This window comes from Biomphalaria glabrata, chromosome 8 (genome assembly GCF_947242115.1).
Source record: "Biomphalaria glabrata chromosome 8, xgBioGlab47.1, whole genome shotgun sequence".
NCBI classification, from domain to species: Eukaryota; Metazoa; Mollusca; class Gastropoda; family Planorbidae; genus Biomphalaria; species Biomphalaria glabrata.
Window position 1 is genome coordinate 38,816,941 of NC_074718.1, and position 121,896 is coordinate 38,938,836.

Genomic DNA, 121,896 nt, shown 5'->3' on the forward strand with positions numbered 1-121,896 from the left:
ATGGTGGTTCGATGATGAACACTTTGTCATCCAGGGGGCTGAGGGCTTTGCACTGGGGTTTTATGCCTCCTCATGTGGCTGGTGAGACCTATGTGAGCCCGGAATGTTCGGCCTCACACTGGGCAGGTTATTCCAGCTGGAGCTAGTGTCGTGGGCCTTGCTTTTCTTTTCTGGCGTTTTTCTTCTGCCAGCGTTGTTCTTTTTTCCTCAGCAACCTGTCCGCCAGTTTTCACAGCGCGACGCCATGATGCTCTGTCATGTGCCTCTGTCTCCCAGGTGCCTGGGTCTATGCTGAACGCCTTCAGAGAAGCTTTGAGGGTGTCCCTGAAGCGCTTTCTTTGACCACCTTGCGAGCGCTTTCCTTCGCTTAGTTGGCCATACAAGAGTCGTTTAGGGATGCGGTGGTCTTCCATTCTGTAGACGTGACCTGCCCATCGCAGCTGGGACTGCATTAGGATTGTGTGGATGCTTTGCAGACACGCTCTTCGAAGGACTTCTGTATCTGGTATTTTGTCTTGTCATTTGACATTTAGTATTTTTCTCAGACTTACAGAAATCTAACATCTTATTGTTGTTGTTGTTTTGTGATAAACTTAAAAAAACTTATCTCGTTCAGACTACTAGCTTATGCTCCTGTATTTGCGACGATGAATTTATAATTGATGAGCTGCGGCAGGTATATTACAATGAACAGCGGTAATGATCATGATCTATATTCCATTTCTCGAGAACTTTGACTACTCAACAGTGTTATATGGTCTGGACTCTGATATGTTAACTTGTTGGTTATTGTAAAATAAAGCATAATCCGAAATAAAAAAGCTCGAAATACAAAAGCCATTGACAGTGGAATTTTTTTAACGTTCTGTACACTTTCATAATAATCATCACGATTGTATTTAATTTTGGAGACATGCGCATTGTATCCACAATCATCTGACATACACGGATTCAGAGTTGCCTATAAATTTATCCAACAAATGAATCAACAAAATATTTTTCTTGAGTTTAAAGAAAGTTAATAATCCTAAGTACAAGTCACTTAAACAATGACTTGTAAAAAAAAAACAGAGTAAAGCAGTGTTTCTCACATAAGCCCACAATAGAAGTTAGAACCCAGAGGAGCGATGTAGGCCTCGACAGTGAGGCCCTTGAGTTTTTAAAGAATGTTATAAAAAAAGAGAAGAAACTTAGTCATAATTTTGTAGGTTTTATTTTTCATTTATATTAATTTAACACTGTATATAGAATCCAAAGTTAGGCCATGAAAGTTCACTAAAACGTATTGTGTTGCCTACATAACTTTTAAGTGTTGTAAAAAGTTATACCTGGAGATAGAATTGTAGTTGCGGCAGGTTTCCGCTCAAGTCGGCAACGGGTCTGAACCTTATTTTTGCCGCCCCTCTATCCTTGTTGTTGGTCCGTTGTTGACTTGTAGCTCCAAACAACTAGTACTAAATGAACCGATGAAGGCGTTTTATATTTTTTTTATACATCAACTTTTAATAACTTCCACTAAATTCTTTGTGAACAAAAACTCACTAGAACTGTTTTAGTATTCACGATTTAACTTCAGATGAGATATAGATCTAATAGTTATGAAATAAAGATATAGATCTAATAGTTATGAAATAAAGATATAGATCTAATAGTTATGAAATAAAGATATAGATCTAATAGTTATGAAATAAAGATATAGATCTAATAGTTATGAAATAAAGATATAGATCTAATAGTTATGAAATAAAGATATAGATCTAATAGTAATGAAATAAAGATATAGATCTAATAGTTATGAAATAAAGATATAGATCTAATAGTATTGAAATAAAGATATAGATCTAATAGTAATGAAATAAAGATATAGATCTAATAGTAATGAAATAAAGATATAGATCTAATAGTTATGAAATAAAGATATAGATCTAATAGTAATGAAATAAAGATATAGATCTAATAGTTATGAAATAAAGATATAGATCTAATAGTAATGAAATAAAGATATAGATCTAATAGTTATGAAATAAAGATATAGATCTAATAGTTATGAAATAAAGATATAGATCTAATAGTTATGAAATAAAGATATAGATCTAATAGTTATGAAATAAAGATATAGATCTAATAGTTATGAAATAAAGATATAGATCTAATAGTTATGAAATAAGAATATAGATCTAATAGTTATGAAATAAAGATATAGATCTAATAGTTATGAAATAAAGATATAGATCTAATAGTTATGAAATAAAGATATAGATCTAATGGTAATGAAATAAACTGATATTTAAACACAATCTAGATCACAACAAAAATAAAGTCTTTACTCTCTCATGTCTTAAGGTCGTCTCACATTTGCACTAGGTACGTTAATTTCATCATTGTCACTGCATAACCACCAATCAGTGGCTTAACCTCTTCTAACCGACGTTTAGGAAACACACACACTCCATAACACACTCTATAACACACTCCATAACTCCCCTTTTTGTAAGGACGTTGCGCTCTCCCCCCTCAATATGAGAGGAACTAACGCCCCCCCCCCAAACTAATGAAAATGTTTTTTAAAATTACCAGTAATAGATCTACTTACAGGCCGGGCCATTGGACTCAAAACAAAAATTACAAACAACCCGCGAAAATTTAATGCCAGAAATGAGTAGGCGCTTTGGAAAAAACCCGTGGGAATCCCTCGGCAGCTGCTATATGTTGTTTGTTCTAGTTTTCAAAATAATTTCTTATGTACGAATATCGTTTATATTTTCAAAGAATAATGGAATAATTATAATTTATTTAAAATATTTATTAAAAAAAAAATGTAATAATTTAAAAGAAAAGTCACCTTGGAATAATGATTTGGCCGCCCCCTAAAGTCGGCCGCCTGCGTGCAATGCACACCTTGCACAATAGGTAGCGGCGGCCCTTAGTGTAGCCAATTGTGTTGAATGGGCCTCATTCACCAATCGTAAACAAATTCTATCTCTTCTATACAAATGACGATCTAATTTGTATACACAGTGACTATCACGTGACATTTTTTTTCCGTTGTTTTATCAATATTATCACGTGACTAAATGTTGTTTATTTACGATTGGTGAATGAGGTCTATTGACTGTTGATGTAATTGTAATTAAAACGCCACATTGTTTATTGAAACTCTTGTTGTCAAGTTCTTGTGTTAGATGTGATCTGATGTCTACAGAAGGCCTGATAGAGAAGATCGTAACAATATTTTAGCATTAACATTCATTAATAATAAGTAAACCAAATTTTTTTTTTAAATTAAAGAGCTTAAATTAAGTGAAGAACTGCACACTTTCTGACATATCTCTCCATAATCTAAGATTTATTTCCTTTTTTCTGTGAAGGTTTCATGGCATACTCGTTAAACGTGGACCACGGAAATAGATGACCCAAATTTAGTGATTTTTACATTAAAAATAAATGTTTCGTTAAATGCATAGGCCTCTCAAGAGGTCAAGTCACCCGGGCCCCCTAACCATGTAAAACTCCTAGCTAAGCCCCTGGTTGGAAATTGAAATCGCCCACCGGCCGAATAAGGTTTTACATAGCTGTTTGATCTAATTGATAATTGAATTAGACATTATTACATGTACCTAATTTTGCTATTACCTAATCTCATAACATCGAACCAAACCCGGAACTGAACTTTAGACCGAACCGAACCCGAACTATATTCGTTTTCGAATCGAACCGAACCCGAACTATATTCGTTTTCGAATCGAACCGAACCCGAACTTAAATCTGACCGATTCCCATCTCTTAACTCGACACAGTCGGTCGAATTTACATTAGCGGGCCCAGCTAAGGGAAGTGATCTAAAAAAAATGATTGATAAATTATTCTTGGACTGTTACTCATGAAATTTAATTTTCACTTTTGACTTATTTTAAACGTTTACTTTGTAGTTGCATTTAATTGTTTTCTGTCACAATACAATTTGTTTTATCCACTAGGTATTAAATTGTTATATAAATGTCTTTATTTCATTTAATGTTTACCAGAATATCATTATGTAATAATTATTTATATTGCTTACAAATTCATCTTTTATGTATTGGACCTTCCGCTGTAATTTCTTTAAAGAGTATTTAATCATCATCCAAAATCACATCACTATTGCAGGTACTACGTAGACTTACATTACTAACTTAAAGGTCTATCGATAGATGTTTCTTCCAAAGGAAAGATAATTACGTCCTACTTGAAAATGCCTCAATCTAGTCATGCATGACTATCATCGACTTTAAATCTGCTAAGGCGTTGGTCTCACTGGCCGATTCAGGCAACTACTTCTATGCTTTAAAAAGATAATATAATTTTTATTAATGCAATCAAATGGAAATTCAGTTTGACTACAATTGACAACCTCAGCGTAACTACTGTAACAATAACAATATATATGCAAATACGAACAACATTCACATACAAACATACTCACAACTTTGCAACCCTTATGAATTAGACTACTATTAACTTCTCTATGACGACAAGTGACCATGTTACACTAACCGAAAGTAGGATAAAGGAGTTTTTAAATCCTTCTGTTTTGGAAAGGAGACGACCACTTCGTTCAGATCTTAAGTAACAGTGGTTTAATGGGTACAGGTTGTCTTTAAGAATCGTGTGTGTTTTGAACAGGCATCTTTCATGAAAAAGCTCTTCAAGAGATGGTAGCGGTGTTCGAGTGATATGCAATGCTTTTTTAATTAGTCTTTTTAGTCCAAGTCTTTGTTCCAGTGAAGTATTCCCATATCAGCAGGTGATGGCAAAGTTAATTAGAATGCTGATGGTTGCTGTATAGAAAAGTTTAATTACTGTTTTGTCAATGTTAAATTTCCTTAGCTTTCTAAGATAGAAAAGTCGTTGGTGGATTTTGGTGTAAAGTTTTGACAGTATCTAGTCTATTTCAGTTTGTTGTTGATGGTTGTACCTAGGTATTTATATTCTTGCACTTGATCTACAGTTTGGTTGTTTATCTGAATTTCTGCAAGATGGCCTTTATGTTTCCTAAAATCTATTATCATTTCTTTAGTTTTCGGAAAGTTATCTATACACCATTGGTAAAAAGTGTTAATTGTTAAATGGTACAGATTTTAGTCACCTGCAATAAGCGATTGCTGTGTCGTCAGCAAATTTTATGCTAAGAGTGTTAGCTGATTGGCTCTGAATGTCATTTGTGTATATGGTAGAGTTTGATGATGTCCACTTTTGTCATCCAGGTGGCTGAGGGCTTTGCACTGGGGTTTTGTGCCTCCTCGTGTGGCTGGTGAGACCTATGTGAGCCCGGAATGTTCAGCCGCACACTGGGCAGGTTATTCCAGCTGGTGCTAGTGTCATTGGCCTTGCATTTCTTCTCTGGCGCTTTTCTTCTGCCAGCGCCGTTCTTTTTTCCTCAGCGATTTGTGCGCCAGATTTCACAGCACGACGCCATGATGCTATGTCACGTGCCTCAGTCTCCCAGGTGGCTGGGTTTATGCTGAACACTTTCAGAGAAGCTTTAAGGGTGTCCCTAAAGCGTATTCTTTGTCCGCCTTGTGAGCGCTTTCCTTCCCTTAATTGACCATACAGGAGTCGTTTAGGGATGCTACAGTCTTCCATTCTGCAGACGCATGGGGTTTTAAAACAAAAATCTTCCTTACCTATACTCTTGGAATTTGGGGATTGTCGTTTGCAATAATTTTTGTTTTGTTTTTGTTTTAAAGAAGATGGGGATTTAACTGCAAAACCCCCTGGTAGGGGGTTTAAAACTCAAAACTCCTTAGCTGCGCTGGGGCAAGTGATGGTTTAGTATTAAAATCTCATCTAAAATAAACAAAATCAAAGCAAAAATAGGTCACTAAATTCCGTCCCTCCCCTTCCCCCCAAACCCGCATTGGGGGATTTCATTTCGGGGGGGGGGGATGAACCACAACAGACGTGTCCTGCCCATCGCAGTTGGGATGCTTTGCAGACCCGATTTTTGGAAGGACCTCAGTATCTGGTATTTTTTTCTTGCCATTTGACATTCAGTAATTTTCTGAGACAGGTCATGTTTAATACAGCTGACAGGACGCACTAAATATTAATGAATATTAAGAAACGTTTGTAAGAAATGTATCTATATGTTAGTGTCTTTCTGGGTATTTTTACAAGTTCTGTCTTTGCATATGTAAAAGATGGTTCAATTTTTAATTATATATATATATATATATATATATATATATATATATATATATATATATATATATATACATATATACATATATATTGTTTAGCAGAAACAGATATCTAGATCACTTCAGGGCCTGATTCACGACAGTATAAGACTCCCAGGGCCTGGCCACTAAATTTTAACAAAATATGTATATTAAATATAAGTAAATATGAGGGGGAAAAAAGTACAATGATATTAAATTTAGAAGAACTCTCATTCTTTACAAATATGACAGGATTTTAGAATTATGGATTGTACATTTATGAGGGTAGGGTCTCCTTCAAAATCCCGCCAATAGGGCACCACTTATTAAAATTCTTCACTGCAAAAATCTCAAATATAGAAATGATGTATCCCATCCCAATATTTACACATTAAAAAAACCTAAAAAGTCTATTTGCTTTTGAAAATGTCATGCAATCACTCAAACTTAGACTGAAATACATTTTGACGTATCGTGTTTATTGAAGTTTTACAGTCATTGACACGCTCCAGTGGTGACACAACGATTGGTTGATTTTCCTCTTCATCCATTTTACTTCTGAAGCTGAGTAATAGTTGTCTTATTTACTTTACCGTGGGATTTTTTTTTTTTTTTTTTTACATTTGAGGACCGCGTGGTTACTGACCTAATTCTATGATAGTCTTTGCATCAGATTGACTACATTAGTCTAGTTCAATACACTGGCACATATACATTTTTTTGTTTGTAATTTGTGTTTTGTACAACTGATTGCAAAGTATACAGGCATTAATAAAAAATAAAAACTGGGTTGATTGTTTAATAAACCTAGAGCGAACATCTCTGAGGCTTTTAACTTTAGGAGATATAAACTTATAGGCCTTTATGGTGTGTTCCATTAGATCTAGATCTAAGGTCTAGTTGTGAGACTGATGTTGGTTCTTCGACTTCTGGATTATTGAGCTGCATCTTTTATTCCTCCCAAGTTATTGTAACCAGTTACCATAGCTTGTGCGGTTAATACCAACTGCCAACTAGTGCCAACCAGTGTGTAAGTATTCCCAGCTACTATTCTTTTGGTTGGTAATACCGGCTACCTTCCTGTGCTGTTTTTCTCAGTCGAATTTCTCTAAATAGTTTATACCAGATCCTAATGTAACAGTTGCTTGTGATAGTGAAGTTTTTAGCACGAATAGTTCAATTAAATAAATGCCAGTAGATAATGTTTTATGGTTAAGAGTGTACAGTTTCAGCTAAGCTGAATAATTATGTATTGTTGGCCGGTCTGGAGTTATGGAGTGTGGCCATAAAGCGAACGCCGGTACGGGCAGTATAGAGGGACTTCTTATGGTCCGACAGTTACGCTGGGCAAGGCACGTATCCCGTATGGGGGACGAACGTATGCCAAAGGCAGTCTTTTTTGGTGAGCTAAAAGGTGGTCGACGTAACAGAGGCGCTCCACGGAAACGCTTCAAAGACTGACTTAGGCGCCAACTTTCCTTAGCTGACAGAAGAAAGCATCAGAACGAAACAGCTGGGGGTCACTCACAAAGGCCGCGGGATACACATTTGAGACCAAAAGAAAATCCGCTGCCGAGGATAGACACAGACGTCGAAAAGAAAATCTAAATCGACCACCTGCGGACAATGGTTATGCCTGCCCTGTTTGTCCATTCTTCTGTGCGGGGGGGGGGGGCAGAGTGGGGGGTTGTAAAAGGGGTCGCCGAGCTTAAAAGGTTGAGAACCGCTGCGTTAGAGGGAAGCAAAAACAATCATTTGATTTCAAGATAAAATGAAGCCTGAGTTATGGAGGTGAGCCTCTTTTGATACAGTCCAGGATAGGGCAGTTTATTACACATCTAATGTCTTCTCTCGCCTAATCTTTAACCCCCTTTTTTTGGGTTTTACTTTCATTAAGTAACGAAACACTTCGCGTCTAGTTCAGGTTTATTTCTCAGTGAAATATAATATAGCTTTTCATATTAAAAAAAAACAACAGACACATTAAGATTGATGCAAAGATATTTCTGTATGTACATGTGTTCATAGATTACAGACGGAAATGTACACAGTGTATAGTGCTGCTTTTGTTTCGGCCTGGCTGGTCAGTCAGACAGTGTCATCCCAGACTTACAACAGCACTGTGGCCATCTTTGAGGACATAGTAAGGAATGGCGTCTACAACACGGACGTACGACCACTCAAAGACCAGTCCAAGATCATAAATGTCACTGCCAACTTTCAACTGGTGTCCATCGTGGGTATCGATGACGTGGCCCAGAGTTTTACAATTAACGGCTTTGTTTTGTTTACCTGGAAAGACGAGGTAAAATAGCAATCAATTCGTATGTATGTTAGTTGAGTAATAATAATAATAATAATTTTATTTACAACGCGCTGTTAACTAACAAAATGTAGGCTCAAGGCGCTGTGAAAAAATTACAAACATTGATAAAATGACAAACTAATCTAAAAAACGTTTTAAACAGGTAGGTCTTGATGTTCATTTTGAATGTATTGTAGCATGTTGTCTGTCTGAGATCAATGGGAAGTGAGTTCCAAACCTTTGGTCCTTGCACAGAAAAAGCCCGCAGACCGTAGCTTTTGAGGTAGAAACGTGGCACCACTAGAAGCGTTGATTCCATTGAGCGCAGGGCTCTCTGATGGACATATATGGAGTAATCAATTAGCTGAGGTACAAGGCCATCTCATTGATATATAGATCTATACACTGATGACAAAGTGTGGCCACCTTGTAGTCGATTCTCGCTTTCACGGGAAGCCAATGGAGCATGCGCAAGAGCGTAGTAGCAGAATTTCGTCTTGTTTTTCTTAGGATTATTCGTGCGGCGTTGTTCTGAATTCGTTGCAGCTTGGCGATTTTGTCATTGGGTATACCTGCTAGCACGGCGTTGCAGTAGTCAAGGCGGAAAAGTATGAATGCCAGAGCTAGCGTTTTTTTTTGTTGTTGACTCCGTTGTTAAATACGGTCGGATCTGCGCAGTTTGGGCATTTAACCATAGCATATATTACCTTTAGCATTACATACCGGTTACGCCCGTTGATTTGCTTGTTGGCTAAATATTACCATAAAACGGCCCGCATTTTAACGCCCCCCTTCTAACAAACGTTTTAGGCCATGAGCTCTAGTCTCTGTTAGGTAAAATTGAATTTCTCTCTACTCTCTCTCACTCACTAATCTTCATTCTCTCTTCTCTCATCTCTTCCTTTCTATCTCTTACTCACTCTCTCCTTGTGGACCCCTTTCTTTTTGTTTAGCACCCATCGCACCGTAATGTTACCATTAAGCTGTTAGCATAAAACTAATTAGGACCTGAAAAAGAAAAAAACAAAACACGCTTCACATCTACTGGGCCATTTCCGTTTCAGGGGTTCCCTAAGGTTGTAATTGCCGGATGTGGTAATGGATATACACTGCCTATAAAATGATTCTAAAGTTATGCGTCTCAAATAGCCTCTGACAAGCAGTTCAATTTGTATTTGGTCCTGGGGAACTCTTTTAATTAACAGGAGAAGGGGCAAAGACGGAACTAGTTAAGCTTCGGACAGGAGCAGCTCGTTAGCTTTGGCTAGCAACCAACATAGAAGAAAAACTCTGAATTCCAACCTCTGCTGTCTTGCAGCTATACCCTAACATAGGATTCAACCTACCTATTGATGATCACATACATTGAAGAACCTTCAGTCAGGACTAGGCTTGGTTTCCTAATGGTCCATTATCCAAGGTGTGCCTAATGTGGTCGAGTTTCCTAACATAAAAAAGGTGTGCTGCTAGAGATATGTTCTCAATGAACTAGGTGGGAGTGTTTCTCGTTGTTTTTTTTTTTGTAATGTAATGAAATGTGTTATTCTGTAATAAATTCATCTAGATGTCAGCTTCCATGACTTGATGTAGTTCATTCATCAATTACACATGTTGTTCTTTGTTTTTCTTGTATTTTGTCGTTCAAATCAGAGAGTACACATTCACTAGTTTACTCTAAGATCAAAAACCTCTCCTAGTTTCATTCTTTTAAAATTTAGAATGTCTCCATTCATTCTAACTATTAAACAACATTTTAATTAATTACAGGCTCATTACTCACGGATATCATCTAACTAACGCTATACAATTATGTGAGCCCTCGTTTGGGCGCCGCCTTGTACGGGCCTTATTGCGAATGTACCTAGGATTGGCTATTGTATGTATCCTTAAGTCACACCAGGTATCTTACCTTATAGACCATACCAACTACGGTAACTTACGTCGGCTACCTTCGAATAAACCAGGTACACTGCTCACACCAGGTAGGATGAGCTTTGTATTTTGTCAATTATCCTTTGCTTTTTAAGATAGAATCTACATACCTTGGAATATTTATCCCGCTTCTGCTTATAGTATGTATATTGTATTTGGTTGATTAGAATTTTGCTTGTAATTATATTCAACACAAATTATTTTATTATTGGTCGAAATTGTTTGTATATTTTTCTTTGTGTTTTTTTATTTTATAATAGTCTTGTAACTTTTGATACAAGTGACTGTAATTGTATTGATAGGCGCTTCCACTGTGTCTAATGCAAATAACAAAAATGAGGTAACACTTAATGGAATTCGATAACGCCAGCATAAGGCCGAACAATCAATATAAACTAGTTGACGCTGATACTGAATGTCGAAAAAGTTTAATAGCAATGAAGGGAACCATCGAATGTCAGCTAACTCTCTACGTTCATAAAAGGCTTCTAATCTCTAATGCGTCCTGGAAGTAGTCTGTTGACGTAGGTTGATATTTCGTTCTGTCTAAAACTTAGTCAAGTGTTTTCTAGTCACGTCATTGTCTTTCAGTCAAAACTTCCCCTTTTCCGAAACAAATAATTAATTCCTAGTCATGCTATAACAGTATGTAAGTAATATTTAGTAATAAAAACTGTGTCACCCACTATTGTTGTCACTGGGTGTAGGTTACCAAGTTAAATAGTAGACAAAAAAATGCCCTTACGGAATAGTTTTCTTACCTGTTTCACTCGAGTCCTTTCGTTATAGAAGCCCTGAACACTGACCTGCATGTCACAACCTGTGGTCAGTTTAGACCAATAGCTCATTATCACGTCGTGCAGACTAAGTCAGTGATCAGGCCTTCTATAAAGACCAGTCTTGGTTCACTTTATTTCTACGTTGTGCACAGATTGAAGGAGCTGAGTTTTGTAAAAATCTCTTCTTATTTAAACTCTCGTTCTTATTCTCGTCATCTAGCTTGTGCTCGTGTCGACGTCACGCGTCGTGCTATTTTATCCACAGCACATCAAGTCCATCTTTCTAAACACAGCATTTTGTTCATAGGTCACGTGTTACATCGGTCAGACTCAATACACACACTTACACCATAACAATCTTTCTTGTTGATTGTATTGATAATAATAAAAAAAAAGATGTCCAGGTGAATATGTTAGTAATGTAAAAATTGCTGAGTAAGTGAACGTTTTTAATTGCTCAGAAACAAAATAAAACGAACTCTAAATACAACATATCAAAATACAATTGAAACTTTGGTAGATAAAGGCACATTCCTTGTTCTATATGCTAGAACAAATGTGCACTAAGGCCTCTCTTCCCTAATGCCATTAGAGCAGGGAATGGGTTGCCTGAGTCAGCCAGAAAAACCAATGACTTGGAAGAATTAAAGTCATTGGTTAACATGCATGACTAGATTGACCTATGAAAACGCGTAGGACATAATCTTCTTTTTTGAAGTAAAGTCTGTATTTTAAAGATAAAATACGATAAAATTCTCTAAAATACAAGATGCGATACTTTTCTTCTATTTAACCATTTCATTTTCAAATTACACGATATTCATTTAGAGATTTCCATCTATGATGGGAAAAGCTTTAGATGGTGTGATTTCTGGTGTATAGCTTAGCATTGCTAAGCTTTTTTTTTTTAAAAAAATATATGACATTTTTTGGTGCCATTTTCACTTTGTAAAATCGGATTGTCTAAGTTGTTTTTTCTTTTGTAGCTCGTTTCTAGTTGTCAAGATTCAAGTTTATGACATGGTTTAGTTTTGAGTGAACATTCCCAGTAAATTATGAACACATTTGTAATCAATTTCAGATTCTGACATGGGATCCAAGCAAGTATGGCAACCAGGAGCTCATCCATCCGACCCCAGAAAAAATTTGGCGACCAAGAGTTTTCCTGCTGAACACACTCGGAGCGAGAGATTTGTTTCAAGACGATGTGGCGTGAGATTTTTATTTGTGTACAATACCTCTATTCATCTCAACATTTCATGGGGGAACCTGGGTGGAACTTGGGTGGAACTTGGACACGGATAGCAAAAGCTTTTAACGTTTTTTCTAGAAATTTACCAGTTGTTGTGTATCGCTGAGATAGCTTCTTGGCCACATGGCCGTTATAATTTTTCAAAAAAAAAAATATATTTCAATGTGGCTAAAGAACTAGGTTTTGAATGGACTAGCGCTCCACACCCTTTTTCTAAGAACATCACATAGAAATATAAGCTGCGTGTAGCGCCCCCCCTCCCTGGTGGATGGTGCCCTTTGCCCCCCCCCCCCCCACTATGCCTCTGCCTTGAATGTCTACAAATCATTAAAGAGACTGTTGTTCTTTTGCAAAACTAATCTTTTTTTATGACAGATGTGTATGTTTAGTAAATAAATAAACAAACCTTTGTTATCAACAAAACATAATCATTTACTTCCTGGCAACTAAAATGTGTCGCACAACAAGTGTATATTGAGATGAAAGATGAGGGCAGAACTGAATAGTGATCTGAAGTGTTCAAGAAATTGGAAATAATTTTGCTCTATAGATGTCCATCTTTGTTTACAGGCCAATATTTGTTCGATCTGATGGAAACGTCAACTGGATACCTGGAAATTTACTCGCTACTTCCTGTGAGTTGCATTTAAAAGACTTTCCTTTTGATGAGCAGACGTGTACAATAAATGTAGGTCAAAAAATGTCCAAGTGTGATACCCTTTCTTTGTATTTTGTAATGTTTTATTCTGATTTATATGCAATCATTAAATTCTTTTACATTGCTTTTACATTGCTTTCATTGATTGATTCAATTTTTTAAATTAAAATAACTCTAATGTTCACCTTTAGCCTTTGCCTTCTGGACCTGTGGGTTGATCCGTTGAACATCTTTCTCTCTGCGTCTTACTTCTAGAGTCTCTCTTAATGAGAGTCCCGTCTATTCTTTGCTTTCTCTATTTGCCTCTTCGTTTCCTTGATACTTTCTCTTTTATGCAATGAATTACTTGAAATAATATTGATCGACATTGAAAGACTTGAACCCTGGACCATCCGTCCAATAATATCAAACACAACTCAGCAGTTGTCATATGATAAGCATAGTCAAAGCGTGAATGGAACATTTCAAAAATTTAATCCCTAATAATGAGTCGATCTAATTAAACTATAAAGAGTTCTGATGGTTTAAAGGTTTTGTGAAGTTTAATTATCCCATAGTATGTTGAACCGTTAGGGGCACCACACATGATCTGTCAACCCTTTTTTTCCACCATTCCTCTCTGTCTTTTGTCTTGGATAGAATCTCATCTAATGACAGGTCAGTCGATCTTTGTATGCTGTCTTCCCATCGCTTTCTCTGTCTGCCTCTTCTTCTTTTGTCTGGCTATTTTCTATGAAGCAAAGTCTTTGTAGCTCTAAGGACCTTTTGATACGGCAATAGAGTTTCAGTTTGTGGGTTTTTTTTAAGTGATAAGCAAGTCATTATTGTGCCAAATTGCAGTTGTAATCCTGTTTCTAATCTTCTCTTTGTATGTGATACCTTGAATCCTTCTTTAGTACCTCAGTTCAATTGCTAAGATATTCCTCCAGTTCTGCAGTTAGCGTCGAAAATTCTCAAGCATACAATAATGTGACAAAGAACATGGAGCGTATCAGTCTGAATTTAGTGTTGAGGGCTACGCCTTTGTCTTTCCATATCGTTTAGAGTTTAATAATGAACATACAACCGTATATTACCAATAAAAAGAAACCTCTTTTACCTACCAAATTATTATTTTTTTAAATTCCAGCTTGTGGCCATGATGTATAGCACCAAGGAACTTCTGTTTGTTGTGAAGTCTCCCAAAGTAAAATTAGATTTCTTTATTAAGCACAGTGAATGGAATCTGGCGGACACTAGTATCAATGTCACCAAACTTGTCAATGCTGGGTGGGAAGGATCCAGGATTCAAGTTAGTGATCTTTTTCCTTATTTCATTCATTAATAGACTGAAACATTAGTCATTGAATAGTCATACATAGTGGAAAGGCTGTTTGATGCGTTGGATCGCTTTTTCTATAAATCAAGTAAGAAACTAACCTTGGTTAGGCCAATAATAGAATATGCATCCTCTGTTTTGGACCCCTCAACCACTGTCGGATCCAGGGGGTGGGCGGTTGGGGTGATCCCCCCCCCCCACTCGGCCGACCTCTCCATGTAGGAAGGGGGGGGGGACGGCGGACGAATTTTAGTAAAGAAATCACACAATTTGTATACGAATTTATGTTATGCTAATAATATTTACTAATTATTTATATTTCAACCAATTTTTAGATTATTTCGCCCCCCCCGTCTCTTGTATGTTGGCCGATTTGGTGGAATGGGGAGGTGGCAATGGCATCAATCTCCCCCCCCCCCCCAAACCATAAGCTTTCGAGGGGGGGGCGGTCAAATTTATTTGTAGAAATCACAGCTTGTTAACAGAATCAATTAAATATCTATATGATTAAAAGTTGTTATTAATATTGTTTGTTTGTTTGTTTCTTTTACATGTTTCGGATGTTCCTTCAGAGTTGAAGATAGTTTACTTCCTAGTCCAAACCTCCCGCAGGACGACGGGGGATGGGAGCGGGCAGGATTTGAACTCTCGACCATCGATAAATCCGAACGACAGTCCAGCGCGCAAACCTCACGACCAGGCCGTTCGCCTGTTAGCCGATTGGGTGGGGGGTGGGGGGCGAATACATCTACTGCCCTTCCCACTTAAACAATCTGAGTTGGGGAGGGGCGGTCATTCTTTTATGGAGAAATCATAGTTTGTGAACAAAATTAGTTGAATTACTATATCATTTTATATCTTGGCCGATTCGATGAGGTGGGGGGGGGCGATTGCTTATACTGCCCTCTGTCAGGTCTTACAATGTAATCAATAAATTATTAAGTTGTCTAGGTATTAAAAGTAGGGGTGCACAGGATTGTACTATTTGATATTAGGCCGAAGCCGAATATCGCCGAAAAGTAAAAGATGATATTCGGTCGAGGCCGGAGCCGAATACCTACATGTCTTGTAAATAGCTTGTGTTGTTGAACATTTAGCAAAACTGTTAAATAACATACCTATATTCGTGTTAATTTTGTTTTCCTTTTATATACCTTATTGTTTTAAATTGTGTTACTGATTGATGAATTAAAGCTTAGCAGTATTTATAAACAGATAGGCCTAATTAACTAATCTGTGTAGTATGAGTGTGTGTTTATGTACGAGGCCACCAACTGTAAAGGGTGTGTGGGGAAGGGTTAATGTAAAATATGTAAGTATATATTTTACTAGTTACTAATGTAAATCTCTCAAAGGTAAAGTGCAATCTGGCTTGTATAGTGGGTGGATGTAAGCATTCATACATATCAGATCAACAACTGATCATCAGGCTTGTAATTTAAAGCCCAAGGACCGCTTCTGGTTCTGGCTTCAAGGGCTTAATACTGATACATCTTCCTTAATTGTTACTGATTTTATCGTGGTTACTGTAACTGTTACAAAAGGGCACGGTAGTAGGCCTATGGGTGTCTGGTGTGTAAAAAAGTCGAACTGGCCTGACACACAGTGGCTAAGTACGCATCGTACGTAACAATTTACAATAATAACCAGGAGTTACTTGACACTCTCACATTATTAATAATATCGTTATCAAATCAAGACAGTTAACACGTTAGGTAAAGTAAATCAACTGTAATGCTTATTTACAGTTTGGTGTGATTTCTTAGCATGTTTTGTTTTTCCATTCTGGCTTAAAAATGGTCAATGTCTATGAATAAATTAAGTGTCAAGGAAAAAATAAATAAAATAAGCACTAGGGGGTGTTTATCGTGCCTTTTACGCTAATATAAAAAAAAAAAAAAAACGGGCACCCGGGGCAGGGTACTTTATTTGCCCCCCCCCCCCAATTTTCATGAGCACCACATAGAAATCAAGCCTGCATGTGGTGCTCCCCGAGGGTGGCGCCCGGGATATCGCTCCCCCTCACTACCCTCTCTACGCCACTAACTATATCTATATATCTCCAGACACCTATATCAGTTGATTACTGTCTTTATATCTCTACCGTTACACATGTATCTGGTTCCATTTTTTATGATATTTTAAACTATTTTTTAAAAAAAAGTACTTCTGTGTATTATTTGATCAGTTGACATTTCTACTTCAAAGAAGGCCGACATTTCTGTTAATCAACCTTGTTCTACCAGTGGTCTTTCTTTCCTTCCTCAACCTCCTGGTCTTTATTATACCTGCTGACTCAGGGGAGAAAATTAGTTACGGTGAGTTATTGTTATTAGCTTATTATCGTTGTGCCAGGTTTTTAGGCGATGTCAAGCCAAATAAAAATTATTAAGTATTCGTATTTTCTAATTTATCACAAATAGGCATCACGGTGCTTTTGGCTCTGTCAATGTTTTTAAGCATTGTCAGCAATTTGCTGCCGAGATCAGGGGAAGGGATTCCAAAGCTGACCATCTACCTCTTCCTTCTTCTGGTCATCTCCATGCTGACAGTTATTGACAGCATCATGATTGTCTACCTGACTTATAAAAATGAGGTTAGTAGAAATTAAGATCTCATTAACCAGGAGAACGATTTTGAGTAGTCTTATAACTGTAGTCGTGCTATTGTATGTATGTCTTACAGCCAGGGCCGGATTTAAGGGAGGGCAGGCTGGGCTACAGCCCTGGGACCTCCACAAGAAAGGGGCCTACACAAGGGATAAAAATAAATCCGAATTTCGACGGTTCAGAAACATTCAAGTTTTTTTTTGTTTTTTTCTAACATTTTTTTTCTCATTTTTACGGCTGGCGAAAATGTCGTTATGAGGAAATATTCGCTTATAGAACGTTCGGAATAAGTAAATACATCTCCGGATTTATGACAGTGAGTCTACCAAGGGCCTTAGTAAGCTTACTCTCCTCAAAAATATAGACTTTCGTAAACTAAAATACTCATTTTAAATATTTTTGGGAAAATGAAGGTGAGATTAAATTTACAAGAGCTCTATCTTTTTTCTTCTAAAATATAAGTGAATCTTTATTAAAGCTTTTGAAAAATTGAAGGTGCCTCCACAAAAATACCTGCCCCAGGGCCTCCCTATATACCCGGCTCTGCTTACAACTATTAAATTGTTTTGTTCAGCTTAAGACACAAATATACATAGCCAGCTCTATTCAGTCCACCATATGTACCCTCACCCCACCTGTTGAACATGAGTCATGATATCTAGGAGGAGGGAATCAAACAGCTGATTTAGACTCCTACTGGAGCAACTAGAACAACTAATTTCTTTCGTACATAAACGACTTTATTCAGTCTATCATATGTACCCCCGCCCTTTGTTGAACATGATATAATGAGGTAACTTTTTTCTTGATGAGTTGGACCAATATTCTAGCAACTATAATACTTGTTATTGATGCTTGGCGTCTTTTAGGGATTTATCGTTTTCCTCATTTCCAGCATTCCTAAAAACAAAAAGAAACCCCCCCAAAAAAATTATCAAAATATTTTTAAAAGATGAAATATAAAGTCGTATTAGTATTTTTATTGTGAATATTTATATAGATGTATCACTTATAGTTGGACATAGACTATATCACACTAAAGTACTATTGTTTTGACAATCCATTTTTTTTAATGTAATATACGATATTACGAATAGTATGTTACGCTGGCATGGTGCCTTTGTAGATTGAGAATTTATTATTAAGCACTTATTCAGTAGGGGCGCAGTGGCCGAGTCTTTAAGTGCTTGGCTTCCGAACCTTGGGTCCTGGTTTCGAATCTCGGGGAACACTGGAATTTTGAATTTCGGGATTTTTAGGGTGCCCTTGAGTCCACCCAGACTTTAATTGGGGAAAGTATTGACGATTGGTTGTTGTGAGGGCCACATAACACCCTGCTCGTTAACTGTTGGCCAAAGAAATAGAAGACCTTGACATTATCTGCCATATAGATCACGAGGTCTGAAAGGGGAAGTTTACTCGATCCATAGTATTATAGTAAGTACTTGAGTCCGGTTGGAAATGCCAAAGTTTGTAGACTAGGCTATCTATCAAAGACATCCTTCTTTGAAAATTGAACCTATAGTCAATTACAAATATGGCATCAAGTCGCTGTTTAGGCTACCTTCTTTATCACATAGACACATAAATGTTTATATATATATATATGTTAATATAAAATATACAACATAATGTCGAATCGCTTGGTTAATTTGGAAATGATCTTGCTTAATAAACACAATCATTAGGCGAATGTAAATATATGTTCTTATTTGTCCTTTCTCAGCTAGAAACATCTCACCTGAAAGCCAAAGCTAATTTCCAGAGGGCATTTGTGAAAACCAAAAGACTGACTCGGACTTTGTCTGCTCTCCTGAACATTAAACGAGAGGAAGAAAGTCGCACACCTGATGTCAAAGTGACGTCACTCGCAGACGCGCTTAAACTTCCGCCCCAAACGTCGGTTGATGTTAACGTGGATAAGGCTGACGTGGCTGAGAATAAGACGTCTCCAAGGGTTAATAAGTACAGGCTCGTTAGAAAACACATTGATTGCATTTCTTTCATTGTTTTTCTACTTTTATGGCTTTTGGTCACTCTTGGATTTTTGTTCAATATGGCTTTTGGAAGAAAAGACTAACAAAAGTATTCTAAAAGCCATCATACTATACCACGTATCACCATGTCTTTTATACACTTGGAAATTCGGTTTAATTTTACTCTTATACCAAGTGTCAATGTTTCTATTCATGTCAGATCAATTATACTATTCTAATCAATTCTATTGCAATAAAGCTATATATATAATCTTACTTCAGTTTGGCTAGTCCTTCAATGTAGCTAAACAGTCAGTCAGTTATTTCTAGTACACAGACCACAGGCTAAGACATCTTTTTTTGTTTTGATTTCACTATTGGGATTTTCACAATAAATTAAACCAATGTCAAGGACGCTAAATTTAAATCTACTACTGGGACTAAATAGAAAGGAATTGAGCACTAAATTTAAACACCATCTCAATGCTGGCAGCTGATCGAAGTATCACATCTACTTTTTTATCACTAGTTAATTGCCCAATTATAAGCCTTTGGTCTTAGAGTGAAAGACTGTTTCTATATCAACTCACTCTGTATCTCTGTCTGTATCTCTGTCTGGTTAATAGTTTGTAGACGTTATTTCTCCCACACCCAATCTTGAATCCAGCTGAAATTCTGAACGGTTATTTCTTTTACGTGACAAAACAAGAAGTTATATAAAAAAATTATTTAATTAGATGTTGGTAACTTATTATATTGTTTGATATCTTGCACAAGGGAAAGAAATTGTACTTGACTGAAGTGGTGGTATTAGATGAAACAAACAATAGATAACTATACAATCTTCTCTTGTCATAAGCATTTTGCTTGCAGAGTGGTTAGTATGTCGAATTGAGCCATGAGCTCAAATTCATGCCATCCCCCCCCCCTTTTTAAAAGTGATTACAGTAAAAATTCACCCAGAGTTCGATCCCTCCCTCCCCCCCCCCCCCCGCCCAATAGTTTCCCTACTGGTCTAGATGCGTGATAGCAGAACGTACTGAGAAAGCTAGAAGCATGAATAATCGCGCAGATTTATTGCTGCTGGTATAGATCTATTACAAAGCTAATTACATGACTAATTCAAACTAATAGATTTTGCATGTAAACCAATGTACATAAAAAAAACTTTTGTTTTTGAAATTTATTTCCTCTTTTATGAAGCTGACAGTGGTCTTCAGTTTATCATTCTGTTTCTTCTAAAGTTTTCATGATGAAGTTCTATTACAGTTCAGCTAATGAGACACTCATTACATTTTATTCATTTATTCAATTCTTTACTGAATACCAAAAAAACAACAACATTTGAGTCGACTGCGGGAATACTTGTTGAAAGCGCACTCAAAATAGCCATGTTTATTTTGAAGATAATTCAGTTTGAAAAAATTATAACGATCAAACCAGAGTTTTCCCTGTGTGGCCAATTAAAAAAGTCATTGTTTTCCCGAAGATATAAATAGACTGTTAATAAAATTTCTAAGAAATTCTTAAAAGGTGTGCTCTCAGTCTGTGTCCTCCCAATGATGAAGGGTTGGCAAGCTTTATGAAGAATCGCAATAAAAACATGTTTAAATGCAAAAACACTTTAATTTAAGAACACCAAACGATTTAAAAAAGAATAGATTATATACATTTATAAAATGAAGGTAATTATAGCTTTAAAATATAAAAAGAAGAAAAAACCAACAGAACAGTGAAGGAACTAGTTCACAATACCAATACATTTGTGTGTTAAGTTAGTAGCATGCACCAATCACATTACAGGCTGTCAATTGGAATCCAAGTCTGAAAATGTGAACTTTGTTTTTGTGACCTAGTTATTTGTTTGTAGTGTAACACTTACGTGGAAAAAGATGATGTAAAAAGAATACATTGTTGGCTTCATTCAGCCCGTAGAACGACTAGGGTTGATCTCCTAGAACACTTCATCTTGTGAGTGTGTGGAGCGAAAGAGACTTCCGTCAACATATATCTCATTTCGCCAACAAAAACATAGACATCTGTCGGATAAAACATAGACATCTGTCGGATAAAACATAGACATCTGTCGGATAAAACATAGACATCTGCCGGATAAGCGTGGGAAGCGTGGTCGAGAGGCCAAGTGCGCTTGAACTTGGCTTGGCTTGGCTACCTAGAAGGGGACTCGAGGATCGACACCCGACTCGGGCAGCACGGAAAACCAACTCCTAGATACCCCCTGCCCCCCACCGGTCCACAAATGAGATTGGACCAAAAGCGCTCTGAGCATGCTATAAGCATGAAAGTAGCGCTATATAAAAAGCTATAATAATAATAAAACATAGACATCTGTCGGATAAAACATAGACATTTGTCGGATAAAACATAGACATCTATCTATCGGATAAAACATAGACATCTGTGGGATAAAACATAAATAAACATCTGTGGCAAGGAATATTACCATCCGTGGGAGAGGATATAGACATCTGTGCGAAGGACGTAAGCATCTGTGAAATATAACATTGAAGCCAGGGAGAAAGCATATTTATCTATGGGAGGGAACGTGGACATCTGTAGTAGGGAACATAAGCATCTTTGTGAGAGAACAGGTGCATCTGTGGGAAGAAACTGACATCTGTTTGAGGGAACTAAACAAAAAGATAAAGATCTATTGGAAAAAAAAAGTGGTAGCCAAAGTTTCTACCTTGTGGCTCGACAAAACGTTAGGACAACAAAGCTGTGCACATCTAAACAGAAACAATATTCAAAGTAAAACAAAGAGTGATTGCTATATAGATTACTAGAAATATAAGAAATAAAAGTAAGTTGATATGTCTTCCGAGTACTTTGTACTTATTGATGTTTGGTCCCTGGATTACTTTGTGCTCTTTATTAAGCGCAGCTTTCACCTCGGGATATTGGATAGGTGGAGCATTGCCTGTGTTGGGCCCTGAAGTTATTGCCAGGCGTACATAATTTACTTTGCCCCATGGAGCACTGGAAGTTTCTGTGACCCCTTGCTGCTTTTCTTCTTTCTAAAGGAAACAAAAAAGACAAAAAAATTAATTTGTATTTCAAATCACTTAACTTTTTTCTCCCCATTATAATCTCATTAAATTGGCGTATACAAAATGATATAACATTTAAACATTAATTTTCAATAAACTCTGTCCGTCTCTCTTTCTCTCTCTCTCTCTCTCTCTCTCTATCTATCTATCTAGTTCGTTATTTATATTAATCTATGCAGGCTGAAGTTGTTTAAAATTTTATCTTTAAAAAATTGAAATCATTTTCTTCCCCATGAAATAAAGTAACGACGTTCCCCTTTCAGACCTTGCTATCTATAGGGCAGATGATGTAAAGGTAATCTTATTCTGTGGCCTAAGGTTAATGAGGGTGTCATGTGGCCAGCACAATGGCCAACCGCTTTTATTTTCCCCAACAAATGTCAGGTACCCAATAGACCTGAGTAGACTCAGAGGCATCCAAAGATCTCGAATTTAAAACACCTTCTTCACCAGGATTCGAACCAAGGACCCCAGATTCGGAAGCCAAGCGCTTTACAACTCGGCCACCGCGCCTTCACCCCCCCCCCCCCGAAATAAACCAGCTTAATTGGCCAGTGTGAGTGTCATATAGCCAACACAATGACCAACCGTTTTTATTATCTTCTTATTTATATTTTTACAATAACAACTATTACTACCAATTACGTAATTATATCAACGTTTTAACATATATAGGAAGCAGCTCAATAGGCGCCATTGGCTTAATTAAAGATACAGCAATCGTACGATACACTAAATGTGTTAACCCTTTAAGTCCTACACCTATAAAAGCCTGTGACACAAGCCATAACATACTAGTATGTTAAATGTAAATTGCAAAGCCCATGAAGGCGCTAGGACCAAATGGGAGCAATCAGACAAATCGGCCTAAGGCCGGTAGTGAAAGGACTTCCAGCGCATACCCTCCAAAGCAAAGCTGGCTGGACAATGTAAAATAATGGACCGACCTCTGTGTCTCTTTGATATCTTAATAAGAGCAGCTGCCGAAACGGCGGAGGAATTTAGCCAAAGAAACTGTCACAGCATTCTTACGACGAAAGTCAAGTTAGTCGATGGGATGATGACCCCTACAAACTCACAGACAGTCCTTGACATTCACAAGTCTTTTTATGAACGTCTATCAAAACCAGCGCTAGAGGCGGCAGAAGAGTGGGACCTTGGGGGGGGGGGGGCATAAAAAAATGCTCAGCTTTCCTTCTATTTCTTTTTTATAGATACGTTGTGGGTTAACGGAGAGTCCCTGTCATGTTCAGTGCCTTGGGCGGCTTCCCTCTGCATTCATTTTTGTTTCCTACATAACTAAATTCTTGCATAATATTTAAAAAATGTGTCTGTTTGTGGTGGGCGTTGTTGTGGTACAATAAGGAATTAGTTATTTCATAGATAGGGAAAGTTTAGACTTAGAGACAATGACGCAACTAGTAAAAACTAGAATAGGTTTTACTTTGAGGAGGAATAGCGAAATGTTAACAGAATACTTCTAAAGGCTTTAGATAGAGTCAGTTTTTATTGACGTAGCTTGACGACACTCCACAGTTCCCTTCCTTATTATTAAACGTCTTGTTCGACATCCATTATCAGCGTCGACTAACTTTAATTCTTGGCCTTTCGCCTTTGTTATCGGTTTTCGTTATTTCCATGTTACCTCCGATTGACTTATCTGCATAAGTCCCAGCACGGAAGCGCCTAACAGGCGGAGGGTGTTACAAGAAAGATAATAACCAACCAGTTCCTTACCTCTTTCTTATTGTGCAGTAACACTACAATGATGCTACTGATGACTGTGATCAATGAGAGAAAAAGTAGTAGAAACAGATAGATGATGACATTGGGCAGTGTCAGGGATGACCTCGGTATCATGCCACTCACTGTACTCAAGTAGACGGATAGAGCAAGTAGCATAGTTAAACCTGGAGAGGAAATACAGCAATTAGTAAGTCTTGGTTTATAGATACTCAAATCATGTAAGTGCGTTAAAGACTAAATCTAATTTACATACAGCTAATCGGAGAATATTTAGTGCATGTTACCAGGGGCGGGCTCATATTTCTATCGGCTATTGCCAAATTTTGATTCACGGGAGTGAAATGGAGTTTGATGATGACGATGATGACTATGTTACAAATAGTTTAATTTACAGTGACGTTGCCACTATGTGTTTTGGAGAGCAATCTACGTCTCCACGATCATATGACATTCGAGAATTCGGAGGTGATTATAAGATTCAATACACTATTAGGACACATTGAAGCAACTCAGCGCTAAGTATAATCTTATTGAGTTTTATGATTTCAAACTCCATTCAATAATTCAATCATTATGGGGCCCAATGCGAAACGGATTTCGCGGGGCCAAGTTTGGGTAGGGAAGTGGACAATAAGTGAAATTTAAGAGTTTGTATTACAAAATAAATTCGCCTATGAATGTTAGTCATTCTTTACTACGTACAGAATTACTTTACGAGCCTTGCGTGTAGCAAAGTCTTACAGTATATCATAATAATTATGTTTCCTACATAGATCACGCTCAATAGCAAGAATTACCAAATGTTTCAATCTATCTTTGAGAATTGTTGATCTCAAGTGATTCTTCATTTGTTTGAGGCGCAATAAGCTTCTTTCACCAGATTCCACAATTACGGCTAATGCATAATGCCGTTTTTATTTGTCGCGCGTAGGATTGGCATTTTCCATATTGAATGACACCTTAAAATGACAATTTTTGTCTATATATTTCCGTATATTTTAAGGACTTTTTCGTATATTTTGCAATTTCGGGAGATTTCCAGGAGGGCACGGGAAATCTGTTTTAAGTTATAAAATGGTTTAATTTAATAATTTATACACCTTGAATTAGCGCGGGTTCCAAGAAAGTGCGTGTCCTATGAAAGTGCGGGGCCTACTGCCGTCACATAGGTTGCAGTGCCCTAAGGCGCCCCCTCAAAATAGCGGCGTATGCTACGCCGCCGGTCGACTAGTTACATTAATTAGTATAGTGTAAACAAAGTGAAGTTAACGCATTTAATAATTACAATAAAATCTTTGTCATACTAATATGCAGAATCCTCAGTCTCCCATGCTTAACTGCCTTGGGCTCATAGGAAGCCTTTATGGGACCTATCAAAGCTACAAACAATAAAAACAACTATTATTTAATTTAATTTGAAAACTTTTCTCAAGTATCAAACATTCTGGGGCGATGTTCCCAATCCTGCACCATGCGGGGAAGCAACCGCCAAAATTGTGTATCCTCACCGTAACTGATTTTCTCCCCTGACTCCGCCGGGATGACAAACACAAAAATGTTGAGAAAAGAAAGGAGGACAACTGGCAGGAGGATGTTGAAGATAAAACAAGTCGGTCTTCGCTTCATCACGATCGTCACCTAGGTGAAGACAAAAACACAAAATTATATAAGTTTCAAATGATAGCATCAATTTCAAACAAAATATTTTCAATAGAAAAAAAAAAAAGTCTCAGACCCTTTCAATTCCAGATATATATTTTATGTCTTTCTAGTAGGCCCCTCGTTTTAAACCTAAGGAGCCTCAGCCCCGGATGCGTTCCCATAAACGGCACTGACAATATATATTAGCAACGACAATCTCTAATAAGTGTGGAGAAAAGACTAGCATGAAATTACCAACACTACGTATTTGGCGATGAAAACTGTCAATTTTAATAACTAGTGAAATTATTTGATAATTTTCTGGACCAGTGTACGTAAATTACAGTTCCAGAAACAAAAAAAAAAAAAAAAAACAAGCAAATGAGAAATTTTCAATGTGAAAAAAAATTCGTATCTATGTTGAAGAACTCCACATTTACATATCTCAATAATTTAATATTTATTTCCATTTCCTGAATAGTAATAGATAATTAATTACTATTTAATTTACTAAATAGTTACTAAACGGTTACTTTTTTGTTGTATTATTAATTCCAGTTTTGTTACGAACAATTAATAATGCTCAAAGTGTCAACTTAATCCAACAATGGGAAGTGTTCAATATATAGACAGACAGACAGAGAGTGTTAATATAAGCTTTCTTCGTGCTTTAATGTAAAATCATGTAAACTTACATGAAAAAAAAAAAACACATTTTATAGGCTAAGAAAGTGTCTTTGCTAATTACCTCAATTAAAGATCGTGTGGTAGTGCCAACATAAACAAGTTTAGTTTGTACTTCCGTTTTTTTCAAGTCCCATTCACCATGTATCATATAGTCTAATATTTTGGCTCTGGGGAATCGTACTGTAAACTGTAGCTCTTCTGCGTTGTGAGGTATGGAAACCAGCTATCCAATCAGAAAAAAAGACTATTTGGATTTAGATCTACAAGCAATCAAATAGAACATTTGTAGGAGATTAGGCCTATTAACTAATAACATATATAGTCTATGGTATAAGTTAATTTCTAAAATTTTAAAAATTTATATACAATAGGAAACAAAATAAATATTCAGTAACTGTTTTATTGAATATTTTTGCTTAAATGACATAGCTAATTACCCAAAAAGGTTGTCATTGGAAAAGAGATAAAACTAATTCAAGAATTTCTAGAGCACTACTTTTGCTTTCCATATCTTTACGGAAGATATGCATATTAAAAAGAAAGTAGAATGAATTAAGTTGGACAGTTAGAATTGGTTTAACGTAGAACACACACATTCTCTCATTGCACCATTCCTACACCTTTTATCATTTTCCGACAATGATTTAACTGCAGCTATTTCAAGCCTACCCATTTAATAAAAAAAAAATTACTTTATTATTTTTACAAACCTCTATTCAAGTCTGAACTTCATGGACCCTGGAAAGTGGAAAGTGAACGGTGGAACCTGGACACGGATTCTTAAAAACGGCTCTATCAATTTTCCTTGATATTTAATAGTTGATGGATATCGCTGAGAAAGAAATTACTAGCTCTTTGGCCCCACGTGGTAAAAACTCTAGATTGACCTTATAATTTTTCAAGGTCAATAAAGAAATAAATTTAAATTTGGCTTTAAAAAATGGCTTAGTCAGCCGTAGTGTCTCAAACTCAGGAGTCCTTTATTAAATTTTAATTTTATATAAAGATTATAAAAGCTTTGCTTATATTTTTACGTAAATCTAATAAAGATTGTATCTAGATTCTAGATCTAAGTAGATCTGGATTTAGATTAGATTTTAAGAGAACTAAATCAGAAGTCTAGAAATATGAAATTACCAATAAGTAATTATACAAAGTCGTCTGGCGTAATGGGTAACGTCATTGATACAACAAGCTGACGGTGCCAAAGTACGGAGTTAGATACACTTCAATGAAGTCCAGTAGGGGATGGCACCGGAGGCGCCGTGAATCCCGTTGGTTGTTGGAAAGGCTTTTATCTGACAACCAGGCCTGGACGTTGGTATTCTTCATCCCATGTCCTGTCTGAGGGCTCCCAGCGGTAGACGGCCATATCGGTTGAATGAACCAGACCGGGCCGTGCCGCGTACACAGCGCACCGTCCCCGATCCTGGGTCCACTCGCTATAAGTGGTCGAGTACAGTGCTAACTGCGGGGAGCTTGTCTCATATTCCTATACTGTTACCGCCACTGTCCCGTTCGAGGGTCGCCAATTTAGCTAACGGGACACTGATGACGACCCCCTTTGCGGAACGGTGTGACGGACTTTTGGACAAGGTTGCAGGTTACTTGTTCCATCCCCACCCCGATAAGATAAAAAAAAACAAAAGCTCACCCAGGGAGACCTGCTAGAAGGCCTGGTTCGCTACTCGTTCTTTGCCTATCCAGTTCCACCCCTGGACGTTTCCACCGGAGGGCCACGCTGAGGCGACGGGTAGCTGGAATTTCCTCCGGGAGTTAGATACCAGACATAAGCAAAATGTACTTTGTAATTATATACTTTGTAATTATTATTTTATATTTTATTTTTATTTTAAGTTCTATAATGGATGTATTGTCTTAAAAAAAAGAATTTTAAAAATGTTTTTCTTGTTTCAAATCTCATCAAAAGTTTTACGTTTTACATTGGCAGTTTTAACGTCAACGGTTTACATCACACCAGTGTGCAATGAGGATTCAAACTCTTTCTCTTTGGTCCAGTCATTAAAAATGTACCTGTAAATAGCATGTCTGCTGGTCAAAGGGGTAGTACGTCAAATCAAGTTGACAAGTTGTTGGAAACAGACTTACAGGTACCCATCTCACGGTGCCAATGTTAAATATCGTCATAGAGCTGTTGAAGCAAGATAAGTAAAAACTTATACTGACGAGGTTCAATTATCTCAAACTTTTTACGATAAGTCTACTATAAACTATTGAAATTGCTATTTTGAAATATAGCTCAAGAATCTAGGCACTATTGGCCAACATAGTAAATTATGCTATATCCAAATGTTTCTTGATCATTTTTTTACGAGAGAGTTAATTGCCTAGCTCAAGGATCGAACACCTTTAAATTAATTCTAAAGTAGAAAAAATAAAAAAGTAAAGTTCCCCTTTCAGACCTTGTGGTCTATAGGACAAATGATGTAAAGGTCATCTGTTTCTGTGGCCTACGGTTATCAAGGGAGTCATGTGACCAGCACAACGACCTTTACTTTTCCCTAACTAATGTCGGGTAACCATTAGAGATAGTTGGAATCGAAGATCCCGAAATTACAAATCCCAATCTTCACGAGGATGCGAACCCCGGTCACAGGTTCGGAAGCCAAGCGCTTTACCGCTCAGCCTCCTCTAAAATAGAACACTTTTTTTGAATTGTGTGAATTTAAAAGAATTCAGCTTAGATTATCAAGATAACTATTAATCTACTATTTATCTCTCTATATCCTTATCTTTAGATAGATAGATAGATAGATAGATAGATAGATAGATAGATAGATAGATAGATAGATAGATAGATAGATAGATAGATAGATAGATAGATAGATAGATAGATAGATAGATAGATAGATAGATAGATAGACATATTTGTTGCATTGAGACACAAGCAATGGCGTAATTGAATTTCTATTCCGGGACGGGGGATAGGGAAATAGGGGCTGGTTAATAAATGTTTCTTATATTATCTATCCTTCATTAGTAATTAAGAGCAATATAATCGCTTTTACAACGGGTCATGAGTTTCATAAAGGTGGACCTGTCTTTCTAAAACAGCCTTTTACAGAGCTTCTTTCAACTCACTATGTCTGTCTGTCTGGTAAAACGTTGGTACACTTTATTTCCCCCACACCAAATCTCGGATCAAGCTGAAATTTCGCACCATTATTTCTTTTACCTGACAACACAAGAATCAAATAAATAAAATGAACCAGTTAGTTAACTATTGGAACTTAATTAATTTGTTCTGTATCTCGAACAAGGGAAAGAAATAGTACTTGACTGAAGTGGTGATATGAGCTTAATTAGTCCCCTTTATACGTCGTCTGTCTTAGTGAACACAAACATGAAATAGGACGAGACCATACAAACAATAGATAACTATACAGTCTCCCATGTTCATATGCTCTTCACAAGCAGGTTGGTAACCGTTTTGTCTTTAGAAGCCCAAGAAGGCTTTAGTCAAAGTGTTCAAATTCTGGTCCAGACAGGTCATAGGATCATAGCGTATCGACAAAGATAAAAGCATGAAATAGCGGGGGAAATGGTGAAAAAAATTGGTAAAAATATTTCTAATCGCACAGCTTTATTACTTTTAGTCTAGATCTATTACAAATGTAATTACATGACCTATAATTGATACGACTACACTTAATAAAAGCTTTGTTTCAAACAAGTATTTTTTTTGCTTGTTATTATATAACTTTATTTGGTTTGTTTAATTATTTTTTGTTTGTCATTATGTAAATTACTTACCCCAAATGTTCATGAAATAATTCTCTGTCCTCTAGTGTATTTACAATCATAACTCTGGGCCTCCAAATATTTTCTGGTAGTGGCTGGATCTCGTTTTTAATGTTGCTAGTTTTTATAATCCAGGCCAGGATCTAGTTCCATAAAATGAATACAATTATAATAAAACTAATATCGTAGAATATATATATATATATATATATATATATAACAATTTTACCTCTGGCGGTACATATTCTTCTTTTACCATCATTTGCAGACAATAATATGTATCTATTTTTACAATTTGTACAGTTCATGTTGGACAGCTTTAACATTTTCGTATGTGGTAAGTGGTCAGACCAACGTACTTTAAGGATACTTCTAAGACAGCGTAGGTGGAAGGAGTTTAGCTTTTTGATGTGGCGGGAATATAAGGTCCAGGACTCTGATGCATATAAGAGTGACGGGAGAACTACAGCACAGTAGACTTTCAGTTTTGTGGATATGCTGAATCCTCTCGGCTGCCACATTTGTCATTAAAGTATGCCAAAGCAGTACTGGCACTTGCAACACGGAAGCCCACCTCATCATCTAGGTTGGCGTTTGTTGATATGGTGCTTTCCAGATACACAAACTTTTAACGTTAGTTTCTGGCCATCTATAAGAATGTCTAGTTCTGTGACAGATTTATTTGGAGCAGTTTGGTGCAGCACTTCTGTCTTTTTTACATTTATGGTGAGGACGAAAGTTGTGCAGGCGTTGGCGAAGAGTGACAGGCTCTTTTGAAGGTCTTCTTCGTTTGAGGCATTTAGGGTACAGTCATCTGCGAATAGCAGGTCTCTGATATCGTAGTTTACTTTGGTCCTTGCCTTTGAGCATTGGATAAACTTGCATTCGTGCGATATCGTATACCAACTCCAATGCTTTCTGTGCGAAAGGCATCTTTTAGCATTATGCTAAGAAGAGTTGGTGCCAGCACATAGCCCTGCTTCACGCCATTTGAGACAGGAAAAGGCTTGGAGTAGTCTCCGTGACTTGCAATCTTGCTTGCATGTCATCATGGAATCGGGGCACCATCCTTCTTCTTCTTCGTTCTCATTTTTATGTTGGAGCGTTCAGATGACTAGACCAATATATGAGATGAACTGCTCAGTGATTTCCAAATCAGGGAGCTCTCCATATAGTTTTCTTTCTATTGGGGTGTTTTGGAGCCAGTGTCTCGTACGGGTCTCAAGGTAAAAAGAACAGTTTTGAAGGACATTGTCAGCATTCTCAGGTGACACTCCACATGGGCAGATTTCACTGGTTCCAACTTTGAGCTTCCGGTACATATGTTGTCTCATTCTGTTGTGTCCGGTCCTGAGTCGATCATTGAGCTTGTCGGGATAGCTTTTAATAGGCATCATCTTTCTTGTGATTCGGATGAGAGCTTGTCCATTTCTCATTTATTTTATTTACTGTAAGTTTCTTCATTTCCTCTGGATAGAGTGCAATGTTTAATTGGGCGAACCATTGTTATGAATTGATCCGAGCAGCCAAATTTGGACATGATTTGCCAAAGGAATTTACGACTGACGTTGTCAAAAGCTTTAGTCAAATCTATGAATGCAGTATAGAGATTTGAATTGTGCTCTCTACATTTCACTTGTAGTTGGCGGACTGCAAAGATCATGTCAACCGTTCCTCTACCCTGCAAAAAACCGCATTGATAACAATTGCACACCACAGTACACTAGGCCTACATATGTTCGTCTATCTGACCAAGTTTTATAATCGGTTGGACACACAGTCTATTTCCTTTTGGCCAGCAAGGATGTGTAACTATTTTATTGTAAAGATAGATCTACGAACATGCTTGACTAACCAGGCCAGTGTGTTATTTACTTGTCTGACAACTCGACATTAAGCAAACACCATTCCAATATGCGCAATAAAAAAAAACGCAGGGTGGTTATGTAGTACGATCACATACGGTACTTTAGGCCTACATGTGTACGTCTATCTGACCAGGTTATTAAAATCAGTCGGACACAGTCTACTTACTTTTTGGCCAGGGAGGATGTGGATTAAGATTTTTCCCCCTAGAGTTGGTTATCCTAATGCTTTTAGATTAATATAGGCCTAACTGTAGATTTAGACCTAGATCTCAATAATAAGTCTAAAGACTAGAATCTATTATACACTTCGGCTTCATCTAATGTTTTAGATATAAAAAGGGTGTACCTAATGTTCCTACAAATAATAAATTATTGTTTGCTTCTAATGATTTGATTAAAACCAATAAATATCGACCTAACACACTTATCATATTTCCACCATGAACATATAATTAATACCACCATGTGACTTAGAAAAAATTGCGAAAACCTCATTCATAATGTTGCGTAGAAGCTTTTGGCAAATCATGTTAAACAACAATTTATAATGATGCTGCTTTCAAGTGCAGATATAGACTCCCATAATTTCTACTTTACCCACTTAAAATGCAGACTGACAAAATCGTTGTTGACTGCATCATTTTTTGATAGAGTTGTTGATATCACATGACCAGAAATAGGGGCGTAGCTAAGAGTTATCCATTGTTTGGGGGCCGGGGGCTTAACCTCTTTGGGGGCCCCTGAATTTTGCGTAATATTTAATTTTTATGGTAAAAACACTCCTTTTGGGGCCCCTCTCAAGGGGGAGCCCGAGGAGATTTTCAATTCTCCCTCTCTCCTTCCCCACCCTTGCTACGCCACTGACCAAAAAACAGGGATGTGCGTGTCAACAACTATCACATGTTGAAAAGTTTTACTAATTTTAATTGAACGTTTTAGTTTGTAACTAAAATAAAGTAATTAAAACTACGATTTTAACAATTTTTGCTAGTCAAACATTGGCCTTAATTAAATTTTTTTTTTATCTAAAAGGTTCTAACTTTTTAGTTAACTTTTGCCCATCATTTCTGATTTCTACAGGTGCTTAGTTATTCCAGATATATAGTAGCTTCCTCTAAGAGGGAGAATTTGTGAATCGGCATCTCAGTTCATTCTTGAAATATTTGATTTTTGGCAGGAACAACCCATTTTTAACAAAACGTCTATGTCTGTGTGTCTGGTAAAAAGTTTGTACACATTATTTCTCCAACACCCAATCTCGGATTAAGCTTAAATTTAGCACAATTATTTCTTTATCAAGACGAAACAATAATCCATCAAAAAAATAAACAATCAGTTAATTAAATATTGGTAATTAATTATTTTGTTTAGTATCGAACAAGGGAAAGAAATTGTACGTGACTTGTCTCGTGGTATAGGTTGAATTAGCCCGTTTATAGTTTATAGGTCGCCGATTAAAAGCTACAAAGTCCTTAGCACAGTGTTCAGTGTGTTGGCTTAAGGATGCTTGAGACCAAGAGTTCGAATTCAGGTCTTTCATTTTTTTTTTCATAAATGCATTTTAAAAGCGATCACTGTAACATATACCCAGACACTCCCAGCTGGGTGTAAAAAAAATACCATTATTTAAAATTAAATGGAATTCAAACTAGAGAAGTTTGATTTTTAAGAAAAGTGCTTTCCCACTCGGCCTTGTAATTAAAGTCCAGAAATATTTCTTTAAAAATTCACTGGTATTCTAACTCAAAGCGTATTGTTCTTGTAGTTATGTAAAAGTAATAAAAAGGTACCTCATCGGTCCATTTAAATTGAAAAAGGCCATTACACGTGAACTTCTGGCTGGCCTCGTTGACCTCCACTATAGACTTGAGCACAAACGATACGTTGACCATGAGAGGCTGACTTTGATTGAACAAAGGCCTGATCTGTGGGTTGTAGTTCTCTAGCCTCAGCTTTTCGTTGAAAAATGTTAATAAGTCCGAATAATTGTCCGCAGACGTCAAGTTTAACCTTGAGAGAAACATCAAGGTAACGAGTGCCTGATGAAGCAACATCTTATCTGCAATAAAATTAAAAGTAACTGGTTTGTAAGGAAACAAAACACATATATGTTTACAAACCTTATTACACCCACTCACCGTCAGTCATTCTGTCTGGTACAATTTTTGTACTCACTGTTTCTATTACAACTTAATATTTTCGTTTGTGTTTTTTGATGTCCAAAGATTGAAATAACACCCTGTTAGGGTTAGTCGTTCGTCAGACTCTACACCAGACGGTCTGTGGTTCAAATCACTAATCGTACATAATTTTTTCTATTTTTTTAATTTATATATATTTTTTAAAATAATGTTTTTGCCCAATTCAAAATGAATGATTCGATCTACATAAAAGTTGAAACAGATTTTATAAGCACGATCCCAAGAGAAGTAACTCACAATTAAACGTCACATGTACAAGAATACACAGGTCAAATAGCGGAGGTTGTTGAAATGCTGACAGTTTTATTGAAAGGGCCAAAAAATAAATAAGGATTGGGTGAGGGGTACGGACAGAGTATTATCTGAGCCTGTGTTAGGATATAATTAGAAAGTAAACAATATATAGCCTTGGAACAAATCAATGGGCGAAACCTGTAGGTAAGGCTAATATATATGGACATACGGTGGCAGGACCGCACTACAAACAGCGATGTCCTTTCGAACGCCGGACAGTATAGAGGGACTTCTTATGGTCCGACAGCTACTCTGGGCAGGGCACGTATCCCGTATGGGAAACGAACGTATGCTAAAGGCAGTCTTTTTGGTGAGCTAAAAGGTGGTCGACGTAACAAAGGTGCCCCACGGAAACGCTTCAAAGACCAGCCTAAGCGTAAACTTTCCTTGGCTGACACAGAAGAGAGCACCTGGCTGCATGCGGCCTCTGAACGAGACAGCTGGAGGTCACTCACGAAGGCCGCGGGATACACATTTGAGACCAAAAGAAAATCTGCTGCCGAGGACAAACGCAGACGACGAAAAGAAAATCTAAATCTATCACCTGCGAACAATGGTTATGCTTGCTCTGGATGTGGCAAAATATGTAGGTCACAGTTGGGGCTTCGCAGCCAAGGGAAATACTGTTTTCCACACTAATCTTCGGACTCGAAGACAACCTTATTATATATATATATAAGTATGGATTGAACATAAAATACTTACGTAGAGCACTAATTCTATGCTGGGAAAAAAAGAGCGTTAGAGTAGCTAGCACTACATTTATAGAAAGTCTATGTCTTTTAATATGTACAATTCTCTTTACAAACTAAACAACAAAACCTGACAATACATGATGTTAATCATTTAAAAAGGTTTTCAATCGCAGGTCATACAAACATCATTTCAAAGTCTGATAGATGCGATGAGATCTCTAAATAATTGGGGACTGCTGGGATGTTTTTAACATAATGTTTTCAGCAATTTAGAATTTCAGCAAAGTCATTTTTTGCTTTTTTTTGTATTAATATATTTGTTGAAATAGAAATTATTATTTCTTGTATGTTTCTTGTATGTTTCCACATGTATCTAGATATTATAAGTTGATTGAAAACCAACACTACTGTCAAGGCCGGTTATACATTAGTTAGCTGCTCAGGCCTCGTTCTTATATGGAGGCCTCTACAAACTAAAAAAAAAATAAATATGGATGCTGAATATAAAACAAAGCCAAAAAAAAAAAAGAACTAGGGAAATATTTTTAAAAAAAAATTATCTAAGGGAAGAACCTCAAAATCACTGCTCTATATATCAATTCTGCAAGAATAATCTCCCTTTTTCTATATAAAGCAAAATTAATTAAGTACCACTGATTGATTAATTTATTATTGATTCGTATATTGTCATCGACAATGAATAAATATGTAAAATTAATTTTAACTTGGAATAAACAAGGTTACAAATACAGTTTGTTGAAACACAAACTCAAACGCGGTCCCTGAAATGGTCCACCCAGGCAGGTAATAAGGTATGTTTCAATATTTTTAGAAAGAACATCAGAATGAAATTCTATCAAAGACAAATGGCAGAGAAGAATGGAGACAGAAGGTTGACAGATCTTATGTGTTGCTCCAGCGGTCAAGCAGACCAAAGGATAGGTGAAAGTGAATGTGAAGTTAGATGTAAACCTGGCTTAACTAATGTCTTATAATGAATATCTAATTGATCTAACTGTTTTGTAAAGGGTCAATCTCTTTTTCAAATCCTCAAGAAAAATACATTTCCGTAAAAAAACAAACAAAAAATACATTGTCATATTGTCCCTTTAGTTCATTTATTCAAGAGTTCAATAAATTAATGATCAGGAACAGATTTAGATCTAAATGTCTACCATTAGAATATTTTCTTAGTCTTCTATATCTATACATTCACCTAACAAGGATTTTTTTCTCGAGCGGGGGTGGATGGGTGCAGGATATCGAAAGAGGAGGGGGGGGGTAAAAATTGTACTTTCTTTTTTTTTATCTAACATTCATCAGTTATTAAGAGCAAAAAAAAAAAAAATCGCTCCACAAGTTGTATAAAGGGGGTATTTGTCTTTTTTAAATAAGTTTTTTTTTTTGTTTTGTTTTTCTTGTTTTAGTAAGTTTATTTTTCCTTGATGGAGGCGTTTAATAAGCTTTTGACACAATCTCATTAAATATTTGGTGCTGTTTTTTTTTTTTTTTGATACTTCAAAGCATTGTTTCCACATGCACCAATTACAAATGAAGCAGAACATGACTGAGTATACATACCGAACAAACTGATCTATACGAAATCACTTTCCAATTACTTTGTTCTAATTCAATTATGTAATGAAAGCCATGCGACTCGTTCTTTATCAAATGAAGCTGAATCTAAATACATTGAAACAGCTTTGCGAAAACCCATGTCAACAAAGTTTTAAAACAAACAAAAAAAAAAACTAATCATGAATGACTTTAACTATTTAACTGTGATTGTAAATGTGATAGTTAATGTGACACTAAGTGTGACAGCAAGTGGGACGATAAGTATAACAGTAAGTGTAACAGTAATTGTGACAGTAAGTGTGACAGTAAGTGTAGCTTGTAACAACTGTTGGGGAAGCATTGAAGGTCTCATTGATCTGTATACCCATTCAGTGTAAAATAGACAGATTTTTTTTTTCATAGAGAGTGAAACAACAGTGCATTATGTCATCCACCTCTTGAACATAGGAGTTATTTATTCGCAAATGCGCTTGCCATAATTTTAGAAAATATTACTATCTATAACTTGCATTTAAAATCGTTTCTATGCTAGGATGTCCATGGTATTTTAATTTAAAATAGTCATTGGAGTTCCCAGGGTAAAAGGCGCCTGAGATAATAAGATGTATCGACACACCTTCTCACAATTGTGTACTGTAACCTGTCACCTGTAAGAAAAACACAAATGACATTAAATGTACGTAAAGTTAACGAACGTATCAACAAAGATATACGACACCATTTTGGCGCCCCCAACGTTTGCTCAACCCTCTCTTCTCTTCGCTACGCCACTTCTTACAATACGCATATTAAAAATGTTTATGGCATCTCTTCTGCTTCTTATCTTTCAAGTCTAACTTCTCTTTGCGCATATTCAGAAAGTAAAGCTCCATGGAAAAGGGGAGACTACTTTTTTCATCTTGGTCTTTGAAAGGTGGGTAGAAATATCCGCTGACCTTAACATCAACGGCAGACGATGAAATAAAGCAGAGAGAAGGTAAGAAGATTGGGGGCGGGAGGAGAGGCTACTCATATTACATTTCACAGTTCCAACATTTTTCATTAAAGGTATATATCGAAATCCATTACTTTGACAATTCTATACATTGTTACTTCTACAGTGATCTAGACTTCAGACGAGACCAAAGTTCTAGCATTAACTTTCAGTACTAGCCCCAATAACTAATAAGGATTGACCTTGTAACACTAGAATACAAAGAACCGTCATTGTATAGATGTTAACCCCTTTACATGTGTATGGGAAGGCAAGAAACTGGTTTTGAATTGGGGATAGTTCGTAGCTCATGGCTTCTGTTAGTCAAGCTGAAAATATTGAGACCTGCATTTTTACCTGCCTGAGTGGACCACTTTGAGTTTGTGTTTTCACACGAACTATCTTTGTAATCTTGTTATACCTCAATCCTTACAACGGCGTATACTAAGGTGGTCGAGCATTTAGCGTGTAAGAGTGACATTACCATGTGTGAATTAGCGTCTTTATATTTATATGCTAAATAAAATATCCCAGCATTCTATGGTCTGGATACTGAAAAAGCCTTTTCAGGCTTCAAGTCGTTCAATGAAAACTGTTTAAATAATGCTAGTGATCTAAAAATAGCTCTGTGACGAATGGTTCTAGGCAAATATTCATCGTTGTGTAAAAGTCTCTTATAGGTTTGATCTATTTTTTCCCTGTTTTGTGTGCTGTGCTAGTATTATCGTATTATCATTGCTTATTTCCGATTTTTAACCAGCATTGTTTTTTAGGCTCAAACTTCACTTGTGTGAGTGGACATTTTATTTCTAAATTACAGCCTGTTACTTTCCGGACAAATCTCAATCTCAATGTCGTGTTGAACTGGGCAACATTTCTATTTCCTGTACTCATTGCTCTACGATAGAAATTCTTTTCACACATAAAGCAAATAATTATTCAATTTTAATAACTCCGTTTAAAATAAATTCAGATGTAACCTGAAGAACAGTTTAAAAAGAAAGCAGATTTTGGTAAGAAATTCATTCCTATTTTATAATCAAATTTTGTGAATAAAAACGTATATATCTATATATTTATATAATGAGAGAGAGAGGGATATATATATATATATATATATATATATATATATATATATATATATATATATATATATAGATATAGATAGATAGATAGATAGATAGATAGATAGATAGATAGATAGATAGATAGATAGATAGATAGATAGATAGATAGATAGATAGATAGATAGATAGATAGATAGATAGATAGATAGATAGATAGATAGATAGATAGATAGATTGATAGATAGATTGATAGATAGAGATAGATAGATAGATAGATAGATAGATAGATAGATAGATAGATAGATAGATAGATAGATAGATAGATAGATAGATAGATAGATAGATAGATAGATAGATAGATAGATAGATAGATAGATAAACAGTTCCACGAGTCATAACTGTGTTAAGTTGTTATTCAGACCACGAAATACAACACGGGTACCCCAGGCTAACGCAACTAAAGCATTAAAGTACCAGGTGACCGAGCTTCGCTCTGTTGAATGATTTGGGAAATATATTTACCCCGAACTCATTTTGGAAACATCTTTGTAATGACGAAACTGATCGAGCGCTTGGGAAACGACTAGCTATCCAAAGAGTTGCTTTAATGCTCTGTTAGTTCTCAATATCACTGTACATGACGATTTGAATAGAGACTACGTTCCTTTCCTCCAGTGGTACATGTAGGGAGGGAATTAGATCACTCTGGGCAAGCCATAGGCATGTAAGTTGCGCTATAACTTGAGTAGTCACAATTTAAGTACCTGTATTAAAGTGCAATTCATAAATATTAGTCTCTTTTAATGTGTACTTTGGCAATGTCCAAATACATAAATATAGATTTCTCTTATAAAATCTACTAATATGTTTTTCTACCTTTATTTTATTATTCGCTCTTGTAAATATATACGATCATTGTAATTTTGTTTCTGTTAAGGAAGTAACACTATTGAAAAAAAAACATGTAAATTGATTTTTTATGGAAGAAAAAAGATGTTGTATTTAGCGTGATTTACACTTTAATTGCGGAGACCCGTGTTGATCGCTTTTACATTGGCGACAAGGCTAATAGAGCCTACAATAAGATGGGGCGCAAATGTTTAATGTTTAAGGTCTATTGATTCAATATAACTTGTTCATGTTTGCAAAGAAATGTTTTGGTTTACAGTGACGTAAGTGGTGTCAAGTTGTTTTGTTTCTTTGTTGTCATTCAGAATCATTTCATTCATAAAAAGATTCTAGACAAAATTATTTTACAATGAAACATGTTTAAACCAATATAACAGTCAACATACATCTTGAAATTTTGAAGAAAATCGTTAGAGTCGTTTTCTAAGTAAAAATAATATATATCTATAATATAAAGCAGAAAATAAGGCGTATGTATGTATGTATGTATGTATGTGTGTGTGTATGTATGTATGTATGTATGTATGTATGTATGTATGTATGTATGTATGTATGTATGTATGTATGTACTGCACAGAAATCAAAACCATTTGACCAATCTTGAAAAAAATTGGCATAAATGTTTCTTAGATCATGGCGTAGGTAGTCGTCTATGTTTAATTTCCCTACCACTACCAGAGGGCCCCAAAATAGACAAAAGTACCTCATTGTTCATCAATTAAAAAAAATAAACTTTTTAACAAATTGGGTAAACCCGTTTTCACAGTATTTCATATTTGATATGGGTAATCATGAAGATGAGCGTCAAAAATTAATGATTCGCCGAAAATTCAAAATTTTTTTAAAAATACAATTAATAAATATAAATTGTGTTTTTAAAAGATTTTCTTGTAAAACAGAGAACTTTTATAATTATATGACATCAACAAAAAGCATTAGCGACGTCAAGGTTGCTCAGCACGCTGCCATTTTGTTTACAATGATGTCACAGAGGTGTTGCCAACTTAGTATTCTGAGATTTTCTTTTTGTTACACTTGCTTAAACCTGTGCTGCACGCTTGTTTGTAGGCATAAATTATATAATTAACTATATAAACTCTTTCCTTTTTCTAACAATTATATTAATAAAGTTGCAATAACATAAATATATGCTCAACTTGTTTTTGTTTTTTTTTTTGTTGATTTGCTTTTTTTTTTGTCTATATAGCCTAGATCTAAATATAAGATCAATATTATGTTTTGTTCTGTTGTATTTGAGTCACTGGTAAAATAGTAATCCTGTAGTAGTTTCTAATATTTAGGTGATTTTGGCCAATATAGAGCTAGAAAGGATGACATTGTGACTCGCTTCTATTGAACCACGGATAAAAGAATCAGCAAGGCTATAAGTCGTTTAAGAAGAAAGTCAAGCTGTAGTAGCCGTGTAAAAAAGAAAACGTAGAAGGAAATCCAAGTCTAGTAATTAAGTAGGCTAGTAGTCGGTCGACCTGAGAATTGTTACAAGTCTAGTAACTAAGTAGGCTAGTAGTCGGTCGACCTGAGAGTTGTTACAAGTCTAGTAACTAAGTAGGCTAGTAGTCGGTCGACCTGAGAGTTGTTACAAGTCTAGTAACTAAGTAGGCTAGTAGTCTGTCGACCTGAGAGTTGTTACAAGTCTAGTAATTAAGTAGGCTAGTAGTCGGTCGACCTGAGAGTTGTTACAAGTCTAGTAACTAAGTAGGCTAGTAGTCTGTCGACCTGAGAGTTGTTACAAGTCTAGTAATTAAGTAGGCTAGTAGTTGGTCGACCTGAGAGTTGTTACAAGTCTAGTAACTAAGTAGGCTAGTAGTCTGTCGACCTGAGAGTTGTTACAAGTCTAGTAATGAAGTAGGCTAGTAGTTGGTCGACCTGAGAGTTGTTACAAGTCTAGTAATTAAGTAGGCTAGTAGTCTGTCGACTTGAGAGTTGTTACAAGTCTAAGTAACTAAGTAGGCTAGTAGTCGGTCGACCTGAGAGTTGTTACAAGTCTAGTAATGAAGTGGGCTAGTAGTCGGTCGACCTGAGAGTTGTTACAAGTCTAGTAATTAAGTAGGCTAGTAGTCTGTCGACCTGAGAGTTGTTACAAGTCTAGTAACTAAGTAGGCTAGTAGTCTGTCGACCTGAGATTTGTTACAAGTTAGTAACTAAGTAGGCTAGTAGTCGGTCGACCTGCGAGTTGTTAGAAGATTTTAGAAAAGTAGCGATGTAAAGAGAAGTGATTAGGTCACAGTAGAAGTCACGCGAGAAGCAATTATAAAAGTCTGTATGAAGTAATTGACTAGTTTTATGTGTTGAAATTGATGTGCTCATCTTTAATAGTAGTTAAGTATCTGGACAACAAGCTGCTAAGAACATGTAGATTTCATTTCACATCAAGACATATTTCATTGTATATTTCATAGACAAGATATTTCGGGTGTTCATGGGCGCCCGCGGGATTTTTTTGAAGGGGGATGCAAGTTGCCACCTATGGCTCAAAGTCGTAGCTTCAATTTTTTCCCCCGAGCATATTAAAGAAAAGAACTGGTGTCCCCTCCCCCCCACCTACCCCCCCCCCCCACCTATACGATATTAATTTCATTGTAAATACATGGCGCGTTGGACGTAATCATCTTCTTTTTTGAAGTAACGCCTTATATGATATAAGATAAGTAGATAAATACTTGTTTCATGCTCTTGCATCGTTTTAGGATGTAAACAAAACAGGTTGAACTGAGCATTAGTATTGCTTGAAAAGAGAGACGTTAACGAAGAAACTAACGAATCCAGATACGGACTGTAAAGCAGTGTCCTTTAATAATCCCAAAATCCAAACAAATGTTTTTTTGCTTGGTGTGTCTGTCGACTACAAATTATCGGCAGCACTAATTCATTACATAGTTTCTCTGCCAATAGTCTTGCCTTCCTCAAGATGCCATCCCTGAAGTGTTCCTAACCATGGTCAGTTTGGTTTTTGATTATGTAATTAATGTGGACGGGCCTGCCATTGAGAGAGGTTCTAAACAAGGCAAAAAAAAAAAAAAAAAAAAAAAAAAAAGGGAGGAATGGAGAAAGATGGTTGACAAATCTTGCCTGGTGCCCCAACGGTCCAACAGACTAAGGGATAGGTAAAAGTAAAGGTAAAAAAATTAATGTGACTGCTGGTGTGCTTTTGAGCGGCCACTTATGCTAAGATGGACAGACTGCAACGTACAACACGGAAACTGGTTCAAGAACAGATGAATAATTGATTACAATTAAAACACACATCAGAAGCACACGAGAAGCAGGCACTGATTACACATAAAGCAGTTTGTCTGGTTTCACTTAGAGTAGGCCTAACTATATTAAAATGCACCAAACATGTTGTTTTGTTTGTTCGTAAAATGTTTTACATGTTTCGGATGTTCATTCAGAGTTGAAGATAATTACTTCCTAGTCCAAACCTCCCGCAGGACGACGGGAGATGGGAGCGTGCAGGGTTTGAACCCTTGACCAGCGATAAATCTGAACGACAATCTAGCGCGCAAACCGCACGACCAGGCAGCCATCCAATTCAAAGATCTTCTCAAATTGACAGCTGACTAGAATTTTTACTCCAAGACAAAAAGAAAATAACATTTTATCATATTCTAGGCCTTTACTAAATATAATGATAGCTATAATTATGTGCAAATGAAAAAAAATCGTCACGACTACGTGCTATAGAATTAAAAATAACAAGCCCATAATAAAGCGTGAATGGTCGGACATGAACTACAGATTAGCTTATTCCAGTTTATTACAATTATATAGCTTATCCTCATAACTTTATTTCCAGTGAAATCACTATATGCTAAGTTGCTTCGTATCAGAAGTTAATTGATTTGAAGGTGTAAAAAACATGACAACTCTCTCGCGCGCTTAAAGATTGCACGAAACATGAAAGGCTCGAAATTATCTATCGAACAATTTACAGCCCAGACACCAGAACATAACATCTGGCATAGGTTTCTGTCACATACTTGTTTGAGATTCAATGTGACATGAAGTGAGTTAATAGTCATTTGACTATCTCGTGCCTTATTTACGAAGAAATAATTGGTCTGTACTTGACCACGGGGTGAAAACCTCAGTTACCTTTTGGACTCCTGAGAGTAAGGAGATGTATGTATGTATTGTGTAAGAGATACGAGATGTAATATAAATGGGTTCTAAGTGATGTATTTCCATGGCTGGAGTTGCCAAGTTATTATGCACTATTTTATTATGATTATTAAACGTTTTGTCTGTTGAGACGATGCTTGCTTCTAAATATATGTGTAGTTGTCAAATTACTCAGTGAACATAGTGGCACTATGCAACAACAAAATTGATAAGAATAAAGTTATTTAATGTTTGCACAAAGAACATTCTAACAAGGCCAGAAGAGGCCCTAATGCTATACAAATAAACATTCGCGTTATCAGCATATGTCAAAGATATGACAGTTTCGAAACAGCTTATGGACATGATGTAATCAGAAGAAAAAGGGAACATTATTGAACGCCAACCCCCCCTGGCTACGCCTATGCCCAGTAGCGGCCTTAGGGGTTGGCAAGTGGGACAACCTCCCGCAGGCCCCGCGATTGGAGATTCCCTTGACACTGTCAGATTCGAAAACCAGAACAGTTCTCATATATACTCAATATCTTTGGAAATCTTTCCAGGCATCTTTATAATACCAAATACTATTTCTATGTAAGCTCTTAACATGACATAAACTTTAGCAGCACGAGGTTTCTGTACATCCGTTAAGTGTGTGACTTTGTGGTTGGACTTAGCTCTGAGAATGTCCAATGGTAGCACAACGAATAACGTGATGCAAGAAAAAAATAGAAAAGTAAAACTGCTGTAGCGCGCAGTCTTTACAAAAATTCTAGCGATTGTACAGTACCTTTTATAAATATAACACCGCATATCATGGGAGAACAGAGAAACAAACGAACAACGGAAATAGCCGAAGTCGACCCAACCATGCAAGTACATCTTCGAAGAATTAGGAACGCCGAGGCTCATACATCGGGCATAGGATTCAAAACGAGCATATGAACATTATGGCATCAGAAGTAAAAGGGAACATTATTGATAAAATCAAACTTGCAAAATATTTTCCCGTCATTCTTGACTACACACCTGATGCTAGCCACAAAGAGCTGATGTCCCCTATATTGAGTTTTTTGGACGTATCCTAATGTTGACAACTTAACAGGAAAGGTTTGTCATGGCGCTTCTTGCTGCGCTGGTGAACTTTGGTCAGGACATCGCCGATTGTCGTGTCCAGGGATACAAATACAATGGTGTAAACTTGAAGGAAAAGCACCAAGGAGTCCAAGCACACATTATTCTTATCAACAAATGACCTTTTGCGCTCATCTTGCGGCGGCCATAATCTTAACCTTCAGAGTGTTTAGCAGAAATATTATTATGTAGTTTGTTGATTGTTCATGAACAATGTCTTAATCATTAGTTACGTTGATTAAACTTTAAGGCAAAATCTTTCATAAAGTACATTATGTAATGTAGTCAAACGGCCAATAGTACAGTACATACGTAAGGTACTATGTTTTGTAGCAAAAATAAGACCTACAGCATTAGAGGCGGACGAGACATTAGAGTGATGTGGTATGAATACATAGCCTACACTAACGGCTTAGGGCCCCGCGAACTGCTAAGGCCGCCTCTACCCATGCCTCCTTCAGTGAAGTCCAGTAGGGCGTCGGCGCTGTAGGCGCCATTATCCCGTTGATGGTTAGAAAGGCTTTTATCCAACCACCAGGCCTGGACATGGGGCTCTTCACCCCTGTCCTGTCTGAGGCCTCCAGAGTGTCGAACTCCGACAGCCATCAACAAATACAAGGCAGGACTATTACAGTAGGCCTACACACGAAAGTATCTTTTTTCCATAAATTGTGAGAAGTTACCTTCCAGGAGCTTCTTGTAAACCAGAAGACCCCGGAAAATCTGTTATAAGTTATAAAATCGTTTCGTTTTAATAATTTACACCTAGGATTAGAGTGGGTTCTATGACAGTGCGTGGCTCACTGCGGTCGCATAGGTTGCAGTGACCTAAGGCAGGCTCTGAAAAATATCTATGCTACTCACTGTAAGCTTTTTTTTTTTTAAATAAATTAATTAACCCTTTTTAACATCGTTTACTGTAATTTCAAAATACAGCAAGAGAAATAAATAAATAGAAATTGCTATATGACAAGCGTGAGAGACATAAAACGCTTGGGCTTGTGATAGCTACATATAAAGAGGCTCGAGGTTCTCAACATCGGACTCAATCAGAGTTGGGCTTACTGAACAACTAAAAGCATTACTGAAAACATTTCCCCTGGATACCTCCCCCCACCCCCTATTATATATATAGTGATCCTCAAAACAGATTGGACCATAGTGCTCTGAGCATGCTATAAGCATGAAAAATGCTCTTTATGAAAATAAAAACTATTTAAAATAATATGGAATCTGGTCTAGCAATTCATAAAAGCTATTTTTTAAATTTTTTAATCCAGATCTTGTATAAAATACAGAGGTAGGTACTTCACAAAAAAAGTATTTACTCAGAGAATGTAATAATTCATAATTCAGTGACAATGAAAAGTAACATCTATTTAGCATACACAAAAAAAATTGATTGCAATAAATCTTTAAAAAAAAGAACTATTTTATTGTGGTCTAAATTATTTTGTCTAACATTAATACATCTGTACATAATGGGTGTTTCTCATTTCTAGTTGGCAGCACTTAATAATGCCAAAATTATTTTTGATAAACAAATCTGGATTTGTTTTTGGCCAGGAAGAGACAACAAGGAATGTCGCGATAAATAATTTTTGACGCTCACATTCATGATTACCTTGATATGAATATGTCGGCTGAACGGGTAAACCCATTTCCACATTCTACTTTTATTTTCGTGACAAAATTTTTAAAAATGTGAAGGGAACATTCTCGCGTTTAACATAGATCTTAACTAAAACCAGTAGATCAGTAATACCAAAAACTAGGGCCTACAAGCCGCAGGTCATATCCGGCTAGTATATACATAAAAAAATTGCTCGGTTAATAGTATAGGATTTGCACTTTTAGTATTTTAGATAACAATGAAGGAAGGCTGTCTACATACTGTGTGTGTCTTGGTGGCTGTGTTCAGCTCAGTAGCCAGGTCTCTGAATTACAAAAGCAATGTGGCCATCATGAAAGAGGTTGTCGAACATGAAGACTACCGCACGGATGTCCGGCCACTCAAAGACCAGGAAAAGGCCATCCAGGTCTCCGTGGACTTTGAACTGGTCTCAATTGTGGGTATTGATGACGTGGCTCAGAGCTTCATCGTCAACGGTTTCGTCTTCTTTCTTTGGAATGATGAGGTAAAATGTGTTTCTTTTAATTGTTTTGGATGGTCCCTCACAGGGCCGGTCTTACAGATTGCGGGGCCCTGTGCGAAACGGATTGCGCTGGGCCCAGTCTGGGTAGGGATAAGGAAAATAAGTGAAAATTAAGATATTGGATTAGAAAATAAATTCGTTTTTGCATTTTATTCATACTTTACTAAGTGCAAAATCACAGTCAAATTAACTTTACGAGCAATTCTACAGTAGAAAGTAGTTTTCCAACAAAAAGCCGATAAACATTCAGATCTACCTTTTACATATACTAGCGAATTATCGTGCTTTTTGTTTTAAGAGGTCAAGATAGATTTAGATCTATATTTATATGCCAGTGACTATTAAAGTAAATTAAGTATTTTAACTTCTTGTTTTGGTTATAATTCACCTTATTAATACATTTTTATTAAATAAAAGCTGGCAATGCCCTTTAGTTTTTAAGCGCGAGTTGGATTTTCGTTTTCCATATTGAATGACACCCCGAAATGACAATTTTGTCTGTTTTTAAGGAGATTTGCATGAGTTTTCAGAAGATTTTAATAATTTCATGACATTTTGGTATATTTTGCAATTTTGAGAGAATTCTAGGAACCTTTTACTAATAAGTTGAAATGGTTTAATTTAATAATTTACACCTAGAATTCGCGTGGGGCCTATGAAAATGAGGGTCCACTGCGGCCGCATAGGTTGCAGTGGCCTAAGACCGGTCCTGGTCCTTCAGATTATAAGATAATTGCATCCTTTACTCAAACCTGCCGTTGGAGAAAGGCAGCGGGCAGGGTTCGAACCATGGACCATCCAACGACAATCCAGAGCTCATATCATAAACCAGGTAACCATAATTATTAGGCCTAAACCATTTTATAAAAGAGACATACAACGATTACAAAAAAAAAATAATTTAGAAAATATTTCTTACTTTAAGATGTTAACTTGGGACCCAAGCAAATACGATAATCAAGCAATTATCCATCCAATGCCAGAGAAGATTTGGAGACCCCGAGTTCTCTTGCTGAATACTTTAGGTGAGAGGGACATCTTTCAGGAAGACGATTTAGCGTAAGTGTTGTGCCTTTATTTATTAGATATAAGTATAAATAAGTCTCAATATTTTTTAAATCTTTTTTTATGTTGGGTACATTTCTTGATATTTAAAGTCTATAGCTAAATACTCTAGCTTAAATTAGTTTCTGTAACTTGCTTCTTTTGTAAAATGAATAAAATTTTAATTTGGTATACGACTAAACAAAAGTTTCGAGCCGATGGGTTATGTCCCTTTCATAGCAATGCGGTAGAGAAGAAAAGAAAAAAAAGAGATAAGCTATAAAGAAAGTGAAAAACACTATAGAAAGAGAGAGAGAAAAAAAAATAGAGGAGAGAGAGGGAGAGAGAGAAAGTGATAGACGCGAAATACAGGCAGCGAGTGAGAGAAAGTGAGAATGGAAATAAAGAGAGTAAAGCATAGACAGAGAAAGAGACAAAGTGGAGCGACTGACAAATACAGAGTGGAGAAAGAGAAAAAAAAAGGTGAGAGAAAATAGAATGAAATTTAAAGAGAGAAAAAAGGGCAAAAAATATACGAAAATGAGAAAGAGAGAAAGAGAGAGAGAGTAAAAGAGACAGAGAGAGAGACAGAGAGAGTAAAAACAGTGAGAGAGAAAACAGTAAGATAGAAAAATGGAAGAAAAGTAAGAAATATAAAAAACACAGGAACAAAACAGAGAGAACGAGACGAGAGTAAGAACAGCCTAAGCAAAAAAAAGAAGAAGAAGAAGAAAGAAATACGTCCAGAGAAGATCTAAAAATAAGAGAAAATTCTCACAACAGTAGCTAACCATCTTATAAACACGTAGTGACATCTATGTCAACTTAAAAACATTTTGGGCATTATCCACATGCTTGTTTCAAACATTTCAGTACAGGCAGTATACGGTATCATTGTACACGTTTTTCGTTTAGTTTTTCTGCGTCGGACTCAATTTTTCGAACACACTATTTTAGCTTCTTATAGCAAATCAAGTATTTCTTCCTTCTACAGGCCAGTCACTGTGGACGCTAACGGAACTGTCAACTGGGTGCCCGGAAGCTTATTCCCCACTTCCTGTGAGTTACATCTGTCAGATTACCCTTTTGATGAACAGAAGTGTACCATCATTGTAAACCTGATTCTTTCACTATAACATTTAGTTCAAGTATTATAACAACTCTGTGCCTTATATTATTTCGTTTACATATGTTTAAAAAGACACCTACAATTGTGGGAGGAAACACATCTGAGACCCGAAGAAAAACATTTGCCAAAAATAGTCATTCAAAGATATTCATAGACTTTCAAAGCCGTTCAAAGATATTCAGGAACTTTTAAAGTCATTTATAGACATTCATAGACTCTCAGAGACACCGCGAGACATTCAGAGACTTTTAAAGACTTTCAAAGTCTTTGTAGTTCTAGATTATAGCTTTATTACTTTATTCTATATAGCAGTTAAACACATACTTTTCCAGACAGGTTATATAAATTTTCAATAAATATTTTTCTGGCCTCATCCCCGTCTAATCCATTGGAATATTCTCCGGATTCATTTGTTCTCTTGGTAGAATTTTCGAGGCTGGATAACATCGGCTCACGGGCCGCGTATCGCTCACGGACCATAGTTTGATTATCACTGGTTTGTGTTATTGATTTAGTTAATAAAAAAAAAACAACTTATAAACATGTTGAAACTCCAAGATGTTATTTTAACTTTTTAAACAAATCTAGAAGTGTACAACTCTTGCACATAGCTGGCTTTATGTTTAACACATATTTTGATTTGAGGCTCTTCACGAAATATCCGTCTTTTACATGAGAATTTTTTAATTTTCCTCGTTAACTAGGGCTTCTTGAGATGATTCTATTAATTTTTATTTTTAAATCGTCTAAACTTTGGCATTGATATTAGCTTAAATAGTTTGGGGTTTTTTTTTTTTTTGGAAGATATGTTTTTTCGTGTTTTTACAAAGATTCTATCAACTCACTGTCTGGTACAAAGCTTCTATCAACTCTCACTGTCTGGTACAAAGCTTCTATCAACTCTCACTGTCTGGTACAAAGCTTCTATCAACTCACTGTCTGGTACAAAGCTTGTATCAACTCTCACTGTCTGGTACAAAGCTTCTATCAACTCACTGTCTGGTACAAAGCTTCTATCAACTCATACTGTCTGGTACAAAGCTTCTATCAACTCTCACTGTCTGGTACAAAGTTTGAGCACGTTTTCTTCTCCCATTTTCCATTCTCGGATCATGTCGAAACTTCGCACAATTATTCTTAGGCGAAGACAATGCATGAATTAATTAACGAAAGTAACCGATTAGGCAATTAATTACTGGTAATTTTTTTTTTATACCAACAAGGGAAATAATCCTTCAGTATTCACAGATGTGGCTAAATATGTTGGATAATTGAACACTTATTTCTCCCACACCCATTCTCCGATTAAATTGAACCTATCTTTTAACAATTATTTATTGTAATTAACAAAACATGAATCTGTTGAAGAATTAAACAATTAGTTAGATAACATTAATTATTGGTAATTAATTATTTTGCTTGATATAAAAAGGGAAATAACTTCTACAGGTTAGTTTGGAGTTCTTCCCCTTAGATAATTTTATTTTTTTTAATTATTTTTTTTTCCTGAATTTTGTTCAACATTAGATTGATTTAGGACTCCTTATCAAATTTTTCTAGGCATTGTGTAATTTAGAATTACTGTTCTAGACAATTCATGTGTTCTAAAAATTGTATTGTATTAGCTGATTGCAACGATGTATGATGCAAGTGAACTTTCCTTTGTTGCAATCACCGACAAAGTTCTACTGGATTTCTTTATTAAACATGGCGAGTGGGAGTTGATTGACACAGACATTAGTACAACCAGTCTTTCTACTTCAACATGGGAAGGATCATCCATCCAAGTAAGTGTACTTAAAGTATTTCTTCTTCTTGGAGGCGCGGTGGCTGAGCTGTAAAGCGCTGTGCTTTCCAACCGGATCCCGGGTTAGAATCCTGGTGAAGACTTGGATTTTTAATTTTTGGGATCTTTGGGCGCCTCTGAGTTCACCCAGCTCTAATGGGTACTAGTTGTGCTGGCCACATGAAACCCCCGTAAACCGTGCTTTTAAGTAAAAATGTCCCTAACGAAGTAAAAAGTCTAATTTCTCAACTTATTCTAGAATTCTCAGTTCTTTTCAGACTTTTTCAACGGATCAAAGTTTGTCTCTGGATTTTGACTCGCAATAATGCTGGAGAAACCAAATGAAATCTTTTAGGTATAGGAATTGTTGCAAGAGACATATGATCATACATAATAGAATTTTAATATTAGTTTTAAGACTATTTTGTTGTAGCTCTTTCCCAGGCTCACCAAATCTTTCAATTATATCAAATCACTGTTATAGGGGAGAAAACACTATAAATTGTGTCTTTTTAAAAAAATCTATTTATTGGTAGAACAAGATATTAAAATTATTATTTCTATGATTTTACTAGCCAGATATTACCCTCCGCCTGATGGTCTTAGTTAGGGTATTCCTAATCTAGAGGACTGTATTTAGATCTATGTCAAACTTTGTCAATGTTTGTTTAACATCTTTTTCCTCTCGCCACGAAAATGAAAGTAGATTGTAACAATGGGTTTACCTGTTAAGCCGACATATTCCTATCAAGTATAAAATACTCTGAAAAAGGCTTCACCGGATTTGCTTAAAAGTTTCGTTCTTAAATAGAGATAATTTTATTTATTTGTGTGGGGTTTTTGGGGGGATCCGGAATTTAGGGAGGGATATTAAATATACACTTCGCCCTCAGCCATGATCTAAGGAACATGTATGCACAGTTTTATCAGGATTGGTCAAACGGTTTTGATTTCTATGCAATACATACATACATGCTTACATAAACCTTACATTCGACTAAATATATTAGATAATTTTTTTAAAAAATCCACCTCCTCTACTTCCTTCTAACTCTTCCAGATACAGCTTGTTACTTATTATCTCCTTTATTTCAGATATTATTTGGGTGTTTTTAGCTTGTCCAAAAGTGGAAAGGAAGTTACTTGTTTTGTGCCGTCTGTTTGTTCGTCCTTCCGTCTTTCATGATTTGAGCTAAACTAACAGATTACGAAAATCCGATTTCATGCTATTTCGCAATTTGCAAAGTTTGAATACTACTATTGGACCTTATTGTCTGAAATATAATTGACATTTTTGTTTTTTTAAATATACTGTGTAAAACTACTTTTAAAAAATACATTGTACATTGTTGTTGTTTTTTTTAAGTTAGGCTATATCAATTAGGGGAGGTAATTATGTAAATACTTTTATAACATTAATACATACAGAGTTACTATTTCCTATATAAAAAAAAGACAATTAGTAATAACTGTATTTTATGTTATACATAATGAATAATTTACTGAACACATAAAAAAATGCATATTCTAAATACGAAAGTTGCACATAATAATAATAATAATAAATAACAACAACAATAATAATAAAATAATTATAAATAACAAAAATGATAATACAAAAACACAGACATCTAATTATAAAAATAATAATAATAAATAACAACGATAATGATAGCAGTAGGAATAATACAAACAGTAGTAGAAGTATAACGCCAGGAGGTCTCAAACTGTACAGCCATATCTAAACACTATCGCTCTGCTCGTGTTTATTTTGTATCCATAAAGTTGGATTTATACTTCCTGATAGTTTCTTCTTTGAAGCTTCTGATATGTGGACGAAACATATTGAAATCTTCCACTCTACCCGCAATTACTTACCCATTGGCTGGTACATGGATGGACTCTTCCTGGTTTCAATTTATAATGTATTATTCACTCAAATGCTCCTAGTGAGCTCGCGTATGTGCGAATAGAGGTGTGTGTGTGGGGGGGGGGGGAGGGAGGGCAAATCGCAACTGGTTGAGTTTGGGTGGAACACATCCTTAGAGAATGGCATAGAGAATGGCATAGAGAATGGCATAGAGAATGGCATAGAGAATGGCATAGAGAATGGCATAGAGAATGGCATAGAGAATGGCATAGAGAATGGCATAGAGAATGGCATAGAGAATGGCATAGAGAATGGCATAGAGAATGGCATAGAGAATGGCATAGAGAATGGCATAGAGAATGGCATAGAGAATGGCATAGAGAATGGCATAGAGAATGGCATAGAGAATGGCATAGAGAATGGCATAGAGAATGGCATAGAGAATGGCATAGAGAATGGCAAAGAGAATGGCAAAGAGAATGGCAAAGAGAATGGCATAGAGAATGGCAAAGAGAATGGCATAGAGAATGGCATATAGAGAATGGCATAGAGAATGGCATAGAGAATGGCATAGAGAATGGCATAGAGAATAGCACAGATGATGTAAAGGCAATATGTTTCTATGGCTCACGGTTAACGAGGGTGTCATGTGGTCAGCATAAGTACTACTGCCTTTACGTTCCTCAACTAATGTCAGGTACCCATTAGAGCTGAATGGACTCAGAGGCGCTCTAAGGATCCCGGAATAAACAAAATCTTCACAAGGATTCGAACCAGGTTCGGGAGCCGAATCACATGTAATTTTATATTTTATATCGAATGGCGGAAGAGTGCTATCCTCCATACATTATAAAAGTATGAAATTACATCTGATTCGGGTAACAAATGCGATACATATATGACATATGTTAATTCTGATACACTGTCTACATATTTAATACACGATACGTGTTTGGCTAGTCCAGTACAAGATGTATGTGTGACAAATGTGAATGTGTGATACATGTATGATATGTGGGATTCACTTTTCTATTTGATTTAGAATTTACTTATATCATTTATAATATAAGAGTCACATTAATTAACCATAGTATACAAGATTCATTGTGCTATATATAACACGTCATACCTATGCAATTCATATTATTCCAATTTCTAATATATGTCTTATATCATGCCATGTAATCTATCATTTCTATGTGGATAAAAATTATTAAAAACATAGTTCATGTTCTCTTAAAATATAGTATTATTAATTCCTTGCATTTTTTCTGTTCTAAATTTTAAAGTTTACATTTAAACTTCGAAGACGACCAGCATTTCTGCTAATCAACATTGTGTTACCAGTTGTCTTTCTTTCCTTTCTCAATCTCATGGTGTTTATCATACCTGCTGACTCAGGGGAGAAGATTAGTTACGGTGAGTAGAAAATATCTGATTTATGCTATTTTTACGTTTAAAATCTAATTTTTGGTTTAAAAAAAAAATATTTCAATTTTATGTTTTGTCATTTGTCATAGGCATAACTGTGCTGTTAGCGCTTTCTGTGTTTCTAAGCATTGTGGGCAGTCTGCTGCCCAGATCAGGGGCTAGTACTCCAAAACTGACCATCTACCTCTTTATGCTTCTGATTATCTCCATGCTGACCGTCATCGACAGTATTATAATAGTCTATCTGGATTACAAAGATGAGGTCAGTCATTTTCTCCGCTCTGTTGAGCTTATCAGGACAGTTTTCAAATACAATTGTTGATAAATTGCCATCTGTACAGACTGACCAATTTTGTTGAAAAAATAGACATTGCTGAAAACAAAAATGTGTTTCTGGAAACATACGTATTGCTGAAAACAGAGATGTACTGTTAAAAATGTTATGTGCAAAACAAAAATGTAGAGCAGACAAAAATGTGTATCATTTGAAACAAATATATATTGTTGAGAATAATAATGAAATCGTGTGGAGGAAGTATTCTAAATTAAGGATTTACATGAATTACTGATTGTTTAAATATAAGTAAAATCAGCAGTGGCTGAGCTGTACAGCGTTTGGCTTCCCAACCTTGGGTCGCGGGTTCAAATCTTGGTGAAGACTGGGATTTTTAATTTGGGGTCTTCAGGCGCCTCTGAGTCCACCCAGCTCTAATGGGTACCAGACATTAATTGGGAAAAAGTCAAGGCGGTTGCTTGTTGTGCTGGCCACATACCACCCTCGTTAACTGTAGGCCACAGAAAAAGATTAACTTTACTTTTTTATTTATATAACCATTAAAATCAAAAACCTTTTTTTTTTTCGCTTCTAAATTCAAACGTAATATAAGTATAAGAATGAACGCGCCCCACCTCCAAGCCATGTTGACTAATAGGCAGCTTTTCAAAAAACGTGTTATTCTATTTTTTTTATTCTCTCTTTCATTTTCGTGGATACTTTTGTTTGAAAAGTTGGAATTAGTTTTGCATACGATTTGTAAAGAAACCAAATGAATAAAAATGAAATTTTGATGAAAGGAACGGTTTTATTTTGCTAAAGATATTTTCCTAAAGATTTCAATTGATTTCATTATCCCTAAGCTATACAATGTACATGTAATTAACAGTATGTAATGTGTAATATTAAACTGATAGTAGGCCAAAAAAGAAGACTTAGATAATAATTATCCAACAAGTTTTTTTTTTACAAAGCTTATGTCTACTCACTCTGTCTATCTGGGAAAAACTTTGTACACGTTATTTCTCCCACACCCAATCTCGGATCAAGTTGAGATTTTGCACAATTATTTCTTTTTTACCTGACAAGTCAAGAATCAATAAAAAAAATACCCAATTAGTTTATTAATTATTGGTAATAAATTATTTTGTATGGTATCTCGAACAAGGGAAATAAACTGTACTTGACTGAAGTAGTGGTATAAACTGAAGTAGTCCCTTTATAGGTTGTCTTATTAGTCTTAGTGAACACACCATGAACAATAAAATAAGACAATAGAAACAATAGATAACTATGCAATCGTCCATGTTCATAGATGATTTGCTAGTAGAATGGTTACCGTGTTGGCTTGAGAAGTCTGAGAAGACTTGAGCCGTGAGTTTGAATTCTCTCTTTTTATATTTCTATAAAAGCTTTTTTATTGTTAGTCTAAATCTATTAAAAATTTATTATATGACTGATCCAAACTTATCAATACAAGTACGCTTAATATAATATTTGTTTTGTTTTATTTTAAGTATTTCTTATCAAATTTCTCTTCAGCAAGAAACGTCACAACTGAAAGCCAAAGCCAACTTCCAGAGCGCTTTCTCGAAAACTCAAAAACTGACACGAGCAGTTTCAACTTTCCTGAACAAAAAGCCAGCAGACGAGATCACAAATCACCAAGGGGATTTGGCGTCACGTGACAATGTAACGTCATTTGCTGACGCGGTAAGGCTGCGGAGCCAAACTTCCGTTGACGCCAAAGATGAAGCCAAAGATGCGAAAGATAAAAAGCCGCCTCGCAGAGTCAATAAATACAGGCTCATCGGCAAGCACATTGACTGCGTATCGTTCATTGTCTTTCTATTTCTATGGATTCTGGTCACTTTAATTTTCTTGCTCACGATGGCCTACGGTAAAGATCTAAACCTATAGATCTAGCTATTCATATGATTACTAAATATGTATTTTACACTGACAAATTGTTTGTAAATAAAATATTGTAAATAAATTGTAAATTAGACCTAACTAATTGATATGTATTCATTATATTTTTCACATGTAAAAACGTCTTTGAAAAAATGGAATAACAAAATAAAAATTAAAGAAAAGAAAAAAAAAAGTTATGTTTTTAGAATGTTTACTGTAAAGACCTACATTTGAACTAATATTTATACTTTGGAGATTTTTTTTTTATCCGAAAGCTTTTTTCCGTAATACTTTGTTCGCCAGAGAAAACATTTTTAGAGCATTCTTGGTAACTAAACTAGGCCTACTTGACAAACATAAAGAATGCACTAGTGTGACTTGTCATTCATTTTTTTTGTTGAGACTCAGACTACCCAGTAAATCTGTATGTAACAGAGATCATTAGTACTTATGTTCTCTTGAACACTTCTAAGACGGGGATTTCTTCCTATCATGTGACGGATTTATTTCTACCAAATGTTTTAGACTAGATGTCAGGTTGAACTGATTCCAACGTTTTAACTCCTCTTACAATACGTTTTAAAGTATATATTGATTTTGTTGATTACCAGGGTAAAGGGGATTGGGGCAGTTTACAAAGTTACATTACGCATCCAAATATTAATACTTTGTTATACGCTTTATCTGAATCAGTATATGCCTCGAGAAACAAACTTTTTTTTTCGTGAGATTACTAATAATTTTAAGCAATTTTTAAAGTTTGTTTTTTTTTATTACCAAATAATTTACTTGCGTTCATTGCGTCGAATTTTATTTTTCGTTTTAATTATTCTGGAGCTAATTTTAAAACAAAATTTAACTTCATTAACAAAAGAATGGATGTATCGTATGTTACACCATATTACATTGTCACTCCACTGAGAAAAGCGTTCAAATAAGATCGAATGTTTCTACAAATTCTTATGTCAATACTGACACCTGGATTTAAGTTGAAGAACTCGTGTCACCAGTAACACATCCTGTTTCAATATTTGACTGTAAGATTGATTAGTACCCGGATACAGTGTCGGAGTTAGACATGATAAGGCCCTGAGTTATAAAGGGGCCCCATGGAAGGCGATTTTTTTTTTCGTTTGCTCTTTCTCCATAATGATTGAAAATAACGTTGTTACCATTTGTGTGGCCCCCTAAAAGGACTGGACTTAGGTAATTAGAGGTCCTAGGGAAAGTGAATTTTGTGGCTCCCAAATAAAATACAAAAATAAACACTATACAAAAAAAAAAAAAAACGCAATTTCCATTGTTTGTTGAAACAATGCTGACGAGTAACAATGTTTTTGAAAACATTCTTTGCGTTCTAATAGCGCGAGGGAAGAAGGAGCTTTTGTACACATTTGTCCTAGCATATGGAGCGAGGAATGTGCCTTTATCTTATCTGTTAAAGGAGAAGTCTGCTCATGATATTGTGAAGACGAACTGCACTTATGGTAAAATAGTATACAGATACACAGATCATATAAAGGCTACCAATGCGTCTATCAAATAGTGATAATGTACAGACTGAATCATATGGACTTTACTTACAAGCAGTACAATAAAAAAAATTCATGGCTGGACAACATATTTCCAGAAAGTCCTGACCAACGCTAGAACCGGATTTAAATTTCAATATTTTAAAGAAATCATCCGGAAAGTTTGTAAACATTTAACAGAGAATCGATGATAACAATCAGCTCGGAAAAAAAAATTATACAGTATGTCACGAATCGATACTGATCATATTGTGACCTAATTCTACTTCTTTCTAGAAACGGGGGTCAGGTCAAAGAAGTCGCCGTGTTAAATAATAAGTAAACAATCAGAGAAAGAGCTCAGGAAAAAATATTCATACTTAATTTTTCTGGAAGGTTATAGATACGAGAAATATTTGGGAAAGAATTGTCTTCGATTCTAGAAAAGGCGATTTAAAAGGGTATAAATTTGAGGAAAGCGAGTTAGTCGAGGTCCTTGAGTAGTAGCGGTCCACAAGTTGTTTAGAGTCAAGTTAAATATTGAAAGCTCAGTTGTATCAGTACTAAGTTCTATTAATATAAAGTTGTAAAGTATGTGTATAATTAAGTTGCATCAGTACAAAGTTTTATCCGTACCAAGTTGTATCAGAGTAAATGTGTAACAGTATAACTACAGTTTAACTATGAAACAGTATTTTGTGGTTTTATTACTTCTGTGAATTAACAAAAATTTCTTGTCAAGGTGATGCTGAATTAAGAAAAACAGAAATCCTCACACAGAATTCCATCATATAAAAGTACATGTATCCAGAACTCAGAATACTACAGCCAATATTGACAATAGACTGCTGGGTTTTGTTTCGAATAATAATAAACATAAAACATTGTTTCAGGTACAACACAAGCCATCTCACTACCCAGCTTCCACAATCTAAAATTGTGCACGACCTAATCTTAAGCCATGAAAAGACAAATGTCGGCAAGATATGAACACATAAAAAACATTCCTTGTGTCTTTGAAAGTATTCGCGGCTACTCGATTGTAGTACTAAAAAAGAAATCAAAGGAAGCCGACTGACCATTGACTAAGTAGGGTGACTGGACAGTATGTAGGGGGCGTTACAGACCGACAAAGAGATCACCGACACTTGACCCACATTCCACTGGACAATGTTGACGGAAGCGAATTCTTTGATTTCCAGTAACAAGCGTCTCAGGGTCAGTACAGAAATGGGCAAGATCTTCAAAAGGGTCTTTCATGTTCTGTATTCTTAATACTTAACGAAGCCTGACCAACACACGAGGTCAAAAGTCTTATTTTTTGTTTTATCCTTAATGACAAATATAGTTTGTAAAATTGTTTACAATCAAACACGTTTCAATATGCAATTCTCTAATACGTTTACTTTTTAAAAGTTTGTATTATAAGTAATACACATTTTTAAGATACATTTCCTCTGGGATTATAATAATAATTAATATTATGTTAAAAACGAACGTGTATTCATTCTCTCGCGCTGCCAGCCTCGAGTTTCGTTAAAGAGAAACAAAATTCATCGTAGTCCCTTTAACAGTTTCCACTGAGGAATTTTCTGATGATGTGGCAGGTCTGCAGCAGTACCGCCCTCTGACAGGCAAAAGGATGTTCCTGGGAATGTTAAGGGTCTTGAAGGTATTATTACTATTTTCACATTCTCGGTTGACATTGCCTGTTATATGTCACACGAACACCAGCATTTTTCAGCATTACACATTTAGCCTTTACAATCGGTGAGGTCAGTTGTTGTTATTATTATGATTATTATTATTGTGAAAACATTCATTTGTCAGTCCAGCATAAAACTAAGGAATACGTTTTGAAATAAAATAATATCAATTCCATGATCTTAATAAACATCCCGGAGTACCACACAGAGATGAACGTGTCACAAGTGTGTGCCCCCCCTGTTATGGAATGTGTGTGCGGGTGTGAGTTTCTATGGTGACTTACTGATTACTAACTGGACTATTTTACTTTTTAATGACTTTATCTTCTTATCTTATATAATACAGACGTTACTTCAAAAAAGAAGATGATTACGTCCTACGCTTAATGCATTTAGTCATGCATATTAACCAATGACTTAAATTCTGCCAAGTACAAGTACTTAGTGTTTTGCTGTGATTTTTCTTTTCATTTATTCAACGTTCTGTTGTGAAATATTTACTAACAACTATGTGTAGATGAAACTACAAAAAAAAAAAAATTAAAACAAGTTTGTTACAACTAATGATGAACACACTAAACAAAGACAAAATTATAAAAACAAAATAAATCAATAACAGGTGAGAAGGTTTAAAAACAATGAATATTTCTTTATTTTATACTTTTCTTCTCAAAAATCTGACGATTTTCATGTATATAGCAGAATACAAAAATGAATGATAAACAAAAAACCAGTTTCACTTGTTTTATAAGCTTTGTAAAAATGTCCAAACTACAACACAACAGTGATGGTGCTCATAGAATAGATTATAATTAAATTGATAATCAGAAGACATGAATTATCATTAGAAAACAAAAAAATCTTTGTATAACTGTATTTACGTCAGTTTCTCTAGATGTAGCTTGCACTTTCAACAGCTGCGTATGTTTATATAAATGTCCATGAGATCATATATACAGTTTTTTTCGCTTGATTATAAGTTGACATTTAAAAATTGTGCTTCCTTACTTAAGAGAGGTCAGCACTAGGGGTTAAACTAAGTATCCTAAATTAACAGAAGCATTTATAACTTGAGATCAGGAGACATCATCAGTAGAAAGTGGCTCCCAAAACAAATGTAGATATTTCAAAATGTCGTTGCTGGTGATGTGATTGTTTTCATATTTTCTGTGCGTCTACAATGTCAGTGCAGAAAAAGCCTTTCGTTTTTCAAACAGGAGATGATCAGAGGCTTAAATACTGTAGAACTAACTAATTGTAGACATTTTTCGTCTGTATTTCAGCTCCAGCTCCAAATAGAAGTATCTGTTAGATAAAAGAAAGAAATGGTAACTAATAATTCTGATAAAGAGACTACAATGAATTTTGTTTCTCTCTAACAAAGCTCAACACTAGCATTGCCAGATAATATATATTAGTTTATTTCTATATTAATATAAAAAAAAAACTATAAACTTTATTTCCAAAGTTTCTTGCACTTACCATTACAGTGTAATTGTGTCAGGAATTCGTGTTTTGCCAGTCGTCAGCACTCCGATATTCACCAACAAAATGCCAACTGTTTCTTATCTAAATACCTTTAATAAAACAAACAAACATCAGAGTACGATAATACAACAAAAGGAAAAATGCGAATCGAAAGACTTAAAACAGTTTAATGCTATCAATTTAGTTAATTACATATTTTACAATTTAACTAAAGAAATACAACACAACTTCTTCTTTAACCCTTTAGACGCGTGTGATAGTTTAGCCTCTAAAACACTAGGATTGTAATTACATTTTGTGTGCGTTCATTGTAAAAAAGCTCAGCACTTTAAGGGTTAAAGAGACGGAAATTATGTAATTTATTAATACAAAAGAAGCCGTTGCAATTATGCCAGGTCCTAACCCAAGTGTAAATCGAAAACAAAAGGCTAAACATGTTTTTTAAATTTCGTTGAGGCATAATATAGTTTCCTTCTAGTTTAACTACTTTCTGGATTTTTTAAAAGTTATTCATGGGAGAATAAAAATGATGTAATACAACTCTACAAGTTTCTTACACTGGGGTGTGTGTGGTGTTAACTTGTCATTTAACTATATTGATATGTATAATGTAGAGGCTTAACTTATAAGGCTGAATTACATCTTGTAGTACAGTTAAGCTGAAAAGACACTTATCTTGAGGTGTCAAATTTTGTTAAGTGTTCCATGACAGCTGGACAAAATTTCGTTTCTTTCAATGTGGATAACACTTGCTTTATTTGGATTCTTTTTTCAGCCACTGGATGCAGCATCCTTGACAGAGCCCATCTATAAAAAAAAATTACAGAAGTTTAGTGTTACACTGAAACCTAAATGAATACGTCTTTGAAGAATACAATTATTTGAGAATATATAATTATCGAATTGTTGAAGTCATCAGTAACTTAAGTACTTAAAAGAATTTTTAAAATACATTTAGACTCTTAGCCTATATAAGTAAATACAAGAATATCTCCAAATAACACTCCTAAACATTACTGACAATGATCAGTGAATATAGGCCTAATGAGAATATAAAGGATGTGACATAAATCTACTCCTTTAGATAGACGCTTTACAAATGTGCGGCTTGCTGGCTGAGAGGGTGAGCACTTGGCATCCAAACCGAGGGATCTCAAGTTCGAATTCCTGTGAAGACAGGGACTTTAAAGCATCAGGATTTGTAGAACACACCTGATTCAGCCTTACTCTAATGTGTATCTGACATGCTTTGTGGAAATAAGGGTGGTTTTACTTATGTTGGCCACCTTAGTTTACCGTAGGACATCTTAAAGGGGTTCTTCTACATTTAACCCTTTTTCCCCCCAATATACTAAGTTAACTAATAAAAATACAAACACTGCTTATTAAATAACAACTACATCTATGAGTAGTTCATACTAAATAAAAGAAACAGGAACGTACCTGTAAGGTTGCGGAATATCTGGACTCATGTTAGTTTCGTGAAGATAGTCAAATGTCACAGTAGACTTTGGTTCTGTTTTAAATAGAATACACCACACTACGGCACCGAGAGAATAGACATCCAGTTTGAATGGGTCCACGTTACCCAATGTGAGAAGCTCTGGCGCCATGAAGGCCGGAGTGCCTCCGACACTGTCCGAGCTGATGATCTCCGTCCCGTGTGGAACATTAAATGCTAAACCAAAGTCTCCAAGGATTGCATTGCTTCTGTCATCCACTAAAATGTTAGCTGGTTTGATATCTGAATGGACAATTCTCTTGTTGTCCAGGTAACTTAAGGCAAATGCCATTTGTACCAAGTAGACTGCCAGGTGTGTGGGGGTCAGTTCATGAAGAACAGAGGACAAACTGCCCTTCTGGTAGTAAGGCATTCCAATTGCCAAGTACGTTGGACATCTGACTGCCACAATCATTTTCATCAAGTTCGGATGTGCCACAGACTGCATCATTTTCACCTCGCGAACAAACATTTTCTTGCTTTTAATACCACCGTCTTCACTTGCGGTTGAAAATATTTTGACCGCTGTTTTTGTTTGGGGCTGGTCAAGATGACTGGCTAACACAACGTTTCCAGACAGTCCTGACCCAATGACAGGTCCAGATTTCAAATTAAATGTCTTAAAGAAATCATCCTTAATGTCCAGAATCTGAAAACCACGTGACTCTGACATGTTGATAAAAATCAAAAAGAAAATTAAATATACGACTTACTAAATTGTGAAATAACTTTGTTTTGAATCCACAGAAATACTGCAGCTAATCCAGTACATAAATATCTCACGAAAATTTAGAATAATTACTTTAAGAAATAACAAAAAAAATCTCGCATAAAATCCAATTTTGAAGCCACTAACGTCTTCAAGCTTAGATTTGAAGGACTGAGACTAAAACCTTGGACTGTCCAGTTTATATAGTACCAGCCACTTGTCGGCTTGACCTGATACTTAAAAGACATTACTTACCTCTTTGAAAGTCTTTGCGGCGACTCTAAAGAAAGCCGACTAGAATTAACCCTCCAATGGCGACTGGGCAAAAGGGTTAAGGATCACCGATCCGTGACTAACGCTTGAGTAGACAATGGACAGTCGCTTTGAAGTGAAGCGCAGGTTAACAGGCAAGTGGGCGGAGCTGATTCAAACAGATGTTTATTCCCTGCCGACAAAGAGACTCTCTAGTCCGGACGAAGGACGCTGTTGACAAAGACCATCCTTTTTTTTTTAACTTTGATCTTGACCCACAGCGACTGCTGACCTACATTGAAGTGGACAGGTTTATAGAGGAAAAAAAATATTTCTTTTGATTTTCACCGACTCGGAACTGACCAACATCATAGGACACAATGTTTACGCAGCGGATACTTTTGATCTATTTGGGTAAAAATGTTGATGACATGTCCGATAAACATTCCTTTCATTTTTGAAGTGTCCTTAAAGTTTATAACCAATTTCAAATTTAAAAAAAAAGAAGAAAATAACTCTCATTCTTGGGATTTATTTATGTGTTACAATTCTTCGCACCATGTGTGTATGTTTAGTTTCGTTTTACAAGTTCGTAAATTGATTAACTTCATATACTCTAGATTTAAGTTTTTAGAATAGCCCGTCTTTTTCCGTAGTTTCTATCCATCGAGAAGACATAGTCCAAGTCCGCGCTAGATGGAGAGAAACAGTGACCAAGAAAGTTATGGACAGTGAGAAAACATGGGTCTCAGCTGTGGAAGAAAAGCGTGTCATACGAAAAAAATAGCCGGTTCCTCTACCACCAAAGAGAAAGCTACCTTAACCTGCGATATTGGTGGACGGGAGTGTCTCTCCAACATAGGGCTCCACAGTCATATGAAAAAGTGTTCGAGATGAACAATAATCGCTCTACGACTGAAGGAGACCAATAATAATCAGTCTCTAGTAAATATAGCGAGAGGCGCGGTGGCTGAGCGGTAAAGCGCTTGGCTTCTGAACCGAGGGTCCCGGGTTCGGAACCTGGTGAAGACTGGGATTTTTATTTCGGGATCCTTGGGCGCCTCTGAGTCCACCCAGCTCTAATGGGTACCTGAAAAGTAAAGGCGGTTGGTCGTTGTGCTGGCCACATGACACCCTCGTTAACCGTAGGCCGCAGAATCAGATAACCTTTACATCATCTGCCCTATAGACCACAAGGTCTGAAAGGGGAACTTTACTTTTTTTTTAGCATTTGAAACTGAATAAGTGTGCTATCTTTGCATCGATCTTTTGACCATTTTAGAGGCATGCTAATTGACCTTTTACCTCTTAAACATTCATGCACACTCTTGTATAGTTAAATAGTGTTACCGCATCCAGCTAGATAAGTAGTACTGTCTTCGTTGACTAATTCATTTCTCAATGAATCTACATCATTAAAATACTCATATGTCAAGTAAAATGAATACTTATACAAAATTGTGAAAACAGTTCTTAAATATTTTCTAAAAAATATTAGCCAATTTTGCAACGTTTTTCTTTTCTTTTTTTTTACACTACAAAAATAAAATTTTGACTCATATGTTGATGTTATTATCTATGACATAAAATGGTGTAAAATGTTTCATAAAAATGAAAATTACATTCCTGTAATTGAAACACTCTGTTCTAAATATTCTTTTTTTTTTTCTACATTTTATTTGTTCAAAGGATCATTAAACTATCGATCTCCAATTTTCTTTACTCTTCTAAAACAATTTTTTTTCTCTAAATTGTCCTGACTACACAAAAAACATATCTTGTAGAAAGTTTCGAGGCCCCTTGTAACGGAACCATCCGAGATCATTGAAGATCAACGTACAATGGACAGCAAAGTTTACACAAGAAGAGGCAATCAATGAACAAACAAGATCTATTGAATGCTAGAAAACAAGCGCGTAGTAGGATCATCTTGTTATGTGAAACCTTCCCGATTCTTATTGATCAGAACTAGACATTATATTGCAATTAGGTCAAATGAGCTGTTACATATAGCCATGCTATTTATTTTGAGCTAATAAAAACTGTATTACTGTCACACATTTTTTTTTTTTATTCATAAAATGAGGTCAGATAAAAAGTCTTAGATAAAGAGGAAGTAGACAGAGCTCAATGTAGACGTTTCCAGTGCAAGTAGTTCTCATAGAGCTTTGCTTTGTGGGTAGACTTCAGGGGGACTTTACTTCAGCCAGTTTTGCTGATAGTCTGCCGTGAAAATTGCACTGTCATTATTTCCTTTTGTTATAAGACTACTTAGAAGGTAGGATTTTATATTAAAACTTAATGTAGTCTAAAACCTCATGAATGAACTGCCTTTCCTTGGTCATTTAAAAGTCCGTCCATATCCAGTGTTGAACAGTGCTCTAGTGCGCACTATAACAGTATTTGTATCAAACGGTAGAAGACCATATACTGAATGATTGTTTAGTTATAAAAAATAAAATGTGCAGTTCTTCTAACGTCCTCTAAGCCGATACATATAGATAACTAGTGATGCATATATTCTTTTGGTTTGTAATTAAAAAATTAAAATAAAATTAAAATTCCTATATTAAAATTTTGAAAACGTATTTAATATATACATTTCAAAATGTGTCATTATGTGGAATGAACCGCTTGGCTATAGTATTGGGGCTCGAGTTCCAATCTTGATGTAGGAATTTTTAATTTTGATTTTGATTTGATACATATAGATAACTAGTTATGCATATATTCTTTTGGTTTGTAATTTAAAAGATTTTTAAAAATTCAAATTCCTATATTAAAATTTTGAAAACGTTTTTAATATATACATTTCAAAATGTGTCATTATGTGGAATGAGCCGCTTTGCTATAGTATTAGGGGCTCGAGTTCCAATCTTGATGCAGGAATTTTTAATGTTGATTTGTTTCAGACAGTACGGAAACTTTCGCCCATATACTATCTAGCCACACATTCTTACTAAAGAAATTGGACCAGTGTGCATTGTGCATGCTAGTGGAGATTTTCATAAATGGCGGCCTATTTTTAAATAGCAATCTTTTTGGTGTATCCGGTAAAGAAATTACAGGAAGTGTTGATACGTTTATATATAAAATTACATATTCACAAGTTTTGCACATTTTAGCTCTGCAGAATTACGTTTTGTAATGTCCTCTGTTGGTAATTTTAAATTTAGTTGGCATTTCGAAGTTCGAGAGAGTGTCCTTGACATTGTTTTAAACATCGTGTAAAATCTCCAATAGCGCGAAAGTTGCGCCATCAAAAGGGCGATTTTAAAAAATGTGCTGCTCAATTTTGACCAAAAAAAAATTAAATTACTTTGTTTTATTTTAATGTTTGAGCATATCGGGATCGAAATACTGGCCAATAGGTTAAAATAGTGGAAAATAAAAAAAAAATTATTTCATAAATAATCTACAGATGACGATGACAGCGATCTGTTTTTCTGCTCTGAGATTCTGGCTGTGTTTGCTAGGGAGAAATACGTTGGGTCAGTCTTATTCGGACACTGTCAACATCATGGTGGACATCGTTGAGAACAAGGACTACCACACAGAGGTGCGGCCACTCAAAGATCAGCTGCAGGTCATCGACGTCGACGTGGACTTTGAGCTGGTCTCCATTGTGAACATCGATGACGTCGCTCAGAGTTTCAATATCAACGGCTTCTTGCTGTTTACCTGGCAGGACGAGGTATATACAGTTAGTAGAGAAATACAAGCAGTGGAAAGTGTATTTTTACAAAGCTTACAGTAACTCATTCTGTCTGTCTGCCTGTCTGTTTGGTAAAAGGTGTGCACAGGTTGTTTCTCCCACATCCATTTATCAAGCGAAAACTTGGCACAATTATTCATTGACATAGACAATTGGTAATTAATTATTTTTCTTGATATTTAATAAGGGAAATAACCTGCACATTATTTGGTAGATATAGTTCTAAGGGTGAGTTCTTCACCTTTAGATAAGTTTTTTTCTTTTTTAAAGTTTTTTCTTGTTATATTTTGCTTGATTCTTTTAAGATGGAAAAAAAAATATCAACAACATTCTAAATTTTGAAGTTATTTTTAGTAGCTCTTGAATGTGGAAAAGCCTATATTAGTTTTGTGTGGCCTGTCTGTCTGTCCATCTGTCCCACAAAAACTAGAAAAAAAAAATTAAAATCATATATTTCAGGTCTTGCAAAGTTCTCATGCAAAGGCTACTTTTTAGCTTCTGAAAGTGAACAATGTTGTTTCAAAATTAATTATTTAAGCAGGTTTTTCATAAAATGACATCACTTTAAAAAGATGTTTTTTAGTAGATGTAAGTCATCATAAAAAAAAATTCCACCTTATATATATATATATGTGTGTGTGTGTGTGTGTGTGTGTCTGTGTCTGTGTGTGTGTTTGTGTGTGTGTGTGTGTTTCTGTGTGTCTATATGTGTTTGTGTGTGTGTGTGTGAATGTGACTATACATCATTCGATATTGCAGATGCTGACCTGGGATCCGTACCGATATGGTAACCAGACAATCATCCACCCCAAACCGGAACAGATCTGGAGGCCTAGAGTTGTACTCTTGAATACTCTTGGAGACAGGGATCTTTTCAAGGATGATATAGCGTACGGATACTAATTAAAAGTATATTACTGGATATGATACGGATACTAATTAAATGTATATTACTGGATATGATACGGATACTAATAAAATTTATATTACTGGATATGATACGGATACTAATAAAATGTATATTACTGGATATGATACGGATACTAATAAAATGTATATTACTGGATATGATACGGATACTAATAAAATGTATATTACTGGATATGATACGGATACTAATAAAATGTATATTACTGGATATGATACGGATACTAATAAAATGTATATTACTGGATATGATACGGATACTAATAAAATTTATATTACTGGATATGATACGGATACTAATAAAATGTATATTACTGGATATGATACGGATACTAATAAAATGTATATTACTGGATATGATACGGATACTAATAAAATGTATATTACTGGATATGATACGGATACTAATAAAATGTATATTACTGGATATTGTAACGATTCTACTATAGAAGAACGTTAAAAGTTTCTAAAACTTAGCTCTGATAAAGTTTTTCAGCTTCGGAAAACATAATAGGTATCTTTTATGTTACGTGGGACAATTATTTACTTGGTCATATATATAGACAGTTTGTCGTGCCTTTTAATAATTGGGTTCTCAGGTACCTGGTAGATTTTTACTTTGATTGGAGAACATGTTTAGTTATGAAATACTGTAATAATTGTAGCAATGATTGTATACAGCTAGCAATTAATAATTCTCGTGCGAATTAAGAATAGGTAACGGAAGCTGATAAAAGTAAAAGTAATTATAAAGTTAAATGTATTCTGTAATTTTGGGATCATCGGGTATATAGCCAAAATACAACGACTAATAACTAATACACATTTTTATAATGTCCCACTTATATTTGAACCTTGGATTTAGTCCAGTGGCTGTAGACTATGCAGGTTATGTTTACTGGGCACCTGGAGGATTAATTCCAGCATCGTGTGAACTGCACATGAGTGATTATCCTTTCGATCAACAAAAGTGTATTATTACGGCAAGTACATTATTTAATGTAATATAATTTTCCATAAACGCTTAATCTCCAAGCCTACTAGTTCCCATATTTTCTGTGTTTTTTTTTCATTTCAGTTTTTCTTAAATTATGAGACAGTGGTACGGCGATATTAATAATGGTAGCGATAATTTTCATTTTTTACCAATGAGCAGCAGATCAGTGCAATTATTATTATAATTATTATTAAGCATTTACTATAAATTTGTATTGTTTTTTTTAGAAAATTTAATATTTGAATTTTAAATACTTTCTTTCTTCTCATGTATGAGCTCCAATATAGAATGTGATAAGTAGTAGGCATGTTGGGTACTACGTACACGTAGACATGTTATAAAGAACCTAAATCGACCACCGGAAGACAACTTTTATATCTGCTCTACGTATGACTGGGACTCTTCTTCTTCTTCTTCTTCCTCGTTCTCATTGTTATGTTGGAGTGTTCAGATGACGAGACCAATACATGAGATGTACTGCTCAGTGGTTTCCAAATCAGGGAGCTCTCCATATAGTTTTATTTTTATTGGGGTGTTTTGGGGCCAGTGTCTCGTACGGGCCTCATGGTAAAGAGAGCAGTTTTGAAGGACATGGTCAGCATTTTCTGGCGACACTCCACATGGGCAAATTTCACTGGTTCCAATTTTAAGCTTCTGGTACATATGTTGTCTCATTCTGTTGTTTCCGGTTCTGGGTCGAAAGATTAGATGTCGATCTTGTCGGAATAGCTAAGGACTCGAAGACAAGCCTTATTATGATATGGACATGAGAAGACTTAATGGACACGACATGGCCTGACATGTACCTAGGTGCCTAACATCATTTTTCTTTTAGTTTCTATCAATGACATACAACGCAGACGAACTTGTTTTCTCGCCTGCATCTCTTCAAGTGAAACTGGACTTCTTTACCCAACACGGTGAATGGGAACTGACCAATGCTACTCTACATACCATTCAAATAACTGCCGGTAACACCGAAGGCTCCACAATTCAGGCGAGTAAAAGACGTTTATAGCGCACTAGTAATGATATCCTCCTAGGGATGTATAGAACTAGATTTTATGTTTATAGCGCACTAGTAATGATATCCTCCTAGGGATGTATAGAACTAGATTTTATGTTTATAGCGCACTAGTAATGATATCCTCCTAGAGATGTAAAGAACTAGATTTTATGTTTATAGCGCACTAGTAATGATATTCTCCTAGAGATGTAAAGAACTAGATTTTATGTTTATAGCGCACTAGTAATGATATCCTCCTAGAGATGTAAAGAACTAGATTTTATGTTTATAGCGCACTAGTAATGATATCCTCCTAGAGATGTAAAGAACTAGATTTTATGTTTATAGCGCACTAGTAATGATATCCTCCTAGAGATGTAAAGAACTAGATTTTATGTTTATAGCGCACTAGTAATGATATCCTCCTAGAGATGTAAAGAACTAGATTTTATGTTTATAGCGCACTAGTAATGATATCCTCCTAGGGATGTATAGAACTAGATTTTATGTTTATAGCGCACTAGTAATGATATCCTCCTAGGGATGTATAGAACTAGATTTTATGTTTATAGCGCACTAGTAAAAATATCGTTCCAGGGATGTATAGAACTAGATTTTATGTTTATAGCGCACTAGTAAAAATATCGTTCCAGGGATGTATAGAACTAGATTTTATGTTTATAGTGCACTAACTAGTAATAATATCGTCCTAGGGATGTATAAAACTAGATTCTTGTAGTTGTTATTACTTTTACCTTTTCTATTAAGTTAATTATAAAGTAGTTCTAAACTAGATAAAGACCATTGGGCAGTTGGAGAGCATTCACGAAAGACACGGGACACACATTTGAGGCCAAAAGATCCACTGACGAGTGGGATCTTGGTCTACTAAAGTCGGTGACTGACTTCACTTTATCTTGAGTACTGCTAGGGTGCTCCGTGTTTGACACTTTGTTACTTATCATAGCCTTTCTGTAAAATCAAGCTACGGGCGCTTTAAGACAGTAGGATACCAAGTCAATTTGCATTTAACAGTGAACTGTAGTACACAAATACAAATACACAACCTAATAAGATATTCAGAAAGATACAAAGATAAAGCTACATTTCTGATTCCAAAAGCTAAAACTAATTTGTATAAGTGTTCTTTCTTTGTTGAAGACATTGGAGCATAGATCGGAAAGTATGAATCGACCAGGGCAAGCAATGATTTAGCAGGGTTTAGGTCACTAGGAGGTATCCAAGACTATGTTAACACGTGGGCACTGCAATGGCTTAGCAGGGTTTAGGTCTCTAAGAAACAACCAAGACTATGTTAACACGCGGGCACTCACAGGCCGTAGTTATCTTCTGCCTTGGGATTATCGGCCCGGTATCATACGTTTTTCTCATATGATCTCCGCAGCCTTTCTGTCTATGAGTATTAGACAGTGAAGTTTTCAATTTAGATTTATCCTAGCCAGCCAAGGCTAATGAGCCTCTCCAGTCCGAAGAACATAATAAAGTTTATCTATTGACATTCCACATAGCAATGGCATATTAAAAAATATTTATTATATATTTTAGTTGAATTTTCAGCTCCGAAGAAGACCAACATTTCTGCTAATCAACATTGTCATGCCAGTTGTCTTTCTTTCTTTTCTGAATCTCATGGTGTTCGTCATCCCAGCTCACTCAGGGGAGAAAATTAGTTACGGTGAGTTGCTTGACTTCAGCCTGTGTGGTGTTTTATAGAGTGTCTTATTTAAAAGGTGAAATACTTACAAAACTGTGTTACATTTTGTTAATCATATGTTTTATTCTATTTTTTTTTTGCCATATTGCTAATAAGTGAATTTCTGTTTTGTAACAGGCATCACTGTGCTACTGGCCTTGTCTGTGTTTCTTAGTATAGTGAGCAGCATGTTGCCTAAATCAGGGACGAGCACTCCAAAGCTCACTATTTACCTCTTCCTGCTTCTTATTATCTCCCTGTTGACAGTTATTGACAGCATCATCATTGTCTACCTGGCACACAAAGACCAGGTGAATATAAAGATTTGTTTATCGATGATTTAATATTTTTTCTTCAATATTGTCACATCTGATGTGCAGGGCGGCCTTATGCAAACTAGGCTGCCGCCTAGGGCCTCCGATTAGGTGGGGGCCTCGTCGAGGACTCTAAACATATTTTTGAGAAGAAAAGCGATACTTGTGTCCAACGCTATTGCTGGAGTACACTCGGTTTTAAATAAATTGCGTACTTTTATTTTTTTGGGAGGCTGTTTATTTATTATTTTATTTGGGGCCACCAAATTCACTTCGTTAAGGGCCTCCAATTATCTAAGGCAGGCCCTGCATGTGGGGTAGCTTCCCTGCCCAACTGTAAGCTGTGCCGCTATACTATTGATAGATTAAACCATACATAAGTAAATTTACTGTAAATTCTATTTTAAAATTTCAAAGACCAAATATTTGTATGTACATCTAAATCCCAAACATTTGTTCTATTTCAGAAAAAAGTAGCGCATCAGAGAGCAAGAACAAACTTTCTTAGCGGTTACTCTAAAACCAGAAACATAACGCGAACTATTTCGTCTATGATAAGTAACAAAGTGTCAAACATGGAGCTCCCTAGCAGTAATCAAGATAAAGTGAAGACAGTCCCCGACTTTAGTAGACCAAGATCCCGATCGTCAGTGGATCTCAAAGATGGACTCGGTGACATCGGAGTTAAAGAAGCATGGACAGTGGTCAATTATTATAGAATCATTGGCCAATATATTGATCGTGCATCTTTTGTGGTGTTTCTTCTAGTTTGGATGGTGATCACATTTTATTTCTTGCTACAGATGGCATTTTAGTTTCTTTTTTTCAATCAACATAAGTAAAGTATTTTCAACTAGTGTAGATTAATAGCCCAGATTGACGTTGCTGTGGAATGAAAACTTCAGGCAGAATGACTGGACCACATACATAGGCCTACTTGTATCTAGACTGAATATAGCTTTTTTTGATAACCCATATACAAAAATTGAGTATCTCAAACGAATGTGGCTTCATATATAGCATCACGGAACCACATAGTCAAAGGAAATCTTTACAACAAATGTTTAAATATCTGCTATTTCCACATTTAAAAAAAAAAATGTTTTGTGTTTCTGATAAAATGTTTGACCTGTTTTGGATGTTTCTTCAGAGTTAAAGATAATTTTACTTCCTAGTCCTAAACTCCCACAGGACGACGGGAATGGCAGCGGGCAGGGTATAAGTCCGGACCATCTAGATTCTAGACAACTGAACAACAGTCCAGCGTGCATAAATGAACTTCCAGGCAGCCATACATATATAATTTATTTATAATAGACTATTAGAAACTTGAAGCAATGTACATTCATTAAACTTTTTTAATGTTTCAAATACCTATTTTGTAACAACAATTAAAGTTACATATATTAAAGTAAGGCAAAGAAAGAAGTTACCTTCCCTGGAGAAGAGTTCTATAGAGCAGATGACGTAAAGGTCATCTGGTTCTGTGGGTCTACGGTTAACGAAGGTGTCATGTGGCCAGCACAACGACCAACCGCGTTTACATTTCCCCAACCAATGTAACGCAACCATGAGACCAAAGATCCAGAAATAAAAAATCCCAGTCTTCACCAGGATTCGAACCCAGTTTCGGAATCCAAGCGCCTTACCGTTTAGCCACCGCACCTCCCGTATTTTAATGTAGGCCTACTCATGCAAAATTGCAGAGCAACAATGTAACAAGTAGTAAAGTTCCCTTTTAAGACCTTGCGAGTTAAAAGAAATTAGATATGACACTCTTTCTTTCTATTGTAAAACTATAATTCATTTCATGTATAAAGTGATTGATAATATATTCAAATTTATGTGACGATTGAATTCGGACATTTTTCGCGTGATTCTAGGTTAAAGCTTACTTAACCTGTTATTAAACCCAGCACTGCCTGAGACCCCTCAATTCGTTAGTCAAACTGTTTGTCATGAGGAGTCACTGTCTCGTACTGGACATTGTCAAAGCAGAACAGTTTCCTGGCTGTAAGAATTATGGTTTCAAATCTTTGCATAATGTTGCAAGGCAACCCTTACATATGTTTCGTTATTAAATTATATTTCTGGCAAAATCCATATATATATTTATAAGTCTAAGAGAAAGAACTGCGTACTTAAAGCTATATCACCAGCTAATGGAGAAGTTATTTCCGTTCTTCGATATCAAACATAATAATAAAGGTAAAAAGAAAAGCAGAAATAACGGATGACAATAGCCTAATTATTTAGCCATATCAATGAATACTGTTCAATTAAAATTCTCCTGTTGGTAAAAGCAAATATTAATTGTCAGCAATTAATTGACCAATCGGTTAATTTTTTTTTCGACTCATGTGTTGTCTTTGCCAAAGGATAACTTAATCCGATAATGGGTGTTGCAGAAATAACTTGTTCAAACTTTCACCTGACAGACAGACGTACAAACTTTGTAACGAAAGAAATTATATGATTACTATAGTATAAAATCAATTAAAAGGAAGTTGACTCCACATTGTCAAAGCACGCATTTTACTAAGTATGAATGTGTTGAAGATTTAAAAAAAATAAACTACAATAATAATAGTACAAGTAAAGTTCCCCTTTCAGACCTTGTGGAATAATAATAATTCAACATATGTTTTTTAAAGAAAAACATGAAGTACAGGTACTGTCGTTTTATATTATTAGAAACGTATTTGTTTGTTGCATAATATTACTGCGTTTATCAACCTATTAATATACATAAATGGATATCATTAGTTAAAAGAACAGTTGCTCTCTGTAGTGCGTACATAACAATTATTTGAAACTTCGTTCACGAAGATGTGCCTCATTCTCTTACATGAGAGTCGAGGACGTGACTATGAGAAGCGCTGTACTGAATGGTGCGGTAACATCATAACTGATACTAGATGGAAAATCTTTCTCTAATAAAAAAGCCTGACGTATGTCTGCCATCACCTCGAATAACATTTAGATACTCAGTGCGTTCTTAGACTTAGGCGCGGTGGTAAAGCGGTAAAGCGCTTGGTCTCTGAACCGGATATCCTGGGTTCGACTCCTGGTGAAGACGGGGATTTTTTAATTTCGGGATCTTTGGGTGCCTTTGAGTCTACCCAAGTCTAATGGGTGCCTGAAATTAGTTAGCTAAAAGTAAAGCCGGTTTCTCGTTGTGCTGGCCACATGACAACCTCGGTAACAGTAGGCAATAGAAACAGATGACCCTATAGACCAAAAGGTCTGAAAGGGTAACTTTATATACATATATGCATACATATATATACATGGCGGATCGGGAGGGGCAATCGCGGACGAATTTTAGTGAAGAAATCACACAATTTGTATACGAAATTATTGTTGATGTTAATGATATATACTAATTATTTATATTTAAACCATTTTTTTTAGATTATTTCGCCCCCCCCCCCCACCTTGTATCTTGGCCGATTTGGTGGGGTGGGTATGTGTCAATGGCATCAATCCCGCCCCCCCCCGCCCCACCATAAACTTTCTAGTGGGGGGGGGGCGGTCCAATTTATATGTAGAAATCACACATGATTAAAAGTTGTTATTGATACTTGTACCGATCTCTATATTATGTCGTTCCCCTGTATGCCGATTGGGTGGGGGAGAAGAGTGAATACATCTACTGCCCTTCCCACCTAACCTTTGAGTGTGTGGAGGGGCGGTCCTACTTTTTTGACGAAATCATAGTTTGTGAACAACATTAGTTAAATTACTATGCCATTTTTATAATATGTCGCTACTTTCTGGTATCTTAGCCGATTCGGTGAGGTGGGGTGGGGGGGGTGGAATTGCTTCTACTACCCTTCTCACTCTAGCCCTCTGAGTGGGGGGGGCGTTCTTTTGTTATGGAGAAATGTCAGTTTTTGAACAAAATTAGTTTATACAAGTTATATATATATTGAGTACCGGTATATTCATTTTTATTTTGTTAGATATTTATTTCTTCGTTTGTTGTTCAATATTACTTTATGTCTCAACCTATTAATATACATACATGGGTATCATAAGTTAAATGTACAATCGCTCTCTGTACTATGCCCACAATGCTAGAATTCATATTCTTAGAAATGCCCCCATTCTCAAGGGTGGCGCACTTCACGTGATACCATGTGACTATGAGAATCTCTTTACTGAAATGTGCGGTAACAACAAATCTGATACTAGATGGAAAATCTGACTAATTAAAAGTCAGACTGTCTGCCATCACCTCGAATACCATTTGGATCAGAGCTGTGAAAGCCTAGTAAATGCTAGGATGAATGTAGAAGCTATATAAACTCTGCAACGCCTTATAGGCTTATTACAAACCAACTGACAATAAATAAAAAAAATTAATTAATTTCACTTCATGATACTCAAGTCGAGTAATGGTAACGACAGTGCAAGAAATAAATAGGGGCCTTCACATTAAACAAAATGTGCACATACAATTTATGAAAATAATCGAGCAGAGATTAAGTTCTGACTTTCAAGTGTCTTGCTTAACAAATATGACGTTTTTAAATTTAGTAATGGTGTAATGAATCTAAGGGAGGCAACTTAACGATGGAGTAAAGTATAAAAGGATTGATTGTTTATTAAAGATGATAAAAAAAAAGTGAAACGGTCAAGATAAAAAAAAATAAAAACAAACATAAATGACATTTTTTTGTTATCAGGTTATCAGGTCTTTCAGATCCCGGGTGAAGGATTCACATCGCCGTCTCTTTCTTCTCTTTCCTGTCAGTTGAACAGATCGTGCTATCACATCGACATAGCACATACCTTCTGGTTGTCTCATAAATTGTCACTCTCAGAAGCCAAAAGGATACAGTTATGTATCTCCGAAACGATCACTCCACAGTTCCACTAGATAGCTTCACAACTAGACAACGCACACGCTGACTCTCCTTGTGCTAATGCAGGGGTTTTCAACCTGTGGATCGCGACCCCTCGGGGGGTCGATTGACGATTTGCCAGGGGTCGCCTAAGACCATCGAAAATATGGATTGTATTTTGCCTATTCTTCTATTGCTGTATGTGTGTGTGTGGGGGGGTCGCAGCACAGTGGGGGATTATAAAAAGGGGTCGCCGAGCCTAAAAGGTTGAGAACCGCTGTGCTAAGGGTAACTGGCGATGCTTCTTTCGTTATGACGTTTCGTCCCAAGTTCAGACCCAAGACGTTATATTCTTCTATTTTAGTTTGGAGGAAAAAAAAACAGTCCTTCCTATTCACGTGTAAACATTACGTCCATACCACACAGTGCGCTATTATACCCTGCAAGCGCTCGTCCAAGGCAGAGTTACAGCAATGTTACTAGTTAAATTTATTTCTTTTAAAGCATTAAGAGGAAGCATGCTACTTGAAATCCTGCTCAAGGCCTTGAAATACTAAAATCCGGCACTGCTGCTATCCATGTTCATTACGCAGACTTCTCTGATGTGGTACGGTTTGTGTTTATGTGTGTTGATTTGCTTTTATTCCCAACATACAAAAAAAAAAAGGACGCTCCAAGCATAGGGAGAAGTGATTTTACATTCCACAGTGTTAACAAGAACAAATAAAATTTATAAAAATCCATTATTTTAAAAAAAAGAAAAAAACAAAGCTAATCTAAGGGAAAGAACTCTGCACTTGCAAATATTTTCCATTTCTGATATCAAACAAGTTAAGGAATTACCAATTATTAATTGACTAATTGGTCATTTTTTTAAAATTGATTTATGTTTTGTTAGAACAATAAGTTTCAAGTTTCATGTTGATCCAATAATGAGTGTGGGAGAAATTACGAGTTCAATTTTTATACCACACAGAAAGACCTAGTGAGTTGATATAAGCTGTATATTGGTGTCATTCTGATTTAGATAGCAAATTCGTGTTATGGTACATTTAGATTTTTATTCACATATTCTGAAAGTTTGACCACTACCAAGACCATGTTTAAGTGTAAGTGTTAAACTAAACATTTAATTAATTACTTTTTAAATTTTAAATACAGACAAATACTTAAGAAGTTGTCGATAATATGATAAAAAAACACAGATACTAATTAGTGTATTTTTCAACGTACACAAATTAGCCAGACAACAAAGAATAATGACAACAATGTATTATTACAATGACTGAGATTTATTCTAGAATAACACTTCACTATTTTACAAGTGTAGACATTGTACACCAAGAACATGGACAATATATCATTGAATCAGGACACAGTCAAAAAGATTAGTTCTAGAGATGTTTTTCTGAAATTTACAGCAGTGGCGTCACTAGGGTCAGTGTCACACATTACAGCCCACGTCCCTTGCATGCCCTATATTACATCACCTATCCACAACACACTGCAAAAAGTTTGGTTGTCAATGCAAGATACTTTCATTATTCTTTTCTGCAGTCTTTTCAAGCGAAAAGTCTGAAGAATAATTAATAAGTTGTTTGAGGATAGTAACATGTACTTTGTAGAACACTGTCTCAGACTTTGTTGCCAACTAGTTCATATTAAAGGCTATTAGTTAATAAGGGGGTGAAAATATTTTTTTTTAAGGCAAGAGTCCCTAAAAGGAATGCATGTCCAATAAAGTCTGACAGGAATGCAATTAGTTTTATGTATTGAGGATTGTAAAGCTCAAGTTCAAAGCAGTATATAAGTAGACAAGTCTAAGATGTTTAGTAGGACTCGATCAGACTTGTTTCAGTTACAAATGTTGATGTCACAACATAAGTAGACTCAAATCAAGTGTTGTTAATGCCTCTAGTGTGTTAGAGTTCATATATCGTATGTTGGAATGTCTCCAGTGTTCCAAGTCATGGGTAATTTATACCAGTCATTTCCCTTTCTTATATTTCTTTGCTATCTGTATGAAGAAAACAGAAGAGGAAATATGAGTAAATACAATAGTTGAAAGACGATTACAAATAAAAAAATATTAAGAAACTTTAGTACCAAAAATAATGAACATTTAATGTAAGATTTAACCATTTTGATTTTATTTAAAAAATTTGAAATGTGTAGATGAGAAGCCTAAACCGCTTGTTTGCGGCTTGGCCACCTAGCAATTAGGCTCGAGGTCGAATCCCACGAGTTGTGTTGGCTGCACGCCTAAATGCAGCACCAAAACCTTGTCCCAGTTACCCCCTTCCCGCTCTGATCCACCCAAGAGATTGGACCGTAGCTCTGTGAGTATACTCTAAGCTTGAATGATGCACTATATAAAATAAATTGAAACAATTGTCCAGGGCTCTCAAAGAAATAAAAAAAAACACTGAGAACTTGATCTGTTGAGATTTTATCTACAGATTTCTGAACTCACCATTAAGTCTACTTCTGCTCTTCCTACCAGCAATCCTGTGAAAGAACCATTTCGACATATTTGATTATCCTCTAACTCTCTCAGTCTCATCAGCTTCAAAAGATAGATACATAATTGTTACTCAAAAAGAAAAGAAATATTTTTTGAAGTGTAACTTGGGGTTTTAAATCTAAATATCTTGAAAGATAATGCACAACGACCAACCGCCTTTGCATTCCCCAATTTAAGTTGGGTACACATTAGTATTTTGTGGTTTGAGGGGCGCCCTAAAAATTCGAAGCTCAAAATCCCAGACTTCACCGAGACTCCAACCTGGGATCCGAGGTTTAGACGCCAAGCGCTTAACACTCAGACACCTCGCCTCCCGAATTCTAATTGGTACATGATAATATTTGGTGAAGACTAAATGGAGTTGGTCGTTGTGCTGGACATGTGACATGGCATCCTCGTCAACTATGGGCTACAGAAATAGATGACCTTCAAGATACCATCACCAGTAAAGACTGTAAGGTCTGATTAGGATACCTCGTTAATTTGTTATATTACAGTCTATCTATTGCAAAATCTAGTAAATAGAGTTACTAAGCTACTTATCTTCATCGGCTAGCTGTGGTCAAGTTGTGGTCAAGTTGTGGTCAAACTATGGTCAAGCTGTGGTCAAGCTGTCCGTAATGGCAGGACAAAGTCTTGAGTCTTTAAGCTTGGACAGCAAAATATTTATGTGAATTCTTTTATTTGGAACTGGGTCAAGCATTCTGGTCAGAGCCCATCTAGGAAGAAGAATAGGAAAACGATTACTTCCCTTGAAGTTTTTCAATGATAATTTGTCTATATTAAATTAATGAGCAAAAGGTATACAAATTAGATAACTTTAGATAACTAAAGTAACAATGTAAGTTACGTATGTAACAATAGGGATATAATCTAGAGTATTTTAGCGTTAGCAAAATTAAACAAAAAAGATAAACTCTATTGTATTGTAAAAAAAAAAGTAAGTTTGAATTATGAAATGTAGAAAATAAAAGGTTTTTTTTTTACTCTTTATGACGCCAGGACACTGTTTCATTTTTGTATTAAACCACTTCGCACATTCTGAGTACCCATATATAATACTCACTTATTTTTTTTATTTGCGTGGCGGTTTACTAATTAATGATTACAGTAGGTTGTGAAACATCTATTCGTGCCTCGAGGAACAGGTTGGGAAGATGCTTCTCTAGGAGCAATGTCTCCCCCATGAAATGATCCTAATGTTACCTTATATTACTAAACAGACTCACACTGGTATCAGACTTTCCATGTTGTAGCATGTTACATTTTGTTGTGTACATAAAGATTTCAAATTCGTTTTGTTTTATAACTCCCCAACAATTCATATCGGCTGGCCAACCTTTTTTTTTCTTTTATCGAAAGTTATGTGAAATGAATATTATTGCAGACATAAATTGTGATATATTTAAATATATTGTTATATAAGAACATCCATGGTTAGTTGTTGAAAAATCTTTATTTTACATTTTATAATTATATATATTTTTTTTACAATACAAAAGGTTTATCTTTTTTGTTTAATTTTGTTAACGGTATTGTCCTATAGAATGTATCCCTTTTATTACATACGTAACTCAGTGTCTTCAGTTTTTAAATGCACAAGTAGCTTTAAAGAAACTTTAAATACTACAGGCATAAAATAAATCTAACAAGACAGTTTGTATTCAACAAAAAGTATGGTCTTACCTGTAAGGTTGTGGAATATCTGGACTCTTGTTAGTTTCGTGAAGATAGTCAAATGCCACAGTAGACTTTGGTTCTATTTGAAACAGAATACACCACACTACGGCACCTAGAGAATAGACATCCAGTTTGAATGGGTCCACGTTACCCAATGTGAGAAGCTCTGGTGCCATGAAGGCCGGAGTGCCTCCAACCTTGTCCGAACTGATGACCTCTGTCTCATGAGGAACACTAAACGCTAAACCAAAGTCTGCGAGGATTGCGTTTTGTTTGTCGTCGACTAAAATGTTGTTTGGTTTAATGTCCGAATGGACAATCCTCTTAATGTTAAGGTAACTTACAGCACAAGTAAGTTGGGTCAAGTAAACTGCCAGATTTGAGGGGGTCAGTTCACGAAGTAATGAAGACAAACTGCCCTTCTGGTAAAAGGGCATGCAGATAGCCAAGTACGTTGGACATCTCACAGCCATGATAAGTTTCATCAAGTTTGGATGGTTAACAGACTGCATCATTTTCACCTCGCGTACGAACAGCTTCTTGCTTTTCATTTCACTATCTCCATTATAAGAAAATATTTTGACTGCTCTCTTAGTTTGCGGCTGGTCAAGGTGACTGGCCAGCACTACGTTTCCAGACAGTCCTGACCCAATGATAGGTCCAGATTTCAATTTGAATGTCTTAAAGAAATCGTCCTTAATGTCCAGAATTTGAAAACCACGTGACTGTGACATGATGATCGTGATTTAAAAAATATTAAATATACGACTTACAATTGTGTGAAGATCACTTCGTCCAGTCGAGAGAAACTATAATAGTCACAATAAACTGTTGCTTCAAAAATATTTATGAACTGTGTGCACAATGAATGTTACAATATCACTTATAGCAATGTCACTTGAACTTTGTCCAGAGATCACAGAAGTAGCACAAATAATAATCCTGGATTTGGTTCCGCAAAAAAAAAAGTTTTTAAATAACTTTACGAATATCACATTACAAGAAGAAGCAAAAACTTCGCCACAAGACTACCTCAAGTTTAGATTTCACTGACTGAGACTAAAACCGTAGACTGTCCAGTTTATATAGTACCTGGCACTTGTCGGCATGACCTGATACTTAAAAGACATTACTTACCTCTTTGACAGTCTTCGCGGCGACCATAAATGCGTCTGAGCGGCTATTCGATTGTATTAGTGAAAGAAATCAAAGGAAGCCGACTGACCATTGGCTACTTGACAAAACTGCGACGGCGCGGCGTTACACTTTGAGTTTCACCGACAAAGAAATCAGTGACGCGTGACCAACGCCTAAGTCAACAATGCTGACCAAAAGAATTTCTTTGATCTGTGCCGACATAAAAAAACAAAACACATTCCTAACTCGTTACAAACAAAGGAGCGGAAAAGCAAAAAGGGACATCAAAGGACAGAGGCTGACCATTGACAGCATAGGGAAACGAGTGGAAAGACAGGCGCCTTGTTCTTTGATTTACGCCTACATAGTAGATTCCGACGCTTTGACCACAACTCAAGAGTTCATATATGTGTTTAAATGAATGTTTAAAAACTCTAAATATACAACAAATTTAATTTCGCACAACAAATAATGTAAGTTAACCAACTTATTTACTTTTGATTCAATACTCAACTAGAGTTGAACGCCTGAAGAGACTTTCTCCCAAATAAAGAGTCCACAACTGTGTCAAAAAAGAATGGTGAAAACGCAATGAGTGAAAGAGTGAAGATTTCGCCACATACAAACATATGCAAAAACAATTAACATATAAATAGCCTTTAAAAAAAACTACCAAAGGTTAAAAACTTAGCCTTTACTCTTATCCTTCTGTAAAAATGAAGCTATTTTCTTTTTTCGATTTAAAATGCAGAAATAGATATAAGGATTTCTCATAATTATAGTTATAAGCTAAATTTTACATAAAACACTAGATCTTGAAAGCATAGGAATGGAAGAAGAAGATAAAAGCTTAAGGAAAATGAAAGAGTTAAATGACATAATTGTTGAAAATTTGGAGACAAGGGCAGACAACTATACAACTTACCTTAGTTTCTTTTCATTGTCGGACAATGCGTAGGACAAGGGAAAATATTGCCAAGCAGACTCTTAACTGTAACCCACTGGGTCAGATAAAGGCTGTGAGACCAACGTAAACACAGAGAAGGGGACCAAAACGAAGGAGTATAGAGCAGACATGGACCCGATGGAAATAGCCCAGGACATATACCTGTCGCTGTTTTAAGCTTATCTGGGAGTCTAACAGGATTTAATCAACTAAACCGATGGAATGCATTTAAAAAGCAATAAAAATCATACTAAGCAACGAGCAATATATTATTTAGTCAATCATGTTATTTTCTGATTAGAATATATTTTATCTTTAGAGAAATGTATCCATTTTTAGGTTACCGAAGCGGAGATTTTTTATTTTTTTTACAAAAATAAAAAAAAAATTATATATATAAAAAAAAGAGTCTCTCAGAGGATTTGAACCCGGTTACTTTGGTTCATAAATCCAAGATTTAACGTATTGCCACACGTCCGCTCTAACCACATGAAATCGGGGCAATATTAAACAGCCATTGAATCAAATTGTATTTTAAAATATAAATCTAAAAATTGTTTTAGCTTTTTTTTTTTTACAAATATTAGTATAAATTATGGAATGGAGAATGAATTTAAAAGTTATATATGATTTAAAACAGTATGTGTAAAAAACTAGATAATGTTTAAGGTGTTTAACCTTTTCAATTGGAAGTCTAGTTATATTTATATAAATTAAAAATAGATACTATTTTTTTACAGCACTTATCAGCCTTTGAGGTTTGACCTTTCGGTATATTATTTTCGTTGTACAAAGACATAGAGAACTCTAAAGACTTTTTATTAACAAAATTTTGCATATTTTGTCTTTAAAAATTTTCTCTTAGAACTAATAGTAAAAATTTAGTAAAATATATCAAATATATTTAAAATTCTATATTATTAAATTTCTATCTATTACATTACACTTGATTTATTTATTGAAAGAAGAATTAATAATTTTTTAACATTGTACATTTTTATGAAAAACCAATATTACATTTTTTTTTAATAAAGTTTTCAATCTATTAATTTGTCAGATGGACCAGTAAATTAAAGAAAAAATATATTTATTCTAAAGTTAAAAAAAAATAAATTATTTATTCTAAATAATCATTATAAAAAAACTACATAGTTAAATATTTTTTTTATAATAACCAGGTATTTAAAAAAGCTAGTACCCCAAAATTAAATTAATAAGAAACATTTTAGTCAGGCCGTTGTTTGTTTTGCCTTAGGGAACAGTACCAGGAAGAAGAGGAAGACAGAGAAAGCATCCCGAAACGCTGTATTATATAAGATAAGATAAGATAAGATAAGAAAGAAGCTAGCTGAGGCGCCATCTTGCTTGAACTGACACTGACGAAAGCGCATTAATGTAGGCGACTTCCGAACTATAAAGTTGAAGATTTATTTTAAAAAAGCGCTTCTGTTATATACGGACGGCATATAACACGTACAAAGTGTAAACCAAATCCTAGAAATCCGTAATACTTGACTTGATATAGTTTTAGATAATGATTTTTGCTAAATAGTTTGCATGTATAGTACAAATTTAATTGAATGAGAAAATGACCACTATCAGATGTAAAGTAGTTAGCTGTTTTACAAACTAAATTGTGTAAATCTATGGATAGAAATAATTACAATGGGTATCGTGTCCACTTAGCAATTAAAGTTAACACTGTTTAAATTTAGACTTAGGGAAGCTAAAAAATATATTTCTTAAAGCAAATGTACTGACAGAAACAAAAACAAAAAATGAAAATGAACGATAAATGGTATTTAGTAAGTTGGTAATGACTGCAAAGAAGCAAATAAATTTAATTTACTATTTCATATTTATAACGTACTCACCTCTTTTTGTACTATGATTGATAAAATAAATAAAAACAAACAATAGTCTTTTTAATTGTAGAATAGATGGTATATCAGGTAACTGTAAGCCTACAATATTTAATAATAAATGTCAACGTATTGTTTCCGAGTAGACAGAAGTATAACCAAGGGACATCCCAAAGGAGATAATAAATAAGGTGAAAAGACGATATTGAAACAACTTATATATTGTCAACGAAAAAAAAATTACTTTGTACAAGCATGTTATAAATTCGAAGAGTTTAGGAATTTGATTTAGCAGTTCTTCTGTATATACCTTTAAAAATATATATCAACCATCTTGTTTACGCCTTCTGCACTTAAAGCTTAATCAATAAATATCTTTTCCTTTTTTTCGACACAATGGAATCCATTATTCCTTCGAAGACAACGATAGTTTATTATAAATTGCTCAGATGCATTTTGGTTGAGCTTAAAGATATTTTATTGGCAATAGAAGTCGGAGGCTTGTTTTGTTTTTATTTATTAAGTACGCAATTTTGCATGGGATGAGTTCTAGTTTATTTACCTTTCTATTTTGACAGTCAATTTTAAACTTTATTTGTATCAGATTTATTGATTTATGAGTTGTAATTTTAATTATAGAAACATTTAAATTCGATAAAATACCAGAGAAAAGAGATTTAGCCTTCAAACATTGGGTTGTCAATTTACAATACAAATTATTGTTGAAAGAAAAAATATTATACGTAAGTCTTTGACATAACTTCAGATATGTTTTCAAATACAAAATCATATATCATTAATGATAGTGATTAACGTATAGGCCCATAGTTTAGAAATTCGTTATTCAAAAGGAATCTTGTCAAGGGTAAGCAATCTCAATATTTATTAACTACGTTATATCTTGAATACCTTCCCTTTGTTAACCGGGATACTGTTCTTGGGGAAAAAGAAAAGAAACATTTTATAAGAAAGTACATTTAGAGACCTTTTGACTGGGTGTGAGAGAAATAACATGTACAAAACTTGTACCAAACAGACAGGCAGAGTCTCAATGACTTAATATTTGCAAAGTCCAAGGCTATTTGGAAACTCACCGGCATAGACCTCGGCATTAAAATCATACGAATGTGCTATTTGATTATTTGCTATTTGATTATGGAGACATTCAAGTATGTTTGCGATTCTTGGACGCTAACAGCAGGATCAGCTAATGGAACTAGTAACCACCTTCAAAGACAACAGCACACACGAGGAAGTTCGAAACAGGATCAAAACGGCAATTCGGCCCTGCGATGACCTTTTAAACGTTATGGACATATTCTCAGGGCTCGTAAACCTTCCTGCAGAGAACAGTACCAGGCAAAAGAAGAAGAGGCAGACAGAGAATTCGATGGAAAGACAACATCAGAGAATGGACTGGCCTGTAATAAATGGACAGAGAAGATGGTTGAAAGATCTTGTGAGGTTTATACTAAATGAGTACCATTAGCTTATCAATATTTGTTTTTAAATTTCGGGTCACAATGCGTGTAAACAATATTTAAAAATCTATTCGTAATAATATCTCAGTGTTTTAACATTTCTTGAAATGTTGATAATTTTAAACATTTGTTTCTTTCTATGACTTCCGTGCGCTGCTTCATAAAAAATGTCTAGAAAACAAAAAGCAAATTTTGCTAACATAAAAAAAAATCATTCACGATAATAAAGATTATTATTATTATTATTATTATTAAAATAAAAATTATATTCTCAATTTTTAATATATAATGTTTAGCTATGTAAATTAAAGAACTATATGAGTCTGAGGTTCTAAAATAAGGGATATAACTGCATTATCTCATTGCTAACATTAACTGCATTATCTCATTGCTAACATTTTCAAATCAGTGTCATACACAGGTAAGTGTTTGATCAGCTTGCCCCCTCTGCGACCCAGTTATTGATTAAGAAAATAGCGCAGTTCGTGAAAGTTCGATCAAAACCTCCCCTCCTCCCTTGTCCATGCTACCACAAAATATTTCCCCCGACCCCCTTTTACCCCCCCCCCTCCCCACCTCAATCATGTTGGGGAAAAAAACTCCAGTTCGATAGCATTGCGGGTCCTGTATCTCGTCTAGTCGGTGCGAGTGACCAAGTTTGGCTCACGAGAAAACTACGAGAGCTAGGGATGAGATTTGTTCACTTCTGATGAGTCTTGGGAGTTTGGTGGTAGAAACAATTTAAAATATGTCAAGTCTGATAACACAAGCATATTAAATAGTGTTTTAAAGTATTTCATTTGTTTGTACTTAATTAGATTTTTGTAGAAATAAAACATTAACCTGACGGTGAAAATAGATGTGTACATTTAATCTTTTTTTTTTTTTTGGCTTCAGTCCTTCGATTATGGCTTCAGTGTGAAGCTATTTTTAGAAATAAATTTGTATAATTAGATCAGATAATTTGATTAATTGAGTTGATGAAATTTATTCTAGTTTTCACCTGGAATTCAGAAATCCTAAAGAAGTCAAATGGTAAGTCAAGACTTATTTTTAATTAAAACTAAATATTAGAACTCAAACTTTTCATTCATGTCATTTTTTAGTGTTTGAAATAACATTACAAGCTAATGTCACTTTATTCCACTTCGCATTCTCCAGTCATGTTGACATTTTTTATTCATTTTCAAGACAACAAAGAATTCAACATGACATAATCACCAATTAGAAAATCAACTAGTGGAAATAATAATTTTCTTATTCTGTAGAAAAAGGGTAGATACACCTTGCAATATTGAGAGATATGGCAACGCTTGGACGGTCCTTTCGTTTTACTCAATATAAAGCTTTGTTGTTGTTTTTTAAAATGTATTTTCTATATATGCTTTTGTTTTGTTTTGAGATTTCTTTGTGTGTAGGCTTTCTGAATCAAGGAAAGGGGAGAGGGGGGGGGGAGAGAAGCTCTATAGCAGCGGTTCTCAACCTTTTTAACTCGCGACCCCTTTTTACAACCCCCACTCTGCCGCGAACCCCCCCCCCGATACACACATACAGCAATAGAAGAGTAGGCAATAACAATCCATATTTTCGATGGTCTTAGGCGACCCCTGGCAAATGGTCAATCGATCCCCAAGGCGACCCCCAAGTTGAGAACCCCTGCTCTATAGCAACTAAATTCTCAAACCGTTACCCAGTGCATCATTAGGACATTAAGACAGTATCTGAATTAAAATAACCAAATAGAATGTCATTACTGGAGTATTGTTACTTAGCACTCTCCCAGATATTCACAGTTTTATTTATTTTTTACGTAGTTGATCCCCCCCCTTTCTTCTGGATCCAAAGCTCTCATAACCTTGACTTACCTTTTTTGGGCCCATAATTTAATTTTCTTAAGGCCCTTACACGCTTAGGCCCCACGTACACGTTAGTCCTTGTGGACTATAAATGTATTAGAGGCTTCGTGGCTCTTTTTCTAGTGGTGGTGGGGTGGGGAGGGTTATAGACTTCTTGTTTCACATTCATTGGCCAAGTTTAGCACAGTGTTGTTGTTTTTTTTAAAGCAAGGACTGATATTAACATTGAAATTATGTTTCTCTATGAAACCTTTCAAAGTACGGCTTTGTCAACTATGCCCTGGAGCTGTTGGTCATACGGAACTTTGGGGAGGAGGCATGGAAAGAAATCAAGTAAGTTTATTTATAGTCGTCTTCTTCTTCGTTCTCATTGTTATGTTGGAGCGTTCAGATGATTAGACCAATACACGAGATGAGCTACGAAGTGGTTTCCAAATCAGGGAGCTCTCCATAAAGTTTTCTTTCTATTGGGGTGTTTTGGGGCCTGTGTCTTGTTTGGGCCTCTTGGTAAAGACAGCAGTTTTGGAGGACATGGTCAGCATTCTCTGGTGACACTCCACATGGGCAGATTTCACTGGTTCCAATTTTGAGCTTACGTTATATATGTTTATATTTATATAAATAAGCCATGTCAGACTAGCCCGCGTTAAAAATCCTTAATAACCTCATGATATTAAATAATTTCTTTCTTTCTGAACTCAAGATATCGAATGATTCTTTATAACCTTATGATATGTAAATGATTTTTGTTTCTATATAACCTCTTGATATTCGAATGAGTTTTGTTTTCTAGACAAGAAGCTTACCTGGACATGGACGGCGACTTCCTGGTCCGTCAGGTCTATGACGACAGTGTGTCCTATGACCTGGTTGGTGCTGCTTGCAAAGTTCTCAGTAAGTCCTAGATCGTGCTAGACAATGAGGGGAAGCTACTCAAAGCGGCATACCATGGGATGGCTGGACACAGTGAGATGCAGAAGAAAACCTGGCTGGGAAATTAAAATAGCGAACGATCTCTAGTTGTGCTCATGAGAATGTCTTCTGACAAGGCAGAGTGGAGAATAGTCGTGCGCATATATTCACCTCCCCTTCCCCCCCCCCATCTGACAGAATTCAAGGCTATAACGATATGTCTATTAATTATGTCCTAACCATTACCCTAGATCTAGCTAAGTTAATTTAAACCAAATCGGAAATAACGCACTGATACCTAAAAAAGAAAATCCCTCATCTCTAAGACTACAAGTTTTTATTTCTTTAAAAGGCTTAAAAGATGAGCATCTTTACAACTATTATGACAAAGTTAGTACTTCTTAACTGATTCTCGTAAAAAAAATCCTAGAAATAATTAATTTTAAAGTTCTATAATTGAAGTTTTAAAAAAAAATGTTCCCACAGATGTGGACGCTGCTACTGTCCTTCAGTTGTTCGGGAAAATGTTCTTTGATTACTGTGTTGAATCAGGCTATGACAAAATTTTGAAAGTAAGTCTCTACGTGAACTCTGCCAACCGCCCCCATCTTGTAAGTCTTAGCCAATAGGATTGTTTCGCACAGGGCTCTATCTGTGTTAACTAGGTTAGTATTAATAAAGACTTTCCATCACTGAACATCGTTTGGGTTTGAGCTTTTATCTAATTAATAGTTGTTAATACAATAGAGAGAGACCAGGATAAAGAATGCTTACTTTTGATACAACTTTCAAAGCATTAGCATTAAGACTATTATTGTGTTTGATACAATTTTTTAAAATTAGAAACTTCTAGTATATTCCATTTGATCAGATACTTTACAAAGGTACATCTTGCTCTTAAAAAAATATAATATTGTATTTTAGATGATGTTTTGCCCTATAGACCACAGGGTCTGAAAAGGGAACTTTTTTTTTTCATTGTAGATGATGTATCACAGTAAATAAACTTTGGAACAATGACGCCGGAGTTAATTACTAAGTAATTCATTTGTTTGCTATGATCACTACGCATGAGTAATGGTTTGATGTGATACAGAAATAGATTTAAATCATTATCATTAGCTCAGTATCAGCAGAAGTCTAATCACGTGATTGGCGTGGCAGAGATTTGAGATCTTATGTTTCTTCAATTCTTTTTTTTTTGAAGTCCTTTAAGAATGACAACCAGAACATTATTGTAAAGACCCTATTATTATTTCATTATGTAGGAGAAATACCTGGCGAATTCTAAACTCAAAGTTTCCGTAGACATTTGAGAAAAAAAAAACTTTTAATGTTTAGGTTTTGGGCGCCACAACGACAGACTTCTTACAGAACCTGGATGCACTCCACGATCATCTGGCCACCATTTACCCAGGAATGAGGGCACCATCTTTTAGGTGCACGGAGAGGGCGTCAGATGGAGCCACTGTTCTACACTACTATTCCGACAGGCCTGGCTTAGAGCATATAGTCATAGGTATAGTCAAGGTGAGTTTTTCCCAGCCAAAAGTGAATGCGTCCAATGTGTATATCTCACAGTTATAATGCGCATCACATTTAATTTTTATTTGGTTCCAAATTGTGAAGATCTGCCGTTGGAATGAAGAACCGAAAAATAAAATATTGCATTGCATTTATTCCTTAATCAGTAAGAGTTCCTCAACTCTGCTCCTCAACTGCTGTACTTAAAACACAAAGACAATTTTCATGTTTTTAACTTTCAGAGAGTGAATTGAAATATATCGTGTTTGTATTATAATTAAAATTGTTATTTTTTGTTTTTAATTTTAGCAAAAATTCATGTCGTTGAACCTTATATTTACTGACAGTCAACTAAAAATATTTTTTTTTATATATGTAAGAGTTGTTTTTTTTTTTTTTTTTATAGAAAAGGTTCTATTCTAATAGCATTCTGTCTCAGAATACTCAGAAAGACACAGGATAAAGACACATTTCTTATTCCATAAGCTAGGCAAACTTGTACTAGTGCTACCTGAGCATGGGATGGGTTGCCTGAATCAGTCAGGAAAACAAACCTGAATCAGTCAGGAAAACAAACCTGAATCAGTCAGGAAAACAAACCTGAATCAGTCAGGAAAACAAACCTGAATCAGTCAGGAAAACATATTGCTGCTGTACCACGTTTAGGTGTTCTTAAATTGTAATTTGGTGCAGTACATGAAAGCTGAAATTATCTGTTATTGTTTAGATAATTTTTTTTTCTATTCGGTCTGTTGTTAACTTTGTACTCTTGAAGGTCTATGAGAATATCTTACTACGGTACATCATAAATAGAGATTTCTAAACATATACTGTAACATCCTTTGAAGTACAGCTAACTTGTTGTAAACCAACGCTTTCGGAAATCCGACATTCCCCAGGTTTCTAACTATAAAAGGGTACATTGTTTTTAACCTCAGGAGGTCGCCAGGGCACTCCACAACTCACCTGTTATCGTGGAGGTGATTAGAACCAAAGATGACGACTGCGACCACGTCCAGTTCGCCATCATTGAGGAAAGCAAGCAGCATCAGACGGACAACGCTGACCTGGAAACATTCGAGCACAATCTGTCTCTAGAGCCAAGGATTAGCCCCGCCTCTTTCTGCAGAGCCTTTCCCTTCCATATGCTGTTTGACAGGGACATGGTCATTCAACAGGCTGGGTTATCAATCAGCCGAGTTATTCCGGAGGTGAGAAATATTAGTATGAATAACTTTATTTTTTTAAACATATTACTTGTTTTATATATTATAATGGGAGGCGCGGCTTGGCTTCCGAACTGATGGTCTCGGGTTCGAATCCTGGAATTTTTAATTTGGGGATCTATGGCCTCTTCTGAGTCCAACCAGCTCTAATGGGTGCCTGTAATTTGTTGTGCAGACCAAATGGCGCCCTCGTTAACCGTAGGCCCTAAAACATAACCTTTTGATTATCTGTCCTGTATGTTTAATAAGCCAAAAATCTGTACTTTAATTTATTTTATATTGTTGTTTCATTAAACTAATAAATGGTTTACTTAAAATCCCTAGGTCAACAAAGGAAGCCAGATCACAGATCTATTCGAGATGATACGACCTCACATGGACTTCTCTTTCAACAACATCTTGTCTCACATCAACACCATCTTTGTGCTCATCACCAGAGAAGGCGTGCTGACCAACAGAGATGGCTCACCCACGAGCATCATGTCTGAGCAGCAGCAGATGAGACTGAAAGGTGAGTAGAATACATAGAACAGGTTAGGGTTAGGGTTATACGATACAGAAATGGTAAAGATGCCGAGTTGAAAGCTGAAACTCAAGACAATGGTCTAGACCAGTGTTTCCCAAAGTGGGGTACGTGTACCCTCAGGGGTAAGGGGAGAGTTTGAAGGGGGTACGCATTAACTATGCTTCTCCTTTTTCATTGATGCAAATTAATGTTATTTATAATATAAAATGTTCTTATATTTTCGTGAACAATTTCATTTTTCATTTTTTATGTTCATAATTTTAATTTGGCAGAGGGTTGGGGGGGACAAGAGGGATACTTAGAGTTACAAAAATTACTAAAGGGTAACGCATAGGTTGAAGGTTTGGGAATCACTGGTCTAGAGAACGATGTCGTCTGTAGAGTAGAATATTGCTCTTTAATTTATAGCGTCTTCTTCAACTTTTCTGACCTCTTGCAATTTTTGAGTGATTTGCATCTAGTAGATCAGTGTTTCCCAAATTGTGTTCCGCGGAACCCTAGTGCTCCGCGAGGCTTGAATAGATGTTTTATACAAACTACTGGAATAATTAACTAGTTGGCCACCACATAAATTAACCTCTATAAAAAAAAAATCAAAGTGTTCCGTTAAATACTCAGACTGTGGAGGTGTTCCGTGAAGGAAAAAGTGTGGTATAGAAATGCAATGTCCTATTTTAGCATTGCTAGCCCCCAAGGGAACCTCATTGACCGTTAGTAACTTAGGTAGATAGCCCTAAGTAAACATCGCTTGAGATTTAAATTCCTCGAATTTTGTTTTCCATTGAAAGGCAAACAGAAATGGACTTCCGCTTCTAAATGCCAGATGATTGTAAAGAATAGTAGGACATTTTGGATGCTGCTTTCGGTTGTAGCTCAAACCAGCTAGTCTAACTTACCACTACATGGTACAAAAACTTGAGCAGAGTTATAGAACCTTTATTTTAAATGAAATATACTTGCCTTTAATTCACACTTTGACGTGAATGTTAATTTGTGGGAAGCGCTTCAACTTGGCATGTCTTGGCTACCTAGAAGGGGGCTCGAGGTTCGACTCGGGCAGAGTTGCGTTTACTGTGCTCCTAAAGGCAGCACGGAAAACAAACTCCTACATCCCCTATCCCCCCCCCCCCCCATTGGTCCACAAATAAGATTGGACCAAAGCGCTCTGAGCATGCTATAAGCATGAAAGTATAAAGCTATAATAATAAATAATTTAAACATTGAAATAAGTAAAAAAAAAGTAATATTTGAAAGGATGTTAATTTAACTAGCCACACGTACACATATCATATGTACAACAATGTATCAACAAAGGAAAAATAAGAAAAGGTTTAAATATCTCTGTCTATATAAACTGATTCGAACTTTCAGAGACGCTAGATCAATTTAAGGTAAAAATATGCCATCAGAAATAATAAGGGATTTACAGAGAACATGGATAACATCTAATCTAGTGTACCTAATGAGTACATTTTAAATTAAGTGTCGATATTTTCAAATCAGACAGTATGGTAGTGTGAATGTGTTTATCTTTTCTCATCCCGCGTGATATATTTTCAGGTCAAATGATTTATGTCCCTGAGAGTGAGTCGATTCTATTCATGTGCTCACCCAGCGTGATGAATCTTGACGACATCAGCAGGAGGGGGCTCTACTTGAGTGACATACCCCTGCACGACGCCACCAGGGAGCTGGTGCTCCTCTCCGAGCATTGGGAAGCGGAATACAAGCTGGCGCAGAACCTGGAGGTCCTAACTGACCAGCTTCAGCAGACTTACAGGGAACTGGAAGATGAAAAAAAGAAGACGGATAGGTCAGTAAATATCAAACCACGTGAGACATAAGTTATACAAATAGTTTTGTTTGGGATGCAAATATAGTGTTCTCTTGACTGTCACGTGGGATAAGTTCCCATGTGTGACATAAATGGTACAAATAGTTTTGTTCGGGATGCAAATGCAGTGTTCCCTTGACTGTCACGTGGGATAAGTTCCGAAAGTAAAACATACGTACACTTCTTAAGGCTATGAATGGCGCAGAACATTTATATGGCATCTTGGGCATGTCTTTATAATAGTTTCAAATAAACTATTCACAAATAAGCCACAAACATCTACATAAAAAGATACTAGTAGGACCAATGTTAGTAGGTAGGGAGAAGTATTCTTTGTATGATATTGTGAACCAAGGCGTCAATTTCAACAATTATTTAATAAATAGACATTCACGAATATTTAACGCATCGTCTTCTAGGTCTAGATCTATAGACTTATTATTTCTTTTATACACTTTGACTATAAATAGATTTATACATTCGCATTAATCATACTTTTTTTTTAGGTGGCGGGGTAACAGGAACGTGGTTAAAAAATATTCCATTTTTAACATGTAACATCTAGTTATTAAGACTAAAATAATTGCTCTTACAAAGGTTGATCCCCTGTATAAAGAGAGAATTTTCTTTTCTAAAAAAATATTTTTTTATACAAAGCTTCTATCAACTCCCTCTGCCTGTCTATCTAGTAAAAAGTGTGTATACGTAATATTTCCCAGACCCGATCTCGGATCAAGTTGGAATTTTTACAAATTTTTTTTTTTTTACCTTGTGACACAATAATCGATATTAATGAAAAAAAAAATACGTATTAATTATTGGTAATTAATTATTTTGTTAGCTTTCACGATTAAGGGAAAGAAATTGTACTTAACTGATAAGGTGGTATAAGCTAAACTAGTCCCTTTCATTGTTTGTAGGAAGAAAGTTAAGTTTGTTTGTTGTTTGTTTTTAAAATTTGCTTGTTTTCTGTTTTATTTGTTTAAGCTTATATTTTAATAATTGTGTATTTTTTTAAATGTAATTTTTTTTTTCAAACATTTGTGTGTACTATTATCTCCACTGACTAGGTTAATGTACTCCATACTCCCACCATCAGTAGCCAACGAACTCCGTCACAGGAGGCCGGTCAACGCCATGAAGTATCCCCATGTCACATTGCTGTTTAGGTTGGTACTCAGTTACAATCAGTAGGCTAGTTTAGAATAAGACTAAGAACATGAGTCCCTGTTATAGCTCAGACGTGACATAAAGAAGTTTCTTGCAATTATAAATCCATCAAGTTTTTATTTATTTCGGAGGGTTGGGGGGGGGGCGGGGACTGAGTGGTTAAGCTTCAGAACCGGGTTCGAATCTCGATGAAGACTCGGATTTTGAATCTCGGGATTTTTAGGGCTCCCCTGAGTCCAGCCAACTCTAATGGGTACCTGACTTATAGTTGGAGAAAGTAAAGGCGGTTGTTAGTTCGATAGCATTGCGGGTCCTGTATCTCGTCTAGTCGGTGCGAGCGGCCAGTTTGGCTCACGAGAAAACTACGAGAGCTAGGGATGAGATTTGTTCACTTCTGATGAGTCTGGAGAGTTTGGTGGTAGAAACAATTTAAAATATGTTAAGTCTGATAACACAAGCATATTAAATAGTGTTTTAAAGTATTTCATTTGTTTGTACTTAATTAGATTCTTGTAGAAATAAAACAGTAAAACAGAAAGTAAAGGCGGTTGTTAGTTGTGCTGGCCACATGACACCCTGCTAGTTAACCGTTGGCCAAAGAAACAGCCTTAGCATCTGCCCTATAGATCGCAAGGTCTGAAAGGGGAACTATTTTATTTTTATTTACAGTATTTGAATAAGAAACAGATTAAATGTACTTGTTTGCTTGTGTAATGCTATTGAATTATATTTGTTATTGTACTTCCCAGTGGCATTGTGGGTTTCACTCAATACTCAGCCAAACATTCAGATGCGGAGGGCGCCATGAAGATAGTGGAGCTCCTAAACATTGTATACACCAGGTTTGATAAACTTTTGGACCCAGCCAAGAACCCAAACATCTTCAAGGTAAGTCAAGGTCACACTTTATTTCTAAACACATGAAAACAAAACAAAAACGGAACACTTCTAGCTCACACAAAAAAAAACAAAAAAAAAAAACACTGACATTTGTTTTAAATTCCCGTAACCATGTCATAATGACACTGACAGTCTGAGATAAGGGGGTGTAGGGGCAACGTGTATGTTTTGGCAATGCTTTTTATTCCGATAAAAATAAAATAATAAAAAATATAATATATTTTTGAATTTTGAGTATATTGTGTATAAATTTACACACCTATTCTATACTGGACACAGCCCATACCAAACTGTCCATCCTCTCTTACAATGTCCCAAATTATTCCATCCTCGATGTTACGGAGTGTGTGTGTGTGTGTTTCTATGGTGTAGGTGAGAAGAAGTTAACAATTCCTTGGTGGCTGTGCAGGGTAAATGGTGCAAGAGAAGCGGCCATGTTGTTATCTGTCTGGAGTACACGAGACGAGTCCAGAATGCCAGAGTGAAAAGACGTGTTTTTTTTTACTGAGTTAGATGTATTTAAGATACCATCTTATATTATTAATAAAGTCTACTACACTTATTTCATCTCAAGTTTAAATTTGTCTATATTGTAATAAACGTTTTTTTTTATAGTACTATTCACAAAGAACTGATTTAAGCTATTTCAAGTTTTTATAAGTTAAGCTATAATACGCCTACAGCGGGTTATTCAGCTACCAGCAGTTCAGTGCCAGAAGTCGACGACTGTCTTTAGACAGATTCTGTATTACCTGTGAGACAGTATTGAATAGCTGGGTGTAGAAACGAGGCTTTGTCTTTGTCTCCATAGCAACCTACAGCTGACCAGCGATTAGACGATGTTAACTTGTATAGATTTATGCAGAGGCAGAGCCACGGTAGTACAGACTGTGTGGCCTTACCATAAAATATTTTTTAAAGTAGAATTATAAAACATAATACATGGAAATATCGATTAATTAAAACAGCACTCTTTTTTTTTTTAAAACAAAACAATAAAATGCCTTCAGCTTTGCTTTTTAATTGAAACAATAGAAAGAGAGCCCAGGAGCTCCAAAGACTTGAATGCGAATCTTGGGGTTATAGCGAAATAAATAGAAAATGATCTCTATATGGCATAGAAAGAAATCAAAACCAACTAGCACCTAAGAAGATTCATTATACATATGTACTGTAACGGATGTATGTATAAGTTGTACTCGATATATTTCTACAGTACCTTGATAATTCTATAAGCTTGAGTATCTTGTATAGTGTATTACTGATGCGAGCTCTATTGCTAAGACATACACCGTTACGAGATAATATAATCGTAACGAACAGGATCAATGCACAGTAACTAAGTTCACTCGAGATGTTACAGAATAACAATCTTTAATTCAGAATGGGCCACAGTCCAGTCAGTCACTAAAACGATGTTATTCCTTGAAGAGCCTATCAGTAACTGTCCTAAAAGTCTACAACAATAATCTCTAACCCAATGCCTATGTCGTCACTAGAAACTGTCGCGTTTAATGTCAGTCTACTACAGTGCGTTCCTAAACTAAACTAAGTGTCTAACAGAACATTGTGTCTATATGCTACAGTTGAGATATGAATATGTATTTGATAAACAAGCTATATTTCTGTAGGTTGAAACTGTTGGTGACAAATACATGGCGGTCAGCGGTCTGCCAGAGAAATGTGATGACCACGCCAGATCTATCGCCAGACTTGCCTTGGATTTCATGGACATCTCTAAAGATCTGAAAGATCCGACTGGTGAACAGATAATGGTCAGTTGGTTGATGTTTAGTCATACATGACAGTCTTCTTACGGCACATGAAATGTTCGATATAAATGAAAGGTTTGAATACAATGGACACTGATGTGATGGGAAGAGATATTCTTCTTTATGTATTTTGGATTTATTTTTAACTTTAAAAATGTATCTTTTAAAACAGTTTTTTAACATTTAGCATCTGACATTATGACATTTCATTTTAAATATAAACATGATATGACATATTATATAAGAAACATTGTTACTTCATTCCCACTAGTTCATAGGCGTCTACATGATGCCTAAACAATAGGAGGCTTTCCTCTTTTGATTGTACCTCCATTACCAATGAGTAGTTCTTCACCTCTGAATATATCTCCATATCCAATATGTAGTGGTTCTCTTCTCAATGTTCCAACATTACCAATATGTAGTGGTTCTCTTCTCAATGTTCCAACATTACCAATATGCAGTGGTTCTCTTCTGAATGTTCCAACATTAACAATATGTAGTGGTTCACTTCTGAATGTTCCAACATTACCAATATGTAGTGGTTTTCTTCTGAATGTTCCAACATTAACAATATGTAGTGGTTTTCTTCTGAATGTTCCAACATTAACAGTATGTAGTGGTTCTCTTCTGAATGTTCCAACATTAACAATATGTAGTGGTTTTCTTCTGAATGTTCCAACATTAACAATATGTAGTGGTTCTCTTCTGAATGTTCCAACATTACCAATATGTAGTAGTTCTCTTGTGAATGTTCCAACATTACCAATATGTAGTAGTTCTCTTGTGAATGTTCCAACATTAACAATATGTAGTGGTTTTCTTCTGAATGTTCCAACATTACCAATATGTAGTAGTTCTCTTCTGAATGTTCCAACATTACCAATATGTAGTGGTTTTCTTCTGAATGTTCCAACATTAACAATATGTAGTGGTTCTCTTCTGAATGTTCCAACATTACCAATATGTAGTAGTTCTCTTGTGAATGTTCCAACATTACCAATATGTAGTAGTTCTCTTGTGAATGTTCCAACATTAACAATATGTAGTGGTTTTCTTCTGAATGTTCCAACATTACCAATATGTAGTAGTTCTCTTCTGAATGTTCCAACATTACCAATATGTAGTGGTTTTCTTCTGAATGTTCCAACATTACCAATATGTAGTAGTTTTCTTCTGAATGTTCCAACATTACCAATATTTAGTGGTTTTCTTCTAATGTCCCCTCAATCTCCTATGACAGATCACGATTGGCATTCACTCTGGCGAAGTGGTGACTGGAGTCATCGGCAAGAAAATGCCCAGGTACTGTCTGTTCGGCAACACGGTCAACTTGACCAGCAGAACTGAGACCACGGGAGAGAAGGGCAAGGTCAACGTCTCCGAGTATGCTTACAAGTGAGTCAGGGGGTGAAAATCTAGGTTGCGGCTGGGATTATTTTTTTTAACCATAAACTACTGCTATATCGATCTTTTAGTACTTGATCCGATAGGTCAGTTTATCCTAGATACATAATTACAGGTAATTCTCGTTTGGTGTTAAAACCTCATTAGAGTCATCTTCACAAGGCAAATTATAATTTAAAAAATGAATAAGCAAAATTTAAAAAAAATTATTTTTAAAAAATAAAAGTTATAGAAAGGGAATAAAAACAAAATGACTACAATATATCTCAATACTGCAGAAATATTTTTTTTTAATATAAAACCAAAATTAATTAATTACCACTAATTGATTATATTAATTGGTTTCTTTTTTATTGAATCGCAATTTGTCGTCGACTATAGTAAATTGTGCAAAATTTCAACTTTATCCGAGAATGGGAAGTGAGAGAAAAAAACTTGCTCAAAATGTAATAAACGAAAGAACTCCACATATTTAGCCACATATCTCAATTAGTAGCATTTATTTTCCTTTTTTCATACCAAACAAACTAATTAAATACCAAAAACTCACACACTTACACACTTTCAATCTATTGGTATCTTATTAAACCTTGGTCTTTATATATTTGAAAACTTCATTTTATTTTATTTATCTAAGGTAGAGTTTCCCAAACTGTGTTACTAGTGTTCGTGAAGCCTGAATAAATGTTCCACAAACATTAAAGTAAAAAAAGTAAAATTCCCCCTTTCAGACCTTGTGGTCTATAGAGCAGATGATGTAAAGGTCATCTGATTCTGTGGCCTACGATTTACGAGGTTGTCATGTGGCCAGCACAACGACCAACCGCCTTTACTTTTCCACAACTAATGTCAGAAACCCACTAGAGCTGGTGGACTCAGAAGAGCCCAAAGATCCCGAAATTAAAAATCCAAGTCTTCACCAGGATTCGAACCTCGGTTCAGAAGCCAAGCGCTTTACCGCTCGGCCACCGCGCTTCCACCACAAACATTAATTAACCAATAAGTTAATTTACAAAAAATGAATTGTTTTGTTAAGTAAAACAAATAATTGTGTAAGGTTCCACTTGATTGGTTCAGGAGAAATAAAACGTACGAAAGTTGTACCAGACAGGCAGATAGAAACACAAGACAGAGAGTGAGTTCATATAGACTTTGTAATGTTCAATTTAAGGACGTGGGTCACTAGGAGTGTAAACACCATATCAGCAAACGCCAACCTAGATGATGAGGTTGACCTCCGAGTTGCTTGTGCCAGTGCTACTTTTGGCAGACTTCAAGAACAAGTGTGGCAACAGAGAGGACTCAGCATATCCACAAAACTGAGAGTCTACAGTGGTGTAGTTCTCCCGTCACTCTTATATGCATCAGAGTCCTGGACCCTATCTTCCCGCCCATACTTGCTGAAAGGCAGTTTGCAGCACCCTGTGCTACACTCTGTCACGCTGACCCCAAACTGTATCGGCACTGCCGTTCCTTTGGATACATCATCTGCGTGGAGAGGGGGGAACTGATGTGTGGGCGACCACAGCTAATGCCCATGAGATGATCCATAGTCGCTTTGTGACTGAAGGAAGCCATAGAACTTGCTGAAGGGAGAATCTTGAGTTCGAATTATTTTTTGTTTTACCTTTGAGTCACAATTGTGTTGATCTTTTTTGACTGCTAAATACTGCTTAGTACCCAAAAACCATTTCTGTATAAAAGAATTACATCAACTGCTCAATTAGAAAAATATAGTAAAATGGAGATACGCTATACCACAAAATTGAACAAGAAAAGTATAAACTTAACATTTACATCTAGTTATAAGGTCCACACATGTCACACACGTATATTTTTTCTGTTAACATTAATTTAAAAAAAAAAGAGAAACAAATCTGCTTCCTGTTTCCATTACATAATGGAGTCTCCGGTGTTTTATTTTTGCCTTAAATCCAAGAGATTTTTGTTAATCTCCGAGGGGCTATAACTCTTGATCTACGATTAGCTCCTTTGACAGAACGCTAATGTTTGAAGAATGAATCGAAATCTAAGAGTTCAAGGTCGTTGCCTTGACATCTTCATTTTTGTGAATCTGATCAAAGAAAAAAAAAAAAGTTAAATATATATTCTTACAAAAGGAGAATCACTATCTATATCCAGATATTCTTTATACAATTCCTCTATTCAGCTTCCGAATTCTTAATTGGTAAAGATAAAATTAAAAATACAGAAACCTTGTTGATAATTTTTAAAAAACTCTTCAAATGTGTCAGTTTATGTATAATCTTTATTACATCTACGAACTAAAAAGGGCCTAAAACTGGTTTGAGCGTTGTGATTTTGAAATATAATAATCTTTAAATATAATTTTGGTCTGAACGTCTAAAGTAGTCTAAACAATCTATATCTTGAACATGCGTACGTCAGCGGGTATTCCCGCATGTATTCATTAAAGAGTTAAATATATAAATACATATGCGCACCGTTTTCTAAATCTGGATCTACAGGCCTGTCACCAAAATGGAATCTACTAGTCTAAACTACAGTCTTTTATTGTTGTCATGTCTGGATGTGTATATCACCGAACTAGAATTTTATATATTCTGAGAAGATGTATTGTTACACATAACCAGGAATTATTTCGGGGGTGGGGGTGGGGAGGGATTGTTATAAGGAGCGAAAAAAAAATCACTCTTACAAGAAGTTTTCAGCTTCATAAAGGAGAAATTGTCTTTAAAAAAACAACATATGTTGCTTGTTTATCATCCTCCCGTTGTATAAATCTAATGATCGGCTCTTACGTATGTACATTTACGTAAGTCTTTGTGTCTTCGAGCTATTTGTGGACGGGAGTGTCTCTCCGAAATAGGGCTCCACAGCCACATGAAGAAGTGTGCCCTGAGATGAACCATAGTCGTCCTACAACTAAAAAGGAGGCCAATATATGTATTCGAATATTTTTTATTAAGTTAACTTAGTTAAGGAATTGTTGTTTTCTTGGCACGCCATGTGGAAGTATTTCTTATAACTTCATAGCTATTGTTATTTTATCAAAAATGTTCAGCTAAAAACGAGTTTCTATAATTATGCATGAATTCTCAATTTCTAAATATAATATTTTAAGTTTTTTTTTTCAGGCACATGCATATTATTAATTATTTATCGCTGATCATTTCTTATATATGTGTTTCCCAAACTTTTTCTGCAACGGAACACTTCGCACATTCTGAATATTCAGCGGAACACTTTGTTTATTTTTAGAGACATTAATTCACTTGTAGGCCTACTAGTTAATTATTCCAGTAGTTTGTGGAATATCTATTCAGGCCTCGTGGAACACTAGGATTCCGCGGAACACAGTTTGGGAAACACTGCCACCTTTGATCATTAAAAATAAAATTAAGTTTTCAAATATATAAAGAAAAATGTTTTCAAGAAAATACCAAAGGAGAGAAAGTTTGCATCTGTGAGTGTGTTTTGTATACGTAATAGCGAAGTCCATAAAACAGGAAGTAGGATTGATTATGAGCTTTTTTTTATTCAGATTCCTTCAAGAACCCTTGAACTTTGACCCAAGCTTCCAATTTGAATACAGAGGAGAAGTTGCCATGAAGGGCAAGGCCACTCCCATGAAATGTTATTTCCTGAGTAGAAGAGTAGATCCGGTAGAATCATAATGGACTACTTTCTTGACCTTTCAGTACTATTTGAATCAAAGGCTTTTTCAATAATGTAGTCTGTTATATACGATTTTATTATCAGTACATGTTCTGTATATGAATTTTAATGTATAGTGTGAATAAAATAATCACCCACAATTATTATTGATATGACGTAGTGGTGTTTGCAAATAAGAACATTTAGTGAGATTTATACATTTTGTATTGTTGTTGTTTTTTTGTCTTCTGAGGTATGGGCTATTATGTCAAAATGTTCAATTCTGACGGAACATCCGGAACACGTTAAACTAAAACTGTAGCAAAATGTTTCTGTGCTTCCTGAACCGACTTGTTTGGTCACAGCTGATACTGCACAAACTCAGTGAGAAGAATCCAACACCGTAAGTCATCTAGGGGCCACCGTTCCCGCTCAAAATGAGCCAAACATATAAGAATGTGTAGGCCATATTAAGATCTATCACTTTTTCAAAAAAAAAAAAAAAACACGCGTGGATTACTGTGGATTATCTCAAATATTGTTCTCTTTACAATCCAAAAAATAATTCTTGTTACAGTCGTAAGACTCCTTTGCCAGCACGACTGATGGATTGGATTCTATTAGTTCGAGTCCAACTTGATTAGAAAGGTAAAGACGGTGGGGCGTAGAACCATAGTTAACATCCCTGTTCTATGCACGGAAGGAGCGTACGTTTTTACCCCACGACGTTTGAGAATACCTCCTACATGACAGTCTACATTAACAGGCAATGTTGTGGACTTGTTACTTTGAGGATACGAGAGTTAGAGAGAACTACGTTCATGGAAACATTATGACAAGAAGCAATATTGGAGCTTGCACTGGTACATTGAAATATTTCTAAACTAAAACAGTAATTGAAGGACACATATGCTGTTAGATCACGTTGTGGTCTGGGCTTAACTTTATTTCGCCTAATTTTCTTAATGTCTACCGGGGAAAATTCAATTCTAGAGCCGGTATTATATTTTCAACGAGCTATTGGTCTAAACTGCCCACAGGTTGTGACGTTGCAAGTCAGTGTTGAGGCCTTCTATAATGAATGGTATCGAATCAAGTCACATGTCTAGTACGTAGTAAAGTAGACCTATATATTCTGTATATACAAGATAATGGGTTGCCTGAGTCAGCCAAGAAAACCAACGACTTGGTGAAGGGTAAAGTAATTGATTAACACGCATGAATAGATTGACACGCTTGAGGTGTAATCACCTTCTTTTTTTTTTCTAGAAAAGTCTGTAGGCCTATTTTATAAGATAAGATAAGAAGATAAGATATCGATTCCTGTTTGGGCAAAAGAGAATTCTAAATTAAAAAATTATTTCGGTTCAATCAACTATTTGAAACGATTTTTATAAATATTGGAATAAGAGGTTTTGTCAGTATATCGCCAGAGAGCATTACACTAATGTGTATATGTTATAGCCCATAGTTGTATCCTGTATCTATACATACTGAAATGATGTGATCTGGAAACACTGATTTTGACTTATTGACAAGGTTTTTCCCCTTGGGTAAATTCAGAAATTTTAATATATCTTAAACAAATGAAATACATAACATAAGAATATTTGGCGATGTGATGACAACAAGATCACATACAGGCATAGTATTACACACACACGTCTCACATACTCAGACACAGTATTACACACACACTCACACATACACACACAAGTCTCACATACTAAGACACAGTATTACACACACACACAAGTCTCACATACTAAGACACAGTATTACACACACAAGTCTCACATACTAAGACACAGTATTACACACACACACAAGTCTCACATACTAAGACACAGTATTACACACACACGTCTCACATACTCAGACACAGTATTACACACACACTCACACATACACACACAAGTCTCACATACTAAGACACAGTATTACACACACAAGTCTCACATACTAAGACACAGTATTACACACACAAGTCTCACATACTAAGACACAGTATTACACACACACACAAGTCTCACATACTAAGACACAGTATTACACACACAAGTCTCACATACTAAGACACAGTATTACACACACACACAAGTCTCACATACTAAGACACAGTATTACACACACACGTCTCACATACTCAGACACAGTATTACACACACACTCACACATACACACACAAGTCTCACATACTAAGACACAGTATTACACACACAAGTCTCACATACTAAGACACAGTATTACACACACAAGTCTCACATACTAAGACACAGTATTACACACACACACAAGTCTCACATACTAAGACACAGTATTACACACACACGTCTCACATACTCAGACACAGTATTACACACACACTCACACATACACACACAAGTCTCACATACTAAGACACAGTATTACACACACACACAAGTCTCACATACTCAGACACAATATTACACACACGCACACAAACATACACACACAAGTCTCACATACTCAAGTTTTGTTTTTCTTTCTACTGGTCTCGTCTCTGTCCCCTTCAGTTTATCACGAACTCATTCAACCAAACACGAACTTACAGACGAACATTCAGATAAGATTTGTTTATCTCTAGACTTGAGTCTGTATCGAAGGCGGAAATACAAATAGATGAAAGCAATGGAGGTAAAAAGAAGAATCTGTCGGCATCATTTCTTGAAATAGTCTCACGAGGTAATTGGTTCCAACTCATTTAAAATGCATGATTTTATGTCAATATGGATAAGGATTGCATCATGCCACAAAAACATACAAATAGTGTCCTGATATAAAGCTTGGGTACAGTAAAACACTATAGCGCGAAATATATAATAGACAATGATTCCCAGACTTTTTCCTTAATGGAACACTTCGCACATTTTGAGTATGTAGCGAAACACTTTGCTTATTTTTTAGAGAGATTAATTCACGTGATGGCTTATTAGTTAATTGCTGCAGTAATTCGTGGAACACTTATTCAGGCCTCGCGGGATCCTAGGGTTCTACGATCACAGTTTGGGAAACACTGCGTTTAGGCATTATTTTTAATTAACCATTCATCTATCCACACTGACGTTTCCAAAATATCTTCAAACGTATTAAACTTTCCAAACTAGTACATGGAGTTACCGGACTTTTTCTACTAGCTAGATGCTCTTTAGAATCGAGACCAAAAGTGAAGAAAAGGAAGCTCCAGGTAGATCTACACAAAGGAATGGTCCTATACTGCGTAAGAGAGAGGGTAGAAAATGCTACAAAAGTGTTCACAGATCTCCAGCCTGTGACGGAATTGTGCTTCAAGGATTGGCCTCTTCAGTCACATGAGAGGTTGCAAAGGAAAAAGATAGTCTTTGAAGACATAAAAAAAAGGTCACAGAATTAAAAAACAAAGCAAATACAAATGAGGTAAAGTATTTTAAATTTCTTTCCCCCACCATGTAGTTGTGGAAAGTATTATAATGGACTAAAGCTGTGTGTACAGCAGCACGAAGTCATCTAAACAAAAGGAAGGGGGGGGGGACATGATGTCCTGAAAAATAAAGGAGGCGGAGCTGTTTATTTCTTTTTAAAGAGTGAAAAAAAAAATGGTTTTATTTTCAATGTAGCTATCAATTTATGTCTGACTATCAAACAAGTAAAATGACATTATTACCAATGTTTAACACATAGGAAATATTTTTCTCCTTCACAAAATGACCATTTATCGTTGTGAAATGTTTTCGCGAGAAGAGTCTGCATCAATATAAACACAACTTTTTTTTGAAGAAGCCATTTCAAAACTGATGAGCTTCTTTTCGGTTTGCTTGTGCCAGAATGGTCGATGACTGTTATACATGTTTATGTTGACGACTGACGACTTTTGTGTGACAAAAATAAAGTTCGCTAGAAGATGTTGTGAACACGAAGATGATCAAACGACGACTACTCCCATTACAAACGTACGTTCGCTGTATGTGACTCGAATGTTGTTACATAATAGTATTGGCCAATGCTGCCTCTTCCTTTATTAGACTTAACTCTTTGTCTCCGTAATTATTTATCACATTCTGGTGGAATCAACGCTGGTATCGTCAGTTAGGAGAGAAAGAGTTAATAGACGAAACAGAAACTGATGATCTTTACATCATTTACCCTATAGCTTAAAAGCGGTGTCTGGATATTAGGCACTGGAATTTTAGGCACCCGGTAATTTAGGCACCTAATTTTCCGGGTGCCTAAATTACCGGGTGCTTAAATTGAGGTGCCTAAACTTCCTAGATTCCTTAAAAGCTAATTATGGAAAATACTCGTTGTCAATATTAAATTGTACAGCCTAACTATCTGGTCGTCTGATTAAACAGACTTAAAGACCAACTGAAGAGGTTTTGGGGTCAATCACAGAAACCGTTTCAATACTTGTTTTCTGTAATATAATGCTTAAAAAAACGTGTCTGCAAAATATTTCTTATAACTTTTCAGCCGTTAATGAGATATTAGCATTTTAATGTGGGTTTTAGGGACACTAAAAAGTTTTAGTCTCGTAGCCATTCGAGATGTGTTTCTCCCTAACTACAGGGGTCCGTGACGTCATAGTATGGAAATTAGGTCACGCTACTAACCTCCGGCGGATTAGCCTAGATCCATTCAAGCGTACTAGCATCAAGTTTTAGTCCACCGCACAACGTGGATCAGTCTACTAGACCTCTTGTTACAGTCCACTTGTGGTTGTTTTAAGCATAAACACATCTTTAAAAACTCTTTGCTCTGAATATAAAGGATTTTAAAATATGGTTCTATACTGTAGCGCATTTGGCTGCAGAAACAGCGGCCTGACGCCTGGCATTCATTTTTTTCATTTCCCTAAGGATGATACATTGAGAAAACAATGGATAATTAAGATGAGAAGAGAAAATTTTACACCAAGTAAGTTCTCAGTTCTTTGCAGTGAGCACTTTGAGGAAAGTGACTTAGAGCCAAAATGTCGACCTTCTTTCCTAAGGTCTTTGTTGATGTCTGAAGAAAGAATAAAATCTGTTCGTCCTAGATTGCTCCCAGGTACAGTGCCAAGTAAATTTCAATATAAGTTATACACTGCAACTAAATCCAATTTTTCAAAGCAAGATTGCACAAGACCCAGAAAAGCATTTGACAAAAGAGAGCGCAATAGGGTAAGTATTAATACATTTCAAAATAAAATACTTTGTTTTTTTCTAGTATAGTACCGGTATATATTATAATATATTGTACTAAACCTTATAGTCAATATAAATTTTTACACTTGTCTATACTTCATAACATTATTATAGTAAACTTTATTTCTATTCTTTTAAAAATATTTATGATTTAATCCTAGACTTTAGCAGAGATTGGTCTTGCAACAACCTCAAGTAAATCTACTAAAGCTGGACCTACCCTAGCACAAAACACTGTTCCTGAAAATAAAAAGGTAAAGTTACTACTAAATATGAATAGGACTTTATTATAATAGTAATCAATTTCAATTATATAAATAATCATGATTATTAATATATATATTTAATGTCATTTACTCAATTAAAGGATGATGAAAAACAATCAGCACAAGATCAAGACGCAACAATAATGGACACTTTATATTCACAAGTACTGGTAAGTCAATAGTCCTTAAATCATTACATGAAATTTAAATGAATGTGAATTTTTAAAAATGTTGTAAGTAAATTATCTGCAGAAGTTAGATATAGATTCTATAACAATTTTCAGTTACCTTCACAATTTAAATTTTATATGCTTGTACAGCTTTTGTAGAATTTAAATATTCATTTAGACGCTTTGATTTTATAATCAATCCCAAAATATTATTATTTAATTATTAATTTTTATAATTTATTACTTTTTTTTCAACAGGAGAATGAAATGCAAGTATGTATGGATCAAATTTCTGTAAACACTTTGAACCACAGGTACAAAAATTAAATGTTTATATTTTTGTTTATTGAATGAATAATTATTTATTAAAAACAGATTTTTTTCTTTCATTTTTGCATTAAAATAAAACACAACCAAATACATGTGACAGCCAAGTAAGTAATTTATTATTGTTATTTATTTTCACATTTTGCTAATGAAAGTAAAAAGATATTTACTAATTTTCAAAACAGAGCACTGAAAGTCACAACAGTTCAAATGAAGTAGATTTGCATTTAACTATTATGGACGTCACTGAGCTGCAGGTAATAAAAATGATCTTTCATTAGATTTTTACACAAATACACACAAAAAAAAACATTGCTCATAGTAAATACAGTATTCTGAATCATGTGATGTATAACAATTTTTTAAAATATTACTACTTTTTAACATATTCGTGCATTTATAACTTAAAATTCTATATGTTTATATTTTAACAGGAAGCAGCAAAAAATGCATGTTCAATAAGCCGAACTGTGACAATTGACATCGAACCAAAGAAAGTCCTCATGAAATCTAGAAAAACACAAACTACAAATTTCATCCCTCAAGAATCTTCAACACCAAAAAAGCGTAAGATTAAAGATAGCAATGAATACAGTGATAACCTTAACTCACATAATCTTAGCTCGCTTTCATCCTTGTCATCAGCAAGTGATTCCACATTTAATGATATAAGTTTGAATGACAGCAATAATTATTACAATTTCAGTACTGATGTAAAAGGGCATGATCCACATAAAGAGAAAAAATACATAATCTTTTAGACATGTTTAATGCAACTTTTTGCAAGATGTCTCATTTGCAATGTTTTAAATCCAGAAGTTACACTTTTCACTTCAGGGACAATGGTAACTGCTTATGGGAAATGTAAAAAAAACTGCACCTGGAAATGGTGTAGTCAGCCAGTACATAGCCAAATGCCTTGGGGTAACATTTTGTCATCGGCTGCAATAATTGTTTCTGGATTGTCTCCTCTAAAAGTATTAAGATTTTTCAATTTTCTCAACATACCCATTTATAGCATTCGTCATTTCCATAACTACCAAAGGTTATATATACAACCAGTAGTTAGGAATTTTTGGGAGAAGGCAAAATCATCGATTATGGCAAAAGTTAAGGGACGCCAAGAACCTATTGTTCTTGCAGGAGATGCAAGATGTGATTCCCCAGGGCATTGTGCTAAGTATGGCAGCTACACATGCATCGACATAAAAACTGGTTACATATTAGACTTTCAGCTTATTCAATCTAATGAAGTTAAGGGCTCTAACCACATGGAACTGGAGGGCTTAAAACGTTGTTTGACCTACTTGTCTTCTTTTAATTTATGTATATCAGAAATTGTGAGTGATAGACATGTGCAGATTAGAAAGTTTTTAAGAGTAGAAAAGCCATCAATAAAACACACTTTTGACGTTTGGCATATATCCAAAAGTATTTAAAAAAAGCTTATTAAACTGAGTAATCAGAAAGGCTGTTCAGTCATAGAGGACTGGATTAAATCTATTACCAATATGGTATATTGGATAGCTAGTAGCTGTAATTCAAATGAAAAGGAAATGGAGTCAAAATGGCTAAGTATACAAAATCACATCATTAATATCCATGAACACGAAAATGACATTTTCCCAAAATGTTTGCATGAATCTATTGATGCGCAGGATAAGACAAAAAAATGGATCAAACCTCAAAGTAAAGCCCATGTAAATTTACAGAAGTTTTTCAATAATAAAAAATTAATTAATGATATTTCCAAACTTTCAACACACCGTACAAGTTCCCTAGAAGCTTTTCACAGTCTTATATTGCATTTTGCTCCCAAAAATACTCACTTTTGGTATGAAGGAATGTTTTGCAGACTTGCTGTTGCTGCACTTCATTTTAATGTATGTATTAATAAAATCTATTTATTCATAGCTGTTTTTATAAAATGTACATTTTCATTATATGTTGTTGTTGTTTTACTGGTACTGTTAAATTAATTGTTGGTCGTACTAAGTATTACGAAAGAGCATTTATATTTATGCAGCATCTATATTTTCTGTAAAATATTGTTTTGTAATTTTTTAATAAACTGTGCATGTTCATATGTATTTATATTATGCATATGTTCATTGTTTGTATATGTGTATATGAATAACATTTAAATATTCATTAAAATAATAATAAAATATACAAATATTCATTCTATAAAAATTACAAACAATTTTGTTGTTTTATACTGGTAAATTAATTGTTGGTTCTACTAAATATTACTTAAGTACAATTTAAACAATGAACAAATATATGACAAACCTGTGTATGTCGACGTCTTTGGGATTAGTTGCATTTTCTTCAGAATATTGATAGAAAGCAACTTCTAGCACTGCAAGATTGAGGCATACAGAATAAAAATCTGGATGGTTGGTAATACAACCAATGTTATGAATGCTCATTTTTTTTGAAATTGCAATTTCATCATAGCAACATTTCTTTTCCTCCTTTTTGGCTGGAATACCACAATTTCCACATTTACACCTATGACAGATTTAAAATAGAAATAATGCAATTATTTTGCTAATTACACATACACAATACTACATGAATATTGAAACCAGTCTTAATTTTGACATATTCAGTTTCATAAATATACTTACTTGATACATTATTAATACTAACATACCGTCAAAATAGAGAACTAGAGTCTAGTTAATAATGTAGCTCTAGTCTACAAGAGAAATTAGAACAAATTAGATCTAGAGTAGTCTAGAGTCTCTATAAATCTAATCTAGATGAAATAGATTCTAGAATATATAATATATATGTAGATCTACATTCTATCTAATCTAGATCATACTTTCATACTATGGGCATGGGGGATTCATTACAATTTAGTCTTCTATTAGAAATAATTAGAATCTATCATGGAATCTAATCTATAAGAGTCTAAGCTAATACTAGATCTAGATCTATAGTGACTATAGTGTATTTATATAAGTGTCCAATCCAATCTCTTTCTCTAACGGACTCTAGATCTATATATAGATACTAACTAGATTAGATCTAGATTCTTATTCATGTCTTTATAATGATACTTGATCTCTACGCTGAGTGTAAGTCGTCGGAGTCGTAACTCATAAACTAAAACTAACTGTTACAAACTCATGAAACTTATTGACATTGTGATGATTCATTGATCATGGTTGTGACAATTTATTACCATGAATTATCCGCAAATTCATTCTGATCTAGATCTACATTTAGGTTATCGTCACTGTTATTTAAAATTGTTTGACAGCTATCTTCTGAATTACTGTCATCACTGGAATGATCAGGTAGACGCAGTGGATCAAACTGATATGGGTTCATTTCACCCTCTAAAAACGAACTCGCCATTTTTCCTCTATTTCCATACTAAAACGTCACTTCCGCTTTCGGCCATGACATAGCCATTTCAAATCTCGTTATTTTTTTTACACTTTCAAATGACTTTTTCTAGTATAAATATGTATTTCTTTTAACTCAAATTTCTAGAAACTATATTTGATACCATCTACTATCATAATCAATAGTTATCTCAATTTCGATAAAAACCTCTTCAGTTGGTCTTTAAGCTTTTGTATCGCACGACGGTCACTGCTGACATATGCTACAAATAGAAAAGTTGGAATAGAGATTAAAGCGATATTTTTCTTGTGTAGGAATGAACGAGACAATTATAACTATTTCTTCTCTTGTTCCAGTTCCTGAAGTCTAAGTTTAATAGCGATATCAGGAACTTTAATATCAGTCATAAAAATGGCGGGAAAGAGTCAGACACTAAACAGAAGTGGAACCAGGTAGTCAAACGGTAATGATCCCTGGCTGGATTGCTGGTCTAGTTAAAAAGAGCACTCTTCCATTTATTTAAACAAATCAAGCGGCGCCTGTCGAAGCTAAACTTTGATTCAACAGTAAATCGTCTGCCCAGTTCAGAAATTTAAAAAAAAAAACGTTCCTGGCGGAAGTTCCAACATTGTGGTTTCAAATCCAAGAGATTTTTTGTTTTTTAATCCAATCGTCCATGGGGAAAAGTCTTACAATTTACTTGCACAGCTATGTCTATTACAAGTGGGGGATTTCTGGCACACAAAAAAATTAATTTATTAAAATAATACTTTTTATTAAAAACAAAAACAAAGTTAATATGAGGGGAAAAGCCGCACAATCACTGCCATATTTTAAAATATTGCAAGGTTTATTCCCTAGTTTTCTATATACTACAAAAATTAATTGATTAATTAAATGGATATGGAAACTTTTTTATTATTATTAATTAGCGCATTGTCTTGGACAATAATTAATTGTGCAAAATTTCAAACTGAGCCAAGAATAGATGGTGGGATAAAATATGTAAACGACTTCTCCAAGACAATCAGAGTTATAACCCTTGTAAACATATACCATATCAACCATTTCAACCTAAGTAAGCAGAAGTATCGTGGATGCTTGAATTATCTTCTCTTTTTAGAGTAGCGTCTGTCGTATATGTGATTAGTTTAAGTGAGGCATCTTGAAAGTTAATTAATAGTATAGTGTGTTAAATAAAGAACAAATCAACGATCGAAGCCGGGGTGAAAGGCTAGTTTAGTTATATAACTGTACACCCTGCAGCAGTCAAGACAATGTTAAATGAATTTATGGAGACAAAAGTCTTTATAAAGGCAGTATCTGCAATACACAAATCCTTTAAAAGAAAAAAAAAACTTATCTAAGGGGAAGAACCCCGCACTTACAAGGAGATCTCTCTATTAATGTAGAAGTTCTAATCCCTCATTCGATATCGAACGAAATAATTAATTACGAATAATTAATTGAATAATTGATTTAATTTTTCATTCATACCTATTTTGTTAGGTAATAATTATTTAAACTTTCAGCTTGATAAGAGAACGGGTGAGGGAGAACTAATGGGAACTCTTATAAATGAGACTAAATCCTACATATTTAGCCATATCTGTGAATACTGAAGAATTAATTGCCCTTGTTGGTTTCAAACAAAATAATTAATTTCCAGTAGTTAATTGACTAATTGATTAATTGTGTGTAGGAGAAAAAACGTGTACAAACTTTTTTACCAGACAGACTGATAGACAGAGTGAGTTGATATAAGCTTTGTAAAAATAGACTATTACACATGCGTGTGTACTTTTTCAACGTAATGTGGGATAGTATGGCTGACTAAGTGACATAATATCGCTTGGCTATACAAGGGGCTATCAAGTTCAGACATGAACACGTGCTGAGTTGTGTTTGCTAAGCGCATGAAGGCAGCAAAAAGAGTAGCCCAGAGCGCATTCAGCATTCTAGAGGATGGGCTCTACGAAAATAATTTTTTAAATTACTGTTATGGGGATGATTAGTAATACAAAATAGTTCTTGAAAAAAAAAAGACAGTTTCATTGTATTACTACGCAAAAAAAAAAAGTCCCATGAATATCGGGAAGAGTTACTGAACTTATTCAGTGGTCTCATTGTTTGAGGAGCATTGCTAGCTGGGAGACTTTCTTTTTTTAAATTTTTGTTAGGGGAGGGATGTTGGGGGGATTATAATCACACCTGTAATCTCCCTCGCACTTAAAGTCCAGTCAGGATTTGTTTAGATTCATCGGAATTCCCCGCGGTCTGGAAATTAAGAGGAAATTGAATGAATGAACAAAGGTAGGGCGAGTAGATTTTAGAAGAGCGAAATCTTGCCATTAGACTGAAATCAACTGGAGCCATCTGACACTAAAGAATATTAAAGACTTTATATGCTAGTATTAATGTACTCTTATCATAGAGCATACTTTATATTAATGAAATATTTGTTATATGTAACTTATTGCTTAGTGTAATAAAAAAAATGTGTCTAGTACAAAAGATTGATAAAGTTAATACATCATATGAAGGATTCTTTGATGTGGATGATTGTGTCGATGATTTAATTGTTTTGTTGTAGCGCCAATACATACACACTCAGACACCCCCTATCAAAGTGATCGCTTGATGTTTGATTGATTGATTGATGCAAGTAACTGATTAATTTGTAGACGCACTTGTTTAATTATATCCAATGTCGTTATTTCATTAATTTCTAAATGCTCTAGCTTTGTGCCTCCAGAACAAACAAAAAACATTACTTCGTAGATGCACAGTAAATTAAAAAGTTCTCAGGAACATTTTCATTGTTTGTTGTTGTTGTTTTTAAATACTTACAGCATGACGCAAGAGAATTTGAACTTAAATGCACAGGTCGCTGCTAAGGAAAGATACAAGGAAATCTGTTTGTGTGTTTGTGTGTTCGTGTGTTTGTGTGTTTGTGTGTTCGTGTGTTTGTGTGTTCGTGTTATGTAAACCTCTGATCATCTCGTCTGCCCCTTGACTTTCGACGTAGGGCAGCTCTGGCAGTTCGCGTAACAAGATCCTTCCAATCTTCCCGGTCAGCGAGAGTCCTTAGCAGATTATCAAGAGTTGAGGTCGGTCCATATTGTCACATTCTCCGACCAGCTTTTTTGTAGGACGACTCTTTCTTGGTGATTTTCTGCTGTACTTTGACAGATGGCTTTTGAAAGTGAGCCATTTCTTACGCTATGAGTGAACCAAGTGAACCTCAGCCTCATCACAGTACTAAAAAAATCCTCATTTTGTAGAAGGACAAATTCGTGTCTTTCTTGGTAGCAGTTTTCTGTAGCATTTATTACAACTATTATTGGATATTATTTTGCTAATCAAAATATAGTTTGGCTGATGGAACTTTGTTCAAATGAATGTAATACACAAGACTCATCAATAGCTTAGTCTAAAATAGTCGCTATCTAATGTAATTTACTTTAACGATTTCTGCTTATGCCATTATTAGTTCTGTATTAACAAGGTCAATGTTCATACCATTATTAGTTCTTTATTACCATGGTCAATGTTCATGTCATTATTAGTTCTTTATTACCATGGTCAATGTTCATGCCATTATTAGTTCTTTATTACCATGGTCAATGTTCATACCATTATTAGTTCTTTATTTTCATGGTCAATGTTCATGCCATTATTAGTTCTTTATTACCATGGTCAATGTTCATGCCATTATTAGTTCTTTATTATCATGGTCAATGTTCGTGCCATTATTAGTTCTTTATTATCATGGTCAATGTTCGTGTCATTATTAGTTCTTTATTATCATGGTCAATGTTCGTGCCATTATTAGTTCTTTATTATCATGGTCAATGTTCATGCCATTATTAGTTCTTTATTATCATGGTTAATGTTCATGCCATTATTAGTTCTTCATTACCATGGTCAATGTTCATGCCATTATTAGTTCTTTATTACCATGGTCAATGTTCATGCCATTATTAGTTCTTTATTACCATGGTCAATGTTCATGCCATCATTAGTTCTTTATTACCATGGTCAATGTTCATGCCATTATTAGTTCTTTATTATCATGGTCAATGTTCGTGCCATTATTAGTTCTTTATTAACATGGCCAACTTCCGACTATTCATTATTTCTTTTCAATTGACGTGTTTGTTATTGTGTTATATTAAATCTTGTGTAGGGCAAGATTTGGGCTCGATAAGGGCCATAAACCTTTTTTTTAAGATCATGGGCCCCTATCATCATTTTAAGACAATTAATCATTTCCTCTTTCTTCAAAATGATTGAAAATATAACTAGAAATTGTTTTGGAGGGCCACGAAACATGTGGGGGATCTAGGCTATAGCTTATATTGCCTATAGGTAAATCTAGCACTGATCAGTCTGATGGCTTGGTGTGTACATAAAATAGATCCGGAAGAAATATCAATGAAGCCATGTTTTTGAGTTCCAGAAGTAGCTCATCAGTGCGAAATTTGTTTTAATCCTCAGTCTGAGATGACGAACGAGACTTGATCACGTGAACTTTAAAAGTTTACAACTAAAGATGAGTATCAACCAGTGGCGTAGCATCCATGGCGCGAAGGGGTTCAATGAACTCGGGCCCACGACCATTAGGGGCCCACAGCCTGCAATGGCGCAAAGGGGCTCATTGCGCTTGGGCCAATGACTCTTGACCAGTTGGGGCCCCAATGAGAACTTGGGGATAACACCAAAGTAAAAAAATAAAGGCACTTTTGTAAAGACCGATAAAAAATTGAATTAAAAAATCTCCCTCACAATATCCTGAACGTTGTACCAAAATGTATATATAACTTCTAAACATTCGCCAGTGTTTTAAGCTTTAATGTAAGGAATCACTTTCCGTCAGGTTTTTATAAATTGTAATGGCTATCCCTATTCGTACCCTTGTGGTAATAATTGTTTCTATATTGTTCCATTCTTTTTTTTCCCTGTAGGTTCATAAATCATTGATCACAGGAATGGGGGTGAGGGGGTAGGGGATGGGGAGAGTTTGGTGAAGAAAATATTAATGTGTTCTACAGGGGTAAAAAAAAAAGAAAAAGGATTTGGGGGCGACAATAACAGTTACGTCTATATGGATAGTCCTGATTGTCACCAATTGAAATTTCGAGACAGCTGTTCATTATTCAATTTTTTGAAAGCTTAATCTTTTTAAAATATTGTTTTGTATTTAAATTATGCAAATCTAAATTTAAATGTGCAAGACATACAACATACTTAATTAACTAATTCGACCTCTTTCATACCAAAGTCTATGATGAACAGTGTATATGAGCTTAAACTATACATATAACTTTTTAACCTTGACTGCTCAACAGCATTATATGGTCTGGACGTGGATACGTTAACCTGTTTGTCTTGTGTGTTGGTGCAAATGAAAATATAATCTGAATAAACCATTTAAAAAGTAGATATTGAACTGAATTCCGACCCAGTTAATATAGTAAAATAGTGTAACACATTCAATCACGACGACGCGCCCTCGGGAGTCCTTATCAGATTGTTTAGTTGTCCTTTGTATTGTGCAATCATTAGAAACCAGACTCCGATAACAAATACCAACAGACACAAAAACTCGTTTGCTCTCCGTGAAAACAGATCATGAAATACAATTGAACTATCTGATATAAACAATTCACATGTAAACTATGAGCTAGTCTGCTGTGAATGTATATTTTGTTTTTTCTGTAGTTATAATGTTTTGTTTGGTGTAATGCACAAATTATGAGTCGAATTTCCTTATGGATAATAAAGATTATTATTACTATTATTATTATTATATCACAATAAAAGAGAAAGAGATGAAATCTAAACAAAAACAAATAAAATAAAAATAACATTAAATATTTAGCAAACCAATGTAACACAAAGTGGAATACTCGCAAATAGCTCAAGTTGAATTTGTTAGTTCTATTGCAATTAGTGAGGAAACAGATCGGGGAGCAGTTTTATAACAAAGATCTGGAAGAAAGAGAAATGACTAAACTGATCATGGAATAGTGCTTTTCTCTGACCAATGCTTAGTATTTGGTTGAAACTTGGTTCATAGCTCTTAAAGAAAGTAAACACCATTATATTTTTACAAAAACCTCTAACCAGGGACATGGCTTTATTTAACATTGTTATAAATATAGAAATTCGACCGCAAAACAAAGGCCCAGAAATACAAAAACGAGAGAATAGACTAGATAGGCATTGCAGTGCTGGCAAAAATACCGTTACTATAAATCATCCATTCTGCACCATTTCTTTCACTGGTGGCAGCACTCAGGACAGATAAAAAGTTGATCAAATTATAATTTTTTAAATACTGTTTAGTGATTTCAGATGACGAAACATCCAAAGAAATCGCAATGAGATAGTCATTCCTAGGTTTTCATATTTGTGAGAACCAAGACGACTGCAGAATTGCAAAAGTAATTAAAAAATCCCCATTTATCCTAAAGTAAACTGCAAGGCTAAAGCTAAGATGGTACTTCCAATACGACTGGATACTAGAATGGCCTTCGAGCATTGTTTCATCAAAAGAAGCCGCTCGCGCATTTAGAAATAGATGCACTGGTCTCTTACTTTGCTATTTAGAAGGCCAGTCAAATGTTAGTCAATAAATATTCGATCTATGTACTGTTAAACAATATACGTAGAACTAGATACTAGTTTGTATCAATGTCTCAAAGTTTGACACACAGAAGTGTTTTAGGAATGTCAATGTGTAGACTAAGAACTAGAACTGATAAAAACATTTCTTGATATATTTGAAACTCCGTTAACTCGTTTCATTCAGTTCCAAACATTGACTTTTAATTCGTGTTGGAGTTCTGATTCAAACGTAACAAGATTATTAAAAGCTACTCTACTTTCATTAGAATGTCTTTTCGTAAATGGTAAATGTACCGATACATTAAGATTACTCAATTATTTTGTAACACATTACATTCGTCTATTTGGGAAAAGGGCCCACCCACTATATTTTAGAACCCGGGCCAACGGGTACCTTGCTACGCCACTGGTATCAACGTATTGTTGTTTTTTTCTATTGATGACGAATTCTCAAGTATGACACTCCACAGTCCCCCTTTCTTTACTGTATTTATGTAGTTGTTAACCTTATCTGATTCCCTTTCTATTTCTAATTCATTACACTCTCTCTCTTCTCTCTGTCTCTCTCTCTCTCTCTCTCTCTCTGTATATATATATATATATATCATCTCTTACTTCTTTATTGACTAGAGGCAAAAAAAAAAAACCATCATCATCAGTGCCCTCTATATATTTCCATTCATCCCAGTGGTATTACAGACCACGAAGGACCCTGGCCTGCTTCAGCACACCTTTTCCATTCAGATCTATCCTTTGCTGTTCATCTCTGTGCCAGAACTGTTAACTGTTGTAGATCTACCTCTACATCAATCCACCGTATTTGTGGTCGTCATTTGCGACAACTGCCTTTTGGATTTTCCAGGAATTCAGATTCTATCTTTGCTCCTCTGTTCTTTAACATTCTTACCTGTTGACACCCCCAACGAAATCTATTTCTTTTTATTTTCTTCACTTTGGAGAGGTCTTCATATATCTGGTTTATCTCTTGGTTAGTGTGAGTCCTTCATTCAGCTTCATCTTCTATGGTACCATCCTCAGAAAATATTATGTTGCCTCTGTCTCTCTGTATCTGTCTCTATCTCTGTCTCCGTCTTTGACTCTCTCTCTCTCTCTCTTTATATATGTGTATATATAAGTGTGTATATATATATATATATATATATATATATATATATATATATATATATATATATATATATATATATATATATATATATATATATATATATATATATATATATATATATATATATATATACGCAATGGAAAGAATGGTGACTACGGGGCCTTTAAGCAAACAATCGCTGATAGTAAAGCTTTTTATGTTGAAGGTCAGTTAAGTGTCTGTATGGTACAAAGAAATAACAAAAACTTTGGTATATTTTTTGTTTATTTTTCGTGAATCATTAAAAGCGGTCTTATTTAGGCGTCTTTACGTCTTCTAGTTCATGCATTGCAAAAGTAATCATAAAGTTTCTTGAGTTCATACTTCAATTGCTCTAATAACACATTTTAAAAACTGTTGTAACGTAACAAAGTTCAAAGGCTAATTGGAGTTCATAATAATGAGATCTGAAAGCCAGACACGCAACATTCACGTTGTCTTAAGTAACAATGCACGGAATGCATCCACTTTGTACATGTGACATCAATGGCCTAGTTAAACTCGAGTTTACTCTTGGAAGAAGAAAAAATGTTCTTTCATTAAGAGAGCTCGACTCTGAAGGTTTATTTGTGCCAGAAAGTCAATGATTTGTGCAAGATTTTTTGTTACACGTTGTTTTTTGTTTAGGGATAAGCAATCATGGACCTTAAATTAATTAAACCTTTAGTTTAACCATTTAGCTTCTAGTTCAATTGAGGTTTAACTCAGAGGCATTGTAAACAAAACGAGCGCTGGGTGCAAAGTACTTTATTGGCGCACCCACACTAATTTTCCATGAACATCACATAGAATGGTACCCGGGGCATAGTGCCCCCTTGCCCCCCTCACTACGCCTCTGGTATTACTTCCTCGCATTATTGAAGGTTCATTTTAAATAATGTTTTTTTTTTTGTTTGTTTTTTTCTAGAAGCTAAATTTAATTAACTCTATTAATCAGTGAAAAAAATCAGTGGAAAAAATTTTATACATACAAATTTCATATCTTTACAAATAGTGTTCACATGTTTAAATTGAAATACATTAAAAGTACAAATCTTAAGATTCTTAAAAGTACATAAGTAAATGGTTTCTAGTTGTCAAAATTTTAATAAATCGACTAAATGGTCAGAAGCGTCTGAAAGAAATTCAATAAATTGTCAACGTCTGTACTAAGAACGGTATTTCTTTGTAAATTCACTGGTTAATGACTAAAGATAATCTGATTTGTTTCAGTGGACTGACATGACTATTCACTAAAAAAAATGACTCTTTCTTACTTAGACATTGATAAACCTCGTGCTTTTGTTGGTCCGCCTATGCTTAAAGTGACCAGTGCATGGATT

General features: G+C 35.4%; 7 protein-coding genes and 1 pseudogene across 11 annotated transcripts; 5 read left to right on the forward strand and 3 right to left on the reverse strand.

The window, feature by feature from the left end:
• The first annotated feature begins 6,869 nt into the window (after window positions 1-6,869).
• Window positions 6,870-19,250, forward strand: LOC106058227 (acetylcholine receptor subunit alpha-like). The gene is made up of 8 exons (XM_056038134.1): window positions 6,870-7,230; window positions 8,236-8,505; window positions 12,298-12,428; window positions 13,039-13,156; window positions 14,256-14,417; window positions 16,633-16,762; window positions 16,868-17,040; window positions 18,780-19,250. Exons 2-8 carry the CDS (start codon window positions 8,242-8,244, stop codon window positions 19,131-19,133), a joined length of 1,332 nt encoding a protein of 443 aa, XP_055894109.1. The 5' UTR covers window positions 6,870-7,230; window positions 8,236-8,241; the 3' UTR covers window positions 19,134-19,250.
• Window positions 19,251-21,755: 2,505 nt separating this feature from the next.
• LOC106058236 (neuronal acetylcholine receptor subunit beta-4-like) lies at window positions 21,756-27,546 on the reverse strand. The gene is made up of 6 exons (XM_056039380.1): window positions 27,478-27,546; window positions 26,236-26,397; window positions 25,355-25,484; window positions 23,838-24,010; window positions 21,912-22,067; window positions 21,756-21,779 (listed from the first exon to the last, which is right to left on the reverse strand). Exons 1-6 carry the CDS (start codon window positions 27,544-27,546, stop codon window positions 21,756-21,758), a joined length of 714 nt encoding a protein of 237 aa, XP_055895355.1.
• A 10,433-nt stretch (window positions 27,547-37,979) lies between these two features.
• Window positions 37,980-56,533, forward strand: LOC106058268 (neuronal acetylcholine receptor subunit alpha-6-like). 4 transcript variants are annotated; one of them, XM_056038130.1, is made up of 9 exons: window positions 37,982-38,225; window positions 38,319-38,558; window positions 46,635-46,915; window positions 47,859-47,992; window positions 48,972-49,089; window positions 50,732-50,893; window positions 54,052-54,181; window positions 54,283-54,455; window positions 56,010-56,533. In XM_056038130.1, exons 3-9 carry the CDS (start codon window positions 46,649-46,651, stop codon window positions 56,385-56,387), a joined length of 1,362 nt encoding a protein of 453 aa, XP_055894105.1. In that variant the 5' UTR covers window positions 37,982-38,225; window positions 38,319-38,558; window positions 46,635-46,648; the 3' UTR covers window positions 56,388-56,533. The 4 variants fall into 4 exon arrangements, with proteins under 4 accessions (XP_055894106.1, XP_055894105.1, XP_055894104.1 ...); XM_056038131.1 differs by having other exon boundaries at window positions 37,980-38,558; window positions 46,643-46,915; XM_056038129.1 differs by having other exon boundaries at window positions 37,982-38,558.
• A 3,801-nt stretch (window positions 56,534-60,334) lies between these two features.
• On the reverse strand, window positions 60,335-63,443 carry LOC129927731 (uncharacterized). Its single transcript, XM_056038136.1, has 3 exons — window positions 62,530-63,443; window positions 61,081-61,893; window positions 60,335-60,903 (listed from the first exon to the last, which is right to left on the reverse strand). Exons 1-2 carry the CDS (start codon window positions 63,258-63,260, stop codon window positions 61,758-61,760), a joined length of 867 nt encoding a protein of 288 aa, XP_055894111.1. The 5' UTR covers window positions 63,261-63,443; the 3' UTR covers window positions 60,335-60,903; window positions 61,081-61,757.
• Window positions 63,444-65,702: 2,259 nt separating this feature from the next.
• On the forward strand, window positions 65,703-69,200 carry LOC106058247 (acetylcholine receptor subunit alpha-like). The gene is made up of 4 exons (XM_056039381.1): window positions 65,703-65,826; window positions 66,970-67,242; window positions 68,023-68,153; window positions 69,056-69,200. Exons 2-4 carry the CDS (start codon window positions 66,970-66,972, stop codon window positions 69,198-69,200), a joined length of 549 nt encoding a protein of 182 aa, XP_055895356.1. The 5' UTR covers window positions 65,703-65,826.
• A 9,233-nt stretch (window positions 69,201-78,433) lies between these two features.
• On the reverse strand, window positions 78,434-82,288 carry LOC129927732 (uncharacterized). Its single transcript, XM_056038137.1, has 3 exons — window positions 81,282-82,288; window positions 79,545-80,314; window positions 78,434-79,088 (listed from the first exon to the last, which is right to left on the reverse strand). The coding sequence occupies exons 1-2, from the start codon at window positions 82,007-82,009 to the stop codon at window positions 80,191-80,193; spliced, it is 852 nt and encodes a 283-aa protein (XP_055894112.1). The 5' UTR covers window positions 82,010-82,288; the 3' UTR covers window positions 78,434-79,088; window positions 79,545-80,190.
• A 5,036-nt stretch (window positions 82,289-87,324) lies between these two features.
• LOC106058274 (guanylate cyclase soluble subunit beta-1-like) lies at window positions 87,325-103,631 on the forward strand. Of its 2 annotated transcripts, none has more exons than XM_056038123.1 (14): window positions 87,325-87,431; window positions 87,698-87,736; window positions 88,817-88,890; window positions 89,351-89,451; window positions 89,956-90,041; window positions 90,811-90,999; window positions 91,932-92,204; window positions 92,544-92,730; window positions 94,306-94,558; window positions 95,650-95,748; window positions 96,499-96,637; window positions 98,281-98,424; window positions 99,665-99,819; window positions 103,355-103,631. In XM_056038123.1, exons 2-14 carry the CDS (start codon window positions 87,734-87,736, stop codon window positions 103,485-103,487), a joined length of 1,836 nt encoding a protein of 611 aa, XP_055894098.1. In that variant the 5' UTR covers window positions 87,325-87,431; window positions 87,698-87,733; the 3' UTR covers window positions 103,488-103,631. The 2 variants fall into 2 exon arrangements, with proteins under 2 accessions (XP_055894098.1, XP_055894096.1); XM_056038121.1 differs by having other exon boundaries at window positions 87,341-87,492.
• A 6,254-nt stretch (window positions 103,632-109,885) lies between these two features.
• On the forward strand, window positions 109,886-111,457 carry LOC129927845 (uncharacterized; annotated as a pseudogene).
• The last annotated feature ends 10,439 nt before the right edge of the window (window positions 111,458-121,896 follow it).

What these genes read in the sequence shown, in the direction of transcription:
- LOC106058227 (XM_056038134.1), top strand. Translation starts at nt 8,242, where the DNA reads ATGTACACAGTGTATAGTGCTGCTTTTGTTTCGGCCTGGCTGGTCAGT. An exon ending in TTGTTTCAAGACGATGTGGC is followed by an intron (nt 12,429 to 13,038) that starts GTGAGATTTTTA and finishes CTTTGTTTACAG; the next exon opens with GCCAATATTTGTTCGATCTG. An exon ending in ACCTGACTTATAAAAATGAG is followed by an intron (nt 17,041 to 18,779) that starts GTTAGTAGAAAT and finishes GTCCTTTCTCAG; the next exon opens with CTAGAAACATCTCACCTGAA.
- LOC106058236 (XM_056039380.1), bottom strand. Translation starts at nt 27,546, where the DNA reads ATGGCCGTCTACCGCTGGGAGCCCTCAGACAGGACATGGGATGAAGAA. An exon ending in ACCAACGTCCAGGCCTGGTT is followed by an intron (nt 26,398 to 27,477) that starts GTCAGATAAAAG and finishes CTGATTGGATAG; the next exon opens with CTGGTTTCCATACCTCACAA. An exon ending in CCACACGATCTTTAATTGAG is followed by an intron (nt 25,485 to 26,235) that starts GTAATTAGCAAA and finishes GTCTTCACCTAG; the next exon opens with GTGACGATCGTGATGAAGCG.
- LOC106058268 (XM_056038131.1), top strand. Translation starts at nt 46,649, where the DNA reads ATGAAGGAAGGCTGTCTACATACTGTGTGTGTCTTGGTGGCTGTGTTC. An exon ending in TCTTTCTTTGGAATGATGAG is followed by an intron (nt 46,916 to 47,858) that starts GTAAAATGTGTT and finishes TCTTACTTTAAG; the next exon opens with ATGTTAACTTGGGACCCAAG. An exon ending in AACAGAAGTGTACCATCATT is followed by an intron (nt 49,090 to 50,731) that starts GTAAACCTGATT and finishes GTATTGTATTAG; the next exon opens with CTGATTGCAACGATGTATGA.
- LOC129927731 (XM_056038136.1), bottom strand. Translation starts at nt 63,260, where the DNA reads ATGTCAGAGTCACGTGGTTTTCAGATTCTGGACATTAAGGATGATTTC. An exon ending in GATATTCCGCAACCTTACAG is followed by an intron (nt 61,894 to 62,529) that starts GTACGTTCCTGT and finishes TTTTTTTTATAG; the next exon opens with ATGGGCTCTGTCAAGGATGC.
- LOC106058247 (XM_056039381.1), top strand. Translation starts at nt 66,970, where the DNA reads ATGACGATGACAGCGATCTGTTTTTCTGCTCTGAGATTCTGGCTGTGT. An exon ending in TGTTTACCTGGCAGGACGAG is followed by an intron (nt 67,243 to 68,022) that starts GTATATACAGTT and finishes TCGATATTGCAG; the next exon opens with ATGCTGACCTGGGATCCGTA. An exon ending in CTTTTCAAGGATGATATAGC is followed by an intron (nt 68,154 to 69,055) that starts GTACGGATACTA and finishes CCTTGGATTTAG; the next exon opens with TCCAGTGGCTGTAGACTATG.
- LOC129927732 (XM_056038137.1), bottom strand. Translation starts at nt 82,009, where the DNA reads ATGTCACAGTCACGTGGTTTTCAAATTCTGGACATTAAGGACGATTTC. An exon ending in GATATTCCACAACCTTACAG is followed by an intron (nt 80,315 to 81,281) that starts GTAAGACCATAC and finishes TCTTCTTCCTAG; the next exon opens with ATGGGCTCTGACCAGAATGC.
- LOC106058274 (XM_056038123.1), top strand. An exon ending in CATGTCACATTGCTGTTTAG is followed by an intron (nt 95,749 to 96,498) that starts GTTGGTACTCAG and finishes TGTACTTCCCAG; the next exon opens with TGGCATTGTGGGTTTCACTC. An exon ending in GTCTCCGAGTATGCTTACAA is followed by an intron (nt 99,820 to 103,354) that starts GTGAGTCAGGGG and finishes TTTTTTATTCAG; the next exon opens with ATTCCTTCAAGAACCCTTGA.